This window comes from Armigeres subalbatus, unplaced genomic scaffold (genome assembly GCF_024139115.2).
Source record: "Armigeres subalbatus isolate Guangzhou_Male unplaced genomic scaffold, GZ_Asu_2 Contig515, whole genome shotgun sequence".
NCBI classification, from domain to species: Eukaryota; Metazoa; Arthropoda; class Insecta; order Diptera; family Culicidae; genus Armigeres; species Armigeres subalbatus.
The window spans coordinates 1,179,826-1,308,965 of record NW_026943277.1 but is presented as its reverse complement, the minus strand read 5'-3'; the positions used below and the strand labels follow the sequence as shown (position 1 = coordinate 1,308,965).

Here is a 129,140-nt window from a genome sequence, read left to right as displayed (position 1 = left end):
CGGCAGATTTTGAGCGCTCATAATGACAAAATACATCTAAAGAACATAAAAACTGACAAAATGATTTGACTTTGACAATAAAATGGCAAAAACGACTTTCAAAAATTGCAAAGTTAGTTAACATTAGACCTCTCTGACTATTTTAAGGTGGTTCAAAAAATCGATTTTGCTCCACAGCGCTCATCTGATTCTTTATCATGTTCTGAGGTATAAATTAAATTCGATTACCAATTATTGGGGCGATTAATCAACATGCGGGTTTCGTTGGGTAAAAGCTGTTGAGTATTCCTTTCAACCTGCGCCTAATGAGGAAACGTGCATGCAAATTGAAACGGCTTGTGCTAAATAAGTTTTAATCCAAATCTCGCGTAACATATGATTACGGCTTATAAACCAAAACCATGATTTTTGATTTTCTGGGATGAACGATTGCTTTGTAAATTATTCTTCATGCTAGTTAAAACTCCGTACTTGATATCTCTTAAGAAACACATTGATAGCTATTTTGAGTGAACGTCTCATGAACCATTTGCACCGTTGTGGTTTTTAAGTCCTTTGTTGGCGCCCTTAACTACCATGCGGAATGTTTGCTTTGGTTTTTGGGCCGTTCATTTTATATTGTTTATTTAAAAAAACTAACTTCAAGTTATTTTAAAATGTATATTCTTACTAGGTTTTCGATATATCGCATAGCAGAACTGCTCTGGCTAACAAATCTAAACAAACGGCTTAAAAACCAGACGTGTTGCCGGTGATGCGAGTAAACGGCGCGATTTTTGTTTTAGCTGAAATTTTGTAGATTTCGAATGGTTTTTCAATTAATCTTGATCTGCTGTTATAATATAACCATTTACGTATAGTATTGACATGGTTTCGGCAATGAAATGAGTTTCTACTTCAATAAATGAATTAAATTAGTCACAGAAAATTTGAACCTCATTTTTCTCGGTTCAGCTTTGTTGGTTTTTCAGCCCTAATCATATGTTGCTCGAGAAATGAGCTCAAATTTCAGAGAAAACTCAGAACATGATAAAGAATCAGACGAGCGCTGTGGAACAAAATCGATTTTTTGAACCAGCCTACTATTTAACTAGTTTGTTTTCTGTGCGTCTATTCTTATTTACTATACCGTGCAGATTTGTTTTTCTATAAATACCTGTCATGGGCTTTCTCAATTTAAGAGGAAATCCATCGTATTTTATTATCAATAAATATGTATACATATTTGAGTTTATTAAGCATATGTTGGAATATCAATCAAGTATTTCACTCATGCATATTACTAAAGTCCGTTAAATAATATTGCCCTCAATGACTACATATTTCTCAAAGCAGGAATATCCAAACAAAAATTTACATTGAAAGACACATAACACTTTGGTACTACCCAAAAACATTCTCGGTGTAAAATAATTTTTTGAATTCGTATGAATTTCATTTCGCGAGGTGGCCTAATCCTACATTCAGTAAACGTATTTCTATAATTGGGGCATCACAATTCCGTATGTAGCAGATAGATGAAATTGAGGTTTTTCTCAACTGTTGAAAATTTTTTTTTATCAGCTAAAGGCTAATTTTTTAAAGCAAATTATATTTTTTAGGTCTAAGTTTAAATTTCCAATTGAATTTGCAAAGTTTGGCCTAATAATCGTTTGACCTTATGCAAAGTCGTTTGGCATTATGCGCTGTTAAAAAAAAAATTTATGATTCTGAAGAAAGGTTTCTATCTTTGATCTTGACAAAAAATAGCAAAAACTGCTAAACTGCTTATGCTTCAAGGAAAGCATCAAAGACCAATAACGTAATTGAGTTTTTTTTTAATTTCAAACTCATATAAATAATGCCGAACGATCTACAATCAACCAATTAATCACGAAATAACACGATTCTCTCTCTCTAGTCGTTTACTTTCTATACACTTAATGCCGAGTGATGTGAAGCTTCGCGTAACTCTTTTATTATCAATCGTCCCAGCTGTTAGATTCCTGTTTGAACAACAGTTCGTAAACTGCAGCTGGATTGGGTAGCTGTCCACCACCACTACTGCCTGCAGTTCCACCGCTACCGCCACTGGCGGCAGCCGTTACCGCTGCGTAGGCCGCCGCCTGCTGTTCAGCGTGTAAATGCGCCAAAGCTTGTTGGTGTTGCTCCAGGGACATCATGCTTCCCGGCGGAGGTGTCCCGAACGACGTATTCCAACTGCTGGCGGCAGGTGATTTGGGAGGCATCAGTTTTTCGGTGCATCCGGTTGTAATGTTTGATGTAGTTTGAGTTGGCAATGGCACCGCTGCTGTCCGCATCCGGAGCCCGGATGTAGATTTTGATTTCCATGCGACAGAACGGACAGATGACAGAGCCTTGAAGTTTGCCTTCCAACATCGATACATTGATGTTGATGTCCTGTAGTTCGATTTCCTTCGATCCAACTTCGCCATGAGTGGTTAACCACGAGAGAATATTCTGCTGTAACTTCGTACGATACATTTCGACTAGTATTTCCGGGGAGGGAACAGGTCGAGTAGCGATTGGAGGTTCATCCCGGGAATCGCTGCTCGTTGGATTCGGAGGTGTAGGCTTGGACACCTTGACGATGGTAGTTGCCTGGCGGTCTAACTTTCGTAGTAGCTTCGCTGTTAGATCTTCCATGCCCAATTGGTTGATACGTTCCGAAAGAACCCGTATCAGTCGTCGGTGACCCATTGGTAATTTATATTGTGTGGTGATCTCGTCCAGATCGGATTCCCGCATGGCCGACAGCGATAGAAGATTGTCGAAACCCGTAGATCGGAGGGCTTCCTTCACTGGTTGTGGAATGTAGCCCAAGGGAGATAGAATCTCCCAGAACACACGGGTGGCCATGTCATCTTCGGCTGGCTGAAATTTTGATAACATTCATTCAACTAGTTATACTTCTCACCTGAACATATAATACCAACCACATCTAATTTGATGTCCGACATGATGGACAGTGGATGATGTGCCACCTAACGCACAATTTTCAGCCCTATTTTCTGCTGTGCTTCATTCTTTCGAGACAATTGCTCTTAATTACACTCAATTGCCCATAGTTTGGCAGGAGAGATTATGTTCGATGTTGGACGTTCAATTACTACTAACCTAACCCTCCATATGATAAATTAGGATTACTAAAAAGTATCGTTTCGTTACAGAAAAAGTTATGATTGTTTTTAAATAATTGATAAACGCGCAAGTAGATATTCAATGTTCTTGGAAGTATGTTGCTTGGTGTCGATTCACAGATTTATCACTTGAAATGTTTTTATGTTAGTTGTAGTACGCCTGTTTGACAACTTGTATTAGATGGTGCAATGAAGACAAAGTGAATTCGAGAACTGTGAAATGCAAGTTGTAGGCCTTGCATACAAATTGATAAAAAAGGATTATTCCATGTATTTATAAGAGGTTATTTGGAATAAAATAGACATATAGTGAAACCTTTGATAAACGTTAAGGACGGGTAGTTTCCTGAATTTGATCACAAGCTGTTTTTGCAAAGAATATATAAAAAACCTGATGATATCATGAATATGTTATACCTTGGAAAATCAAGAATATTTCTCTCCTGAATAATGTCTCAACTGTATTGGTATTCGATTCGAATGAAGCTACATCCAACTAGACCTTATATTTACAATAGACCGATACTTTTATACATTATAATTTATTTGTTCACTATTAATTTATTCCATTTTCAGTGTACCGGTAGGAATGCATTTTCCTGTTTAGTTGCATACAAGTTCGTATTAAGTTTTTATTACAGCACAGAGGTGCACCAAGAAGTTTTGCAAAAAAAAAACAACTGATCAAAGTTCAAAACACACGACGTTCATAACTGCACCCTGCAGACCAATCTGTGATAAAGTTAGTTTAATCAACGCTGATAGCTTAAAAGTCGTCTATCGTCCTTCCAGTAACCTCTGTTTAGATAGGATCCAATATACTAATCAACCCTTGCCGAAAATGACATCACCAACCCGCACGGTACTGGAGAGATGTATTTTCTGCAAAATCACCACAGGGCAGGATCCAAACGCTTCAATTGTGTACCAAAACGAGCGCATCTGCATATTCAAGGACATCCGCCCGGCGGCAGAGCATCATCTGTTGGCCGTCCCAAAGTATCACCTGGATGATGTGCGCTCGTTGACCGCTGCCGAACGGCCTTTGTGTTAGTCCTAATATCATTTGATTGTGTACTGGATAGATAGCTTATCGAAATTTTTTTTTCGCATCTCATGGAAAACAGTGGAGGAGATGCGAACCGAATTGGGGAACGTTTTGAAGGATCAGTACCAGATTGATTTGTCCGAGGCACTGTTTGGGTTTCACATTCCTCCGTTTACGACGGTTAAGCATCTGCATATGCATGGGATGGGGCCCGTGGGTAGTATGGGATTCTTGTCCAGGATGATATTTCGACCGAATACGATGTGGTTCAATACGGTAACAAAATTTTTCAAAATCATAATACTTCAAATTTACTGAACTTTTGGTTTCCATTTCCATTTTTAGGATAAAGCTGTTTTGGATAGGATTTTACCGGCTTCGCAGGACGAAACGATGCAGTAATTCTGTTTTAATTCGACTTAAAACATAAAATAAACCTCGATAAAATAAAAATAAAACTGAACAACCGAACTGCCGCGATTCGCATAAGAGTGCCATGTCGATTTATGACGATTTTGATTTTCTTTCAGAAATAAGCACAAAATGTCCTCATCTTTAAGAAAAACTGATAAAATAATAGGCTTTGTTCTAGAAATTTGAAAATCATAACCCACTTGTGTTGTCTCAGGGGCAGCGGGTCGCTTCGGTTCCCTTTGTTCTGCTGTCCCAAAAAAGTGTGGTACCTATAGGTTTAAAAATCATTACGGAAATCATACGGAGTTATTGAATTTATTTTAAAATAGACGAGCCTGCCCGATTTTTCGACCTATCAATCGTTCAGTTGAGGCACTCTAGATCGATTTAAGTTCGAGCTTGATGATTTCCTTTGGGACCCATGAAAACGAAGCATTTTTACATTTGTTCAACTTTCCCAACGAAATGTTTTTTTTCGAATATATAAACACAGCTGATCCCCAATCGGGCCCGAGCAAAGGCAGATAACTGAAATGATATCAAACTGATAACAGGATTAGTTATCCTTATTATCATCTTTATATTAAGTTATCAATCATGTGATTAACTGATAACTGAATAATAACAAAATGTATTATCAATACAAATTTGGTATTTTCTTCTAAATTTCGGGTCGTTCAGATATCGGGCTAAGCATTCTATTCTTTCAAACATATTGCACAGCGCATAAAAAAATCTACTCATCCGCTTATTTTTTGACGCAACCAAAAATAAGCGCCAGATAGTCGCCTAAGATAAACATACCTGTAGCAAAAAAGCTACTTTGATAATTTTGAAGATTTGATCGCCACGTGGTGGTTTGTAGATGAAAGCCAGATCTGTAGAAGCGTTGAAAAATGATCATGAAAGATGTCATTTTGTTGCAAGGCACAATACACGGTGTAAAAAAATGGATTATTATCGAAGTTTCACGTACTTCTGATTTTTTTTCACTGAAATTTAGGCAAGGTCATTCGAAATAAAGCACGGGGTGTTTTAAGGCTCTATAAACCGTAATCAATCCGATAATGACAATGATTTTATTCAAATTCGCAATAATACTAATAAAGTTTTGAACTAAATTCAATATTTTGGGGCTATTAACGGACTTACCCTCTATCATAATATATTCATGGCATTTCCATATTAATTTTTCACTTATCAAAACTAGCAATTACTGAGGAATTGCAGGAAAAACGCTGAAAACTGCCTTTTTCCTAAAACGATATTCATTTGTTCATCGAACGCATACTAACGTTCGAACGTTCGGATCGAACACATACACACTCACTTGATTTTTCACTGGATCTTTTCCCATTGTTTCTTTGATTTTATCACTCCTAAAACATATTCACTAACTGAGTTTCACATTTTTCGTCAACCTTGACTACCAATTAATTCACTTTATGCCTAAAAACTGTTGAAAACTGCTTTGCAAAAATCGAAGTGAGAGACAAATTTGACGACTATATTGTGAATGCAATAAAATGCGGAAGTCTCAAATTCACTAGCGCAATAAGTGAAATGGTGAGTACAAAATCTACGTGATGCAACTTCATTCAATCCGAACAATACAACGTATACGCCAGCCAACACGCAAACAAAGATGTGCATACACAAGAAAATAATCATCTCTTCGCCGTTGCCAGATTTATTTATTAGAAAAAATCATTGCTGTTTGTCGGATTGAACAATAAAACCAAAAATAAATATTTAAACATGTTACGTAAGCTTCTATTACATTCCAAGTGGTGTATAAAAAAAATTAAACCGATGAATACCCATATATTTGATACACCATGAACATGTCTTATGATATAAAATATACAATTCGTCAAGTCTGGCAACATTATGCATCAGCTGACATATTTTTACCACCCCATTTCCACCCACCCCAGTTGTAAACAACATTTTATTTATCGCTGCTGCATGTTTCCGTACCAATTGCATCACTATTACAAACAAGTGATACAGTCATCAATTTTCAAAACATTGTGATGGAGTATTGAGCCTTAAAATATTTCATCGGCGATTTTTTGAAAAAAGTGATTTTTATTGTTTTCTTCTTCAATATTCGGTATAAAAAGTCAATTGACAACTCAACAAGGGATGAATCAAAGTAATTAACCCTCAAAATTGGAAATATACACATATGTAACATTTGTATTTATAAAATCAATTTTCAAACGGATCAAAAATGTTGAAACATCATTTATTTCTGTATTTTGAGCATTTTAGAAGTATTTTTTGGTATTTTGTTTTATTTTTGAAAGAATCACAATCTGTTCCTGCCATTATCATCTATTTCCAGCCTTTGTTCAGTTCTCTGGTCAATCTTGTATTAACATTTTTTTTTCTTCCAACATTCGTACTAGATAGCCAGCCCATTGTCAGTCTGTCAACCTTTATTTGATTCATAATATTTTCATAACATTTTTTTGAAAACCACATAAGCTTCTCATAATTTCCATGTTCCATGTCCGATAATGGCTCCTGGATGAAATAAAGTTTCTCTCCAACTCACTTGCCTATCTAGGTGAACTCGTTTTTAAGGATTTTTTTAATTTTCCGCACAATAAATCGCTCATCGTTATCAGTTTACCATCGCTGACGACCACTCTGTTATTTGTTTTGATAGACTTTTGTGGCGCTGATGCTATCAATCACCAATTAAATGGTTGAATTCTTGCTACCCTTGCTCTACCCACATTTCTTGCAAAGTCATAAGTCAACTTGCACTAATTATGCAGGCGTAGAATAAGTTTTTTTTTTTCATTTGGACTCATCTTTTTACTTTGCCCACCCATGGTACTTCTATTTCCCGCGCCAAGTTCAAACAAAACAAAAACATTATTTGATCTCTCATTGAATATTGACAAAAATGTTGCTAGACATCACTAGAGTGTGCTAGTGTAACTACATGCGAATAAAACTATTATATTCGTGTTTCACTCGATTATTTTCTGAATAGACGAATACTTTTTGAGCGAGCGGAATTGACGAAATTTAGATATTATCTACATACCAGAAAAAGTAATTGAAATTTCTATTTGTTTTTGAATAATAATCATGTGTTGATAAGTTTTCTACCAAATTTAGAAGAAAGTTTTTTGATCTCACTTCTATCACGCCTAAGTTTTACATTTTACTAAAGAATATGCAGCTAGACGAATACTTTTTGGACCCACTGTATTAAACCCTTATTTACTCTAGCAAATGTAGGGCATTTATAGATAAGATTTCTTATTGACGATAGTATTCAAAGTTTAAAAATTCTATTAATAAAATTTTCAGACTTGGGCAAAATGTGCTATTTTAGAGGAACTGTCCCGTTTCCTAAACAAAGAAATAAGGCAGCAATTTCGTTGTTTCTTTTTGCTAACATTATTACATTATTGTTACTGCTGGAAAAAATCACAACAATAAGAAACAAGTCAAGATAAGAAGTAACCCTACCAAAATAGAAGAGGTACTGCTAATACGTCAACGAAAAATTATTTAATGTTTTGGCTCCAAACTTCTAGTCTAAGTCTAGTTTAATAATATAATTTCCCAGAAAACGAAAACCAAAGTGTAAAATAATGTTTATTTACTTATTCTTCGGGAAATTATTTTTTGCGAACGAAAACATTTACATGTACACACGGCGAAATTTTTCAATCTAAAATGGATATTATCACTATTGCTGATTGTGCGTTATTAATTGCTAATGCCTTCTGCGAATGAATGAAAGTAATTAAAGTGATGTACAAACAATCAAGTCATTTGGTTGGAACGCGGTCGAGTTATTAACGTTACAGACGGGAATAGGGGATGCTGCCCAAATGGTTCCGCTCCCTACTTGATTTTTTTGCTGGGGAATCAGAACTGTTGTAGTATGTATAACCATGTTTTAATGTATGTGTTTGATACCAAGCACAACTTAACATATGGTCAGTCATATGCCATGACTCGTACCCATCCCGGTATCATGTGGTGTGGATTATGAAACCAATCACTTTCCGTGGATAAGCAGACCAAATCTCTCTGTGCTAATTTTATTCTTCTTCATCCACCACCGCTGCCATCGCTGCCTCAGCCGTCATCGGCAGAGGGGGGACAACGGATTTTTTTCATATGGAGTTTGGCAAGTATGACAGTACCCTCTTATTTGGCGCATAAATTTATACTCCAATGTCAAAATGCTCATATACTATCATAAATTGTGGTGGTATTTGTAAAAATTTGTATTGTTTACCGTTTTTACAAGAGAGAGTGGTGTCGAAAGCACATATTAAATTCAAAATCGCAAGAACAAAAATACCGATTTGGATCCGTAAATATGTAGTGTTTTCACTTTATTCCTTACGCGAAATATGCAGATAAATAATTATGTTGGTAGAAGAAAATCTGTGCTGAGCAGAAACAGTTGTTTCTTGCATAATCCAAACTTTGTGCGTTTCAGAACATTCTCACTCACTGCAGTGTTTATTTTTCATAGACTACGGCTTGGTGTTAGTGCCGTCGGCATTCGCTCGATTGGTGGCAACAAAAATTTGACAGCTCAGCACCCGCCTGGTCATCGGCCTCTAGCCGTGAACTCCGAGCGATGCGATGGGCGATTGCATCCATCGCAACCGATACCACTGCATCCGAGCATCATCAACCACAGAATAAAAACAAAGCCACCCTCTACTTTCATGCATATTCGCAGACCCACCACCCACCGACAGCTCTCCCGCTGGCGACTGCATGCTGTGTAGGTAAACACAGCGAACGAACGAACGAAACGAGAAAGGCGCGAGCAAAAAGCACGTCAGTACGCGTTGCTGTTTCAAATTGTAGTGACTCGCACACGGCAGGCACTGCTTCTTTTATTCAAAAATAAAATCTTGCGGTGGGCCCGAAGGCCCGTGACATACCGAATTCTGATGTCCGTGTTAGGAATGCACGAGATTGATTATATATGAAATTTTTACTGGCTTAGACAAGAATTGAAATTTTTAATAGCTTATCATTAATAATTTTAAGTTTCAATGAAATAGGCAAATTGCTGGAGAGTGTCCGAGTCGATTGGTATATAAATCTTCAAAATCCATCGAAAGATAAAGGTGCTAGTACATAACGTTCGAAATCTTCCCTTCCAGCGTAACGCTCTCGGTTTCCAAAAATCTAAATGACACCCAGTATAGTAAAGAAAGGCACGGCAAATGCTGGGTAAAGCGTACCATTGGTACTTCGCGTACCTGAAGGAATAAAATAGACCCCACCTCGCGGTCCTTAGCCTCTTACCCAGCAACTCCTATCCCTACCTCCCCGCGGTGCTGGCCTGGATACGAGCAACCTTAAGGCAGATCGGGTAACCAACCCCGGTGGGAGCTATGGTCGTATGCTGACAGGGAAGGGGGCGGTTTGCTCCTCTGCGGAGGTGCAAATCTTACTGAGCGTCTGTTCTCCACGTCAGGATCGGCTCACAACAGCGTCTGTTCTCCATGTTAGGGGCGGCTGATTATCGCCCGAGTGCCAGCAAGGGACTCTAAGTGAAACTGTGCACCATGGTCCACCGGAAATTTAGGGGGTTTGGTGTCAGGCCCTGCAAGCCAGCCAAAAAAAAAACTCACGCAACGAACAATCAACAAGAGAGTACGGACCGGAACCATCGGCGAAGACCATTGCGACGAAAAGGGACTAGCGATTGGAAACTCGGTTCGTGGAACTGCAAATCTCTCAACTTCATCGGGAGCACACGCATACTCGCCGATGTGCTCAAGGACCGACTATTGGGAAGTTCAGCGCAAACCGGCTGACGAACGAAATCGGCCTACGACTAATTGATTTCGCCGCTTCCAAGAATATGGCCATTCGCAGCACCTACTTCCAACACAGCCTCCCGTATCGGTACACCTGGAGATCACCACTGCAGACAAAATCTCAAATCGATCGCGTTCTGATTGATGGACGGCACTTCTCCGACATTATAACTAACGCTAACAGCGCTAACATCGACTCTGACCACTATCTGATGGTTTAACTGCGCCCAAAACTATCCGTCATCAACATGGTACCAACGACCGCCGCAGTACGACCTACAGCGACTGAAGCAACCTGATGTCGCCACTGCATACGCGCAGCATCTCGAAGCAGCGTTGCCGGAAGAGGGTGAGCTCGATGGGGCCCCTTTTGAGGACTGATGGAATACAGTTAAAGCAGCCATTAACGACGCAGCGAAGCACAACGTCGGGTATATGGGACGAAGTCGACGGAACGATTGGTTCGACGAAGAGTGCAGACAGATTCTGGAGAAGGACGCAACGCGGGCGGTCGCGCTGCAGCAAGGTACCCGACAGAACGTGGAACGTTATAGACGGAAGCGGAGACAGCAGACCCGCCTTTTTCAGGAGAAGAAACGCCGCCTGGAAGAAGCGGAGTGCGAGGAGATGGAACAGCTGTGCCGTTCTCAAGAAACACGCAAGTTCTACCAGAAGCTCAACGCATCCCGCAAAGGCTTCGTGTGGACGAACGTTTGGTGATCGAAAGGTGGAAGCAGCACTACGAGGAACATTTGAATGGCGCTGAGAGTACAGGCAGTGAAAGTCAAGGCAGCGGAGGAGATGACTACGTCAGTTCAGCGGACGATGGAAGCCAATCAGCCCCCACCTTGAGGGAAGTTAAGGATGCCATCCAACAGCTAAAGACCAATAAAGCAGCTGGTAAGGATGGTATTGGAGCTGAGCTCATCAAGATGGGCCCGGAAAAGCTAGCCACTTGCCTGCACAAATTGATAGTCAGAATCTGGGAAACTGAACAGCTACCGGAGGAGTGGAAGGAAGGGGTTATATGCCCCATCTACAAGAAAGGCGACAAGCTGGAGTGTGAGAACTTTTGAGCGATCACCATCCCTAATGCCGCCTATAAAGTGATATCCCAGATGAACATCTTCCGTCGTCTGTCACCATTAGTGAATGAGTTCGTGGGAAATTATCATTGACGGCCGCTCGACAACGGACCAGATTTTTACTGCACGGCAAATTCTTTAAAAATGCCGTGAATACCAGGTCCCAAAGCACCATCTATTCATTGATTTCAAGACGGCATACGACAGTATAGACCGCGTAGAGCTATGGAAAATTATGGACGACAACAGCTTCCCTGGGAAGCTTACCAGACTGATCAAAGCAACGATGGATGGTGTGCAAAACTGTGTGAAGATTTCGGGCGAACACTCCAGTTGGTTCGAATTGCGCCGAGGGCTAAGACAAGGTGATGGACTTTCGTGCCTGTTGTTCAACATTGCGCTAGAAGGTGTCATGCGGAGAGCCGGGTGAAACAGCCGGGGTACGATTTTCAACAGATCCAGTCAATTTATTTGTTTCGCGGATGACATGAACATTGTCGGCCGAACATTTGCAAAGGTGGCAGAACTGTACACCCGCCTGAAACTGGACTGGTGGTGAATGCCTGAAAGACAAAGTACATACTTGTGGGCGGAACAGAGCGCGACAGGGCCCGCCTGGGAAGCAGTGTTACGATAGACGGGGATACCTTCGAAGTGGTCGAGGAATTTGTCTACCTCGGATCCTTGCTAACGGCTGATAACAATGTCAGTCGTGAAATACGAAGGCGCATCATCTGTGGAAGTCGGGCCTACTACAGGCTCCAGAAGAAACTGCGGTCAAAAAAGATTCGCCACCACACCAAATGTGTCACTTACAAGACGCTAATAAGACCGGTTGTCCTCTACGGACATGAAACATGGACAATGCTCGAGGAGGACTTGCAAGCACTCGGAGTATTCGATAGACGGGTGCTTAGGACCATCTTTGGCGGTGTGCAAGAAGAGGGAGTGTGGCGGCGAAGAATGAACCATGAGCTCGCCCAGCTCTACGGCGAACCCAGCATCCAGAAGGTAGCTAAAGCCGGAAGGGTACGATGGGCAGGGCATGTTGCAAGAATGCCGGACAGAAACCCTGCAAAGATGGTGTTCGCTTCCGATCCGGCAGGTACGAGACGACGTGGAGCGCAGCGAGCGAGATGGGCAGACCAGGTGCAGAACGACTTGGCGAGCGTGGGGCGTATTCGAGGATGGAAAGATGCGGCCTCGAACCGTGTATTGTGGCGTCAAATTGTTGATTCAGTGTTATCTGTTTAGATGTAGACTAAATAAATGAATGAATAGTAAAGAAAGACGTAAGTCCTACGTCAAAACATCTATGTAGGTGCTGAGCTTCCATTATTTGTTCGGTTCATAACTGACTGACTGTAGAAGCTGACTGACTATGGGAAGGGAAATGCATCGGTATGATCACAATACAACCCCCGGCCGCAGTGATCTAGTGAGTAACATAGCTTGAGTCGTCTGCTAGTATTGTGTATCACATGGAGAGCCCAGCCTTGATAACATTCTATTAAGACTACAACTGGTCAACTCTCGAAAAAAATATACCTATCTAGCTAGATTTAAGCGTAGCTATGATTCATCATCATCAGGGAACACATCAGAAAAGTATTGCAAAAAGGAGGAGATCTAATTTTATTATTACTGAGAAAAGAGGCCCACCCCACTGCATTACTATTTCAAGCTCCAAGACACGATGTCCGATGGTTCACATGCAAAGATTATTCGGCCGAATAGAGGCAGATTTTTCGGCCGAACATTCATAGCCTTTCAGTACAATTTATTTATTTATTTATTATCAGACTAAGGCAGGAGTGGCCTGTGGTGCACATAAAAGTCTTCTCCATTCAGCTCGGTCCATGGCTGAACTTCGCTAACCACGCAGTCTGCGGAGGGTCCGCAAATCGTCCTCCACCTGATCGATCCACCTTGCACGCTGTGCACCTCGCCTTCTTGTTCCCGTCGGATCATTGTCGAGAACCATTTTCACCGGATTACTGTCCGACATTCTGGCTACGTGCCCGGCCCACCGCAGTCTTCCGATTTTCGCGGTGTGGACGAAGGATGGTTCTTCCAACAGCTGATGCAACTCGTGGTTCATTCGCCTCCTCCACGTACCGTCCGCCATCTGCACTCCACCATAGATAGTACGCAACACTTTCCTTTCAAAAACTCCCAGTGCGCGTTGGTCCTCCACGAGCATCGTCCAGGTCTCGTGTCCGTAGAGAACTACCGGTCTTATAAGCGTTTTGTAGACAATCAGTTTGGTACGGCGGCGAACTCTATTTGATCGAAGCGTCTTGCGGAGTCCAAAGTACGTACGATTTCCAGCCACTATGCGCCTCCGAATTTCTCTGCTGGTATCGTTATCGGCGGTCACCAGTGAGCCCAAGTACACGAATTCTTCAACCACCTCGATTTCGTCACCACCGATAGAAACTCGTGATGGGTGGCTTGAATTGACCTCTCTTGAGCCTCTTCCTATCATGTACTTCGTCTTCGACGTGTTGATGGCTAGTCCAATCCGTTTAGCTTCGCTTTTCAGTCTGATGTAGGCTTCCTCCATCCTCTCAAAGTTACGTGCCATGATATCAATGTCGTCGGCGAAACCAAATAACTGGACGGACTTCGTGAAAATCGTACCACTCGTGTCAATCCCTGCCCTTCGTATTACTCCCTCCAAAGCGATGTTGAATAGCAGACACAAAAGACCATCACCTTGCCGTAACCCTCTACGCGTTTCGAAGGGACTCGAGAAATCTCGGAAATCCGTTTTCGTGCATTAGCTGCCATAGCTGGTCCCGATCGATTGTATCATATGCGGCTTTGAAGTCGATAAATAGATGATGTGTGGGTACGTTGTATTCGCGGCATTTCTGCAATACCTGACGTATGGCGAACACCTGGTCTGTGGTAGAGCGTTCACCCATAAATCCCGCCTGGTACTGCCCCACGAACTCTCTTACAATTGGTGTTAGTCGGCGGCATAAAATTTGGGAGAGTACCTTGTAGGCGGCGTTCAGCAATGTAATTGCGCGGTAGTTGCTACAATCCAGCTTATCGCCCTTCTTGTAGATGGGACACACGACACCTTCCATCCACTCCTGCGGCAGAACCTCATCCTCCCAAACCTTGGTAATCACCCAGTGCAGCGCTCTAGCCAGTGCTTCACCACCGTGTTTAAACAGCTCTCCTGGTAGTTGGTCAACTCCAGGGGCTTTGTTGTTTTTCAGCCGGCCGATCTCCTCCTGGATTTCCTGGAGATTCGGAGCCGGAGGTTCATTACCATACCGCCACCGTTGTCTGCCATATCGCCATATCGGGGGCAGCAGGGACTATGTCCAAGGGCTTGACGATCCCTTTCCATGCCATCTGCGAGTTGTGGCGCCTGCCTAGGATGTGGTGGGGTTTGACAGTGGGCCCTGTTAAACCTCTATAAAAAGCTGCATGAATCCGCAAGTAGGCTCCGCCAAAGCGACCGTGTTCCGCTCAAAGCGCACAAGCCCAAGTCCTGGTGTTAGGTGGGACGCTAAACAGCCCTGACTCGACGGCCCTCCGACGAGACAGGAGGTTTGCGCAGGCCCAATAAGCCGCCTTTAAAAACAACCATAACGAACGACATAGAAGATAATACGACTCGATACAATCGGCAACGACCTAGGCGACGAATACAGGATCACGATTGGAAGCTTGGAACATGGAACTGCAAGTCGCTAGGCTTCGCAGGTTGCGACAGGATAATCTACGATGAATTACATCCCCGCAACTACGATGTCGTAGCGCTGCAGGAAATCTGCTGGACAGGACAGAAAGTGTGGAAAAGCGAGCATCGAGCGGCTACCTTCTACCAAAGCTGTGGCACCACCAACGAGCTGGAAACCGGCTTCATAGTGTTGGGAAATATGCGCCAACGCGTGATTGGGTGGCAGCCAATCAACGCAAAGATGTGCAAGCTGAGGATAAAAGGCCGTTTCTTCAACTATAGCATCATCAACGTGCACAGCCCACACGAAGGGAGATCCGACGACGAGAAAGAAGCGTTCTATGCGCAGCTGGAGCAAACATACGATGGATGCCCACTGCGGGACGTCAAAATCGTCATCGGTGATATGAACGCTCAGGTAGGAAGGGAGGAAATGTATAGACCGGTCATCGGACCGGATAGTCTGCATACCGTATCGAACGACAACGGCCAACGATGCATAAACTTTGCAGCCTCCCGCGGAATGGTAGTCCGAAGCACTTTCTTCCCCCGCAAGAATATCCACAAGGCCTTTCAGTACGAGTCACCATTAATTATGTCTAATAGCGAGATATTTTTGCCTTTCTCGTATTTAATAAATGACTTCACTATTTTGTGAGATTGGAAGGATGTCATCTAATTGTGTTTTACAATGTTTCTATAATGATGAAAACATTTATTGGTCTATATTTCGGCTTACAAAACACTATGGACACGGACTTCAAGATTCATTACCGAAGTTCAAGATGTCTAATGAACTACACGATGCATGACGTGAACTTTTCTTAATCATATATTATCGTTTGTTGGTTAACATCGTTCGTAAGTTCAATCAAAGTAAATTGTCTGTTTTTCGGGTATTGGAACACCCGACATGGACATTAATTTACGATGTTCTGAAAACTCAGATGTAAACTGGTACATTATATGACAGATTTTGATTTAAAAAATGTATTGGAAGTAACCACTTCCTTCGATGGGACTTGAATCCACGGGTCGTGGGTTCGAGTCCCATCGAAGGAAAGTGATTACCTTCAATACATTTTTCAGATCACAATCTTCCATATAATTTAGATATTTACATCTGAGTTTTCAGAACATTGTAAATCGGTAACATTCTTTGATGCGTATGCTTTCGTTACTCGAATTACGGAAACCTATGTTTCATAAATAATATAATTAATTACAAATTAACAATGCTTATATAATTTTTAGCTATATAATATTGAAGAGTATCCATTATTTTCTTAGAAATGCTTAAAATCAGTGAAATCATTAGTTGGATTTCAGTTTCTACTAAAGAATAGCTACATTACACAGAATGCAATATCATAAAGAATAAAGTCTTTAAAAACTTACCCCGTTCGTCTGCTCGTCGGAGTGGAAGAAGGACACTAATGCTGCTGGTCGAAAGTAGGAACGGCGAAACAGAACATCCGAGAGATCAATACAAATAGTGTTCGACACTACAGGCCAATGCGCGGAGGAGCGCTCAACTTTAGAACACTGGAGTCGTTTCCGTGATCGCTAGGCATGCTTGTTGCCCCTAATTCCACGCGACACTCAGAGGTTCCCACAGGTTCCCGCTCACTGATAACTACGTCGCATCTCGGGCATTTCAATTTTGTTAATTTGCTACTTGCTCCTTCTGCCGAAGGTGAACCAGTCACAACGGTGCAGTAACGACTGGCACAATCCTTATGCAACGCATGGCCACAATTGCCAAAAACCACAACGCAATCTTTAGCGCCGTTGTACAGCTTGTTTCGACAGATGATACATTTGATAGATTTCACGCAGAGTCCTTTCCTAGCGAAACGGCGCTCTCGAGCTAGAATGGCGTGCAGATCTCGGCCCAGAATTTGTGACGTAGTCTCCAGTAGCACCGTTTCGTATGCGGAATTGGACAACATGCCGATAAGAACGTGTCTGATGTCACCGAAGTTCCCTGTCTTCGTCCCGGAGGTCAGCACCAACTGGACCAGTTTAGCCAAATCGACAAACTCGCTTGCCGAATGTAGGATATTTTTCGTTATTTGCGTTAGATCAGCTCTGGAGAGAACAATTTTCAACAGTGAGAACCAGAGTTCTTGACGTTCGGCCTCTGACAGGACTGTCGAAGCTCGGGAACACAAACCGGATACCTGAAAGAAATCGAATGATGATAGCAATATGGTGATCTCACTATCCTGTTATTAATCTTACCTGCAGAGCACACATCTCGGCCGTACTTTCCGGGGCATCTTTAAGCGCTTCTACCGCAACGGCATAAGCCGCCTGGTAGTCACCCTGCTTTTCGTACAGATAAATTAAAGCCGTATTCATTCCATGGCCCTTGATAACACCGACAGCGAAATCCAGCCGATAAGAATCGTTAGACTTCAGGAACTCGATCACGTCTTCCGGTTGGTATTGACAAAGCAGTTCCAAGTACTTCTCACAGTCACGTGTTTCCAACTGGACTCCTTGCTTGTTTAACTGCCGAAGAAACTGAAACAATCTCTCCGGACTATTGTGCAGCTGTTGAAGAAACTGATTTAAATGTCTCATAAACTGATCCGTTGCGACCCGAGTCGTCTGTTCACAATTAATGTCCAGAATGGTTTGAAAATTCTTCATAAATAGTGGCAACACTTGCCTCCGTTCTTCCTCGCTGTACTGGCAGATGTAATTGAACAGCTCGCTATGGCGGAACTCATCCAACAAGTAGCAATCGAATATTTCCTCGTACCGACCAAGTTGCTCCAAAATGTATTCCGTGACTCGATAACACCGGCCGTGACGTGAAATTTCCAACAAATCTTCATTCGGAATGTGACTAAGGCAGTTGGACCGGAGCAGTTCTAACCACGTTTGCTCCTGTTCGGAATGTTCTCGCCGAGTCATACCACCAATGGAAATTTCCTCACTCTGCCTCGTCAGATAGGTTATTACTCGTTCTAAGAGCAGTTCATTTTCTGGTAATTGGCGGGAAGCTATCTGTTGAGCAATGAAATTCAGCAAACAGCCGATCTGCGACCAACTGGCGTGCTCCGGAGTAAGTATTTCTAACAAAATATTTATAATCCGTTGCCGCTGAGATAATCCAAGTTCTCCATTGAACTCTTTCTCCTGGAATGCAAGTGAAATCACGTTCAGCGTTTCTCTGGTATCAAACTCCAGCAATGTCCTTAGATACGGATAAGGAAGCTCGGCTTCGGGGGCGTTCTTAGAATGAATCACCGTTAGGCAGCGCAGCACTTCATGCTTCACCGTGGCAATCAGCTCCGGTTCAATGTCTCCCGTTGGATAGCCTCGACCTGCGAGACAGCTGGACACATACACCAGCAAGCAATTCCCCAGATGGGAATCGTTCTCGTCGTTGATGATTGGAATTAAATCCGTCAGCGAAACCGTGTAATCACGTAGGGCTTTAGTGTTTAGGTACATCTGGGCCCGATATAGGTTCTCCTTGCGGCAGATGGTGAGCACCTGATGCAAATCTAGGCATTGCCAGTCCAGCTTAAGAATTAGATTTTCCAGCCGAGTAAGGTCTCTTCTACGCAGAAAATAATCACAAAGGACTTGTGCAACTGAAGGAGCGATCGAGTTCAGATTATCGTTCTCGATTTGTCGGGCGATGATAGTTAAGTAGTAGTCAGTAGTGGGGAGGCGGTCGTAAAGCTCTTGCCAGAGGAGATTCCTAAAAACGAATGCAAGCCAGATAACAAATTATTAAATTGATTAGTTTGAAATTGTAGCAAAAGAGTTGTTCCTACAGTATTTCTACTCCATGCAAAAACAAACTACTTCAAAGCCACTGTGTAGTATTGGAGGTAACACAAAAAAGAAAAATAATCTGACATGAAAACATGTATCTAAAAATTCCTTACTTCTCATTTATCTCTATCAGACACGCTACCATTGCTTCCAGGCACTGTTCTGGCGATTTACGAGTGGCGCTCAAATACTCATCAAACATTCGAAGGATTCGCTCCTTAGCAACGGCTAACCGACGGTGTCGTCCAGCTGCCGCTCGGTATCCGTCAACGGCCAGTTCAATTGCTTCTTCCCAGCGTTGCATCGACGTCAGGTAGGAAATTCGGTCGCTCCAAGCTCTGGCGCTGACCCCGTGTAGGCTTTTCCCTGCCAGTAGATATATTTGGCTACCCTGTGAAACAACCGTATTGTAACAAGCCGAGTCTCCGGCTAAGGCTAGAGCTGGGGAGACGTTTCCTCCGGTTGCTAAGCCTTTGAACTGCGCGGAATTGTACATCAGACCAACATTCGACACGTCAATTGTTTCCAATTCCTTGTTGGTTCGAACATCCGACAAATGGAGCATTTCCATCGTGTCCAAACAGGCAATTGTCTTCGGTCCAAGCCAGTGCAGCGCCAAAAGATTGTAACCAAGGTGAATATGGCGAAGAAAGATAAGAGATATCCGTCCACTGCAATAGCTTATCTGATGGAAATACAAATCAGCTCCACGTGCAGCTGCTAGCACGGGATCGATGGTTCGTGACGAATCTGCAGCTTGAATCAGTACCATCTGCCATGCGAGCAGTGGCAAACAATCTGGATAACCGGCCATGGGATGGAATTTAATGACCTTAAGTCTAGGACGGATCATCACGACAAAAAACTTGCTCAGCGTAGCCAACGCTGCCAAAGTATAATTCTTCAACGGATGTTCCTCGTCTCCCAACAATAATGGCTCTACCGTACAAACCTCTCCACGGGCTCCACTAAATAAGCAGCGAGAATCACAGCCACGGATTCCTAGCCTCCTGGTAAAGCTTAAACTCCATACAGATCCACCGGAATCCGAACAAAGTGCTAGTGCAGGCCGGTTCGTCCATTTCAGATGCAGCACACCCGTGTTTGGAGTAATTACCTCGTTAAGTGTACGAATCACGTCTCCTGTAAACGTATCTATCATCAGTATACTCCCCCGGGCGAACCCGGCCAACAGACGGGTATTGTCTTCGTTGAAAGCCAAAGCTGAAACCGCTCCTTGCGAAATCCCATCTTGACAGCACCATTTCAGGGTCTGCGAACAGTCAAACGCCAAAATATGTCCATGTGATGTTCCCACGGCAATCATTTGTGAAACCGTACAGGACGTTGCCAGTCCGGCGTCTATTCTGTCCACAGCGGATGTGACCTGTGCCGTAACGCCCTGTAGTACGACGTGCCTTAGAATCGACTCCATTCGCATGTAGTCATCGTTCAACGAAGGAGTCGGTGTCGACCCCAACCCTCCACTGACCACACCCCCATCTACAACTGTTCGCCCGGCCACCGATACACTGTCCAGGTCACTATCTATTTCACTGAGTACACTTTCCAACGTTGGGAGTTGGTCCACCGCAGGAATGGAATATTCCTCATCATCCAGCTGAAAGGAAATGTTGAATCAAAATGTTAGTATCAAATTTCTCCCTTATCAGTGCTCCACCCACCTCCTCAATATCCAGTTGGAGCGATTCAGCCAGCAGACTATCATTTGAGGATCCATGATCGGAATCCAGCAACGAGTTCATCGACGGCGCTTTCAGGCTATTCATGATAAGTGGGTCGGCAAATTGTTGTCACAAAACTGACTTCAGAAAGCAGCCATGGCCTCAACTTGATTATTAAACGAAATTATTTCACAGAAAGAAAAAGCTCGTCATTAACTGCAAACGCACATATTTTGACAAAATTTTTCTCTCCTGATTATCGCCTCGTTTTTCGTATCACTTTTTATCGGTTGTTTCTTTCTCGCTGACGTTTGACCAGTGTGGTCAGATTTTTTTATCAGTGTGATTGAAAAAAAAAATCCCGCCCCATTGAAAATAGATGGAGGACCAAATCACGTGCGACACGTTTTCTGCACAATACAAGACAAAATTTTCAAAACGACTTAGGGTAAAACGACCTATTATGGAGGGGTTAAGCACCGTGTCAAAATAAAATTGATTACAAAAATTCTTCAAAAATTACCTGTTGGTCGATTTCCATATTGTAGTAGTTGAATAGGATGCTCGTTAACTATAGTTTCGTAAATATTACGTGAATTGTTTTGAACTTATGTTGTTTTGTTTTTATCAGAATAAAAACAAACTACCGCAATAATAGGACGCAGTTGCCTATCGTTGCGATATTTTTTGAAGGTCAGTCCTATTGTTGTGGTATTGCATGTAATTCTTATGGAGAGCGATACCGCAACAATAGGACCTTAGCACTACCGCAATAATAGGCTCAAGAGATTCAAATTTTTAACGAAAAATGTTGATTTTCCATCATTTTGAACGGAATTTTGAGAAACAAAAGCTGTTCTAGTCGTTAATTCGAAGAGTTTTAGCGTACCCACAATTGTTTTCAATGGTGTTATATCCAGAATGGACTATTTTAACACTACCGCAACATTAGGGTATACCACAACGATAGGACGTTTTACCCTATCTGCTTCTGTAAACAAAGATTCAAACGACGATTTGACGAATCTGATAGCTCTCCCACGCAAACCAACACCACCAACAGGTAGCGGAATCCTTCACCTACCTATTGATGGTGTTGGTTTGCGTGGGAGAGCTATATCAGATTCGTCAAATCGTCGTTTGAATCTTTGTTTACAGGAGCAGATAAGTCGTTTTGAAAATTTTGTCTTGAATAGACCAATAGACCAATGCAAGATCTTGACTTAACCTCAATTATTTGACAGTTCACAGAGCTTGTTTACAAGGTGTTAGAATTAAAATCGATCAGCTGGAAATAAAAATCCGTAATTTTCGTTCAAAATCATTTTGATCCGAATATTCTAGTGATATGCTTTGATACCTACCATAAATCAACCACAGCAGACATCAATATTCTAAATTAATCGCAAAACAGTTTTTCCGGAAGCTGCTCCAGAGACTAAGTCCCTGTAAACAAGCTCTGTGAACTGTCAACCTACGTCATCATACACTGGTCTATGCAAACTCTAACTTACACTACTAAAAATCCACACATATTTATTGGCAAAAATCCATAGATTTAACTTATGATGTATATCAGCGCACACATACCCATTCTCCATGCGAACTACTTATAAAATGTATATCCAAATAAACTTTATGTGTGGTCTCGAATTAGCAATTATTTAATTTATGTGTGGTTCTATATCAATTATATTAGGGTAGAGCTATTGCAAAAATTTCTAACGGCGACACATATCTTATATAGATATTTCTGGCAGTGTAGGCTTTGGTCCGATTCGCGAATTAAAATCAAATTAAACTTAACAGTTCAGAAATTATGCAATCTCCCGTTCATAAAAATGGATGGTGCTATCCAGCAAGATCAACAAAATATCTATCAAAAATGATTCAACATCTGTCAAAAGTAATCTTGCTCTGCGAGCAGGGTTATTTGAAAATTTTTGAACTGTCATTTTTAAGTTCAATTTGATTTTAATTCGCGAATCGGACCAAAGCCAAACCTCACTTATTTTACAGTTCACATCGATTTTTGGTTTAAATTTCAGAAGTTTCATTCTAAATTTTCGACCACTAGTCTAGTTTGAATCTGGAGCAAAATAGAACAAACTCGCTGGTTTCCCATTTTTAATTAAATTAAATCATTATGTTGCTGCCCAGAAAGGCACTGCCCAGAATACTTCTGCCAGTAGCTGCAGTTCTCTTTATTCAACAATAGGTATCTACAATGCATCCATAACAATATTCCTTAATCTATCCAAGAGCAACTACAACCAACTGGCGCCTACCTCCTATCCATCTTCGATCTACAGCGAAGCGTCGCACACTACCTGATATTCCAACACTCTTCCTTAGTGTGCACGCGTCGCTACTTTCTTGGCTCCTTCTAAAACCGAGCCTCCCGTCCAGAGCTCCTCCTCGCCGAACAATTCCTCCTGGCCCAATCCGTTGCCCGTACAAATGGCCTCTATCCGACGTTTGCACAGCACCCTCTGTTGACCAGCTCCTGAATGTCCCGACGCTCCTCCTGGACGCTTGCTGACCAGCCAGCATCCTACCGAACGTTCCAACCTCCTGATGAATGCCGTCCGGCGCTACCCAAGACTTACGTGGCTGATCCATGATCCCACTGCGCCACGCGACTTATGCGGCCGATCCATGATCCCACTGCGATAACGTCGACGGCCATAACATCTCACTAAGATGGAGAACGGGAATCGTTCCTGGGCCCATAACCTGTTGGCCAGATAAGGGAACCCCCTCACAAAGAATAACCACTAGAGTTCCCTCTCTACACCACGGCAGGCTACTGACTGATACTTCTGCCAGTAGCTGCAGTTCTCTTTATTCAACAATAGGTATCTACAATACATCCACAACAATATTCCTTAATCTACCCAAGAGCAACTACAACCAACTGGCGCCTACCTCCTATCCATCTTCGATCTACAGCGAAGCGTCGCACACTACCTGATATTCCAACACAAAGTGGATTGATCCGTAGATAAAATGACGCATTCATACATCGAAACAATTGAAAATTATTTGAATCTCGTGATTCAAATCTGCAGAAAATAGAACTGAACGTTAGAGCAAGATTACCGGTGGTGAGTTTGAGCCGTTTGGCAGCGCAGTATCATTACTTGACACTTTACCGGTCGCTACTAAACGCGCTGCTATAACAGTAGCGCGACTGACAGGCGACCAAATTTGGTAGCGCGATAAGAGCGCTGCTATTTGATGAACTGTCAACTGTCAAACGTCACCGGTACGGAATACAGCAACCAAATTGAGAGCCGAAAATAGTGACCGATACGGAAGTGAGTGATGAAACTAAAATGAAAGCGCTGCGCGGGTGATTAAAATGCTCGTGACCGATAATGATGCTCTTATACCAGTTTTAATTTTTTGACAGTTGACTGGTATAAAAAATGAATCTAGAACAGCTGCTGGAAAAATTAATGTTTCAGATTCATATTCAAACTGACAGCCCCGAACGATTTGAATCACTGCTGATTTTACTCTATAATTAAACCATTGACGAATGGTGCTGGTTTGCGTGGGAGAGCAAACAGATTCGTCAAATCGTCGTTTGAATCTTTGTTTACAAGCAGATAAGTCGTTTTGAAAATGTTGTCTTGGATTAATATGTATGCACGATGCAAAACTGAAACGACGTCGCAAGGTGAGGGAGAAAAACAGACAAACGGTCAAAACGTCGAGAGGGGTAAGTCAGCGCTCGTAAAATATTTATGTATAATGTAATTCGTCACCCACGAGGGGTATTTTCTTCAAAATGAAGAAGAAGACATGGTGCCCGATTTTCTGATGGCTTTGTACCGGACATTTCGGTCTATGTATTCGTCAATGATTAAACCAAAGAATCGATTGAGCGAATAAAATTTTTTGACGGGAAAGGTCAATTTTCCGACTTCTTTCATTCACTATTGCAAATTTTGCAGTTTTCGACCATGCAAAAAATCAAGCAAAAAATATTGTCCCATTGGTTTCTCCATATATGGATGACGACTCCTCTGCAAGAAAAAGCTTTTTGGGATGTAAAAAAAGGTGCAAGAATGATGTTAGGATTGTGCTTTCGCTGAATTCTATACAATTGGACGTGTGAGCATTTGTTTTAGTGCTTCGACAAATTTGCACGGTAATCTATTCTTCGGTGAGAAAAGCAATAATATCCCGATTGGAAACCTGTCCACTCGAAAAGGATTCTTCACTCGTTCAGCCACTACGACAAAACCATTCAGCGATCCCCGAAAATACAGTCCACAATTTTTTAATTCCGCATCGAGGTCCTGGATTGTGATGCACTTTTTCCAAACGGCATTTTCTCAATGTGTATGTTCAAATATTACGTAACGCGATAAACCTTGTTTTTGAGAACCCCCCACCCCCTCGTAACAATCTGTAACAATTTTCAGAACTACCCCCACCCCTTAGCGTAACGCGTAACTAATTTTGTTTAAAAAAAATTGGTGAAATTTAAAACACGTTAGGGTAAAGTGCCCAATAGTGGACCCCCAACCAATAGTGGACCCTCCAGCCATTTTTGCATTATTACAGCACAATGTTAACATTTTGCTATGAAATTCCATCGGGGGAACCTACCTTACAGTCCTATGATTTGATTACATGCATTGGAAATGCTATGGAAAGTAAAATTAGATGATTTTTTACAATTCCATAAAAAATAAACACGAGAGTGTCCATTATAGGAATATTTTGGGGGGTCCATAATAGGGAAAAAGAACGTCCCGAAACGGAACATAAAAATCAAATGAAGTGTCGACTATAGGGAAGCAAATTCCTATTATGGACCCCCAGGGGGTCTACTATAGGGCGAATTCAGTCAGACTTTAAAATGTTAATTTCAACGAATAACGTGTATTTGAGTGTTTTATGTATGTATCGTGAAGAGGAGATGCAGGACTTGGTATTAGATGTCAAGCAGAATTAATATGTTGAAAATTTCTACTCTTTATGACAAAAAGAGCAAAATTTCGCTACTAGGGGGTCCACTATTGGGCATTTTACCCTACAATAAATAAATTGCATTGTATATTGCCGATTTCACCAAATTGAAGAGTTATGTGTAGATTGTGATTTGCCCGCTTCTTTATCTCACACTCACTCTCATTTCGGGTTGATCGATTTTTGTTACTGAAATTTACCTAATTATAACCCATTACTCGTTAGTCACATGTAAGCGTGTACACTAAATCGATTCCCGCCACCCACTCGGAAAGATCTTTTAGATGTCTCCCGTGATATCTCTGAGACAAAAAAATTAGTCTACTAGATATTTTTCTTCGATGTCTAGAACCTGTCAGACCTCAAATCCGCCTCAAATGCAACAACCGTTTCTACCTCAAATTTAAACCGTTTGAACCGATAGCGATTTGACAGATAGATTCTCTTAGATAACGCAGAGAATTCTCCTAGACATGGCTAGGTGGATTCTACTAGATTTTTGCTAGATTTGATGGAGATATGGGTACCTTGATCTTTCTACTTTTCATTCTTTTTTATTTTCGGATGTTTACATTACATTCAGAAACATTTTAAATATATTTTATATTTTATTTCATGCGAATAATACATTTTTCTTTAGATTTATGAAGACTAGATGAGTTCGATGAATAAGTAGCATACTTCTGCTATTGATCAAGGATCGATCGATGGCCAAAGAGAACAATAACTCAACAAGGCATTAGCCTATAAAACGGTTCCGTACTCGGCCCTGCTACGAATGACGGAAAAGCGGTCCATTATAATTGCAATCCTGTTTGAAAGAAAAAAAGAAGGGTTTTCCGTATGATTATCCAGTTTTCCAGTGCACATGTAGATTGAGGTTTTGGAAACGCCACTGGGAGGACAATTGTTCTATACTCACCACCAGGCCACCCACAACGCCGGTGCTACACCAGACAAATCCGATCTCTAGAAGTCCGAAGCAGCATGCATTTGATAACTACAAAAGTTGCCTGGAATTTCTTTTAGTTTGATGACGAGTTATCTAGAAAATAATCGTCCGCGGAGAAACTGCAACCGAAATAAACCAACATTCGAAACATTGTTTTTTTTTTCGTTCTATTCCGATCTTATTATCGCGCAATCCGTTATCAAGCGGAACGGCACACTTCCAGTAAATTCGCCGGCGAAATGTTTAATGTACTCCCGAATACAAAACGGTGAGAAAATTTTCGGAAACGTGGTGCGAGTGCGAAGCGGAATATGGAAATGAAGCAAAAGCAAAAATGGCGGGGTGCACTTTTACAGCACTTAGTTGAAGGCACATGGTTGGTGCCCAAGATGAATTTGAAGCTTCACTAGGGTGGTTTGTGTCATAATGAGGTAGATTTTTGTTCGCTTTTAGACATTTTCCAATGCGGGCATGATTTGACGTCTACACTTTGAAATAAATTAATACTAAATAGTTTAAAATTCATTCTAAATGACGATTCGCCTGGTTGACCCCAAACTCGTATTCGATACAGCAATACCAGGATAGTATAAATTTGAGAAAATCGTCCTGTAGTATAAGTTAGATATATGACTCTTTAGTTTATTCTGGAATTGGCTATGAATTGTAGGTTATGTTCGTTTGTTTTCAATGGTTTACATTCATAATACAATCATTAAAACAAAAATCACAATCAAAGTATATTTATTATTATCTTTATTAAAATCCATAATTTAGATCAATGAAATTGGAATTTGGTACCACCATCATTCGTGATGGAGGCGTCATATACACGACCAGGGCCTGAGGTACATTTTCAACATTTTCCCTTTCCGGGGTGGTGTTGGTGGTAGATGTTTGTGCTGCATTGGGACCACTTGTGGATGGGGAGCCGGAATCTCACTAACTCGCTGAACTGAATGTAAATACGTGCGGCTTGGTTTTCTCCACCGAGAATGCCTTCCTAGCACCACATAGAAAAGTGTTGTATGTAATTCCGCCAAGGCATCCAGAACGTAGACGATCCGGCCATGAATCACCAGGTGCATGTACAGATAATCTGCAATGTGTGAATTGTCTTGCCATCGCCGGTCTGTCTTCCGACGGCAAACTGATGTTTTGGAAGACTTGTTTCAAACGCTGCGGTCTGGCGCTCATCCAGATCCGATGTTACGGTTTTGGCCGACCGAATTAGGAGCGCTCTGATGATCATCATAGTTATGCAGCAAAAAGTAAACATATTTTAAAACAATTGAAACGGCTTGATTTTTACTCAAGTATATAATATATAATATAATACTTACGTTTTTTCTTCAACATTATGATTTTGTTACAAACTTGATGGTTGCAAACTTGAAAATGAAATGAAAATTCTTCGCTCTTTAACCGAGTTGGTTATGCGAAAAAACGGTGCCATCTTGATCAACGAAATCAATACATGAAGTTAATAAATTCACGTTATTCTTTCATAGTATACATTTTTATTAATGCTAGTATACTATTTAAACTATGCTTCGTATAACTTTGAAAAATGCCGAAAATGTATAGTTTTAAATCTATTTTAAATTTGTTCTATTTCTGAGTGTATATGTTTTCAGATTGAGCACTCACACACAAATATTATACACGGAAAATCAAACTTTTTTGAGTGTATTGAGTGTGAGAAAAAGATGACTGTGAGAAAAAAATCTCGCAATACTCTTATAAAGTGCAAAAAGCGCAATATTTTATGCCATTTTAAAGAAAATAAACATTTTTTTTCGCTATGCAATTAATTTGTTACGCGTAACAATATTCCAAATGACACCCACCCTCCATATTTTGCGTAACAAATCGTAACAAAAATTCAACAACCCCCCACCCCCTATTGCGTTATAACGTAATATTTGAACAGATGTGTATACACTCAGAAATAAATGTATGCTGAATAGGTTAAAAGTCATACACGTAAAAAAATAACCTTATATGTTATGGCAAAAAACCATTCGAAAATACTTATACTCTTCATTATGCCACCTAATGAATGATCCCATATCAAAAAACTAATAACATTCATAAGTTAATGAAAAGTATAAGTTTCCGAATGTATGTGACTAATGCGATGTATAAGTTTTTTCTTATACATGTCATTAAGCGCCTGCTTTGGCAAAAAAGTATTAGAAATATTAATAATAAACAACATTAAATTTTTTTACGTGTACTAATTGGCTATTCGCCTGGTTGACCCCAAATTAGTTTTAGCTTGAACAATACGGAGATAGTATAAATTCAACTTATTAGCGCATAGTATAACTTTCCAGTATATGAGAATAGAATAAAAGGGTTTTAATGATTTTAGTTTTGATTTGGATCTGTCAGAAACAGTATGTAAATAAAAAAAAAATCTATATTTTTAAATAAAGTTTAGGTTAAGCATATTAGATTTTATTGCAGTAGAATATATAAAACTGAGTATAATAACTATATTCTATAACTGAATTGCAACGGCAAATTTGTAAAAGGTGTCCACGCTCGGTATGCGAGATCTTGGTCTTTCAGACCCAAAATCAGTCGACCAGATAGCGTAACCAATGGCACGTATGATGTTCCGGCGGAGCGATGATGGCCATCCTATGATCGGTCAGGACTTCCTCCATCGCTTTTCTTGGTGCAATTGTGTCAATAAGTCCCCCCATCTCAGAAAATTTGTCGTACACTAGATGCGTCTCACTACGAACTATCTCCGTCGAGAATAGCGCATTACCGTGGCAGTTTTCAGCTGGGTTCCGCTTTGGTCCTGCCCCAGTGCGATCCAATTTGAGAGAACCATATATGTTTGCCATTCTTTGTGCCCTTCCTCCGATCAGCTTGGATTCCGCCCGTTCATTGAACATATGAACATCATTGAGCATCTGACACTTGATGGACCCGGGTGCTGATTTTGGCCTGAGATATATTAGCATGATGACGGTGGAACTCGTCGTTTTGGATCAATTACTGCAGCTACATCGAAACGATCATTTCAGACCAATAACTTCGACTTCCTCCTATTTTATTTTTATTTCGCAACGTGCGATAACTGATGTTTGTCCGAAACCACCTGAAAAAAAAACCATGTTTAATGTACTCAATAAATATGTTTATCAGTTTTTAAAGAAAAATACCTACAAACTTACGCTTAAAAATATGTATGAATCGCCATGTTGCAGGTTTTTGCATTTTCAGAACTTGAAACGCGTATCATCACACTTGAGCAAATCTTAGTTATACAACTGTAAATATTTCAGCACAAACCAGCCTTAGTATACATTTGAATGTTTGATAGTATAAATTTTATACATAGCTATGTTTTAATGTTGAAAATCACTAAAATGATTAAAATTTAAACTATTTGCGTTTATTTTAAATTCTGAGTGTACACGTTGGATGTGGAGGCTCGGGAGGCTCTTTTCAAATGTTAAGTGGGAATTAGTTCAGTGTATGGATGCATCCATATTTTTGACCAAGAAAACATTTTCCTCAATTCTTTCATGTTATCATATTCGCCTTCTGTCAAACAAACGAATCTTTGGTCAAAGTAAAAAGAACGACATTTCTAGCTGGAAGAATCGGGAGTTTTGATGTAAGAAAAACCGTGATCCCGAAGTAAAAATCGTATTTTACGCAATTGAATTCACATTCTGTGTTTATTTGCAGCAGCAGATTGTGGTCCGATTCGCGGAAAAGAGTACCACCTGATAATGGGAAACTACATGTCGCTTTATGTGACCAATCCGGAAGGAACTCCCAAGCCCCTCACGAATTCCGCGTTCGATGCAAATTTGGGTTTTCCGAATGGCCGGAAAGAAAGAGGTATGTTTTTTGGCAATAACTGAGAACCAATTTAGGTTCGTATTGGGCTGAAAATCAACAGTGCTTAAGTTATAGATTGAATGAATATTTCAAATGTGAAAATTGTCGTTTGTGGGATAATAATTTCGTGAATGTTTACGTCGAAAATTACATAACATGTGAAGGTTAGAGACACCGAAATGTTCAATATTACAAGCGACAGGTCGATCTCTGAAGAGTAGATACAGAGAAGGGAGGTTTTTTTTTTATTTAATTCAGTTTTTATTTTATTTCAGTGATGATTGCCACCGAGCAGGAGATGGAAGCTGCCAAACTGCCACTGGAAGCCCGGGATTACTGTGCCCACAAGCTGCTTGAATATAGTGCCTGCCGAACGAAAGTGTGGCCATGGGCGTACAAATGTGCCCATGAGAAACACGAATATTTGACCTGCGAATATGAAGAGTAAGTAGAGTAAGATTTGTTTCGACACAAGACTGATTAGCCTTTTGAAGCCTAAAGTTCAATTTATAAATCTTAAAAAGCGCAGTGATTTCACTGTTTGTACGATTCAGTATACACACTGGAATTGGAATCATTTCCTGGAATGCTTATTTTACATTGTTAACTCGTATGGAACTGATGCTTCTTATCCGTTAGAGTCCTTTCCCAATTCAATTTTGCTGACGTACCATGGAAAAGGGTACACAACGACACAACGTTAAAAACCAATCATATCGATATTATTCTGCTAAAACTTTGCTATCTACTCTACTCGAGAATTTTTGATGCAAGTCGAAGTGTTTTTGACGTAAACTACGTCTAAGGGGAAGACTCGGATACAGAGTGTAAAATGAAAATTTTAAAATTGGGGCCGTCACGAAATCATGTAAGATTTGTAACATTAATAGGTCCTTTATCTTTCAATGGATTTTAAAGATTTATCTTCTTCTTCTTCTTCTTAATGGCATTACATACCCACACTGGGACAGAGCCGCCTCGCAGCTTAGTGTTCATTAAGCACTTTCACAGTTATTAATTGCGAGGTTTCTAAGCCAAGTTCCCATTTTGCCATTCGTATATCATGAGGCTAACACGATGATACTTTTATGCCCAGGGAAGTCGAGACAATTTCCAATCCGAAAATTGCCTAGACCGGCACCGGAAATCGAACCCAGCCACCCTCAGCATGGTCTTGCTTTGTAGCCGCGCGTCTTACCGCACGGGTAAGGAGGGCCCCATAAAGATTTATATATCAATCGATTCGCAAACTCTCCACCAATTTGCCAGTAGTATTGGAACTTACGAGTTATCAACGCTAAACTATTGAACATTTTAGTTCTTTCTTGCATCAGAGATGCAAGATGCACCGCGTTCCAATCCTTGGCAATTGCCTACTTTCATTTGTTGAACTGGGGTGGCCCAGCTGCTAGACAGTGTGGTTCCTGCTCCCTCGCAGAGTGGGAGATGCTGCTAAAGCTGGGTAGTAGTGTCGGTGTGAAAGTTCCTTCTCTTCTATATAGAGCGTAATAATTGGTTCAGTGTACTATATTTGGTTTTAAGTACATAGTTTACGTCGAGCGGTCGTGTCTTGTATACAACCCCAACTTTTTTTTAGCAATAGTTATCTAATTCTTTATTTATTTGTTATACATAGACCCTTTCATGTTGCATATTATTCGGCAACTCGGCCGTACGAAAGTCATGTTTCGAAATGGACAAATTGATATGATATTGAAGAATCTACGTGTCTTGGAGGGGCTCAAACCCTCAACATACTTTCTAGATAGGCGTGATAACCCCTACACAACAAGGCCACTTAAAGGTCATGTTTGCGGAAAAGCCATAGAGGCATAGAGTGTGAAGTGGGCGGTTGAGGGTTCGAGTCCCTCCAAGACACGTGCATTCTTTTTCGCAAATTTCATATCAATTTGTCCATTTTGAAACATGTGCCAAGATATTTACCAAAAAATAGATCCTTTGTTTATGACATTTTGGAAACAAAAGCAATGCATGAATTCCGACTTTTTAGAGAAAAATTTCTCTTCCAGCTCTGGACTATGACGATTCGGAAAATATCCTGAACATATTTAATAAATTGTTTATAGTATGTAGGTGAACTCATTTCGAAGTTTATAGAAGTCAAAGCGTAAGCTCGACAAAATGCCATTTTTGGTACATTGTCTTTTCCTGGATAAGAAAGCGTTACCGAGAAAAAAAGTATCCTGTAATCGAAAGAAAGAGAGAGGCGTCTTGCGATGTTCTTATTTCATAAAATAGGACTCGACACCTGACGTAAGCCTGACGCTTAGACTGAACACAGGATTGAATAAAGAAATATAGCAAACACACAGTCAACCTTATATTCCTAATAAAGAGTCGTCCGTTGTCCAGTACGTCGAAGTAAAAAAGGCATATCTAAATGTGTTAGTTGTTATTCCGAGGAATAGACTAATCGTAACAATCAAACCATGTATTTTTTTATGGAGGAGCGATCACATGTGGAATTAGGAAGGGTGTTTCGTATTCCAGGTCATGAGATTCTAAACTTAATGAGAGACCAAGTAAGGAAAGATGAAACAATGTTTGACTTACGTGGACTATTATAATAAGCCCCTTGAAAATTGGCTAAGTATCGAAGTTCGAAGTTACTCGCTATTTTTTTGGCGTAGACAACCAATGAAAAACCATATACAGAATCAAGTGGCGTACATTCTAAAGCTCACGTGAGATTCAAGATGAAGAACGCAAACCCATCGAAGATGCTCTTGGATTACGACTATGAGGAGCCAGAACCGCTGACAAACAACCTCTACTTGAGTCTAATCGGTGATTTAGGTACTGTACATCGCCGTCTACACTAACTAAGCGTGTCAGATCTATCCTGGCCTGGGAGTCAAGCTTTCCTAATCAACAAGATTGTACTAAGCTACCTCAACGCCAATTTGCAACTTGGGTCATCAGACGCTCGTCTTATACATTATCGAGATCTACATACGTTACGAAATCTGATTCGCTGAACAAGCGAACGAGCAGCTATGGTTCAACGATATCGATGTGGCAACAGATCTAGTCCAACACAAAGCGTAAAAGCAGCCGTTTAAATGTTCATGGGAAAATCAAACAACATGGTTTCAACTAGGACTACTTCATCATACTACATTAACTTTAAAATGCAAACCAAATCTGCGTGAGAAATGAAACATTTTTGCACCGATATTTAATCGAAACAATAGTACATAAATTATATTTCCCAATAAATAATCATTCCTTTCCTTACGATCTTTCAGTTACATCATCAGGATGAAGGAATACGAACGCGAGAAGCGATTGCTCCACAGAAAGCAGAGAATCGAAAAGAAGCAAGACAAAGAACTGCTCGCTTGAAGCGTTTCCTGCCCTTTTATTGAGAATTTATGTTGAATGTAGTAGCGGCAAAAAAAGGCCAACGTGCAACAATTTTTCAAATCTTCAACCGATTGGTTCTATCAAGCGTGAATATCCTAAAGCGAAAAAAACATCGTTCGAGCAGTAAACGTAGAATTACCTGATTAACAGAAGCGGCTAAGTACTGGGCTGTCATCATATCCGAAGTCCCTGCCATTTCAAACAATCCAATCTACAAATAAATAGCGTAAATCGAACATCTATTCCTCCTTTTTGCTGCGACTCTTGAACTTCTTCATAATGCAGTCGTTGTGTCCCTCTCGGTTTCGCGCTATTTCAATCGCCCAGAATTGGATCCTAACCACCAGGATGGCATTCTCCGGGTGAAACTCCTCACTAGCGCTGGCTCGCAACAACGTCCCGTAACTGTAGTCCTCCAGTCGGTTGAACTTCTCCATGTAGGCTCGCCACTTGGCCTTACCATCCAGACTCTTGAGCTCGTTCTCGTCCACGACGGCTACGTTCATGTCGGGGAATTGCTTCCGGAATTCTTCGTAAATTTCGTTGTCGTACGGCGTAAGATGTAGCAGACGCGGATCAACGCTGCACAGTAGATTGAAATGCACCTCTGCGTGCTCGACGGCTTTCATGGCCCACAGCTCCTCCACCATGCCATCGTTGACGAATTCATCTGCCGGTCGCGATAGGACGTCCATTGTGAAATTAATTATTCTCTACAAATGTCACGGCTTAAATCAATCAATGTTGTAAACGAGAATGTTTTTAGAGTGATCATAGATGAATGAAAATAAAAATTAAGTTTTAACAAACCTCGTTTTAGCTCACGTAGCACGAGTTGGTCGTGTTTTTGTTCACCATTATTTGTTTTTACTTTTCATTCGTAGCCTTCGTAACGGCCGGACGAACAACGCGTCCTTGCGCAAAAAATATGGAGCCATATTGGCAGGGATGCCAGTTAGGTTCTGCAGCGACGTTGGTCCGATTCGTGAATCAAAATCGAATTAAATTTAAAAGTGACAGTTCAAAAATTTTCAAATACACGGTTAGGGTCTGTCTCATTTGGAGAATTAAACTGAAATTAAACTTAAAAGTGACATTTCAATAATTATCAAATAACCCTGCTTGCAGAGCAAGATTACTTTTGACAGATATCGAATCATTTTGCATCGATGTCTTTTTGGAATTGCTGGGCAGCACCAGCCAGGATTTATGTTGAGGTGAACCGGTCAAGGGCCGAAAACCTCATTAATAAAGACAATAAAAAAAAAGGATTTATGTGGATTTAGATATTTTATTTCTGAGTGTATATATCAACATAAGTGCTGTCCATATTGAGCAGCTCGAAGTAGCTTGAAGTTGTTCCCGTCCTGCTTTTTCTTTTTGTCAACAAATGGGCATGAGCAGGACAGGGAGAAACTTCGAGCTACTTCAAGCTCTCATTAGACAGCACTATATAGTAACATTGTATTTACATCTATGATTACACAATTAGTTACAGTATTCCTTAATGTGAGTGAATAGTACACTAATAAAAATCCACACATTTTTATTGGTAAAAATCTAAAGAAATTTACAAATAAATTTTATGTGTGCGTTAATAACCACCCGCTATAGGAAAATCCACATGAAGGTTATTAGTTAATGAGGGTTATGTGTGTTTGCACATATACGCTATGCAAATTCACATAGCCGTTATGTGATTGGATTTTTATCAGTGTAGCAATAATGTTGTGCATAAATCCCAAAATCTTATTCCCACCTTTGGGTTTCCGCGCCGAGCACTCAGCGCAAGACTCGGCGACAAGGGGAAAGTTATAAAGTTGATAACCCCGATTTTTAACAATTAATGTCGATTGTTTGTGTGAGTGCACTGATGTCAAAAAATAAAGCTTTTAACTGAATTTTTCATTGTCAAATGCAAGTTTTGACAGTATTTTTCATGTATGAGTGAAAAACATGTATAAAAGGTCTATCGGGGAAGCAGTCGCTCATTGTCTTCAACGACGAAACGAAAAGTTTCAATGCAAAAAGCAATACTGCAAATGGTTTTCATTTATGCGGGTAGTCGATATCTGGGTGCTGCGGAAAGAGCCGCTTTTCTGCTCTCAAGCGAGTAGAGGGATATTTTGAAATCAATTCCATAAGCAAAATTATTTTGCAGTTACTTGGCTGTCAAACATTTCCCGCTCTTCGAATTTCTCTTTCCATGCTGCATGAAGGCGCACAAATGCGCGAGACTTTACATGACTTGACGATGGTTCACATACATTCCTGCTCTAATCAGCTGTTGAATCTCGTGAAATTTCGTAACGAGTGCTTTTTAATTGCATTCCTACACTGGTAGAAAAAACATTTTGATTTCCATAAGTTTTGCCTTATGAAACCCTATAAATTCATTTTATTTTTGTTTCATAAGGCACTATTGAAAGCCATAAGTCTGCCTTATGAAATTCATAGTTTTTTCTTGCGTAAAATAATCATAAGGCATTCTTATGAACAGGCCCTGTTCATTTCAGCGTTCATTCTGACAGTTGCAAAAAATGCGCGGTTATCGATATCGTTCGACCTCGAACTGACAACTTTTAAGAAAAGTGAAAAAGTAGGCTTCTGCTAATATTAAAAACGGTATACAGCCTAATCAATCGAATTAGATGCAATTCCTTTATCGGTAAGTATTTACTACTGGGGGACGGGATTCAGCAGAAAGCGGATGGACCGGGTTTGGAATTAGAAGTGTTTATAATTCTTGTGTATTTTGTTTTCCTTTCTTAGGCAATATCTACGATGGAGACGATGAGCACCTCAGGTACATTCGGGCAGCGTTCCGTTGCGGACATGAACGAAACGGAAATCGAACTCCTACTTACTCCTGTCGGGAATATGCAGGGAAGGAGGACAATGAAAGCTGATCCGGGTAAAAGCCCTGTGGAAAGTCCAACTTGCAGGTAATTTTGTTGTTTAGCTGAATCGCTTTGATGATGTAATTTGTTTTGTTTTTCTTCAGGATTTTTTCCCATCATCGGTGCTGAGCAGCCAGAGTTGTGAAATGATTGCTAGCTCAAGATTGGCGATAAACGGTTGGATGGGAGTTTCTTTCCCGGTCCATAATAATCCTGCAGTCCTTCTGGAAGCGGCATTGATTCGGCGTTGCAACTCCTGCCAGGAAAAGGCAGCAAAAGTCTTCGGCAAAGCGATAACAGCGTTGTTGTCCTTTATGGTGGTGTGATGCGGTCCTGTTTCTCTGATAAGAGCGACTGGACCATAGCCGATTTAATCGGTGGCGTTCAAGTTCCTCTCGGCGGCCAACATCACACGACGCAAAATTCCGGTGGTGCCTTCGGGTATTGTTGTGCCGAGTAACCGAGGGGGCCCTTCATTGGCCTAGCCAGTTAGGGCATTGAACGCCGGCAGTCGAAGCAGGGCCGTCGGGTAAGATAATCAATGTATAATCAATTATTTGCTTGTTTTTGTAGGTCTGATGGAAGCGATAGAGCGAGAGCGAGGGTGGTATGACATATGGTCGAAAAATCAGGTTGATATACCATAATACCATATGCCTTGCCAATCCTTGAGGCCTAGATGTCAAGACTTCCTTGTTCAGGTTGGATGGAGTGAGAGCTCAACGGAAGATAAAGAGTGAGTGTAATTATTATTTATTATTTGTTAGTGTTGATAATTATTTTGAGCTTTTAGTGGAATGTCTTTACTTGTCATAAGACGAGTTTATACAATTCCATTTAATTCCACCATTTGATTGTACCTTTGACAGATACGTATTTCAACTTCAGCAGTAAGGCCGTCTTCTGTGTCCCTAACTTGATTCGAAGTCGAGTCAAGTACGAGATACTGAAGACGGCCTTACTGTTTTCGGATTGAAAATTGTCTCGACTTCCTTTTGCATAAAAATATCATCGTGCTAGCCTCATGATTTTTTTTTAACTTTATTTATATGCCTCATGATATACGAATACAAAAGTGGTAACCTGGCTTAGAAACCTCGCAGTTAATAACTGTGGAAGTGCTTAATGAACACTAAGCTGCGAGGCGGCTCTGTCTCAGTATGGGGATGTAATGCTAATAAGAAGAAGAAGAAAGGTACAATCAAGTCGTGGAGTTAAATGGAATTGTTTGAAATCGTTTTATGACAAGTGTATTTGTAAGTGTTTGTAAAAAAAGAGATAGTCTTCGATGATTTGGTAGGGAGATCCCCTTCACTTGTACGGGAGAGGCCAATCATGCTGGCAAAAAGGCGAGGTTTAGAGATGATCGCTGACATAAAATTTTCATTTTGAACTAGAAAAATTATTTAAGCTCTTTTAGTGGAATGCCTTCAACTATCTAAGACTGTCTACGTTTCGTTATCTTTACAGATACGTATTTCGACCTCAAGTCGAGTCAAGTACGAGACACTGATGACGGCCTCACGAGTCAAGTACGAGACACTGATACACGATCAGTCTAAAGTCTAATTAATAAGGAATAATAATAATAATTAATTAGGAATAATAATAAGGAATAATAAGAATATAAAAAGCCAATAAGTTAATTTCGATAAAGTCTAATTAGTAAACTCCTTCTTACTTGATTTGATACCATCGAGTAATGTATTATATAGATTTAGAGAGGTATAGTTTTTAAATTAACGTGAAGATTCCAATCAGAGTAACAAAGATTTTCATCGAGTTAGAAAACATTGAGTAAGTTAGAGTTTACTATGCGTATGATATAGGTGAAGTAAGGGCGTATAGTCGGGAGCACACATTGAAATCAATACATTTTCAAAAGTGCATTCCAACAATTTCCAAACGCATTTTTCACCATTCATCGACATAATATGAAAGGTAACACTCCCTAGTATAAGTCAACTACATTTGAATGATGGTTTTCTGAACTTTTTAGCGCTTTTCGGAACAATTTCCTTAGGTGGCCTATATTGCCCCGATTACCCCTATGTTCAAATGTGATTTCTCTGTTAAATACTTGGCTGTGCATATGTACAGCACATGTTTCGAAATGGACAAATTGATATGAAATTTGCGAAAAAGAGCCATTAGTTCTAGTTCTAGTTCAAACGTTCTAGAGAGTAGGAGGTTGAGGGGAGGGCTCGAGTCCCTCCAAGACACGTGGATTCTTTTTCGCAAATTTCATATTATTTTGTCCTTTTCGAAACATGTGCTGTGCATATGCACAACCAAGTATTTAACAAAAAAATGATTTTCGTACGGCCGAGTTGCCGAATAATAAGCAAATAATTATGTTCAATTGCGGTAAAATTACAGAATTTGGTCGGAATATGTAGATCAATGGAATTAATTGGAATAGTACGTACTGTCGTAGCTAGTTCAACCAGCCGAATGCTGGTAGTTGTGTTTAATAACGGCATTTCATTTAGTTTCACTTTATCTGAATTTAGACAAAAAAAAGTATTAGTTATCCTTCTAGATTTTCCTCTAAACATGCTTCAAATAGATTTTATGATCTTTAATTTTTCAAATATGTTTATCTTTGTATATTTCAGTGTTCAACCAATCAAGATCAACAGAATGAGTTATATTTACATAACGCATCGTAAAGGGGTCTCCAGTAGCCTTGCGAGCAAAAGCGTAGGATTGTCAATCCGGAAATGGCAGGTTAGATTCTCGGTCCGGTCTAGGATGATTTCGGGTAGGAAATTTTCTTGACACCCTGGGCATAGTGTATACATTGTACATAGAGGGCATAATTTTCTGGACAGGACATGAACCGCTCGATCGACGTCGTTCAGGAGAAGAAGTGGATGATCATGGACAGCGATGGAGAAGACTTTTCCAGAGATGACTCAATACCCATCATGGAGGCGTTCTATTCAGGAAAGTTTTTCGCGCATATACAATGATTGATTGGAAGTTGGACGGCAGTCTACGATTGGACGAAGTATCTCATCTTCGAGGAACGCATCTGTTGCGACCGATCGCGTTCGGAGATGTAAGCGTGGAGTTGCATGGGGACTATACGTTAGTGACACGATGCAGATCTAGATCGACGGTTCGCTGAGAGGTTGGCATGAGTGATAAAGCACACTGTTTTCAACTTGAGTGTTTTGCATCGGATATCGTTGGAGCGGTCGAGGGAAATTCACGCAGTGTTGGACAGCTACAAAAGCACACGGAATTGTTTGAAATTTAATTCGCAATACATCTTTCGATCGCGGAAGATCAGTACGTGGCAATACCAGACAGGGTTTCTTTTCGGTTTACTATGTACCAGTTTAAGAATAAATTAAATAAATAAATATTTGCTTCAAAAAATACTGTATGATTATTTTTTTATATTCTAATTTTAATTGTTAATATTTTTTAAATGAAAATTTTAAAATGTTCATATGCTGAAGGCAAAGCTGATAGTATACGTATTTCATAACGAATCTTATGAAATTTCATAACGAAACTTATGAAATTTCATAAGATTAGTCAACGAAAATTTTAAGGTAACTTTAAGATAAACATATATGCCTCATTATAGGCATAATTCATTTCAGATTCATCCAGTTTCATAAGTCAACCTTATGGTTTTCAATCAATTTTCTTGTGGCGAAATTTCATAAGGCAAGTTAATGAACTTCGAAAGGTTTTTTTCGGCAGTGTACTGATATAATGTGAAAATATTTGACTCGAAATAGATTGTATTGATAGATAGATTGACTATAATGTGAAAATATTTGTTAATACAAAAATACAAAATATATGTAAATACAAAACTCAATCTAAGTTTATTTTTATTTTTTTCCCAAATAATAACAATACTTCTCAATATAGAATCTGAAACGAACATAACCACAATCTTCAATGTTTGGCTCCGGCACAATAGGGTAAAGTGCCCAATAGTGGACCCCCAACCAATAGTGAACCCTCCAGCCATTTTTGCATTATTACAGCACAATGTAAACATTTTGCTATGAAATTCCATCGGGAGAACCTACCTTCCAGTTCTATGATTTGATTACATGCATTGGAAATGCTATGGAAAGTAAAAATAGATGATTTTTTACAATTCTATAAAAAAATAAACACGAGTGTGTCCATTATAGGAATCTTTTGGGGGGTCCATAATAGGGAAGAAGAACGTCTCGAAACGGAACATAAAAATCAAATGAAGTGTCGACTATAGGGCACTGCACGGAAACATCTCTTTCTCTTTCGTTCTTCATAAATTTTGACGTTTACTGGCCTTGTTGTTTTCTAATTTCATTGCAGTGAGAAAGAGACAAAGCAGTCCGTGCAGTGCCCTATAGGGAAGTAAATTCCTATTATAGACCCCCAGGAGGCCTACTATAGGACGAATTCAGTCAGACTTTAAAATGTTAATTTCAACGAATAACGTCGTGTATTTGAGTGTTTCATATGTATCGTGAAGAGGAGATGCAGAGCTTGATATTTGATATCACGCAGAATTAATATTTTGAAAATTTCCACTCCTTATGCCAGGAAGAGCAAAATTTCCCTACTAGGGGGTCCACTATTGGGCATTTTACCCTAGAAAAGTTTGGCTTCAGTTTAACAATCAAATCGATTCTATTCGCACCACCCTCAGGTCGATACCAACTTTAAAGCCCCAAACGCAATACAACGGAACGGCGACGGAAACGGAAAATTTGACAGAAAATATATGGGCTAACTGTCAAATTTTCCGTTTCCGTCGCCGTTCCGTTGTATTGCGTTTGGGGCTTTGCGTATTGCGTCTTCTTATCCCTATCCCTATCCTATCCCTATATGTGACATTGCCAGCACAGCCCTGTTTTTGGTTTGACAGCTGTCAGAAAAAAAAAGTTTTGATTTTCTTTTGTACGTCTGTATTGGTGTCATGAAAAGAACGCAAGCAGCAAAAACAGCACAGCCAGCAACAACAAACGCCGCAGCTTCGGCGATGTGAAGTTTTCAACACAAGTTCAGTGTGTTCTTCGCGTTCGGCTGACTGTTTTGTGTGTTTCGCCGTGCGGCGCTGATGAACCGTCGTCATCAGAAGTGAGGAAAGAGAAGAAGTAGGTACACAGGCAGCAGCCAGCCAGTTCAGGGCTCGGGCAAAGAAGCAGAGAAAGACTAGAAGCGCCGTTCTTTTTAATGGCTGCCTGAAAATTTTGACTAAAATTGGTGTGAAAAAGTTCATGAATTGGTGAAGAAATATGTTTTGAACCGCTGAAAAGTTCTGGAAAAGTGTCATTGTGAATTGTGCGATCGAATCCAGCAATTTTTCAACCTGAAGGTGGACCGTTTTGAGGTAAAAGCATCGATTTTTGATTTCGCCTTATTTTTTCTTATGAGTTCTGCCCCGTTCACGGTCGGTTGCGGATATTGTGGTGTTCCGCGAAAAAATCAAAATGCTATGTGCATAGAGAGTGGCAATGCCCGGATCAGTGCGGGTGAGTAGGCGGAGAAAATTTGCTGATAGCGCCAGTTCCCGGGAATCGGATCCCTCAGATGAGGACGATGATGATATCAGAATGGCAAGATGGCCAACTTTAACGCTCACCGATCCAGTGCCAGCAAAATGGGGAGTTGGCTCAATTTTCTGCCGGGGGTTCCTCTCCACTGCGCCGGGGTCGCACTTCTGCCCGTTGGTCCGGATAGAGGGAACTCTCATGGCACATGAGGGCTGTGTAAAGATGGAAGTTTTTTTAGGGAGGAAAACGGATCAATATTCATTTCGTCGTACTTGGCTGTTTAATATTTAATTTGTGATTGCTCATCCGGAATCAGTCCTTTAGAAGGATTGTCCCATTAGAGCCAATAGAATACAATAATTAAACATCTTATGATGCAATGTTTGTTGTTGAATCATTTTTGATTACCCTCGTAATAAGAATGATTCAATCAATTTATTGTTCTACATGTAATAAATTTCCCTGGAAGTGGAGCTGAACAGAAATAATTGCATTGATGAAATTTGTAGGATAATGGGTAGTTCGTGTACAGCCCCATCCCAAGCAGTGGGACCGAGAGAAAGTCTCCTGAGCGGAGCAAATCATTCCTGCTTGGTTTGCATTATGTGCTGCACATTCAATGTTTCACCTTTATTTGTTTAATATTAATTCCATACTTTTGTGGATGTGCTGACATAGTAGTGGTGCAGCAGCAGCAGGAATTGCTAACTTTTCACTAGCATTTTTGTTCTTTTTGCGCTTTGCAGTTTCTATGCATTTTTTTTTGGTTTGGCGTTGGCCAGTTCGTTACCTTCTTGTTGGCAATTGTCTGTTGAAATGGGTAGATTCGTATTATTTTGCTTGGTTCTTTTTGTTTAGTAAATATACTCTATAATATTTATTTAATATTTCTAATTATAAATAATAAATAGAGAATTGGATGAAATCGGATATTGAATCATCTTCTATAATTATTTTGTTTTTAATTAACAATTATTGTTCTTTAATTGATCTAAATAGAATGATAACAATAATGTTTTTGTTAATGCTCAGAAATCGCAAAAAAATGAATAAAATATTATAAAAATCTTATTTTACAGATATGTTGAATATTTGGTACTAAATCGAAGTTCTGAAGAATGGATATATGTAATAATTGTAGTTTCAATTGTAATTTATTAACCTTAGTAAGATGTTGGGGTCAATATGACCCAAAACGAAACTTCTAAGTAGAATAACTTTTTACCTGATAATCCGATCGTTCTGAAATTTCTTGACTTTTAATATTTTGTGGAAATGCAGCATCTGACATGAAAAAAGTATTTTAAGGTGCAACAGGAACGACCCCACAAAAAAAGTTACGAATAAGATGTTGGGGTCATATTGACCCAGAAATGTAAATGCTTATAAAACAGTCAAATTATACCTGTCATAAGACGAGTTTGAACAATCCCATTGAATTCCACCACTTAATTGTATCTTGACAGATACGTATTTCGACCTCAAAAGTAAGGCCGTCTTCAGTGTCTCGTACTTGACTCGACTCAAGTACGTATTTCGACCTCAAAAGTAAGGCCGTCTTCAGTGTCTCGTACTTGACTCGACTCAAATACGAGTCAAGTACGAGACACTGAAGACGGCCTTACTTTTGAGGTCGAAATACGTATCTGTCAAGATACAATTAAAGTGGTGGAATTCAATGGGATTGTATAAACTCGTCTTATGACAGGTGAAAACATTCCACTGAAAAGCTCAAAATAATTTTCTTATCAGTCAAATTATAACCGAATAACAAAGTTTATATACCGTTCCAAAGATAAACTCATCAATTTTGTGGCTATGTGGTGATATGATGGTTCTGGAGACAATGGCCACCGGGAAACGACTTCCACGGGGACCTTGTCGGTCATATAAGGGGAGCATAAAAATCGCTCCATATATGCCATTCGATCGCTAATTCTTCATATATACTCTTAAAACGGTAATGTATGGTCCATGAGAGGGCTTCCGAGGAAAGTGGTTACTCCTGGTACATGCAAGGTGCCCCCGGGGAACCCGCAGGAGGGGAAATTTCCGTTTTAGCACCAAAATATGCCGTGCGGCGGCTCTTTTGTCATGATTTTCCACCAATCAGACGGTTATGCGCTTGAAAACGATAATTGACCACATTGGCCACTCCTGGTACATGCAAGGTGCCCCCGGGGAATCCGCAGGTGGGGACGTTTCCGTTTTAGCACCAAAATATACCGTGCGGCGTCTCTGTCGTCATGATTTTCCACAAAATAGATGATAATGCGCTTGAAATCGATAAAAGACCACATTGGCCACTCCTGGTACATGCAAGGTGCCCCCGGGGAACCTGCAGGAGGGGACATTTCCGTTTTAGCACCAAAATATGCCGTGCGGCGGCTCTTTTGTCATGATTTTCCACCAAACAGATGGTTATGCGCTTGAAAACGATAATTGACCACATTGGCCACTCCTGGTACATGCAAGGTGCCCCCGGGGAATCCGCAGGAGGGGACGTTTCCGTTTTAGCACCAAAATATAGCGTGCGGCGGATCTGTCGTCATGATTTTCCACAAATTAGATGATAATGCGCTTGAAATCGATAAAAGACCACATTGGCCACTCCTGGTACATGCTAGGTGCCCCCGGGGAACCCGCAGGAGGGGACATTTCCGTTTTAGCACCAAAATATGCCGTGCGGCGGCTCTTTTGTCATGATTTTCCACCAATCAGATGGTTATGCGCTTGAAATAGATAATTAACCACATTGGCCACTCCTGGTACATGCAAGGTGCCCCCGGGGAACCCACAGGAGGGGACATTTCCGTTTTAGCACCAAAATATACCGTGTGGCGTCTCTGTTGTCATGATTTTCCACAAAATAGATGATAATGCGCTTGAAATCGATAAAAGACCACATTGGCCACTCCTGGTACTTGCAAGGTGCCCCCGGGGAACCCGCAGGAGGGGACATTTCCGTTTTAGCATCAAAATATGCCGTGCGGCGGCTCTTTTGTCATGATTTTCCACCAATCAGATGGTTATGCCACAGACAAACAGACATAACACTCATGAAATTCTCACTGCTTTACTGGTTATTTTAAATAATCATTAGTTGGCTAATCGGTCACAAGTGGCGCGCGCATCGGATTTGCTCGAGTTTGACGTTTGTTCACTAACGCCATCTGGTTCGTGATTTGCCCAACTAAGTGAAAACAGCAGATGTCGTTAGTGTTTGTACGACGACGAATTTGATGAGTGAATTTTCAATGTGTTATGTCTGTTTGTCTGTGGTTATGCGCTTGAAATCGATAAAAGACCACACTGGCCACTCCTGGTACATACAAGGTGCCCCCGGGGAACCCGCAGGAAGGGACATTTCCGTTTTAGCACCAAAATATGCCGTGCGGCGGCTCTTTTGTCATGATTCTCCACCAAATAGATGATATTGCGCTTGAAATCGATAAAAGACCACATTTGCCACTCCTGGTACATGCAAGGTACATGCCCCAGGGAACCCGTAGAAGGGGATATTTCCATTTTTACACCAATATAAACCGTGTGGCGGCTCTTTTGGTGTTTTCCCATCGAACAGATGGACGTGCGCTCGAAATCGATAAGTGACCACATTGGCTACATTTGAAACCTATATTCTCCCTCGGAGAACACATACAGGGGTTAGACAAAAAGGTTGAGATAGGCAAAATTATGTCGAAGTTCAAATCAGCATAACTTTGCGTAGAAAAATAAGATTTTGATGAAATTTGAACCATCGGACGCAGAAACTCTTCTAGTATACTATCCCCATGCAAAACCTGAGATTGGTCCTTGGTCACCGGATATGTTCCGGGTTTTCCGAGGGGATTGTTAAAAATGCATTTTTTCTTTTGCTTGTCATTTTATGTGACGTTTACTGACATCTTGTTTTATGCTTTCCCCAGAAACTAGAACTAATATGCAGACCAATTCTGGCTGCAGATCCAAAATCCATTAGGTATACGCAGAGATATGGCCATTTTCGTGAAAACGGTACTGGATTGGCCATACACCCTGAATAAATATCACTTTCGCAGAACATCCGGAACCTGTTACAAATTGGCCAGAGAGTCTTACAGTCCTTAAAATATATCTTTAATAAAGATCCTATACTCATAGTCTTGAGAAAACATGAATTTTGACACCCATATATGCATGGTTCCAGATGGTGCCAAAACCGCCTCTTCCGGGAAGGCTCTTGGAACCTGCTATAAGGGTGGCAATGGACACTATCATTTTGGAAATGTTTCTGTAATCATCGTCTCGCAAAGCCATGAAGTTAGATACTCATATTTGCATTATTCCGATCTGTTATCATTTCATCATGTTCCCGGGGCCGTTTTTACGGAAATGGCCATATCTCTGCGTAGTTTTGATGGATTCTCGTTCTACAGCCACCATTGGTCAGCATATTAGTTCTAGTTTTTGGACAAAGCATAAAACATGATGAAAGTAAACGTCATTTAAAATGACAAGCAGTGGAAAAAATGCATCTTGAACGTACCCTCGGAAAACCCGGAACATCTCCGGTGGCCAAGGACCAATCTTAGGTTTTGCATGGGGATAGTATACTATAAGAGTTTCCCCGTCCGATGGTTTCAATTTCATCAAAATCGGATCATTCTACGCAAAGTTATGCCGATTTGAACTTCGGCAAAATTTTGCCTATCTCAACCTTTTTGTCTAACCCCTGTAGAAGATGGCATTTCCATTTTTATACCAACATATGTCATGCGGCGGCTCTTTCGTCATGATTTTCCTTCAAATAGGTGCCCTCGAAATCGATTATTGACATATTGTCCACCCTTAGAACCTATGAGGTGCCCCCGGGAGCCCGTAGAAGAGTACATTTCCATTGTAACACCAAAATATGCCGTGCGGTGGCTCTTTCTTTGTTATTTTCTACCAAACAGATGGTCATGTGCTTGGAGATGATTAGTGATATTGTCTACTCTTGGAACCTTTGAGATGCCCTGCGAACCCGTAGGAGAGGACATTTTCATGGTTATATCAAATGTACTGTGCCGCTTGCGGCAGCTCTATCTTTGTCTATCATTGTCTACCCTGGCCACAAGTCTTCAAAAAGTTGGTTATGCGCTTGAAATTGTTCTTCATTTGAAATTGAGTATACTGAGTCAAATTAAAAAATAGTTTCTGGGCTACTGTGATGATTCCTTCGAACAGCTCTCCAAGAATTTTCTATTCCGCATCTCGATATTACCGTTAGTCGATGGTCCCTTCAATATCGACTCATAGAAGTTTGAGGTTTTCACCGATCGCCGTGAACAATGATATGAAAACGCAACATTTTGATATAAAAATAATCTCTCTTTCTGTGAGACTCCTGCGGATACCTTGTAGGTTGTAGATATTAAGTTCAGAATGAATGACCTATTTGAAAAAAAAAACAGGATTAATCTCAACCGTCTAAGACGAATTAAGTACTGTCCATTTAATTCCACCAGTTAATTTTCGTTATCTTTGCAGATACGTATTTCGAGCACAACTGTGTGGTCGTCTTCAGTGTCTTGTACTTGACTCGACTTGCGAGTTCTGACAAAACGATTCCTACTGTTATAACCTTCCACACAATCCCAAAACCTCCCGTGGCACCTATGAGAGGTCGTAGAGTTCTCTGCATCTTTCTTAAGTAGGTGTCCAACCTAACCATCCTTCCTCTTCCTCAGCATTCGCAAGGACGTGGCCAGGACAGATCTCGACTATTGGAGAGTGCATTGCTTCTATCTAACAGATAGTGATTAGTCCCAAATCAATATCTGTGGTAACGGATGAAAATGATGCTACTCTCTCATACAATAGTCTTGGCTTGTACCACCTACGAATTTGTGCGAATTGCTTAATGCTAATGCTAAAGATAAATAAGTTGAATATTTCTATTAACCCCGCAATGGGGCGAATAGAAACACTTACCATAAACAATGTTTTCTCGGTGTTTCAATGGAATTTTTGTTTTGATATCAACATAGGAATATCAAGTCTATCAAATGCTCTGTGTAAAGCGCCAAATTCTAAAAGATTGGTAGTAGTTGATCGTCCTTTAAAGAACCCGTGTCGTGCATCTGTTATTCTATGATTTATTTGGTTGAACATCCTTCTATTAAAGGAAAAAGTTTAGGAATACATGAGATAATGGCCACTCCACGATAATTTGTAATATCAGATTTTTTTTCCTGATTTAAAAATGGGTATTAGAAAAGACTTTTTCCATTCTTTTGGAAAGCTGCTAGTTTCTAAAGAATTTCCGGAATGAAGGTGTCGTAAATTGACGATTAAAGGTTGCATGAAGAAGAAGAAGTCGAAAGATGATATTTGACAAATATTGCACGAGCATACGGGAAGTTTTTTAAAACTCTTCTCAAAAATTCTAGGAGTAATTTAATTAAAACGGTTAGCAGTACGGGGTTGGATCGGAGGAAAGCCGCATCAACCGGTATTCGTGTTATCGCCTCCTCTACGATATTTCACGACGCCTGAATGGAGCAAGGACAAATGTGTGAGTGCCAGAGGAAGACGCGACATGTCAGTCACTCCCGACTTAGAACAACTTCTTGAAGTTTTGATGACTTATCCTAATTCGAATATAGGGAAAGGTTGACAATTTTACACATGATACCACCCCCGGATGTGAGAATAATATATATATAATAGCCCTGTTTGTCTGTCCGGTGACTAGCCAACCAGACGCAGCACACGGGGAAATTCTCACAAAAAATAAAATATTTGACACTTCAATTCTTTTTTACTATTGGCGATTAAAGGTTGCATGAAGAAGAAGAAGTCGAAGGATGATATTTGAAAAAAAATGCACGGGGAAGCATACGGGAAGATTTTTAAAACTCTTCTCAAAAATTCTAGAAGCAATTTAATTAAAAACGGAAAGCAGTACGGGGTTGGACTTTGCTTGTACTGTGTATCAAGGGTGATATCACGAAATAAAATTTGAAATCGAAAAATTGCGTTTATTATGCAGTAGAAGGAAAGTCCAACCCCGTACTGCTAACCGTTTTTAATTAAATTACTCCTAGAATTTTTGAGAAGAGTTTTAAAAATCTTCTCGTATGCTTCCCCGTGCAATTTTTTTCAAATATCATCCTTCGACTTCTTCTTCTTCGTGCAACCTTTATTTGCCAATCAGAAAACAAAACCAATGACAACCTTAGACAACCAGACACAGCATTTGATGAAAAAAATCACAGACAACAGACGTTGAAAATTTTGATTTTTTTTTTAATTCAGAAAAGAATCTATCACTCTTAAAAATTGAAAAAAAAACACTTGCCACGGGCGCAATTGCGTCCACAAATAAACTAGTCAACAATACTGTCATGCTTTGCATCATCCAGAAGCAGGTCAATGAATTTCAAGAGTCCCTCTATCTTGTGCTGATTGACCATGGAAAATCGTGAAAACTGTGGGGCGTTCCTAGAAGCAAGGGAGGTTCAAACAAAATCCATAGTTCTGCACAATGGAATCGCTAGAGTGAGGCAAGATGGATGTATTATATCTTTGTTACTGTTGCCCATCTTAATTAACGAAATCATGGACCGCTCAAGCAACCCACCATCATAGAGCAATCGAACGACCTAGACCCAGATGATGATACTGCTTTACCAACGCAACAGTGGTCTACCATCTAGAGTGAACTGAATGACCTGGTCGTACGCTCCCACTCATCAACGTCAACAACACCAAATTGTTGGATGTTAACAAGTTCAACTCTACGGTAACCGGGCAAACAGTGCAGAAGGTCAAAAATCAAAACCAGTCAACATCGGGCGGCTGCGGGCCAAGATCTACATAGAACATGGAGTGGATCTCCAACGTCTCGAACCTCGAATACTCGAACGTCAGTGAGAATTGGTGCGTATTAGCAGATTTCACATAGATTTGTAATCATCAACCGATGTCTACGTTTTACAACTCGGATCAGGTGGCCTGTCAATTGGATCACGAATGTTAATCCCTTCGACGATGCCATCGAATTCTTATATCAACAGCACAACTCCACAGTGTGAATGAACGTAGTCCGGCAACACACCACGTAAGAGCGGAAACGAAATCTTCAAGCAATCACTGGACAGGAATCCGGCAGAACATCGCAGCAGAGACAGACCTAGGATCTCCTGGCCACGAAACCCACAGAGAAATCAACAAAGTTGACAGGAATCAGACTTGGGCCCAAGTCAGGGAGGCGAGTTTGTGAGAATTGGGTGCAACTTTGATTAACTATTTTTACAAAGTTATATTACAGATTTATTTCAGAACTTGCTTGAAAGAATGCTTTATTTTTCATAAAACTATGGCAACTTAGAAGGCAAGGTTGTTTTCAGTGTATCGTACCTTTGCTTTGGAGTAAGGTAAACGAAAATCTTCATCCAGACACCTGAGAAGACATCTCAGATCGTGTGAGGGTTGGGAAGCGCCCAAGCAGCTTTTGCCGTGCATAAGCCGAAATTACCTCCTTACGATTATACATAAACACCCGCAGCTCATCAGCGTATGTTTCTTGCATGGGTGAGTTCAGCGTCGAATGCATCCTCTCTAAGGGTTTATCCGAGGTCGTATCTATGACGCGAATAAGAAGCGTAGCATTCCAATAATTTTAGGAACATGGGCATGTTGATATCGCGTGCTGCACCGTTTCTACTTCAGACTTCACCTATGTATGTATTGCGTATAGCACGGGAGGTCTGCAATTCCAAACCTATGCAAGAACTTAATAAAACAGCCATATTCAGACAACACATCTGAAATTTTAAAATTACATCTGACCATTGCACCTATCGATTCAACCAGTTTGAATTTTATGATGTTATTGATTCAATAGTTAAGAGTCCCATCAGCCCTGTCCATGGATAAGGGGCTTGACGTTGATATTTCAAGTGTCTTAACAAGATTTTTATTTTATTTTTATTGTTGTTGTTTAATAGAGTGCTTTTTTTCAAACAAAGGTTAAGTTCAACACTAAATTTAAAAAAATAAAGATATTTTTTCATTTTTTATATCTCCTTCACAAGAATATCGTTATTTTAATTGTAATGGTTTGAAAATAAGCTCCGTAGAGAAACTTTTATCACATCTTACTTAAATAAGGTCAACAGTTATACCAAACACTTGAGGTACCATGCCTCCAAGTTAACTAATGGTTAGTGTCGCACGATCTAACAACAACTGCCTATTGGTAAATTTGGAGGTGCCGGCAGGGCTCAGTAGGGGTCTAACTAACATAACTCTAATACTAACAAGACCCTGAAACAAACGCTTATCCAAATAGCATACATCTATTTATACTTGTAGTAGTAGCTAACAATAATTCATTTTGTACCCGTATAGCTGAAGTAGAATTTTAGTAGTGAAAAGTAGAATTTGTAGATTTACTAATTTGGCATTGGAGATAGTGAATGTATCTATTATATCTTCTCGATAATCTTTTTATTTTAGTCTCTCTAGCTGCATGGATCTACGCAAAAAAACTGTTTCTCTCTTCCTTCTATTAGGTTAGTTAGAGAAATTAGCAGATATATAGGGGACATGACTTAGTGTTTCTCGTATTAAGACAAATTCGCTGACCTTTACCTTATAATAAAATAAATGACCGATAGTAAAATAAATGACTGAAATTTAAAGATATCAAATAAATAATAAAAAACGAAAATAAATACATGACCATCGGTGGACAGAAAGACAAGAGACAGAGTTCTGTTTAGAATAGTTAATTGAGACCATTGCACTCACAAGATAGAGAATAACTAGTACCACTATTATTGCTACAAGACTAATAACTTGACCACTTACGGAAATGAGGATAGACCATATGATGCGTTCATCAACTATTATATTGAATATTGTATACCCTGAATCTGAATAACTGAATTTTAGACCTCATTATTTTAATAATTTTAATAAATAATAAAGGTTTGAATATTAGAAAAGGGAATAGAACTTGACCAAAAAAAAGCAATTACGGAACAACTGGACAGAAATTTTGTATAATGATCACTATTAGACTACTGAAACTTTAACATATGACATTACTGTGACTGATAGGATACAATTAACTCGACGACGTATTGACAAACATCCGATACTCAACCGTGTTAAAATAAGGGAAGCTCTTCAATGTGTCCATTTATTACAATAGTACTTCAAATCAAATTTTCGAAACGACTTGTCTGCTTTTGTGGGCAGGGATTCGGACGACGATTTGGCGAGTCTGGTGGCTCTCCCGCGCGGGCCGGCGCCATCAATAGGTAGATGAAGGTTTCCGCTACCTGTTGATGGTGTTGGTTTGCGTGGGAGAGCTGTCAGATTCGCCGGGTCGTCGTTTGAGTCTTTGTTTGCAGAGGCGGGTGAGTCTTTTTGAAAATTTTGTCTTGACTTAAATTAATCTATTTTGAAACTACCCTACCAGAATGATATCATTACATCTTTATTCGAAATTGTTACTTGGAAATGGCAACAGTACCACCCGTTGTCAACATAGACTACTAGTAGGTATTGAATGTCGGCTCCAAGTAACTAATAATTAAATTTACATGTTAACTACTTATTCAGAAAACATCTATGTACATGTTGAGCTTCCATTATTTGTTCGGTTTATAATTGACAGACTGTAGATAGAAAGAATAATGTATCGGTATGATCACAATACAAACCCAGGCCGCAGTGACCTAGTGAGCAACATAGCTTGAGTCGTCTGCTAGTATTGTGTATCACATGGAGAGCCCAGCCGAGATACCAGTCTATTAAGACTACAACTGGTCAACTCTCGAAAAAAAAAAAAAAAAAATAGTTAAGAGTCCCATCAGCAAAAACAGCACTTACCCAAAAAGAAAAAAAAATCTACAGAAACAAGTTCCAGTATTTTTTTTTTCAATTACATAAAGTTTGTGCTAATTTCACTAATGGATAAATATGTTACAAATATTCATATTCTTTGCTTTCTCTAAGCATTCTTTACTATCATTCTCCACTAAAATTTAAAATTTTCCATAGAATAATTGCATTTTGTACTTTTTTTCGTTTCCTTGTTATTTTTTTACCTTCCAAGAGCTGTCGGACATAAAATAAATTTATTATTTGTAACGGCCTAAATTGCTTCTAGAATTTTTGAGAAGGGTCATGCATAACTTTTCAAATATCATCCTTCGACTTCTTCTTCTTCTTCATGCAACCTTTAATCGCCAATTCGCTTGCCATCTTTTTCAAAAACATTGGTGGAATTCCATCTGGTCCGGATCCTTTTGAGGCATCCAAATTCTGTAGAGCTGCTAAAATCTCAGTTACGTTTATTTGGTTAAAACCAACACTACTTAAATAGTCAGGAAAATGTGAAAAATAATCACGATCATTTTTGGAATATTCGGTATATGTCTCTTGAAAAAAGGTTGCAAAAAGAGTACAAATTTAATCAGCATTATCTCCTGATTTTTCATCTAAAGTCATTTTCGATGGAAAATTCCTGTATTTTAACTAAGGGTCTGTCTCAATTGGATAATTAAACTAAAATTAAACTTAAAAGTGACATTTCAATAATTATCAAATAACCCTGCTTGCAGAGCAAGATTACTTTTGACAGATATCGAATCATTTTCCATCGATGTCCTATTGGAATTGCTGGGTAGCACCAGCCATTCTTATAACGGGGTGATTTTGTAATTTTCGAACTGTCACTTTTAAGTTTAATTCTCCAAATGAGACAGACCCTAAGGAAACAAAGAAACAACTTCTTGAGGTATTCTTGACGCTACTTCCGGAACAATTCCTGAAGTAATTTTCCTGGAGGAACTTCCGGAAAAAATCCTGGAGGAACTTCCGAAAGGTATTCCTGAAGGGACTTCTGGAGGAATTTCCGAAGGAGCTTCCAGAAAAAAATACTTCCGGAGGAATTATTGAAGAAACTTCGGGAGGCATTTCTGAAGGAACTTGCGGAGCGATTCCTAGAAAAGTTTCCGGAGCGTTTCCTGAAGGAACATCCGGGGGAATTTCTAAAGGATTTTCCGGAGTAATTTCTGATGGATTTTCCGGACGAATTCCTGAAGGAACTTCCAGAGGAATTCCTGAGGGAACTACAAAGGAATGCTTGGAGGAAATTCCGGAGGAATTCCTGAAGGAGTTCCAGAAAGTTTTCCAGAGGGATTATCTGAAGGAATTCTTGCATGAATTTCCAGATAAATTCCTGGAGCTACTTTCTGAGAAAGTATTTAATATATTCCTAGAAAAATTACCAAAAGAATTCATCACGAAGGAATTCTTTGAAGATTAATCCACCTAGCGTTGGTGGTGCCTTTCTCGCATTTAGTTAAGACACCAACCTTATATGGGGTTTATATCGTCCGATGTACCATTTTCTTCATAACTTTTAAACGCAATGACCGATCGTTATAAAATTCAATAGTGATCAACAAGGCTTTGTCCCCTGTCGAATGAAACTTGTTGCGAGAAAATCGGTTAAGGATTACTATACGAAAAGTTATCTAATGTTTTTATAGCTTTTGTGCACACACATACACACACACATACACACGGACAGACAGACATGTGCTCAGCTCGTCGAGCTGAATCGATTGGTATATAATACTATGGGTCTCAGAGCCTTCTATAAAAAGTTCGTTTTCGGAGTGAAATGATAGCCTTTCGGTACAACTTAGTTGTACGAGAAAGGCAAAAAAAAATGCGGTAATGCCTGAAGGATTTCACTGAGGAATTTCTGGAAGATATCGCCAATTGTTATATGCATAATTCAGGAAAGAATTACTGAAGGAATTTCTAGATGAATTTAGGATATATGCGGAGAAAATCCTAAATGAGTTTCTGGATAACATCCCAAACAATTTTTCAAGGTATTTTTTATACTTATTCTAGACAACAGTATCGGTTTAAAACTACATACAAAACTCCCGAAAAAACGGATTTCGACGCGCATTTCAATTGAATGAACGAGCAGTTTCGTTTTGTCTTTCTCGTACAACAAGGTTGTACCGAAAGGCTATCATTTCACTCCAAAATCGCACTTTTTATAGAAGTCTCGAAGACCCATGATGTTATATACCAATCGACTCAGCTCGTCGAACTGAACAAATCTCGGGTACTTATTCAAAAGGACGTATGTGATTTTGTAAACAAAGATTCAAACGTCGATTTGTCCAATCTGATAGCACTCCCACGCTAACCATCACTACAGACTGGTAGGGGAAGCCTTCAGCTACCTGTTGGTGGTGTTGGTTTGCGTGGGAGTGCCATCAGATTGGAAAAATCGACGTTTGAATCTTTGTTTAGAAAATCACATACGCCCTTTTGAATAAGTACCCGAGAAATATCTGTCTGTCCGTGTGTATGTGTGTGTGTGTGTGCACACGAAAATCGAACATTAGCCACTTTATCATATAGTAATTCCTAATTGATTTTCTCGCAACAAGTTGCATTCGACAGGGGACAAAGTCTTGTTGATCACTATTAAATTTGATAACGATCGACCATTGCGTTTAAAAGTTATTAAGAAAATGAAATCGAGCTATATTATATAGCTATATAAAGTGGGACATAATTTCATCAGCATTTCGGAAGAACTTTTCAATTGATTTACAAGCTTGATCTGGAGGAAAGTACATAGTTGCAAAAATGTGAGTTTCACCATCAATATGCGGTTTTTTTACCCACACATGCTCAAATTCAATAAATTTGGTAGAATCATTTCAATGAGCTCCGAATTAAGTTTTGAGGATACTTGCTAATAAAGACAAAAAAAGAAAAAAAGGGGAGGAGATTGCGATAAGAACACCTCCCCCAGACATTCTTTGCGTTAAGACGAGATCTCGATCTCTAAAAACATTATAATCTCTACCAAAACCTTCTTCACTTTTATCGCTTTCTGACCAACTGTTTCATTTCATAAAATAGCCCACAAAAAGGAATTATTTGATGTATTTCGTTCATTTTAAAAGCACTTTTCATAAGATTGAAGTTCTGACAGTATACACCCGATTCTTTTTTTACACGGGGGTTGGGTTCCGTGTAAAACAAGTTTTCAGTTAAAAATTTGAAAACCCGTGTAAAAAAGTTTTATGATTTCTCGACGAATCATGCAAAATGGAGCAACTTTGCAAAAATTTTGTATGGGATTTTTTTTACATGGCCGTGTAAATAAAATCCGTGTAAAAACATAATCGAGTGTACGAGTATTTCAGTTGCCTGTGCGTTTGATGAAGTTTTTGGTAGTTCGTCTGTAGGATGTCGGCTATCATGGTCGTCACTCTTGCGACCGCACTCCACTATTCTGCAATCTAGCACATTCTTCTGATGATGTTATCGGTGGTGGTGTCCGTTTTGCATACCTCCAACATCGCACTTCTCTCCTTTTAGAACCGGGAACATATGAACAGGATGTGCTCAGCCGTTTCAGTCTGGGCATTGCGGACAGGCGGGGGAAGCCGCGTATGCGAAGCTGTGCCTTGACTCCTGGCGGGAGCTACAAGGTTCCACGATAATGGGCTCAGGATTGATTCCTGTGGGACATCTGCCGTGATGGGGGTGATAGCCAAGCCTTCGTCTGTAGTGATGCAGAACGTAGTTGACCTGGTAGACTAATTGATCTGAGCTCCGCAACAGTTTGGAGAACTTAGAACAACTGGTTTAGGCATGATTGAATTGCAAGTTATACACAAAGGCTCTATGGACATGTGTGGGCTTGATGGGTTGACGTCGGTGTGATACAGACCGTAGTTTCCTGTAGTAGTGAATCGTATTTCATGTTAATTTTACAAACATAAGTAATAACTATCACTATCAGTACTACTAACAAATCTTAATTATAATCATCTTCTACTCACGTTTAGTCCCGTGCAGGGTTTATGGGCAGAAACCTATAAAACCGATACGGGTCGGTAATCACTAATCTCGGTTCTAATATACACTTCCGTACTTTCTACAAATATCCGTACTAAAACAATTATTATAATTTACAATGTTCTGAAAACTCATATGTGATATGTGGAAGATATTGATTTGAAAAATGTATTGGAGGTAACCACTTTCCCTTCGAAGAAACTTGAACTGTCGACCCTCAGTTCAAATTATACCATTTACAACAGTACAATTTTGCAAATTGAATTTAATGTGATTAGAATTTGAATCACATTAAATTCAATTAATTATGTTAAAAACATCGCTTTGCTCAAACCTTTTTAGCGAGACAATCATCATCATCAATCTAAACGCTAGGAATCCGAATTTTGATCCTCAAACATGACAATTTTTTATGGAAATCAGCGTTGGCGTATTTCCGGGGATGTTTGAGCCTGGTGCCTAACTATACAAAATGGTAGTTTAACATCATCATAATAATCAACAACAGCATGCATCACGCGAAAAATTGCATTAATTATTATGTTTTATTCTGCTGGATTTCACGAAACTAACTGTGAAAAGGACAGGAAAATGCCAATCTGTAAGATATTTTATTAGATATCGTGTCTTGTCATTAGTTAGCATAACTATATGTACTCAGCCTCGTTGAATTCAATATCCCAGGAGGACGATAATTACAATTTTATTGCAGTGTCCTTTAAAAATGAAACCAATGAGCATTATTTTACAGTCTGCTCATCATAATCTCCTGGCTATGTTTAAACTCTGTCACCACCCAAACCAACGACGCCTGCATTTCGAAACACCCACCCAGCTCGGATTTTATGTATTAAATATGCAAACACTTATCATCATCGTCATCATCACCACCGCAGGACCAATCTCTGTCTGCCGTACATAATCATCATCGTCATCATCAACAATAACAGCAACAACTGTGAAGCAATTCTCTCATTGTGTGGAATCCAAGGCACAGGACAATTCGATTCTGTGTGGCAGAGGTGGGGGTGTTGAATTGCTCGATGTGGTCCTCTTGTTTCAACTCAAAATTCGATTACCTCGACCAAGCCATATGTGGCCACCGAGTGGGGTCCCAGGGATCGCCATCCTCCCTGCTATGCAGTCGGTTGGTTTTAAATTTATTGCATCCCCCTACCACAGAGGCTCCCGAAATTGCATCGCAAACAGAATTTGATATTGTCCTTTTTTCATAATTTAAGTGTGAAGGGTGGGGAACTGGGTGGAATTGGGTGGAGGGATACAGCAACAACTGTGTGCTGATAACATTTTATTTCATCCAGCCAGTCAGCTCCATCCGAATGCGAATGGAAATGCGCATGGATGAAATATTTCACATATATGTGTACCTATTGCTGGGTGCTGCTGCTGCTGCAGAAGTTGATTGTGCACAGGAAGCACGTCACTCCGGGTTGGGTACATAGGGCACTCTGGCGTTTTGGGGAATCGTTCGTTTGGAAGGGGTGGGAAGTTCAGTGCGGGCTGGGACTTTGATCCAACTTAAACGTTAGTATAATCACGTATAATTTACATGTATGGACATTGTCCAAGCCATCAAATAATGCTGCTTCACCCATTTGTTGACATGTTTAAAGCGTTACTTATTTGTGATTAACCAAAAAAAGATTAATCCACCCATCGGTAGTGGAAGACACACAAATCAGTTTCTGTGCAATTCAACATCGCGCATATCAATCACCTATCGCATGTTTGCATTGCGTGCACTCGCGACTCACCTCGTGAGGAAGCTTGGATTGGCTGACTGCAAATGTGTAACTTGTACGATGGCTGCTATGGGAAGATCCATAAAGTACGTCACGCCAAAATTGGCGATTTCCAAAACCCCCTCCCCCTTCGTCACGCATTTTGTAAGAAACCAAGCTAAAAGCAAGCAAAAAACCTGTAATGCGATGCATTACGGAGTAAGATCTGCCACGCTCTAGTTCTAGTTTTACTATTAATCAGTCTTCACGAAAACATGAACCGCGTTTAAACAAGTGCAGTTTTCCCGTGTGCAAGTTCGCACTCAAACATGCATACTAGATCCAAACCGAGTTCATCATAAACCGAACCAAAATCGCACCCGGTTTGAACACGAGTGTGCGCCCAAGTTCAAACACACGGGTTTGAACATGGAAGTTTAAACATCAGTTTACACACAGCATGCTGTTCATCTGTTCATATTGGTCAAGTGGTTTCTCTTCTTGAGTAGCGGTGATGGCCTAGTGGTAACTCGTTTGGCGTTCACTCAGGGCACTAGTGTTTGAATCCTTGTCTTTGGATTTTTTTAGGAATGGCACATGAATAGTTTTAGTGTTATAATGCCACTTTTCAGCCCTTGTCAGGTGGTTTGCGCTTGGTCCGATATCTCAATATCACAACAATTTGTTTACTCAACATTTTGCATACAATCTTCCGATATTATTCTTAATGTTCATAACAACTGAATATTATGTGCATTTTCCCGGTAAGACAACCGGCAGCCTCCAATGCAATGATTATTTAAAGTGTCCTTGCGTTTATGGTCTAAACGAGGTAAAATAGATAAGTCTCTGTTCGTCTGTATAAAATGTAGCCCCTAATTATTTTACATCCGGTACATATGCAAGCATGCATTCCATTTTGTTAGATACGATGGGATGTGCATATCGTAAATAAAATATAGATGTTGATTCCAAAAAGTTCTAAGACACACTTTTAGTGGGGGAGGGAGGTTGTTAACCAAAAATTCAAATTGATAGAAATTTAAAAAGATAGTAGGGGGTCTGTTCATAATGTAATCTATATTGCTATGTATAAATAATACGCCGATGACATTATGCAATACAAAGAAAATTCACAAACGATGGAGCTCCAGGTCAGAAATGAGCCCACAAATCCTTAAACATAAAAGTCTTATAAGCTACATGGCTCTAATAAAAGATAAAATCTCCAATTATGACAATCTAAAAAAATACGAAACTGGAATTAAAGCCCCGTTGATCATAAGGTTCTTCAAAAAGGTCGAAAACCCTCTCTCCCTGGAATAAAGAAATCTCTATGCAACCCAGAACTTCGCTTCAGATTCTCGGTATATTTATAGTAAGCAAAGTAAGTAGAATGAATTATCCCCATATAAACGTGTCAGAAAAATCTTATCCCAAAATTTTAGAAATATGAACTAATCAGTTTTTTGATGGTTGCAGAATCCCGAAATCCTTAGAAGAATTGCTTTCAGAACCTCGAAAATGGAACAAAAAGCTCCGCTCAGAGCAGATTCGAACCCAAAACGTCCTGAATGAAAGGCCTGAATCAAGACCTCACCTCTATAAACGCTTCGTTATGCAAGTGCGAAAAATGTGCACAACATGTTTCAATTTTTCAATCATACCTTCATTGAAGTTTGGTTAAATTCTCTTATTCGAGATATGAATAACAAGGCTGGAAAACGTGAAGAATCAACAATAGTTTCCCTAGCAACCCGTTCATTTACCCAAGCGTAGCATTCTTGTGTGCAAGCGCACATGTTTGAACTCAATTTTAAAGTCGATGTTGTACATTGCGCCTGGGTGTATCGGAGTTCATGGTCTTGTTTAGATTGCTATGTGCAAGTTTGACCATAGCAAGCAAGATTTGATTGGGTGCACAAACTTAGGTGAGCATCTCACACATGTTGCACCTTGAAGACTGCTATTATTATTTATTTATTATCAGACTAAGGCCGAAGTGGCCTGTGCGGTATATAAGAGTCTTCTCCATTCGGCTCGGTCCATGGCTACACGTCGCCAACCACGCAGTCTACGGAGGGTCCCTAAATCATCTTTCACCTGATCGATCCACCTTGCCCGCTGCGCACCTTGCCTTCTTGTGCCCGTCGGATCGTTGTCGAGAACCATTTTCACCGGGTTACTATTCTTGTTAATACTTATGAGTGGTATTTAACGACTATAATTTGCTTTAAATAGCCCATCTCCAAGCTCTAGAGCGCTGATTAATTAGGAAAAAAGTGGATACGAATTTGGTGGATCTGCTGAACCCTCTGACCTGACTGATAAGAGCTTTGTGTAAAGGTGTGATTCCGAAATGTCAAACACAATGAAATCAGATCTCTGTACAAAAACGAATTCGGAACTCATAAGAAGAAGCAAAAATATGTTCGAACTTCGGTACCGATGCGTGGTCAAAATCAATATTATCCCACTTATTGTTGAGCCGAAACTGATTTAGGAGCGCGCCTTTGAGAGTTGGTATAATCAATTTCTCGAAGGGTATAAATAGCGTTACCTCAATCTAAAGAGACCTCACATCAAGTTTGAGAAATATCTTAATAAAAAAAACGACTACTTCATTTCTTCTCAATAGAAATGGAGCAGAAAGACAGGCATTCTAAACAAATGACACGGGTATACTACAAAAGTTTATCGCAATGAACGCACATTAACAAGGGGTGATTTAAATTTGACATAAGCCGTGATCTCAATTTCAAGAAGAATATCGTGGTAGCCATGAAATATATTTTATTTAAGGATCTGTTATATTTTCTAACATCAAAATATGTTTTGAAAAACAGACGCAAGTTTTCGAGGATAAGTTTGCTATCAAATTTCTTTATTTCTAGGACTAGGAGATGTGTAATGCAAAACACGAATCATCATTCTATGGCTGTGACTTGGAAACTCCATTGAAAGTACGACGAAATCGAAGAAGAATGGGACCTCGGTTCTATTCGATCGGCTCGAATTGCCCCACAATATTGATTGCACAGTAGACGATCTGCATGACCACTTCAACACAGGTTACAAAGTGCTCGGTGGCGATGATATATTGAATTTTAATGGTTTTAGGAAGGTTTTTTAAGTGTTATGTGATCAACAGCTGCAAGCACTGGACAAAAAATGTTCCAGATCGTTTCGCAACAGGCAAAACACTTCTATGGGAACATTGAGCACAAAGTTTTTCCGGTTTGATCTGGAAGTGAACTGTTCGGAGTGGTAATCTTATAGATTCGGGAAATCACATATCAGATAATGAGACATTCCCAATAAGGTTTGCCTGCATGATTAACAAAACCATGTGACACCATTGTCTCCGTGAAGCCTGTTGACGCCAAAATTCGGACACCCATCTTTCAAAATTTAACGTGGATAGCTTCCCGGATAAAAAATATGATTAAAATATCATAAATTTTACTGTTACATCACCAATTAAAACATATTAATTACCATTGAATGTAATGGAATTTTAACAACTAAATCACATCAGAGGCAATGGTTTTCCACGATAAAATGAATGGTAAATGGGACTTTTACAATAAAAAAGGGGGGTTGTTATGTATCTTTACAATAAAAAAATCGAAAATTTTTCATACAAAATTCAGAGCAAAACAATTGATTTAACGGTTCTTCAATGGGATGGTTTCGAAGGCCAAAACAATAGAAAACAATGTGTTTCAAATGTTTTTTCTCACATTTTTTATTGTTTTACAGTAGAAATACAATGAGATTTTAAATACATTTTACTTGAATCTCGACTTCAATATTACAATAAAAATACAATTCAATTTAATGTTGACAATTTATTTTATTGGTACTATTTCAATTTAGTTTTAAACTTTGTTTGAAATCAGTCAATTTAAATTTTGTTCCATTTTTAATATATTTTTAAGATAATTCTACTTCAATTTCAATTAAATTCAATTTAGCTTTAATTTACTTTCAATTTGATTTTAAATTAATTTCAATTTAATGTAATTTAAATTTTATTTGAAATTTAGTTTCAATTTAATTTTAATACAATTTTATTTTTGTTTCAAAATTATTTCAATTTGATTTTAGTTCAATTTTTGCAAGAATTTTTGTTCTAATTTGAATTAGATTATATTCAATTTAAATTTAAATTATAAATGGTATTGTTGAGTGCGTTACCGCTATTCAGACCAGGATGCATAAACGTAGATTTCAGTCGCCGATTATGCAACCGGCAATACCCACTGAAGACGCTGTAACTGATGCTGCTTAATGATGTGTAATAACCAGGCACATACATCCCAAAACATATATACTTTTCATTAACTTATGATTGTTATTAGCTTTTTAATATGGGATCATTCATTAGAAGGCATAATAAAGTTTATTGATATTTTCGAAGTTGGTTGTTGCTTATGAGGTTTAAATTTATAAGTTTTTTTCTTTACGTGTTGAAAGATTTCTTCCTCATCACAATGATTCGGTATCACGATGACAGCATTATAGATACTCACCATGGCCGTCGCTTGCTCGCAAAATCAGTATTGTCGGCGTAGCACCAAGTTTTATCTGTCAAACTAATTGATGCGTTGTTTAGCGCATCTTTAGGCGAGCTCAGCGCACTACTTCCGAAGTTGGGTAAGCTGCCTGTATCTCGAGGAAAATCCAACTTCGTTATAAAAAGTGTACTAACTTTGTTCCGGATGGACAATAATAAAAAGAACACTTCATTTACTTCGTCTTTCCACTAATCACGAACAAAATTGTTCACGCCCATCTAAATCCAGTCATTCTCCAAGTGAAAGATTTAGTTTCTTTGAATTTTCTAAATTCAAATTGATCAGAACATAAATATTTCAAGACCTGCAATTAAAATATATATTTGAAAATCTGTAGAATGTTTTTTGATGTAATAATAAAAGTTATTGTTATTTTATTGTTTTCAATTGTTATTTCATCAACATAATGAATCAATGAAACATTCTAAAATTGTATTTTTATTTGCTTTAAAACGGATTATCTGATCACCGAGATGGAATACCTTTATAGTTTGTTTAATTTTTGGATAAGCAATATAAAACAAAAGCGAACAACTAAAATATTATAGAGTGTATCGATCACATTAAAATGTATTGTACTTTTAAAGTAAGTACGATAAGGGATTTTCACAACCGTTAAAAATCTACAATAAAAGTACAATAAATTGTATTATTTACCATACAACCAATTGTATTCCAATGGATCATACCATACAAGGTACTGTAAATTTTTATCCGGGTTTTATTCCTAGTATTCAATTAACTTGGTTGGTGTGTGTGTGTGTGTCATCCTCTATCCCTCACCCAGCTGGGAGTGTTGGGCAAGTAGTACTACGAATAATTTGATCATATCTCATGCTATGAAGACTAGTACTGCAAAAAGGATTTACCCCTGAAGCAAGTTAAGTTGCTTCAGGAAGTGTAGGGAACGGGATGTACAAGTTATTCATAACAGGTACAGCAAAACTTTTCAAGGTTGCCCTTATTCGTACTAACTACTCAGGGAATAGAAGGTCGAGAAGAGCCACCGTTGCTAACTAAAGCGTGAACCGGATACCTGGGACTCCCACAATATCCGCGGCGATAGTAACAAACGATGCCCTGTACGTATTTAGTGTCCAATTTTTAAATTTATAAGGAAATGATAGAAAGAAAGCAAAGATTTGGAACGTGCTCACCAGTTAATCCATTATCATAATAACCCGGTTTGAATAGGACGCATCAGGAATATCCGAGACGATGACATTATTACAAAGCATTTAATTTCGAGAAATCAGACCCTAGATGCCTTTCGCTATACTGATTTCAGTGAGTTAGCTTCTAGCGTGCCGTTTTAAGCACGTTTAAAGTTGGTGATTCGTGATAGGATCCTCTCCTAGTCGATTTACACACATTGGAGAAAAAATATAAAATGAAAAGGAAAATAATTCGAAGAAATCAAACGATTTGGAGCATGATTGGAAATGTTGAAATGTAAAATAAGGAATGAAGAAGAAAAGAATAGCAAATTTTAACAAAGAGCGATTCCAAGCAACAGCATCAAAATTTAAGAAAATTTTTAATTCATGATTTTCTATTGAGTTGAAACTTTGCACAGTTTTTCAATTTCATCTAAATCGTCATTTTTCGATATCAAATCTTCATATTGAGTCACGACTAACTTTTCAAAAGGGTGTATGTGAAAATGGTTCAAAAATATTTAAAAAGCTGCACAGCAAAACGGAATGTTCGATTGTTATGATTTTTTCAGCAAAGTTAGACAACTAAATGGTGATTCTTAAGAAAATGTGCACAGTAAAAAAAAATTTTTTGCCTTTAAAAATATCATTTTGTCACAAAACTCAAATATCTCAAAACCCTATCTTTTTCGAACGTAATTTTTTAGGAAAACGGTCCATTATATTAGCTATCTACCATAAAAATTTGGTGATGGTAAACTAATAAACAAAAAGTTATGACATTTCAAACATTTCACAATTTTCACATATAGTAAACAAAAAAAAAATTTCCGTGTATTTTTTTTCAAGAATCGCAGATTTGATGCTGATTTTGTTGTTAAGGGCCTTGCGTGAGTTAAACAAGTTGTTTGTATGATATTCCATATTTATGTATTCATCGATATTATGTATATTATATGTATAAATATTATATGTATAAATAAATAAAATGAATAAATATTATCCTAAGTATTAAATTAAATGTGGCAGTTACACAATGTTGTTATAGAAACTCGAAGAGTTTTGGGTTTGAATTTTGGTATGGGTTATGATATCATGAAAACAGTTTATTAATACTTATTTTTTATTTATTTTTATTCAAATTTTTAAAATATCGAACACTTTTGAATTATTATCAGCACAGTTTGAGTATAGTTTTGCTTTAATTTTATTTTCCGACAATGGAATGAAACAGTGAAATTTTTGGGTTCCTTGGATCGTTTTCGCGTTATTAAATTGCTCGCTGAGCTCTGAAGCCTTTATTTCGTACTCTTCAGTAGTAGTAAAACAAAATGATAATTTGGTTAAATCTTTTTCTTTTCTACGATTTGCCCAATCAAAAAGTTCTTTCGCAGTTTTAATTGGATGCTCACGTTCTTTGGCTAAACTTGCTTTTGTGGCCATGCGCTTTATTGTTCCTCCAATAGCATCACAAGGACCTTTGCCATGTGATGTAGCAAAAAAATGCCATTCTGCATCAATTCCGTACATTGATTTAAATTGACATAGGCTCGAAAAATTCTTACGATTTTTGTACTGCGACGCTGCTCCATCAGACATGAAATATATCTTTTTGACTTCTTTATGCTTATCAACGCGTAAAAAGTTAATCATTTTTCAATGAACAAGTTTACGGATACTGAATCGTGTCTTAAATCTTCGGAAATTATAATAAAACTTAAGTGTTCAATTTGCGTACTTCCATTAAAATAAATAACGAATGGATGAATTGTAGCTTGTTGTACGTTCCAGTGATGGGACTGCACTTCATCTTGCAATACAAAGCTGTAATTTTCAGAAAAATCACAAATGACTAAAAATTCACCATTTTGTAATGTATTTTTCGTATTTTTTAAAAAGCTGGATTGTTCTGTTTTAATGAAATCGTGAGGGATTAAACTTTCTAATTTCAAGCAAAAATATGACACAAACTCATCTACAGGTTTTACAATAGTTTCAATAAAACCGCGTAAGACGAATTAAGTACAGTCCATTTAATTCCACCAGTTAATTTTCGTTATCTTTGCAGATACGTATTTCGACCACAACTGTGTGGTCGTCTTCAGTGTCTTGTACTTGACTGGTCGAGTCAAGTACAAGACACTGAAGACGACCACACAGTTGTGGTCGAAATACGTATCTGCAAAGATAACGAAAATTAACTGGTGGAATTAAATGGACTGTACTTAATTCGTCTTAGACGGTTTAATACATTCCACTAAACGAGCTTAATATATTTTTCTGAATAGTTTCTATGTCACACCTATCCGTGGTCACCCATTGCTCAAATGATAACTGATCAATATATTTTTCTTCAAACTCAGCGAATAAAGTATTTTCCAATGATGAAGAATCTGGACAATCCGAACAAGACCGTAGATAGCAATTTGATGTTGTATTTTCACACAAAAGACTACCAGTTAACATTTTAATATCCTTTGTTAAATTGATTCTTTTCAAACTATGTAAAATAAGATTAATATTCTCATGGGTTGTGCACACACACACATTATGTGTTCCTGAATTGGAAAGAAGCTTACATTGCCTTGGCCGAAGGCTTGCAAATGAGGAAAAACCTATTTTAATATTATCGTGAATTTCCTTGAAGCGTGTGTACGCTTCTTTCAAAGTCGTCATCATTAATCGTTTTTGGATTGCTTGACGCTTTCCATCTTTTTACTGATACATAATCTTTTTGACCAGGCATAGCTCGACTTACTTCATCATCTTCAAAATATTGAACTACTATTTCTTTTGTCTCATCTGTTAATGCAGTACTAGACCTAGTATTTTTGGTTGAAAGACAGTTATTCTTCAATTGTTTTGCCTCTTTTACTGTATTTCTATTGGTTTTGAACTCATCAATGGCATCCTGAATAGACCACGAACTTGGCAGCATCGACAAAATCAATAATTTTTCTTTCCTTGTCGTGGCTGCATTCGAGAACCTTTCCTTCATATTTATAATTACCTCATCGTAGTCTGTATTTTCCACATCATCAGGTCCTAATTTGAAGAGGTTTCTTCGTACAGCTTCGTTTATTTCACGGTATTTTTTCTCCGGGTAATAAACGTAGTCCATCTTACTCCATTTAATCGGAGTCACTTTTATCCCAGCTATGCCCTCGTTAAAGCGTTCGATGTTGACCTTTTGGATACACTCATCTTCCGATTGATTTGTTGAAACAGATTTCGCTGATGGTACGGTGGCAAGGCTCTCAGCACTTAATACTTCTGGTAATTCCTCAGTTGTTGTCGATACATCTGGCAATTCCTCAGTTGCTGTCGTTTTCGAACTTCCTGCGCTCTGCTCAACCGATGATATACAGATTGCTCTTTTGTCAACGTTTAGACGGCAGGACGTGCAAATGCGTAAATTTGTATTCAATGTGGACATTGGAGCATAACCAGTCGCTTTCAGTTTATCTATGGTGCTTTCGGTGAGATTTCGTAACTCTTTTGAACACTTTTTTCCATCAAACGGCCTACAACAGTTGAGAAAGCGGCTACTCATGTTGTTCGTAATATTTCAATAAACAAAATCACTTTTAAGTTTTTACTGACTAGTTTGGTGTCATTTGCTTGACTGAAGAAAAAAATTACTATAAGATCTTTAACAACCTTAGTAGTAGTAATTTTTTTGTAGCTATGTACCTATCATGCATTTGTTGTTGTTGAAGATACCCGTTTCCTCCCGATCATAAAGTCTATTCTCTAAGAGGTATATTTTTTGCAGGTAAACTATAGACGTACACGTGTATATAAATCTTTGATTTTGCAGCTTTTGTCTTAAAAATAACATTTCTGATATGTTTCTATCAACGTTATTATCAACAGGTTTCAACACTATTAAAAGAATTTTTCGCCAGTCACGTGCAATGAAAATTATGACACTATCAATACTTTTGATCACAACACTGGATCGTGTCTAAGTTTCTTATAGATGCTATGAATAATTAAATCAAAATATCATGAAAACAACTTGTTTAAATCACGTCCCTTAACAATAAAATCTGCATCAAACTGCAATTCTCGAAATAACTTACACAGAAAAATTTTTTTTACTAAATGTGAAAATTGTGAAATGTTTGAAATGTCATAACTTTTTGTTTATTAGTTTACCATCACCAAATTTTTATGGTAGATAGCTAATATAATGGACCGTTTTCCCTAAAAAATACGTTCGAAAAAGATAGGGTTTTGAGATATTTGAGTTTTGTGACAAAAATGATATTTTTAAAGGCAAAAAAATTTTTTTACTGTGCGCATTTTCTTAAGAATCACCATTTAGTTGTCTAACTTTGCTGAAAAATCATAACAATCGAACATTCCGTTTTGCTGTGCAGCTTTTAAATATTTTTGAACCATTTTCACATACACCCTTTTGAAAAGTTAGTCGTGACTCAATATGAAGATTTGATATCGAAAAATGACGATTTAGATGAAATTGAAAAACTGTGCAGAGTTTCAAATATTTTCGAAATGGTCGCTCAGGATCGACTGACATGCCCCCGTGGAATGCCTCCAAAACAAAAAGCTTCTCTGTTAGCTTCCGCAGGAAATTTTGATCTCTTCGTCAGCACTGGATTGAAGTTCACCAATTTGTAGCTTCCGTGTCCTTTTTTCTTTGTATAACAAAAATGCGTCGCTGTCCGGAACATCTTTTGCTGGCGAGGATAGGGGAGCTAAATGTCAAAGAAGGAAAATCCATACGATTTGACAGCTTGGTACCCAACATGTTCCGGACAGCAGAACAAAGGGAACCGAAGCGACAATCTTTATCTAGTAACTAAAATATCTTTTGATGAATGTGTAAAAGAGAGGTAAATAATGCAGGCTCTCTCTTTCTCGCCAATAGGAACATATAGTGTCTATAGTTCTGATGATGCATTTCAACTTGCTCTACACAGATGTGCGGTCTCCAACACAAAAAGAGCGAAAACAAAGCAAAAATCAATACTAGCCTACTGAGATTTTCGTTTTCATTGAGATTGGTTACGCGATATTTACATTTTATTCTCTCCCGCTTTCATAGAAAACATAAACAATGAAAGGAAATCGCCAAATTTTCACGGATTTTTTTTTCATGAAAGCGTATCAAACAGTGGCGTCGCGTAACCTCACTTTTTACCTGTGCACTGACACAAAAAATGAAAATTTTGATATTTTGACAGCCCAAAGGGAAAATAAAATTATCAGAGTCGTTTAAACTAATCAAAATCTAGTTATTCTATGCATTTCCGCACACTAATTCCTTAAATTTAAGTCCAGTGCACAGGTAGATTGAGGTTAGGGAAACGCCACTGGTATCAAACTATTGTAAACAAGCTGTTTTATCTTCAATAATGTTATTTCTCACTAAAAAATCAGGAATTTGCACAGATCTATTAAAAGTATTTAGAAATTTAGATTTCAAAACAAAACAACTTTTCCAACTTTGACTGCTTGTAATGTGACAGTTGACCGGGGGCCCGCTACATTTTCATTGGTCTCTTCAAAATGAAAATGCAACTGTTTTCGCTTTCACATGACGATCACGAAAACACAGTACTGATAGATTTTTGCATTTAGCATGATTTTTGAAAACGTCGTACGTCCAAACGAGACACTCTCTTTCATTATGCTCTCTTTTACTGATCAAGGTACACCGGGGCAAGTTGAAATGCGGGGTAAGTTGAAACGGAAGCTGTAATTTAGATAGGAAATGACCGAATGCTCTGATAATTTTTTTCAACTTTTTTTTGGGCGTGATTAGGACATTTTTTTTTTTCGGTTTCGATTTGTAATGTCGTGCGTGAGGGAGAGCGCCGGAATAAATGATTTTCTCATCGTTTTCGATTAGTAATGTAGAAGTGCGTCGGATTTAATGATTCTCATCGGTTTCGACTAGTAATGTCGAAGATGCTCTGGAAGAGCGTCGGATTAAATGATTTTCTCATCGGTTTCGACTTGTGATGTCGAAGATGCTCAAGAAGAGCGTTGGATTGAATGATTTTCTCATCGATTTCGACTTGTGATGTCGAAGACGCTCTGAAGGGCGTCGGATTGAATGATTTGCTCATCGGTTTCGACTTGGGATGTTGAAGACGCTCTGGAAAAGCATCGGATTGAATGATTTGTGTTCTCATCGGTTTCGACTGCAATGCAAATATCATCCGTATATAATAGCAGGCCACGACTTTGGCTCTTCTCATCGTCGGGCAACCAACGAAATTGCACGTTCGATAAGACAGCACACTAGTGATCACACCAGCGGATAACTCGTTCGGCGGATTTGGGCCACACATTTGGCGATCCTGCCAGGTTGTTCCTGGTAGGAAATTATTGTTTTGTAAGTATCCTGTGGGCGTGATTAGGACATTTTTTTTCTTCGGTTTCGACTTGTAATGTCGTGCGTGAGGGAGAGCGCCGGAATAAATGATTTTCTCATCGTTTTCGATTAGTAATGTAGAAGAGCGTCGGATTTAATGATTCTCCTCGGTTTCGACTTGTGATGTCGAAGACGCTCTGGAAGAGCGTCAGCTTGAATTATTTGTGTTCTCATCGGTTTCGACTAGTAATGTCGAAGATGCTCTGGAAGAGCGTTGGATTGAACGATTTTCTCATCGATTTCGACTTGTGATGTCCAAGACGCTCTGAAGGGCGTCGGATTGAATGATTAGCTCATCGGTTTCGACTTGGGATGTTGAAGACGCTCTGGAAAAGCGTCGAATTGAATGATTTGTGTTCTCATCGGTTTCGACTAGTAATGTCGAAGACGCTCTGAAGAGCGTCGGATTGCATGATTCGGTCATCGTTTTCGAATTGTGATGTCGAAGACGATCTCGAAGAGCGTTGGATTGAATGATTTGCTCATCGGTTTCGACTTGGGATGTTGAAGACGCTCTGGAAAAGCGTCGGATTGAATGATTTGTGTTCTAATCGGTTTCGACTAGTAATGTCGAAGACGTTCAGTTCTGAAGAGCGTCGGATGAAAGGATTTGGTCATCGGCTTCGACTTGTAATATCGAAGACGCTCTCGAAGAGCGTTGGATTGAATATATTGCTCATCAGTTTCGACTTGTGATGTTGAAGACGCTCTGGGAAAGCACAGGAATGAATAATTTGCTAATCGGTTTCGACTTGTGGTGTCGGAAACGCTTTTCATTGCTTTGTTTTTGTTGGGATAAAAATGGGAGCTAAGAAAAGAAGTGCCAAACCGTTCCCCTATTTCGTCAATTTTGCTTAACTTATGTTGTTTTGTTTTTATCACAATAAAAGCAAGCTACCGCAATAATAGGACATTGCGATATTTTCTGAAGATCAGTCCTATTGTTGATTTTTTTTTATTCGTATATTTATTTGGAAGGCACTCTGTGTTCTTAACCGCTACTGTGCCGTGATCTACTGTGGTGTACTCTGCTGTACAGAGTTCCACACAGAATCTATTTTTAGATGTCCATAATTCGTTATTGTTGTCGTTGCCAGTCCATATCATCGTGAGTCCATTGTGTTCATTTGTCCATGTGGTGAATCCAGTGATCGTTGCTTTTGTTCGGTTGCCATTAATCGAAGTACGTTGGAGGAATGCCTCCGAGAAGAACAGATTTGTCAGTCGTCATCAGGCAGCCGTGTCGGTGAGGCGCGTTCCCCAAAACGCCACCGTACGGACTGCGCTTCTGGCGACTGGCAAGGGTTTGGTGGAGGGGCTGGGAATCGAACCCATGACCATTCGCTTATGAGGCGAACGTGTAGCCAACTACGCTACGGGACCCCCCTACCTATTGTTGATGTATTGCCTGTATTTCTTAAGAAGAGCGATACTACAACATTAGGACATTAGCACTACCACAACAATAGGCTCAAAGGATGCATTTCATTAAGGGAAAATGTCAATTTTTTGTCATTTTCAATGATATTTTGTCAAACAAAAGATGTTTTAGTGGTTAATACGAAGAGTTTCAGTGGATCCAGAAATGTTGTCAATGCTATTATATCCAGAATGGACTATTTTAACACTGCCGCAACATTAGGACATACCACAACGATAGGACGGTTTACCCTATTGCCGCGCCAGATGGTTTCGATTCTCTTACCAACTTATCAAAACAGAGAAAATGGGATTCCAGATCTGCTTACGGAAGAAGATATGTCTGGACGCGATCTAAACTTGACTGACAAGTCGAGTCAAGTACGAGACACTGAAGACGACCTCACAGTTGAGGTCGAAATACGCATCTGCAAAGATAACAAACGTAGTAGAATTAAATGGAAAGTACTAAACTCGTCTTAGACGGTTAAATTAAGAGTACGAGACACTGAAAACGACCTCACAGGTCGAAATACGCATCTGCTAAGATAACAAACGTAGTAGAATTAAATAGAAAGTACTAAACTCGTCTTAGACGGTTAAATTAAGAGAAAAGCTGACAATTAATGATGAAACGGATTTGAAGGTAGATTTGGAGGTCGAAGGGGATTACTATATCTAACTGTATTGCTTGATCATGGAAAGCACGTTTTCGATAGAAATTGGAAATTAAATGTTTGCCAAGATGCATGAACTGCTGTCTTCCTTCCTGATCCAGAATTTGCTACATCACTGCGTATTTAGTTACACTTTATATACTAGGGAGTGAGGGGAAATGTAAATCCAGTCGAATTGAAATCGGAATCGAAATGACCGTCACCTATGTATCTCCATTATATTCATATGAAAATGAAACCAATTTTAATCGCATTTTACTTTATTCTGTTTGCAGATTTTCATACCAACCGGGATAGGATGTGTTTGGCATTGCAATAATTCGCTGCATTCCTGCAATGGAAAGTGCTAACGGCAATCATCCACCGACCGTCCCCGATGGGGACATTAAACCAGATGGCGGTACCGGAGTTGGTCCTCCTCCTATCACACCTGGTATTCCTCCGATGCACCCATCCGGCTACCAGCATTACGGTTATGGAGGTCCACCGCCGCCCGCCATGATGGACCATCATGCTAAAGATCCTTACTATCATCATGCAGCGGCATCTCGTCACTATGATCCGTACTCTATGCATGCACCTTATCACTCGTATCAGCATCCTTACCACCATCAAAGTCCCTACGGAAGTCATTCTTACCATCATCAAACTCCATCTGGGTACCCACCAGCGGGGGGCATGATTCCACCCGGTGGGCCACCTTCCTCCACTTACCCAGCATATCCGGGGCACACGTCGCAAAGCGCGATTTCTCATCAGAACACCCCCTCCTTGTTGGATGGACCATCGGGAATAACTTCTCAAAAATCACCCGAAAAACCAGGTCCCACCAAAATAGAATCCACGAAACCGATTCGAGATGATAAAAATATGCTCATCGGCCCTACTGCATCCTCCACCGGACATGATGTCACTGATAGCGCATCGTCCGGAATTCCTCCAAAACGCAAAATAGAAATCCTGGACAACGTATTGATCAAGAAGTCCAAACAGGAACTAGAAGCAGAAAAACAAGAAAAACATCAGCAACCCACAATCGAAGCTGCTAGCGCACCAGTGCAATCGCCATTACCCACAACAACATCCACTGCAAACGATTCCAACAAATCGTCCTTTCAAATATCAAATATATTAGAAGATAAACCCAGTAAAAGTGAGTCATCGCCATTGCAAGAACCTCCCACGACCCCAATCGAAGCTGCTCCAGTTGAACGACAACAACAACAACAACAACCAGATCCTCCATCCGAAGAAAAGCAACCAACAAGCCAGCAGCCCATGGAAGAACCGGATCCCCATATTGAATCGGAAGAAAGCGATCCCCTAGCGCTTCCATCGAAAACGGATGACCCCGACGAACCATCCGCTCCGAAGCCTTCCTCTCCACCTCAACAGCAACAGCCAATGGATTTCGATATTTCTGAGAAGCTGAAAGAAATGGGCGAGATCAGTGTCAAACCGGTGTCTAAATCGGACGCAACAAATGCTAGTAAGGTGAAGGATCTGGAATGTACGGAGGAGATTTCTTTGGAGATCACCAAGAAGGATGCCGCGATGCGCAAGGTCACCAACATGAGAAAAAACATCAAAGAGGTGATGGACGACAACCAGTTGGATGCGTCGACTTTGGCCGCCCAGCGCCAAGAATTGGAACGCTTGGCTAGGGTACAGGAGCAACAGCGAATCATCCGAGAAGTTCAAAGGCAGCTAGCTTTGGAACGACAAACCAATAAGACCGAACAAAAAGTAATGCAGTTCCTACAGGGTCACGCTTCTATCCTCAAAACCCAACAACCGGGAACGTCAACACCAGTCAAGATGGGTTACATGAAGAATCCATTCGAAACGAGAGGACGGCCGCCGAAAGCCCGACCAATCCATGCTAATTTAACACCATCGGTCAGTATCGCACCAGTGAAATCGTCGGGAGCCACATCCGCATCATCGTCTGGATCTCTCTCGGGGCAGATACCATCATTTCCAGCTAGATCTTTCGACGACATGATGGACAGCGATGAGGATTTTGATGATGACGACGACGACGATGAAGACAGTGAAGCTGAGTACATACCAGCTCCCGAGAAGAAAGAAGTGGTGACAATCGATAGTTCTTCGGATGATGATTGCATAGTGCTGTCCGATGACGATGAAGAGCCAGAAGATGATTCAGACGACGATCCCCACAATAGCGGAATGCACGTCAACGATTCATACAATGTTCCGGACGACAAGGGCCGAGTGGTGATCAACATTGGCCATACCGAAGGTGAAGAGGACATTTTTCTGGCGCCGCAGATTGCTCGGATTATCAAACCCCATCAAATCGGAGGAGTTCGGTTTCTATTCGACAATATCATAGAATCAATCGAGCGGTACGATACTAGTACTGGTTTTGGGTGCATCTTGGCACATTCAATGGGGCTAGGAAAGACCCTTCAGCTGGTTTGCTTCTGTGATATATTTTTAAGGCATACCAGCTCGAAAACGGTGCTTATTATAATGCCGATAAATACGTTGCAGAATTGGTTGAATGAGTTCAACACGTGGCTACCGGAAGATGGAGAAAATAGTCCCTTGAAAAATCATGGAGATGTGCGGTCCAGAAACTTCAAGATTTTCATTTTGAACGATAGTCACAAAACTCTTAAATCGAGAGCGAAGGTTGTTCTGGAGTGGGCTAAAAGTGGAGGAGTTTTGCTAATAGGATACGAAATGTACAGACTATTGAGCCAGAAAAAGATGACCAAGAAGAAGAAGAAAAAAAAGAATGAGCCATCTCCAGCAGAGGAAGAGAAAGAATCTACGGAGGATCAGAAAAACATGTTCGATGAGATACATGAGGCGTTGGTAAAGCCGGGCCCGGACTTGGTGGTTTGTGACGAAGGTCATCGCATCAAGAATTCTCACGCCGGAATTTCGGTCGCATTAAAGCAAATTAAATCCAAAAGAAGGATTGTTCTCACGGGATATCCCTTACAGAACAATCTGCTAGAGTATTGGTGCATGGTGGATTTCGTTCGTCCTAACTATCTTGGAACGAAGACAGAATTCAGCAATATGTTTGAAAGGCCCATCCAGAATGGTCAATGTATTGATTCAACCCCACAGGATATTAAGCTGATGCGTTACAGAGCTCATGTCCTGCACTCATTGCTGTTGGGTTTTGTCCAAAGGCGATCTCATGCAGTACTTCAGACTTCTCTACCACAGAAAGAAGAGTTTGTTTTGCTTATCCGGATGACTGAATTCCAAAGGAAGTTGTACACGGTGTTCATGAATGAAGTGGTGCGAACCAAAGCTGTACCAAATCCGTTGAAAGCTTTTGCAGTTTGTTGCAAAATTTGGAACCACCCAGATGTGTTGTACAACTTTTTGAAACAAAGCGAGCGTGACTTGGACTTGGAAATCGAAGAAGCGGAACCTGCTCCAGTGATTAAAGGCGGTAAAACTGTAGTTACTCCTCCACCTGAACCCCCAGCGCCAAAACCTGCACCAGTGAAAGAGAAGAAACCGGAAAAGGAGAAAAAGAAACCCGGTAAGAAACCAGCAGCTCCAAAACCCCCGAAACCGCTAGCTTTGAAAAAAGATGGAACTCCTCGCAAACCTAGGACTACCAAGAAGCAACAGCAGGCTCTTAAGAGTCAACAAGCTGTTGGAAAAGATGGAAAATTGGTTCCTGCTGCAACAGTCAGTCCAAATACGCTAAACAAAGATCCAAATGCTCCTTCGGAAACGCCGCTTCAACCTCCTGCAACAACTCCGATGGATCCAGCAGCTGTTAAACAAGAGTACCCCGCTCAAAATAATTATCCCAATCAGCAACTTCCGGCTCCTCAGCAGCAACAACCACAGCAAGAAATGTATCCTGGATATCAAAACCAAACATACAATCAGCAAGCTCCTCCGCCAGCTTCTGCGCCATATAATTACAATCAACCCAACTACAATCAAGATCCAAACGCGTATAACAATTACAACAATCAATACAATTCTAACGACCCTTACAATAACAGCAACTACGGTAACAACTACTACGGTCGCAATGATTATAACTACAACCAGGGCTACGGATACGGTTATGATCAAAACTACCAGAATAACTACAACAACCCTAATAACTATCAAAATAACTACTGGGGTAATAACAATTACTACCAGCAACAACAGCAGCAACCTCCGCAGAACAATTCATACAACAATGGCTATTACGGCAACACCAACCAGTATGGTTATCCAGATCAACAACAACAACAACAGCAGCAACAACCAGCATACAACCAGTACGAGCAAAAATGGGATCCCAACCAAGCGCCAGCTCCCTCAATGCCAGATCCAAACCAAGGTGCTTATCCGCCAAACCCTCAGGATACTGTTGGTCCTCCTCTGCCAATGGACCCGGCACTAACGCAACAGCAGGCCAACGCCCAGTATGCGGATCAACCATCGCTGGAAGACTTGAAAGATCCAGTCAAACCGGTCGAGGACAAAGACGAAAAGCCCACCGAAATAGTCGACATGGACACGAAGATCATCACCAAGGTGGAAGAGGATGTGAAGCCGCCGCTGGCGGTAGAGATAAAAGAGGAAGTAAAAACGGAAATCAAGCAAGAACCCGAAGAAGTAAATGGAGTAGGCGAAATGGTGGACGAAAAACCAGTTGTCGTAAAAACAGAGGTGAAAGAAGAAATTAAAAGTGAAGATGGAGTAAAAATAGAAACATCCGAAGCAGAAGTGAAGAAGGAAGTGGAAGAAATTATAAAGCAGGAGAAAAAAGATGACAGTGATGGCGAGAAAAAAGCTGATAAAACGAAAGAGATCAATGAAGAAAAGCTGAAAGATGAACTGCTTAAAATTGAGGATGAGTTCAAGGGAAAGGAGTCGAAAGATGGTGGAAAGGATGGTAAGACGAAGGACAAGGATAAGGACAAAGACAAAGACGAGATTCCCTACGAATGGGCTTTCGAGCTGATGAAGGGATATGTGCCGGATCTGTTGGAGAGTTCACCGAAGATGGAAATCTTCTTCTATATTCTGGAGGAGAGCATCAAACTGGGCGACCGGATGTTGGTCTTCAGCCAGAGCTTGCTAACATTGAATTTGATCGAGCGGTTCCTACAGCGGAACAAAATTCCCGGTACTGAGAACAACTGGGCTAAAAATGCGAGCTACTACCGTGAGTATTGATTGCTTGAATATGTCACATGTTTTTGAATATTTGTTGTTCCCTATCTGTAAAGTATCTAAAAGAAGATCAAAAATTCCGCGCAAAAATCCTCGTATTTTTTTATATTTGCGTGAAAAACGACTTCATCGAAAATCATTTTTTTTGTCTTCGGACCTTTTTGAAAAAAACTCGTAGGGACCAGGGGGCATTATGAACACCCGGGGCAGATTGGACAGCTACGAAGCTACGAAGGACCTCCGTCGTCCTCTGCAGCTTAGTAGAAAAAGCACCTGTCTAGCGTACTGGGGTCGTGGGATCAAAGCCCACCGAAGGGGCGGTCACCCTTCAATACCTTTCCCGAACTAACTCTATCACATGTTGTACATATGCATAATCGAGTTTCAGACATAGTAATTAATTTCCATTCCGGGTGGCTTAATGCCCGGCATATAGGCAATTAACTTTGAATGTACAGATATTTATCTTTTATATGCCATTAATGCAAGCTTTACATATTCGCATACGAACAATGCGCAATAATGTATGCTTTAAAAAAGGAATCATTCCTTTTTGCCTTTTTTTGAGCAAATGTGTAATGTGAGGTTATGGGACCCAGCCGGTAACCAGAGAAAATTTGAAGATGACATCACCAATGGGAGGAAGTTCCGGTTCTCAATCTGGCGGCGGAGACGGCAGTCGAACTTTAGCAAGAAGGGTTTGACGGGGTCCGTTGCGAAGCCGGTCATAGAGAAGTTAAAGGGACGCAAGAATTACTCCACTTGGGCATTCGCTAGGCGAGTGATCCTAATCCGTGAAGGTAGCTGGTGCGCTGTGAGTCCTGTGGCCGGAGAAGAGGTTCCCGAAGATGTGAATTTGCGTGCATTGGCAACAATCTGCATGAGCCTGGAGAGTTATAGCTACAGTCTCGTCCAGGATGCGGCGGATACAGCAGAAGCGTGGAACAAGTTAGTCACAGCTTTTCAACGGATTGAAGAGGAAGATTGGGCAACTTAGGAAGTTGACATCTATTCGTCTGGTTGGCTGTTCAAGCGTGGAGGAATACGTCAACGATTTAATGAGTACCAGCCACAAACTTGCTTCGATTGGGTTCAAGGTGAATGACTCGTGGTTGTTGGCGTTGCTGCTGATGGGGCTACCAGAACACTACGAACCTATGATCATGGGATTGGAGGCCTCAGGTGCGAATCTGACGTCGGATGCGGTGAAAGCAAAGATCCTTCAAGATGTGAAGCTCGAGAGGGGATCATTCAAAAGCAACGATGATGGGGCACTATACACGAAAAACACGAACAAATTTAAATCACATGCTAAGAAGAAACCCGACAAAACGTGCTTCAACTGTGGCAAGCCAGGCCATTTTGCGTCCAAATGTCCGGATGAGTTGCTCATCAAGACGAAATCGAAATCGAATGGCCTCTGCAGTATCTTTATGATGTTTATGCGAGAGGATGGTATTTTGATTCAGAAGCTACGTGTCACATGGCCAGACCGAACCAGGATTTCTTTCACGAAACAGTATTGCAGCACGCAGTGGGGACCGCGAACAAAGGCAGCATGGAGGCTTTTGCGAAAGGAACGGTCGCAGTGCTGATTCCAGACGGTACGATCGATGTTCACGAAGTGTTGAAAATTCTCAATTTGCTAACTAACCTATTGTCGGTAAGTGCGATTTGCAAGAGAGGTTATACCATGAAATTCACTGCGGAAAAATGTGTGGTGCTGAACGAGGCTGGTGAGTTGGTTGTTTCTGGTAAGGAAGAAAGCGGCCTATATCGATTGAATCAGCTGGAGCGAGCTTTTCTGGCAAATGGAATACAGCTATGGCATCGGAGGATGGGCCACCTGAACAATTCAAGTTTGAAGCAGCTCAAGAACGTGTCTGATGGCGTGGATTTCCAAGATGAGAAGGTGAAGAATTGTACAGTCTGCCTGGAAGGAAAACAATCAAGAAGACCTTTTCCAAAACAAATCCAACCAGAGCAACTGAATTACTGGAACTGGTACATTCTGATCTCTGCGGTCCAGTGGAGATACCTTCCTTGGGTGGCAGTCGATATTTCACCACGTTTATTGATGATGCAAGCAAAAGAGTGGCAGTCTACTATCTAAAGGCCAAAAGTGAAGTCCTGGCGCGAAGACGGAGCGGCAAACAGGTAGAAAACTTAAAATTCTCAGGACTCACAATGGGCGAGAGTACGTTAAAAACGAATTTCAGAAAACGCAGATGGCATCCGTCATCAGAGGTCGTGCCCATACACTCCAGAGCAGAATGGCACGGCAGAAAGGATGAATAGAACCTTCGTGGAAAAGGCTCGATGTCTACTGAACGATGCGCGCATGCAGAAAGAATTCTGGGCGGAGGCTATTTTGACGGCAGCTTATCTGGTAAATCGATCACCAACTATAACCATTGGAAACAAGACACCTGAAGAAATGTGGATTGGTATAAGGTCTGATTTGAGGCACCTGAAAGTTTTCAGTACGAGTGTGATGGTCCATGTTCCAAAGGTCAAGCGCAGGAGGTTCGATCCGAAAGCGATTTATGGATATATTTACTGAAGAAATCATAGTGCCTATTGAATGTTCAAATGCGAACTCCAACAGTAATGATGATGAGGATGAAGAAGTAGTAAGTAACAACACGCTGGAGACGTCTAGCGACGATTTTGAAGATGCCTATAGCCATCACGCGCTTCCACCGCAACAATCAAGACCAGTGGAAGAAAATCAACAAGGGTTGACGCGCAGCGGTCGGGAGCGCATTTGTCCAGACAAGTATTATGAATTTATAACTTACGGTACATTTACTGGCATGAGCCTAGCCAGGATTTAGAGAGGGGGGGGGCAACTTTTTTGGTCTTCCAAATCGTAGTTTTATAGTAGTTTTATAAAAGCACATGAATATTAACACATGAAACCAAATCCAAATCAAATCGAAACAATAATGATTAAAATAATAATGGATTTAAAAATGCGTGATTTATTGCTCATCAAATATTTTTAAATAAAGTGAGAAAAATATTAACGAACTTAGTATTCAGAAAGAATATTAAATCGGCTATAACAATTATTATAAAAATCCTGCATTCTTCCATAAGTTTAAGAAAACTAGAATCATACATCTGAATTTCTAAACAAATCCTCTCTGAAATCATATTTATTATAAAATAAGCAGAAAAATCAATATGCAAGCTTTATCCAGGAATTCCTTCGACAATTGCTCCTGGCATTCTATCCGAAGTTCTATCAGGGATTCTTTAGGAATGCCTCCAGCAACTTCTTCGGCAGTGTCTTCAGGAATTCCACCATAAATTTTGCCGGGAATTGATCCGAAAATTCCACCATTATTTACTCCAAGAAAATCTTCACGAACTTCTTTATAAGTTCTGCAGAGTTCCCTGCAATAATTCAAATAATTTCGTGCTGTTTCCCATCATTTTTAAGAATAAGAATATTCCGTGGGAATTCCGCAGAAAACATTCCTAAGAAATTCACGAAAAATCTTCGAATTTCTTGTGTAAATTCCATAAAATTTTCCGCGAATTGTTTCGAATAATTTCTTGTGAAAATTTCAAAGAATTTCTCCAGGACTTCCACCGGAAATTTATACAGAAATTATACCGAAAATGAAATCAACAATGGAATTTTCGGAGGTGTTCCTAGATTAATTCGCAATGAAATCCTGAAAGAATTCCGGTGGAAACTTCAAGATTTCCACTGGGAGATCCTCCAGGAGTTTCTCTGAAAATTCCTCCTGGAATTCTTCCAGGAGTTCCACCGGCATTTCCACCAAGAATTTCTCTAGGATTTCCTTCGAGAATTATTCCGGTAGTTCTATCGGCAGTTCCTCTAAAAAATCTTCCGGGAATTTCGGCGGAATTGGAATTTATTTAGGCTTCTTCAGGAATTTATATAGATTTTCCACCAGAAGCTCCTCCGAGAATTTCTCTGTGAGCTCCTCAGGGAATTCTCCGGGAGGTCCTCTGATGATGATAATGGTCCAGCTACAAACCCCAACAAAGGTTTCAGCTAGACTAGATTTGTCTATTAAGATGAATTCTCTTGTTTCCGAGAATGCTTCTGGTAGTTTCCCCGGGGTTCGTTTGAAAATTCTCCCGGGAGTTTCTTCAGAAATTCTTCCAGAAAATTCCTTCGAGAGTTCCTCCGAGAATTCCACCAGCAATTCATCCGGGAGTTTCTCCGGAGATTCTTCCGGGAGTTCCACCAGAAGCTACTCCAGGAAACTATTCAGGCTTTTTTCAGGAAATCATTTAGGCTTTCTTCAGAAATTAAGCTGGAAATTCCCCCCGAAGTTCATCCGATAGTTTCTCTGAGAGCTCATCCGGGAGGTCCTCTACGAATTCTTCTAGAAGTTCCTCCTGAAATTCCTCCGGGAGTTCTTAAGGAGATCTTACGGGAGTTCCTCCGGCAGTTCCTTCGGGAATTCCTCCGGGAGATCCACCAGCAGTTTCTACGAGAATCCCTCCGGGAGTTTCACCTGCAGTTTCTCCGGGTGTTTCTCTGAAAAGGAACTCCCAGAGTAATTTCCGGAGGAACTCCAGGGGGGGATTTTCTATAGGAATTTCCGTTGAAATTCTCGGAGGAACTGCCGGTGGAACTTTTTGAGGAATTTATTGAAGAACTACAGGAAGAATTTCCGTAGGAAATCCTGGAGTAACTCTCGTAAGAATTCTAGGATGAACTCCCGAAGGAACTTCCATAAGAATTCCAGGAGGAACTTCTGGAAGAATTCTTAAAAGAACCTCCCGGAGGAATTCCCGTAAGAACCCCCAGAGAAATTCTCCGAGGAACTTCTGGAGGAATTTGTAGATAAATGCCTAAAGAAATGCTAAATGAATTCCTGGAAGAAAGCCTGATTGAATTCCCGAAGGAACTACTGGTGGAACTTCAGAGGAACATCCGGTGGAATACCCTAGAGGAAGAGAAAAAATATTTCTGAAGGAACTTCCAAAATTCCATTTCCCGTGCAATTCCTGCCAAATATCGTCCAGGAATTCCCTGTAAAGTTCCTGGAGGTATTACCGGAGAATTTCTTGGAAAAACTCCCGGAGGAACTCCCATAAGCACTTCCGGAGACTTCTGGGACTCCCACATGGAAGTCCTGAAACAATTCTTAGAGAAGTTCCTAAAGGAATTTCCGAAAAAATATCTGAAGGAATTCCCAGAAAAATACCCGGAGGAATTAATGCAGAAATTCTCAGATGAAATCCTGAAAGTATTCCCAGATTAATTGCTGAAGAAAACCTCTGCGGATGCATGCCTGAAGGAAATGCCGGATTCTTCCTGAAGAGAGAATAGCCGAAGAAATATCTAGAAGTAAATCTTGGAGAGAAGAAAAGATAACTTCAAGCAATTTCCTCGTGAATTTCCTAAAAAAAATAGTGGGGGGTTTCTAGATAAGGAGGAATTACAATTACATGAGAAGGATTTTCGAACGATTTTCAGAGGAATTTGTGGATAACTTTCCGGAGGAATTTAGAAGTTCCCAGGGGAACTTCTAGAAGGATTTCAAGGAGAATTTTTGAGCCCGAAATGTTTCGAGTTGTTTTGAACTTTCATATATTATAGATCCTGGATACCTTAATAAGTTTTGGATTTTTTTTTTAATTTCAAACACCACCACCGTAAAGTGCACATGTTTGAGGGAATTCATTTCAGTACCCGTTCAATCTTTCCACAATTTAGGGGGGGGGTGACCCCCCCTGCCCCCCCTTGGCTACACCCATGTTTACTGGTGTTACGATTTCCCCCCAGCCATCTACTCCATTGACAACTGCGGAGGGTATTCCGCAAAGCTACGACGAGGTCATGCGGTGACCTGACCGTGATTGTTGGATCGCGACGATGAAACAAGAGGCGTCACTGAGCGAAAACCAGATCTGGACATTAACAAAGCTACCTAAGAGACGCAAAGCCATTCGGAACAAGTGGGTTGTTGCTATTAAACGAGGACCTGATGGAAGTCCGGAGCGCTACAAGGCGCGGCTGGTCGTGAAGGGTGTTCACAGAAGCCTGGCGTTGACTACGAGGAAGTCTACGCTCCCGTTCGCTACCTGATTCGCTACATTTCGCTACCTGATGACGGTGGCAACGAAGTTTGACTTGGACGTGGTTACCGCATTCTTGCAAGGTGAACTGGGTGACGAACAAATCTTTATGGTTCGGCCCGAAGGATTCATGAATTCAAATGGCAAGGTCTGCAAGCTGAAGAGGGCATTGAACGGCCTGAAGCAATCAAGCCGAGTATTTAATGCGAAGCTAGACGAGGTGCTACGAGAAATTGGCTTGCAGAGATCGCGGGTGGACACCTGCCTGTACTGGATGCTGGATGGTGAGAAGATGCTCTTCGTGACGATATACCTGGATGACCTGTTGATTTTCACGAACGATCGACGTGGTAGACCACACTGGGAAACTGTTAAGCGTATTATCCGATACTTGAAGGGCACGGCGATGATGAAATTAAGATACACGAAGAACCAGAATAAAAAACTGGCCGGATATAGCGATGCTGATTGGCGAAGAGATCCCGATAGCCGCAGATCGACGACTGGCCATGTTTTTACGATGCTGGGAGCCTCTATAGCCTGGAATGTGAAGAAGCAGCCGACAGTAGCTCTTTCGACATGCGAGGCGGAGTATATATGGCACTTACTCGAAGCATTCAAGAGGCCATGTGGTGGTCGGTCGGAATTCTCCAACGTTGGGCCGATCTCGATGTACTAAGCTCTACTAGACTGGTAATCTTTAAAAGAAATACTACGCACTATGGGTCTGGTGACCAACTCCTTGTTGGATGTGCGGCGGGGTTCATATTCGTGATTGTGCTCCATCAACCACAATTGCAATTCTATACTTTCACCTCTAATTCTATCATGAACATGTACGTCTAAGATGATATTAGCATTTCCATATCATTGTAAATCGTTTAACTTCACGTAGAAGTAATACACTCAAATCATTAATTAGAGAAATAATGGAAATAATGAAATCTGTTTTCCTAAAGTGCTATTTTGACCTATCAAATGTGTTTTTCTTATTTAATTTTAAAACGCACGAGAAAGGCATCGCCATCGCTAGATGGATTAATCTGGGTTTTTTATACTTATTTTTTAACCAACCATCATTCAATAAACACCCAAATAGCAGAAATAAAAATGTATTTACCCGCAAAAAAGCACAGGAAATGCTTTACCACTACCGGAAGATTCAATTTATTTATGTGTTGTTGCCAAATAAGACCGCAAAACAAATCGTTTTAAATTGCTTGTCTCCTCTTTTGTTTCAAAATAAGATGAAAATGTGGTTGTTAAGACCACACAAATAGAATACCAATCAATATATTTTTTTTCATTATTAAATTTTATGTTTGAAGGTTTGGACGGTTCGACGACCGCGCAGGAGCGCGAGAAGCTGATCAACGAGTTCAACTCGAACCCGAACATTCATCTGTTCCTGGTGTCGACCCGCGCTGGTTCGTTGGGTATCAACCTGGTCGGTGCAAATCGGGTGGTAGTTTTCGACGCCAGCTGGAATCCCTGCCACGACACGCAGGCCGTTTGTCGTGTTTACCGCTACGGGCAGAAGAAACCATGCTTCGTCTATCGCCTGGTGGTGGACAACTGTTTGGAGAAAAGATCTACGATCGTCAGATCAACAAGCAAGGTATGAGTGACCGCATCGTGGACGAGTGCAATCCCGATGCGCATCTTTCGATGAAGGAAGTGACCAGTTTGTGCTACGATGATGGTGAAGATGGAGAGATCAAGGACTTCAGTGAAGATAAGGATAAGTTTATCGATGTGGTTATGCAGAATTTGTTGGATCTATATTCGAAGCAGCTTACAAAATCGCCATTTGCTCACGAAAGTTTGTTAATCGATCGAAAGGAAAAGAAGTTGTCTTCGGCGGAGAAGAGACAGGCTCAGCGGGGTTATGAGCTTGAGAAACAAGCCGCTACGAAGCCAAGTTATTCGTACACATCGATGGGAACGACGTACAGGGCAATCCGAACCCCGGATGGGTCAATTATTCATCGGCCTGTTGCTTCGGTATGTAGTTTCATAACAAAGGAATAAATTGAGGTTAATGAATTTTTACATATCTTCAGGTACGACCCATGCAGGCTGGTGATTCCGGGAAGAATTCTCTTGGAGGCAGCAGACCGACCAGATGGATACCGGCTGAAGTTTGGCAACGACAGGGAATGACAGCTCAGGAAATGACTCTTCCTATTGGTAAGTTGATAATACTCATGTTCATGTACAATCAAAGGGAGCTCGTTGCTCGAGGTTTTGTTGAATCTGTATTGATTGAATTATCATCTTGTTCAGGTCAACAACTGGGCCTCAATTTGCATCTTGACTCGACAACAGTATTGAACAACAAGCATAATTCGCTCGTTTTGAATCGAGATGCGCAATGTTACCTCTGTTTTGCCGAATTGTTAGCCAAAATTGACCGTTTTATTCCCAAATTTCCATTGTCACTAAACGAGAGGATGAGCAACACCGTTCTTCGTCTAGCTTAGATCGGTGGAATTGTTTTGCCCGATGTTTTATTCAAAAAATACAAATATTTTCGTATGTTCTACATTTTCAGATGTGGTGATTCCAACTAGCTCTGCTGACAAATCCAATATTGTTCTGAAGGCTGGACAAAAGGTTATGGTATTGAAATCACCCAAAGGCATCTATATGCAATTGGAAACTGGAAAAATCATTGCCATAAGGACTGCTTTCAAGGTCGGTCAGGGTAAAGATGCTAGCAAAGGAGGAGCTAGTGTAATGGCAGGACGAAGGCCGAGTGCTGCATCGACAGCGACAAAAGCTTCCCCTGGGGGTGCTTCAAAAGAGGAAGGAAATTCGCTTAGCATACCGTCCAACTCGGATGACGAAGATAAGTCCGATTCCAGTATTGTTCCTCTTGACCCTGATGACAAGGACGGAATGCACGTTGATGATTATCCTGAGAAAGGGGAAATCTTGGATTGTGAGTTGAAGAGTGATGAACTGGAAGAGGGTGAAATAAGAGATGGATTGGTTGGTGGCAAGGGCGGTACTGTTTCTCTTTTGAACGTTGCTGCATACACAAATGTGTCGTCAGGATCATCTAAAGATAAAAGCTCAAAATTTCCGATGATTCAATCGGCATACTCACTAGCACCACAAGCCCAAGATAGTCATGGCAAAAATTTCCAACAGACTGATAGCCACTCTCATGTTCCTAAACAAAAACGGCAGCAAACGCCACCTGCTACCGTTGCAATAGAAAATGAAATATCACCTTTGAGGGAGAAAGTCGTGTATAAGCCAAACCTTGTAGAAAGGAAATCTAAAGTCCCTCAATCTTCCCTTAAAAATTATAGGCACAAGGCAGGCAAAGCTTCAGAATCTGCAGCGAGTAAAACAAATGCGACAAAGCAAAACACTCATGCTGCACCTGCTGCAACGACGAATCCTCAAATGGATCCTCAAGCAATCAGTGATGTTCCATCCCCACAGATACCGGCATCACCGGCAGGTTCAGACCATTCGCAGCCCTATCCCCCAATGGTTCCTCAGGTGCCGCCTACTCAGCAACAACTTCCTCAACAAACAGCAACCCATCCCCAACACCAGCATCATTACCCACAATCTTCCGCCTATCCTCCTCAGCCTCATCAGCAATCACCGTATGGCGTGCCAAACTCTTCTACTACAAACAGAAAGAGTCCTATACTGCATCAGCCGCAACACATGCATTCATCTTCCTACGGATCGCATAAGCACCAACAACAATCATCACAACCATCTACATGGAATCCTTATACCAGTAATAACTCTTCTAGCTACTACGGTCCACAACCCCATGGTCCTCCCCCACCGCCGCCATCGCAGTATGAATCGAGTCTCAACTTCTTAGAAAAAACCACCTCTGCCATAATCAATAACCAAAACCAGAGTGAGTTCCAAACTTCTCTTAGCAACATAACACGTTCGCCAACGCCCACCGACAACTTCATGGAATTCCAACCTAAAGTTGCTCCCGCTGGGAAGAAATCCGCAGCCAAAAAACCACCCAAGCAACCCAAAAACGACTACAACGCTGCCAAGAAGGCATTGAACAAACGCAACAATCCATCCCCTTATCTCCCGGTGTCATGTTCTTCGGCGTCTTCATCTCCGTCGCCGTCGCCTGCCGTCATGAACCACAGTCAAAACAGCAACAGCAGTTCGCTCAGCGGAACACCTACTCCAGTGCCCCAGCAGCCCCCGCAGCAACAGCCAAATTCAGCCTCTACACCGGCACCATATCCGGGATATCCGCCGGTGTCCAGTGGAAGTGCCGCAGGCTATTACGATCAGTATTCCCAGCAGCAACCGATGCATCAATCACCAACAGATGCTTCGCCAGCCCTACCAGCTGGACCCAACCTGTACGATGGACACGGCTCTCCGATGAATCCACAACAGCAGCAGCCGTATGGAGGCGCAGCAGTGCCAGCGTCAACGGTCTACAGTGGTGAGTGTGGGATCATTTTCTTTCTAAGCTACTTTTTCAAATCAATGCTTTTCCGTGTATGTGCATCATGTATCGTCTCAAATGAACTTTGATCGTTCAAATATTTCTCTGCGATTGTAATCTTTTCAAAAAGTGCGGCAATGGTTATTAAAAGGGTTATAGGGGATCTGGGGGCGTTCTGAACAGCGGTACTCCGTTTCTCATAATGCCGTTTGGCATAATGGCCATTTGGCATAAGTGCCGTTTGGCATAACTGGATGTGGTATCAAATTGATGGCCGTTTGGCATAATGGCCATTTGGCATAATTCATGTAAGTTGATCAATAATGGCCGTTTGGCCAAATTCATATCATATTTGTATTGCTATGGGGCAGTCCAATCTGCCTCAATATTGATTTTAATCATTTTTTTTATTATCAATGCAGCAAACTCTGAAATCCTTCCATAAGCGACTAATTTATAGCGTAGTAGACGTTGTTTTAATTTCTTAAAGCAAAAATGACTAAAAATCATAAGTTTCGCTTTCCATAAAATAAGCTTTACTTTGCCATAGAAGATGATTTCTCAATTAATGATCATCCTATAGCATAATTCTGTGCTCTGACATGCCTTTGTGATACGTTTTCGTGATTTTTACAATATGTCAAACAGTTTTAAATAATAACCACCTAATGGAGCAAATTGAACGCCCTATGTGGGTGTAGACCTGACGTCTTAAAAGTTTAAAATATAACCTCAAATTCATCGAACCAGGATATGCTTTCATATCTTGTCGTTTTCGTGCTATTATGGTGCGTATCATGGCATCAAAAATGCCATACTCTGACTAATACAGTTGGTCGATGAAGGAACATTGGAGTGACTAACGTTGCCCGTAGGGTGGATAGGAACAGCCATTAATTACGTAACACTCAGAAGAGAGGGGGAGAAGTCTTGCAATAAGTGTGACGATCCATATAAAAAATTCAGTTGTTTCATACAAAAAAGTGCTACATGCTACATGCTTAAAATGGCAAATGTTTGCGTTACGCATTAAATCCTCTTCATTTGACCACGGAATTAAAATATTCTTCATAGGAAGCGTCCATAAATGGCGTCGCTCAAAATGAGGAAAATAGATGTTCGAGTATTGATAATAATCTTTACACAATTTTATGAGTCTCGTACAAAAGCATTAAAGGGAGATAAATAATTGGGTAATGGTTTTGTTGGATGATCTATAAAATAGGTTTCAGATGTCAGGATTCAGAATAAGGTAGAGGGGCTAGATTTGCTAGCACGAGCACGTATGCCAATCAAAGCGGGCCTTTTGTGCGCCATAGACCTCCTAATAATCATCATAATCCTGACGAACAAATATTGACTCGATTTTCATTACTCTTTAAAAGTTGAATCAAAATGTAAGATTAACAATCCATTAGCATGAAAAATGATTGCGAATAGAAGAGCATACACTTACCAGAGTAGTGGCGAAGTACACACATCAGTGGATCAAACACGCATGAAGCGGAATAACTGCACATTTTGTACATTTCAAAAGATCATTCATTTTCTGAATTCATGGAGCAGATTTTGTTTTTATTTCAACAAATCAAGGTTTCAATGACTTTCCTGTGTATTGGAAAGCCGTAATCTTACCAAACGTATAGAATAATGAATACAATTCACCTTCGAGAAGGGATAAAGTTACGTAATCCAATCCAAATATGAAGAGACGCTTTCCTTCCCATGGTTTCGCCGTCTTAAACAGACGCCAACGGCTTACTCCTAGGTCCAATGGTGGAGCTGCAATCCATATCGCTCTCAACGGTTACGGATCCGATTTCCGAATCAATGACCCTACCTTTTTGGGACTTTGGGCACGAGTCAACCTGGTTATTCCTGTGAATAAATAGGAAAAAAAGACAATTAAAATCAGACCAAATAGATAGTTTCCTATTTTCAATTTCAAAGAAATTAGTTTATTCAAAACTTACCCGCTGGTAGCCATAGGTACTCTTCTTCACTTGAAGAAAACCAAATTTTCTTTTGAAGGAGTAATATCAAAATCAACGGAGCATACGCAAAATTTCCAACAATGTCGTCGAAGAGGTAGATTGCAAAAGAAGTTTCTTACATACCTGATGTTATATGCATACCGATTAACAAATGGGAAGGAAGTATTAGATTTTTATTCGCTCCATTTATCTTTCTTATGCAAAAGGCCTTTTAGTTAAAGCCATCAGTACACGAATTGACATTACATGAAATCTCTATTGAAATCAAACAGGCATCAACCAGAAGGATGATAGTGTTTGATAGGCATATGGTCGACCAAAACAGAAGCCGTGTATACTTACGTTAATGAAATGGGAAATAACAGTGAAATATTTCGTTAAATAATGTTGTATTTCTTATGGTTGTATTTATAGGCCATAAAAAATCAGAATTAAGGAATAAAAAAAAAACCCAAATTTATCCACCGGTGGTGATGATGCCTTTCTCGATTCAATATGTTGAATTCGAATTGATGTTGTAAATGCAGTGCTTATTGCCTACATTTCGGCGGTAAAAAGATTTGGTGCAATTCTAGTACGTTGCTTGAAAATTACTTACCGTGCACACTTAAAATAAATCGCCGAATTCGGTAAAAATTTTACCGAAATCTCAACAGCAGAACTGTTCGGTAAATAATTTAACTGAGTTTCGGTGATTTTGACAGTTGAGCAATGGAAAAAATTACAAAAAATCTGTAAAATAAATTACCGAACAGTTCTGCTGTTGAGATTTCGGTAAAATTTACCGAATACGGTGAAATGAGTTAAGTTTGTGGGTTACCGTGGGTTGCGCCACGGCTAAAATGATTAATGATTCAATGTGCATTTGTGTTTTTGTTGATTAAAAAATAAAAATATAATACAAACTGCTTGATTTATTAAAAAACAAAAACAATAGTGTCCAATTAGGAAATTTGCTCCGTCGAATGAAACCAGTTGAACTCATATCTGTCAAGCACTTCTATATGAAACGCGTTTAACAAAAAAAAATATTTATGGGCTACACACATACACACTTTTGGAGTGAAATTATAGCCTTCTGGTACAACTTTGTTGTACGAGAAAGGCAAAAACTTACAATATGAATTTGTGAATGGATTACCTGTTTATCCTCGATTCCCCAGAAAATCAATCCTCAGAATGTACCGTTCCCCAGAAAACAGAATCTATATACATAAAAATGAATTTCTGTCTGTCCTTATATAATCTTATCCAGCTTTCCACGCTCGCCATAATGGCGGATGCTATAAAAAAATTGACATTAACTGTTTCCCGACACTGAACTGAAAATTTCGTCTCAGCATGCAATGATGTTTTTCGTCGCCAACGACAACCTTAAACTTGTTATTTTTCTATAAACAAGAAAATAAACACACGTATCTATTTCATATTCATGTTTCTATTTTTTTAATCATTAAACATTCTATTCCAGATATTGTGAAGCTACTCTAATAATTATCGTTCAGAAACCCTAATCTGGCGTGACAAAGTTGTACCAAAAGTTTCCTGGGATTCTGTATGACATTTCTGAAGTAAATAGCGGTACCATCAGCTTATTTACCGTTGAAGTGGAGAATGCTAGAGATGATGTTGATTCCTTCTGTCTGTATAGCAAATCTGTCGCTGCCGTCAATTTTTGCTCAATTCGTCCCACGATTAATAAGAGAAAATGAATACATTGTGAAGTTATTTTAAAACAAATTCGTTGCTCAAATATGTATCTGAAGTTATTAAAAAGTGTTTGGCATTCATTTTTGCATAGTCCACACTTTGCGAACAGCCATATTTGAGGTATGCTTCATACTTTAAGAATTTCACAATTTTTCGTTCCAGGTCTTAAATACACCACAAAATCTATTGATACTTTTGTGAATAACACATTGTAAAAATAAAACTATGCAAAAAGAAGTACTATGTATAATCACTGTACTGCCCTGAATCGCATATTTGTCACATCTTTGCTGGGTTTCCTATTCATATGGGACAAATATGCGATTCACGGCAGTGTAATCAAGACGAATAATGTATAATGTTCGTTCAATTATCAAAAATATTATTTCGTCTCGGAGTTCGTTCGTTGGCGTCAGAAAACGAGAAAGGGTAAAGCAAAGTCCGATAGATTTTCTCTTAAAAATACTCATGTTGAAGATTAAGTATCGTATCTAATGCTATGAAGACTGCTTAAAATGCTACATATATTGGGAATGCGGAATCGTTTTCTGCTGTGACCTATGAATTATTTGTATGGGATTCGTCTGTGGGGGAATACACGGAAAATATAGTGTAGAGAGCAATCATGAGAACATAGAGCGTCATTGAAGTTATCGCAGGGTCTTGGGAAAAAAAGCTTTGATGTTATGTCAAACCGCTAGAGTCAGTGGAGTGGAGCCCTATTGTTAAAATTTAAGGACACGATATGTGGTTGAGAGCTGGGCACAGTGAGTATAACAGGGGCCATAAGAAACTCCAATACTATCTGTTGGAATTCCAGATCAGTAAACTTCCTGTCAGACCATTTAGTAATATGGTATCAATCATATGTTCTGGCCTCAATCATATAGTTTTTGTATCAATAATGTCTGAAATGAGAGAGAAATTAGTAATTTTTTACTGATTTCAATTGACGGCTTTTAATCTTGCGCAAATATCCTTGTTGTTTGAAAAATAAACAACCTAATGGATGTCGTTGGTAACGGGGATACCAATGTTTGCTCTGATCGAAATTCCAGTTCAGTGTCGGGAAACAGTTCTTGTCAAACTTTTTATAGCATCCGCCATTATGGTGAGCGTGGAAAGCTGGATAGAATCCGTAACTACTGAACCGATCGGCGTGAAAATTTGTATGTAGAGGTTTTTGGGGCCGGATAAAATTCTTAAAACGGTTCGAGATGGGGGCTCCCATATAAATGAAACAGAAATTTCTGGATAACTCAAGAACTAATCAAAAAATAAATCAATTTTAGGCGAAACAAAGTTCGTCGGGTCTGCTAGGGTCTGCTAAACATGATTTCTTTTTCTTGTTTTCTTACAAACATCATCACAAGACCATAATTAAAATTTGTCTTGATGAGTTGGATGTGCAAAGGCCATTGTGGTAATTGTTAGAAACTATATTTTCAAATACAATGTGCCTTTTGGCACAATGACCATAAGGGGCCCGCCGGAGTAAGGTGCCTGCCAGAGTAGACGCGCCTACGTGACGTCGCGCGAAAATTGCATGGAATGGAAAAACAATCAATAATAAGGAGCTATCAAATCGTATGAACGCTTCGCTTCGCATCGCATTTCGTGTCTACTCTGGACACACCCAGCGATGCGATGCGACGCGACTCACGCAAAGGAATAACAATTATTATCAATGAACTGTCAAACTGCACTGTCGCTGCATGGTCACGTCTATTCTGGCTTAGCAAAGCATAGCTTACGGTCATGTCTATTCTTGCTTCACCCCAAAACAGAAAAAAATTTCTTCTTGTTTTGAAACACGCCTTGATTAATGAAACAAATGGGGACCCACGCATTTGCCCGGAGTAAGGCAATTAAGTCAATGATACCTTCTATTAAAACGCGCATTTTCCTGTATAGAGGCACAAGAATATAAAAATGAGTAAATAATTCCGAAATAAGGTTAACTAATGATTCCTAATTTCAAAATACGCATTTGCTCAGAAAGAGGCAAATGAGTGATATATTTTTTTGACTCACACATTTTACTGAAATACGCCTTCCTTCAAACCATGCGTTTGCCCGGAGTATAGCAAACAAGTGGATGATCCCTTCTTTTGAAATATTAATTTACCCGCACTAATAAAAATCCACAGGTTCATTGGATAAAATTTAAAAAAAATATACGAATACTGCCGTTGCACGCATAACTGTCCCATGTACATAGGAATCACAGGTTATTATAAGCATTTGCCGGGAATAAGGTGAATCATCTGTGCTTCTAAAAAGCACACATTTTCAATGACTCATTTAGCCTTATAACGGGTGGCAACTAAAACATTGGAATGACTTCAATACTTTTCTATCACAATAATAATGCTTTTTCCGGAGACGAGCCAGCCTCGGGCTGAAAGTCTCCTTAATAAAGAAACAAAAAAAAAAATTATGCTTTCACAGAAATATGACTTTAAGTCAATGAATCCTTACAATATGCCGCCGAAACAGGAAGTATTGCGGCGTGCATTGTACACTTTATCAAGCGAACCAAGACCATGGGAAAAGTATACGTTCGAGCATTTTAAGCGTGGAAATGTTTCGAAAACTGCCATAGCATGTTTTGGTCAACTAAGCCCCATGCAAAGGTGATTGTAAGACCAAAATCACGATTTCCAGCGGTCATGCCATACCAGCAAGACTAAGCTGCGCCGCAGCCCTCCTTAGCCGTGCGGTAAGACGCGCGGCTACAAAGCAAGACCATGCTGAGGGTGGCTGGGTTCGATTCCCGGTGTCGGTCTAGGCAATTTTCGGATTGGAAAATGTCTCGACTTCCCTGGGCATAAAAGTATCATCGTGTTAGACTCATGATATACGAATGCAAAAATGGTAACCTGGCTTAAAAACTTCGTAGTTAATAACTGTGGAAGCTGCGAGGCGGCTCTGTCCCAGTGTGGGGATGTAATGCCAATAGAAGAAGCTGCGCCGCACGGCGAACCATAGACCATATGCTAATATTCGTTACTCTTAGTTTGAAGACTAAGGACCAGACATTGAAAGCGTAAGTGAAGCGAACGAGCATTGATCTAATTCAATCATAGCATCCTATGCCAGTGAGTGAACAGTCTTGCTCAGATGCATACAAAACAACAATTATGAGCGATCGTTGCTGCGTCAACATCGAGCAACAGAGCTCGCCAAGCCAAACTTGGTATGGTATCCAGGAAAGCTACGACTGGAGCATTTGTGTTACGCTTGCTCTACTATAATAGAACCAAAACACATCAGGTGTAAGTGCTTTATTCACTCTGATTTCAAGTTGCTGGGATGGAGGAGAAAAAGTATCAAAGCCTCCCATGCAGTGTATCAGAGTTCCATTCTCATAGCGGACCTAATTTTCCTAATGTCTGAAAAGATTTTTCTAACAGCGTGTAGAAACAACACTCGTTGTTAGGTTACCGAGTGATTTGCCTCGCTCACTTGTCTCCCGTTGATGAGCGATGAAGATCTTTAAACATTGAATCAACGAACGTCAAATTTCAACGATCTAGAAAGCATCAGCGATTAGGCCGCAGTAGAGCATCAAGTTGGCATAAATTTAGCCGATTTTTACTCATGATTTGTTTTTTTTCAATGTCTGCTAAGGACAACTCTTTGTATAACATAATATATCAGATTGAACTGTACCTACTTGTTTGCAGTTTTTTCCCGAGCCTTCCAATTTTTTAGTTGCTAAAATCTTTTTTCGTTATTGCAGGAATCTTTTTAAAGGCATGAAGAAAAAAATTCTGGTACATGGTACATTCTGGGGAGTGGTTTTCTGGGGAACGGTTTTCTGGGGAATGGCTTTCTGGGGAATGTTATATAATCTTTTTTTTTCCAAGTTCGTTTATTTGGTAGGCTCAGGCGTGTATAACACTTTACGGAGCCACGTTTCTTGAGGGAAATAAGCCAACGTACTCGTGGTGACTCGAGGTTAGGTTTACAATGTTTAAGGATGGATGGGGATTAGGATTCGGGAATCAGGGAATCATCATAATCAAGGAATTTCAGCAGCTCATCCGGTCATTTGGCGTCGGGGACGATGTGGTGTGTCGTCGTGCTCGAAAAATGGTTCGCATGCACTCTAAATAATCATCACGTCATATTCACGTGAAAAATCACGTAACTGAACTGTCTTGAACAAACGATGATTGCTACGTGACGTTGGTAATGTTCACCTGAAATTCACGTAACTTTTACTAAAAATCTTGGTGAATATGTTTGTATGTACTCGTAAACAACTTAAGTGAGAGTGTGTTAGTGTGATTGCAGCTTCGGCATTTACGGAAAACCAGCATTGTAAGCAATCTTCACGTCAGATTTACCTGAAAACAAACGTGGTTATCATCCACCATACTTTTCACGTGGAAGTGACTTGACAATCACGTAAGAATGAATGATACATAACCTAAACATAGTTAGGCTTCGCAGAGGTAAAGGATATTTTAGGTGCAACTAGGCGAGAATTTTCCGAACCTCCAGTTCCCTCCTTGGAAAAAATATCAACGGAAGTCGCATGAAATTTAGAAGATTCGTAGAAAAGTGATTTGGAAGAAGTTTAAGCTACATGAAGTCTAGAACTACAGTTTTTCGGTAGCGTTAGCATAAAAAAATTATTTCAGATTTCAACGTCCAAGGATGGACTACCTTTTGATTGGTTCAACATCGGAAATAGCAGCAATGTTTGTGAAAGAATCTAGTTTCAACATTGCTGTCCAAATCTGATAAATTTTATTCGACATTCGTTGATTTGTTCTCCAACAGTGTTTTAGCGATAACTCCGAAGTGCAATTGCCGAATGACAGCATTCCTTGTCTAATATTAGAGACATCATTTTGCATCAAATGCATTTCAACGCATCAAGCACATCAGCAACGCGAAGAGGTTTCCTATTTACGGCTGCTGGCAGTTACTAACTTATTTTGCATTCTTTTAAAAAAAAACAATTTTGTAATATATTTCAAAGCATACCTGATATCATGTAGCTTTCACTGAAAGTTCACGTAACCGGTACGTAGAATTCACGTAAGGTTCACCTGATCAAACACGTAACTACTTTCAAACTTCACGTCATTAGTACTGGAAAATCCAGTCAGATTCACCTGATAAATCACGTAACTCACCGAAGCTAAGTTTTGTTCAGGTTACATGCCATTCAGGTCACTCTTACGTGAAAAGTGTGGTGGATGAGAACCACATTTGTTTTCAGGTAAACATGACGTGAAGATTTTTCAGAAGAAAAGAAAAAAAAACAAAAGTGTTAGACTTTTATGTCAGAGGAACAAAGAAAACTATAAATGGCTTGCATATAGACCACATCACGATCCCCCAAAACACCTCTTATCTCCTGGAAGGGTTGTTTACCTCGGGCCACTAGGGTATCCAATAATTGCTCTCTGGAGACGTCGTTTTCCGAGCAGAACCAAACTACGTGATCGATGTCATCATAACCGGCTCCGCACCTACATAAGTTGCTATCGACAAGGTTTATTCTGTACAGATGTGCGTTTAGTGAATAGATTATATAATCTTAATATCATGTAGCTGTTTAATATTCGACGTATATACAATTTTAAACATTTTATATTGATTGAACCTTAGGGTGTTCATATTGCCCCTTGTCCCCCTATAACCTTTTTCTTTATTTTGAGTTGTTTGTGTAAACATTTTCGAATGTCTTATACACAAGTGGTTTATCTGGAGTTCCAGCATAAAAAGGACGAGCACTGCCAATTTGATTCCATGCGTTTCTTTTTCTCATATCTCACCTTGATTTTGTTGTGCGAAATTTTATGCGGTGTCTTAAAAAATGTGGCGGTATTTGAAATTGGCATCGAAATTAAATTATGGTCATTATACATTAAATCTGGTGGTGAATTTTGAATTCATATTTATGTTGTATATGCTTTTCTACTCCATTTCCAAAAAACCTAAATTTGACATAATAATGTTCGTACAGTGCTGAAATTAAGGACAAGCCTCCCGGAATGCAGAAAAATTGCTACTGTTTGCAACGATCATGGTTTATTGCAGATACTTGACGATAATATTATCATAATAATAATTATGAATTATGAATGAAAAAAATTCAGAAAATAATTTCGCGGAATTTTGTTTTTTAAGGGTAAAAATACCAAGAAAATATTATGGAATAAAAGCATCCGCTAAATTATTTTCTGCATTTTGTAGTAAAATTTTTATCAATTGCTATCACTATTTAGCATTAAATGCTTTTATAACATCCGTTAACAATGGTGTAAGGAAACTCAGTACCGTATATTGTATGTTCAGGTTCATCGTACACATCTAGCAACAGCACAAACTCATCTGTGAATCGTTCAAACTACTACCAATCGCCGCCGACATCCGTGTCAACCGCTAATACCGTTATGTCCTCATCGACGGTTCCAACTGATTCATCTAGTTATTACCATCAGCAGCAGCAATCAACAACAGCACAACAACCTCAGCCCAGCCAGGTAAGAAGTCATTCCCGTGGTTCCTCATCCCACGGTTACGCGCCTCCACCGGTCCCTTCGGCACATCAACCGAACCAGCAGCAGCAAAACTATCAGACACCTCCCGTGGCCACAGCCAATCCCGCTGATGCGACTTCGAGCTACCAACATCTACAATCATCTGCCAGCCCCTCCACTTTTACTCCTTATTCTTCGTATAACAGCACTGCTCCGAGCAGTGCACCAGCCACCACACAAGCAGTTAGCTCTAATGGTTCCGCTTTCCATCGTCCGGAGAGTGCTGCTCCTGTAGGCAATGCGGCCGGTTCCGCTGCCGGCAGTTTCGAAAGTCCTCCGACTTACATCCCCGACAACGGCGCCAATCCCTATCAGTATCCCTACCAGGCGCAGGGATACCAAACCCAAGGCTATTACCCTCCTCCTGCGTATCCTTACTATCCGGCGGCGGGGGCTCCGTACTCTGCCGGAGATCCCCAGTACCATTCATATCCACCGCCGCCACCTCCCTCGAACTACAACTATCCTCCGTATCCTAGTCAACCTGGCGTCGGTCAGTGGCAGTAATTGCGTGCTGGTAAATTAAGACGATGGTTTAAGTAGAATCTACTGTAGAAGTATATTCTTGTAGGTATTAATATCTGTTGATAATGCTCTCTGCAATATCGTCTGGATGCTTCCTGTTCCTTTAAGTTATTATGAATGCCAATATAATATAAAATGTTTACTAAGTAAAACATCAAGAAGTAAAGTATGATAGGTAAAAATTGTAGATATGCAGCTGAATGTGTATGATGCTCTCTATTTTTGTATACAAGTTTTCAAGCGAATTATTTTTTTTAAATTTTTTTTATAGAGACTTATTTTTATGCTTTCTTTATAAATAAACCATACGTTCCTATACTGAAAACAAGCATTGAAAATTGCTATGATAGAGAGAAAAATCAACTATAAAATTATTATCGTCGAAGGCTTAATGATGGCAGTAGCTATAAATTAGCGGTTGATAAAACAATATTTGTCAATGAATACATTTAGACAATTTTCTAAATTGAACCTTATAGTGTAAAAATATTTTACGAACTAGTTTTCCGTATTTCGCAAAACAAAAGAAAATATTTATGATTTTCGGTTCGTTGATATTGACCTTCTAATTTGCTAACTTGAATTGATAGATTTGAAGAATAAAAATTAGTGGAAGTTGCGTCTTTCGCATGATTTTTATCTATGGTTTTCTTTTGTGCTCAATTTTGTCCAGAAAATAGTTTTTATATCAATAATCGAGTTTGAAACATGACAATAATAGGAAAGGCCCTTCTCAAGCCGCATTCTTCCTATCAGAATCATGTTCTCAATCTTTTAAATAATGATCGCAAGTCCATTTGCAAAATTTGCTATGTTGGTTATTTTTGTGTTAAATTTAGACAAATATTTTATATTTCGTGTAGATTGCGATCGCAAATGCAACATTGATCAGGTTTGAATTTCTGATCCATTCATTGTGATTCGTTGTTGAGCTACGATTATATCAGAAAAAATCTTCCACGTGCTTTGAATAAAATGGTCGACATCTTGAAACGAAACTTTTTCTAAAACAATATCTGTGTTGGAAGCATTCAAAAATCTATGTTTTGCTCAATTAGATAGGTGTCGATTAAAGCAACAGCCCGTTCCATATTATAAACAATTTCTTCTATATCCGCGAGATTGTCTCTGCAACGAAAAATCTATCGTAGTTTGGTTGGAAAATTCGATCAACTAAAATTGGAACATGAATTAATCAGTTTTTGTCTTGCATTATTCGTTATCCTACGATTCTCATATTTCAGTGATATTTTGAAAAATATAAAAAGATAATGCATGGAAATTTTCCTGCATAAAACAGTGCAATCTATTTTTGTTGATTTTCTGTATGTAAATTTTATGTAAAGCTGTTTATTTTTTCGATAGATATTTATATGTAAAGAAGCCAACATAGATGTTGTGCTAGATACTGGCACAATAAATAAACAAATTGATAAAAGAATAGATGAAGATGAATACGCTATTTGTCAACCTATAGAAACAAAAAAAAAAATCATTCAAGAACAAACAAATCGGTAATGCTTCAAAGTAGTGTTTCAAACAAACGAACTAAAAACTATTCCTAATCGAATTATAATAATACCGATAATAGCCAAACAGCAATGAGTGTTTTATCAAGTAGCATCATTTTATCTACGATCGTAACGTAACATATTGACAAAAAAACAGCCGATGTTAAGAAACTTGCAATACATTATTATTTATGATCAATCCTCCAACAAACCCAATTTGCACGCTGCCCTGAAACGGCATTATCAGCAATGCATTTAACAGCTATTCAAGTCGTTTGTAGAATCTAAACCACCTAGTTATAGTAGGAATTGCTGAATGTTCGCGTTACAGATCAAACTTTTGTCATTTTTTATACCAGTCAAAACAGATTTGCAACAAAATTAGTACACGTAAAATCAGGACAGTTCACATTTTCAGCATTATTACCATAAGCTTTCTAAGGAGATTAACGATTTATAAAACATTTGTTTGCGCTATTGTTAATTCCTTGTAAGCTTATGACTTCTTCTTCATATCGATAACTGTTAATTTGCTTTTACAGAATGATTTGTTTGTATGATAAATAGCTCTTTTGTTCATGAATCATAATCAATTGATCATGCGATCAACGTGCTGGAGAACAGTATTACACTTCCAAATTGTAAAAAAATAGGTTTTGTACAAAACAGGCGAGGATCTGGAATCTGAGACTACCAGTACAAATCGATTAGATTTGTGTATCAATAACTCGCAACCGCTTCGTTTGAAGGTAATTTGTTCTGGGAACATATTCTGTATAGGTTTTGTTAAAAAATGAGTTGAAATTTTCTTCCACTACTATTGCGTTATCGATCTGGATTCGAGTAATTTTATAATTTTTAGTACAATAGATATGTATTCAATGTTTAGCAAGCGTATAAATCGTGTAATGGATTGTTCTGCGAGAAGAATGAAGCATGTAAGAAGGATAAGTCCCGTCATGCGTATTACGTGGGATTTATGCAGGACTGTGTATGATAATTTTAATCAATGCGGTATAAATTAACTGATATTGACTATGAAAATACTGAAAACAATACTAGCGTAATGTATGAATCATAATACAAAGTATTTGAAAAATTAAGTTGTTTTTTTCATTATACTGAACGTGATGACCATTCCTCATTTGAGTGCGCAGCAAGTATAGATGTGCCACAGTTAAGGTGTACAACACGCGTCAGAGCAGCCCGCCGCGGCTAAACATTGGGCGGCTACAGGACGGTAGATGTTCGGAGATATGCGTCAACTTTCCTTCCCCTCGATTAATCAACGCACCCTAATTATTATAGTCGCCTTGGCTGGCGCGAGACCACGCCAGCGCCAGGAGTAGAGATAAAATACCTAACCACAAATCATCACTTATATTCGAACAGCGAAGAAATAAACACCTGTGGACATTTTTGTCCGTATTTTTATTTTGCGATCAGGCGGTGAAAAGTTCTCGCTCGTCCGAAACAGGGATGGGAAAAATCAAATTTTCAAAAAATCGAGGATGATCAACACTCACCCGCGATCTTACTTTTTAATTATCAAGTGATAAAAACTCGCCAGCGATTAAGAATCGTTTGAAAATCGTATCTTGATTTGTGGCATTTACCGTTACATTTTGAACTTTTTTCCTTTGAGTCCGTTTGAGTACAAAATTTGAGAAGTAGCCGTAACTACGGTCGAGAACAATGGCTCGTATGAATAAAAAGTAGTAAAATCTACAATATGTAGTTACTACTTTGTAGTAAGGTCCACATGTAGTAAAGTTGATTTGGTATGAATAATAAACTTTTTCGAACATAGTAGTAAATACTAATTTCAAAAATAAAAGAGTAGTATTTGCTACAAATTATATCTGTCAAAATTTGCTTTGTTTATGTTTTGTTTTTCATGTTGCAGTTGTTCCCTACCATATATATATTATAATATATTGAAAATTCAAATAAGTAAAAAAACCTAGCGTGAGAGAAATTATGATTCTGGGTCCAAGAATCTTGATATTTTTCATCGCATTGCTTGAGTTCGGGAATTGAATCCAACGTTTTTTTCGGCAATTTTCCGACACGCTGACGCTTGCTCTGGTATAGGGCACTGCACGGAAACATATCTTTCTCTTTCGTTCCTCATATATTTTGACGTTTACTGGCCTTGTTGTTTTCAAATTTCTTTGCAGCGAGAAAGAGACGAAGCAGTCCGTGCAGTGCCCTATATGTATTAAAATCACGCGTTTTTTTTAGCGTAATTCATTTTGACGCAACTATTTTAAATTTGGGATCTTTGTGGGTTTTCACGCGGATTTTTTAAAGTTATTTTACGCGTTTTTTTTATTATAGTCAGGGTACGTAAAAATAGAAAATAATCGTTTATAGCTGAAGTCATTTTGACCGTGGTTTTTGGAATCTGCTGTTTTGTTACACGGATGTATAGATCGCATTTGCCGTTCGCCGCTTCTCCTCGTGATTCGATTCACTCAAATGTTTCGTCGAACATTTTACGTCCACTTCCAAAAATCGATATACTTAAGTCGGTTTTTACGTGGTGGACGTACCGTTTCTATCGATCATTTAAAACAACCGCGTAAAAAAACTTCAAGAAAATCCGTATAAATACCAGCGTATGTCCCAAAATTTCGAAAATAATTCGTCGCATAAAAACGACCGGCGTAAAAAAAACTAGTAAAAACCGACCATACCGTAGAAACTTTGATAAATAACACTAATCGTATCGTTAATTTAATTTGTGGGGGTTATTTCAATTCGTAAACACCTTTTACCATTTAGGCAAATTTAAATCCTGGCGATGGAATAATTTTGTAGCAAGCTCCTGAGCAGACTACAAACAATTTGTAGTATTTACTGCTTTTATTCATACCAGAGACGTTGTTTATAGATATTATATATATCGCCATCGTCTCTGATTCATACCAACTGTCAAACAAGTTCCACAAAAGTAGTGTTGGAATATAATTTTCATTTGATCGGATACACTTCAAATAATACTAGCCACACTGCACTCTTGAAAACTGTCATTGTATTTTAACCAAACTGAATAAAGCACACGTTTTTGTATCTGAAAAATAGTAATGCCTGATTCGGAAGTTCCTCTGGTGTAATTTGGCCATTAGGGTATGGGTCCAGCAGTTTTCGGATAGTTCGGTTCGCGGTAATATCGTTTTCGTCCGTCGGAAGTTGCCGGAAAAATGTCCGAGAGCATTATGCTGGAAAAGCTAGGGGATCATAACTGGCCCCTGTGGAAGTATAAGGTTATGTTAGTGCTCGGAGAAAAGGCTTAGCGGACGTTGTTAAAGCAAATCCTCCCAAACCATAACAAAGGATTGGCTATCGCGAGATGGAATTGCTCAGTCGGTCATCGGTCTGGCACTGGAGGATTCTCAATTGTGCCATGTAATGGAGAAAGCAACTGCAAAGGAGATGTGGGATTCTCTTCAGCAGTACCACGAACGAAAGTCGATGTCGGGGAAAGTTTACCTGCTTCGTCGGCTGATTTCGTTGCGTTTGTCGGACAAGGGAAATATGGCCGAGCATTTGTCGCAGATCACCATGCTCGTGAATCGCCTTACCGGAATAGGAGAAAAGTTAGCAGACCACTGGTTAATTGCCGTCATTCTTTCAAGCCTCCCGGAGTCGTATAACGTGTTGGTTATGTCAATGGAATCGCGCCCGGAAGAAGATTTGACAATGGATTTTGTTAAAGGCCGCTTATTGGAAGAATGGAGACGCCGTTGTGAACACGGTCAGCAGCCATCGCTTCATGAGTAATCTGCGCTGCATACCGGTAAAACAAAGTTTAAGTGCCACTATTGCGGCAAGGAAGGGCATTACAAGCGGGATTGTCGGAAGTTCAAGCAAGATCAGCAACGGAAGCAGATCACAAATGCTGGAAAGCAAAATGACAGAATCCGTGCGCCTGATCGGGATGAAGCAGGCGAAAGAAAGCAAAAAGTGAATAAAGCAGGATCAGATGGACAAGTGTGTTTTGGTGTACGATCTGATGCGGCGGATGACGTTTGGTATTTGGACTCAGGATGTACATCGCATATGACCGGAGATATTACGAAATTGGAAATTACTGATTCTTCGCACCGGGAACAAATATGCTTGGCAGATGGCAAAGTTGTGTTCTCCGAAGGCATCGGTGACAGAAAGCTTGCAGCTGATAACGGTGAATATGGCGCAGTTGATTTGAGGTTGAAGAATGTGCTTCACGTACCAGTTTTGACGAACAATCTGCTATCCGTCAGCAAAATCGCTGACGAAGGGTACGAAGTGGTGTTTAATCGAAACGGCTGTCAAATCCGAAAGAATAATATAGTTGTCGTCGTTGGATCTCGAAACGGAAACTTGTATCAACTGAAGCTTCGTGGTGAACGATCGCTGCAAGTTGCTGCGCGGCATCGAGAAGATTGTCAACATCTTTGGCATCGTCGCTTAGGACACCGCCACCACGAGGACATTAGCAAGATTGTACGAGAAGAACTAGGAAACGGATTGAAGCTGGTCGACTGTGGTATTCGCTCGGTCTGTTCTATTTGCTGTCAAGGTAAGCTGTCATGTTTACCATTTCCCAAACAATCACAAGCGAAATCAAAGGTATTGCTGGATCTCGTCCACACACACTTATGTGGACAGATGGATGTTCAAACACCAGGGGGTAATCGTTACATCATGACTATGATTGATGATTATAGTCGCTATTGTGTAGTATACCTGCTTCAACGGAAGTCTCAGGTAGAGGAGAAAATCCTGGACTATATCAACATGGTTCGTACGCAATTCGGGAAGGTACCGAAAGTCATCAGAAGTGATGGTGGCGGCGAGTACATCAATGAGTCAGTGAAAAGTTTGCTCAAAAGAAACGGTATTATCCAGCAGCTAACTGCACCTTATTGCCCACAACAAAACGGAAAGCCGAAAGAAAGAACCGAACGCTTATCGAGATGACACGTTGCTTGATTTCTGAGGCTGGTTTACCCAGGAAGTATTGGGGCGAAGGGTATGTACTGCCAATTATATTCTAAATCGTGTACCGGCATCGTCAACTGGCAGAACACCACATGAGCTTTGGTTTGGAGACAAACCGAGCTATAGTCATATGAAAGTTTTGGGTTCTACTGCCTTCGTTCATATTCCTAAAGAGCGTAGGAAAAAGCTGGACAACAAAGGTGTTCGTATGATTTTCGTTGGGTACGCTGAAGGGAGAAAAGCGTATCGCTTCCTCAACCCCGATACGGATAAGGTGGTGATCAGCCGAGACGCAAAGTTCGTCGAAGAACCCGCAGGCCAAAAGACCGTCAAGGATATAACACCAAGAAAGGATGTCATGATAGATCCTTCAGAAGTTGTCAACGTGGATGATTTGTATTCCGCTCATGATGATCAAAGCGAAGCAGAATGGTTCAGTGCATCGGATAAAGTTTTTCTCCCTATGGACCACGAAACCGAGGAGTCTGATTTCGAAGGATTTGAGGAAGATGACATACGGCGTCGGTCACAGCGACACAACAAGGGAAAACCACCGATACGATTTATTGAAGAGATAAATGCTGCCAGTACACAGGAGGAGTTCGAGCCATCATCATACCAAGATGCAATTAAGTGTCCGAAAAAGAACGCTTGGTTGGAAGCAATGCACGAGGAGCTAGCATCACATCGAGAGCTGGGAACATGGAAGCTGGTAGAGCTTCCACCCGGAAGAAGACCATAGGTAGCAGATGGGTGTATAAAGTTAAACGAAACGAAGAAGGTGATGCCGTCAAATACAAGGCGCGATTAGTCGCTCAGGGTTGCGGCCAGATACTCGGTGTTGATTTTGCGGAAGTATATGCACCCGTTGCCAAGTATGCAACGCTAAGGATTTTGTTAGCCATCGCAAGCCATCGTAAGTTGCACCTTAAACATCTAGACGTCCGAACTGCATACCTTCACGGGGATCTTAATGAGGAAGTATTCATGCGCCAACCTCATGGTTTCGCTGAGCCTGGTCGAGAACAAATGGTGTGCCACCTTCAGAAGAGCATTTACGGACTCCGTCAGTCCGCTAGATGCTGGAATAACCGTGTGGATGAAGTACTCAAAAATATGGGTTTCAAACAGAGTTCGGCCGACCCATGTCTGTACACACGGGAGTGGAAAGGTAAAAAGGTATACATATTGCTATACGTGGATGATATTGTAGTTGGGTGCGAAGACGAATATTTGATTGACCAAGTGTATGTCGAATTGAAAAAGTATTTCGATGTAACTTGCTTGGGAAACCTAAAATATTTTCTCGGGCTTGAGGTGGACTGTATTGACGGAAATTACAGTGTGTGTCTGTCGGGATACATCAAGCGAACTGCTCAAAGAATTGGTTTAGGAGAATGCAAGCCGGCACGCACGCCAATGGATGAATGCTATGCTCGTGGCGAAGTGGAGAGTTCTCCGTTAACTAATAATTCCGACTACCGAAGCCTAGTAGGAGCATTGCTCTACATATCAGTTCATGCAAGACCAGATGTAGCATATGCAACCTCAGTATTGGGCCGCAAAGTTACTCAACCAACCGAAGCCGACTGGGTGGCTGCCAAACGAGTGGTCAGATATTTGCAAGGCACCGTGAACAAGAAGTTGTATTTCAACGGATCTATTTTAGAGCTGACAGGCTACACAGATGCAGACTGGGCAGGCGACTGTAAATCCAGAAAATCGACGTCCGGCTATGTTTTCTTGTTCGGAGGAGCTGCAGTATCATGGAAAAGCACAAAACAGAATTCGGTATCACTCTCATCAATGGAGTCTGAATACGTTGCATTATGTGATGCGGCTCAGGAGACGATCTGGCTAAGGCGGGTGCTACAAGACATCGGCGTGAAACAAGAAGACCCTACAACATTATACGAGGATAATCAGTCTTGTATAGCATTCGCAAAATCCGAACGAACGACAAGACGTTCAAAGCATATTGAGACAAAGCAAATGTTCGTACAGGATCTTTGTCGTAAGGATGTGATAAGGTTGCAGTACTTATGTTCCGAGGATATGGTTGCTGATGCATTGACTAAGCCCCTTGGAACGATTAAAACCAACGTGTTTGCTGAGAATATGGCACCCGCTTGAGTGCTTGCCAGATTTCCTTCGGGCTTGAACGTATTCCAGTTGGAAATCGCTTATTCTTGATATAAGTAGCGACCGGCATTCTCGCTCCTGCCTAGCTCGTTTTTCCCGTAGTTTCTTCTTCTCTGCTTTCGTGACGTGCGTGTCGGCTGGTCTTGCCGCTCCGGTATTTCAATGGCCTCAATAACTTGAGGACATGGACTAATAACTTGAGGAAAACTGTTTAATGTTAATAGAAAGAAAAACTGGTTTTATTACTTCAGGTTACAAAGTTTGAATGAGAAAATAGTTGACAGCTTAGGGGCACCAGCTTACTGCGTTTTAGTAAATTGAGCAGTAGGTAGCAGTGTTGCACACTTAACACATTCCCCATTTAAGTGCGCAGCAAGTATAGATGTGCCACAGTTAAGGTGTACAACGCGCGTCGGAGTTGCCCGCCGCGGCTAAACATTGGGCGGCTACAGGACGGTAGATATTCGGAGATATGCTTTCCTTCCTTTCTCGATTAATCAACGTACCCTAATTATTATAGTCGCCTTGGCTGGCGCGAAGGAGTAGCGAAAAAATACCTAACCACAAAATCATCACTTGTATTCGAACATCGAAGAAATAAACATTTGCGAACAGTTTTGTCAGCATGGCTGGAGACATGTTCGAGCATCGCAATACCGCAACCGTTGCACTAGGCACGGATCAAAGAAACGACTGGTATGACGGCGAATGTGAGCAGTTAGTAGAAGAGAAGAAAGCAGCATGGGCGAGATTGCTGTAACACCACACGAGAGCGAACGAGGCAGGATATAGACGAAGCAACTGTATCGCGCTAATTACGCTCGAAAGTTCTATGAGAAGTTCACGTTCACGTTCACGTAAGGCCCACATGCCACAGCCCGATATGTGTCAGGACATAAACGGGAACCTTCTTACAAATGAGCGTGAGGTGATCCAAAGTATAGATAGTAGAATCTATAGATGACAGGCCTGGTAGCGAGTCACTTTTTAGTGACTTGGTCACTATTTTGAGGCTGGTCACTAAAAAGTCACTATTTGCATCCAAAAGTCACTAAAGTCACTATTTTTCGGAAAATGGTCACTAAAGTCACTATTTTTGCACCGCCTATTGGAAAAAGATCAAAATAAAAATCATTTGTACCTACTTTTATTATCAACTGAATCAAATGTAAATCTGGTAGCAATGTATAAATTTGAAGTATTATGCTAAAAGCGCTAAGTGTACACCCTAGGGAATAATTATAAAGCATTCGCTGATATTCATACAAAATGGTCATGTTTGAGGATCACTATCTCGAGTTCTAGCGATCAGATTGAGGACATTTTTGGCATCCCAAATTATGATTGTTTTTTGTATGCATGTTAGGCACGTTTTAGTTGGAAATAATTATAAAGCCACCTCTTCTATATGAAACTCCATACAAGTGGAGTGGCTTTATAATGATTTCCAACTATATTTTACAACTAAATACTTTATAGAACGTGCCTTTTCAATAAACATGCATACATAAAACAGTCAATAATTAAAAATTTAGGTTATTTTAGGCTGGGAAGCCAAAAATGTCCTCAATTGAATCGCTAGAAATCAAGACTTTGATCTACAAACGTGACCATTTTGTATGAAAATCAGCGAAGGCTTTATAATGAGTTCCGGGGGTGTATTGTGAGAATCGCCAGGTTACTTTCGATTCAGGTCAACTATGGTATTGCTCTTCACGAATGGAATTTGTTAAAATATGAATTTCAGACCTAGAGTACAGAGTACAGAATTGAGTAGGGTAGAATCCAGTTTTTTTATTCAATAACTGCTCATAAAAACATACATTTATTCCTGTAACTAAGATAGTGAACACAGTTTTAGCTACATCACATGACAACGCCGATGTCGAGTGAGGTTTCTCTATGCAGGGAAAATAATGAGCGATAGTATGACTTAAAGTACTTTAAAATTGTTTATGGTGGGTGTCAAAAGTAATTCTGGCACAGGCCAGACTGGACAGGGAAGATCCATTAATTACGTAACGCAAAAATTGGTCATTTTCAACCCCCCCTCTGCCCTATGTCATACTTTTAGTATGAACCATTGACAATTTTTGTATGGCTTGTCACACTTCGGCCAACCCCCCCTCCCCCCTATGAGCGTTACGTAATTTATGGATGCTCCCACAGTGTTTTGACCGTAAGTAAAAAAACAGGTTGTGCAAAATCGAGTTGCGGGCCAAGCATAAAAGGTCGCACAGTGCGTTGACTCATAGACAAAAATTAAATTTTGAAATTCGTTTTCTAGCATGTTCTGCACATAAAAGTATTCGTATATAGTCCCTGTTTTATGAACGTATTTTGGAAGCATAGAGAACAGTCACATGTATCACGATATGCTTGAAAACTTATATGAATGGTTAGGCATAAGTCAATCAAAGATGTCCCTCAAATAACAAGGTCCATAAAAACGTTCCTACGGATTTTTTACTGCACGAAGCCACAACTCGTAACACAAAGTAAACTTAACTAAACAAAGTTTGTAACACAAGTAAATCAAATATCTAATATTAAGCAAAACTTATTGTATTGCAAACAAAAAAAACAGTTAAGTTATGTGGTGCTCAAGATGTTCCATTTTGATTAAGTTAATATAATAGATTTACAATTTCTAAATTTACTCCGGGAACTACTTCAGCGTTTCACGTAACACGCTGAAGTAGTTCCCGGAGTAAATTTAGAAATTGTAAATCTATTATATTAATTTAATCAAAATGGAAAATCTTGATCACCACAAGTTAGACCTTGTATGCGAGGAACAGAAATGTTAAATTCGTTGCAATATTAATCGATAAACATTCTTAAACTTAAAGTAATTTGGAGCTCAGAAAAAAGTTCCGCTCCATCCTAAAACATCAACAGAATCGTTGTCTTCGGTGTACCCTATGAAATCATGTGCATTGCAACCGCAACTTTGTGAGTTTCAAGCAGTTGAAGTTGCATTAAATTAACTTCCCATTAAGAATTCTTACAGAGACCGAGTTATTCTTCACACGAGGTTCATACAAACACACATAAAAACAATCGAAAGGATTGGCCGACCTACCAAAGCAAAGACTGTTTTGATGTCTTAGCAAACATTATTACCACAATGCTGTACAACTTGATTCAAAATCGTAGTTGAAATTATAAACTAAACTAACTCACTACCTGTTTCCGTGACACCGGCTTGATAACTTTTTGTGGTGTGTTACTAAATATGATTTATAATGGTCAAACTTCAAGCTTCTGGCTTAACCAACAAATACCTTATATACCTAATATCCAACTCAGTGCTTTTTTTTTAAATTTTTGTCTTCTTGACATGATTCTTTCTTCTGATAGCATTCTAGATATGGATTGATGATAAATATGAGTATCGCTACATAGTTTTTAGTCTGCGAATTACACCATAACAATGCTAATGCAACTTGTTGCTCACTATCTGGTTATAAACTTTATACAAAAGTCACTATTTGGTCACTTTTCCTGAAACTAAAAGTCACTATTTGGTCACTTTTTTAGTCATCGTTGGTCACTAAGTCACTATTTTGAATGGCATTCATTGCTACCAGGCCTGAGATGAGCGAAAGCATGGCTAAGTCGATTTTTTTGCCCGTGCACACGCGCATATGACGTCACAGCCCTTAACGTTTCCATTGAAATCGTGACGTCATGCTCGTTTGGAGACACGTTTGACAGTTCGTTTGGAGACAGAGGATTTATCTTCGCTCATCTATATATTCCACTATCTATAATCCAAAGGTGTCGGCAGCACTACGAAGAGCACCTGAATGGCAATATGGCAGCCAAAGGTGGCAGTATGGTAGTGAACCTGGGAGCACGCACGCAAGATATACGTCCTTCGGCCCCGGATTTCAAGAAAAATCCAGGAGAACATCGGCCGGCTGAAAAACATCAAAGCTCTTGGAGTTGACCAATTACCAAGGTTTGGAAGGATGAGGTTCTGCCGCAGGAGTGGATGAAAGTTATCGTGTGTCCGATCTACAAAAGAGCGACAAGCTGGATTATAGCAATAGCAACTACCGCGCAATTCGCCGTACGCCAGGTATTGCAGAAATGCCGCGAATACAACGTGCCCACACGTGATGGCCTTTCTTGTCTGCTTTTCAACATCGCTTTGGAAGGGGTAATGCGAAGGTCAGAGATCGACACGAGTGGTACGATTTTCACGAAGTCCGTCCAGTTATTTGGTTTCGCCGACGACATTGTAATATGGCACATAACTTTTAAAGGATGGAGGAAGCCTACATTAGACTGAAAAGCTAAATTAGGGATGAAACGATACCACTGAGGTATCGATACTTTTACTTTAAAGTAGTATCGTATAAAAGTATCGATACCACAAAATATCTAATTAAAAGTATCGATACCTACTCGTATCATATGAGTACTCATATATTTGAAGTAAAATTCAAAAACGATTATGTTGTCACTGTCAAGTAGTTATTTATTATTTATGTTGAATGGAATACTAAAAAATTAAGCACATTTCATTACTATAAGTTTATCGATACTTTAATTCCTTTATTTTGAGAGTAAAGCTGTTAAACCTTATTCCACGTGAAACATTTAATATGTAAACCAATAATTATTGCATCTTTTCATCATGCATTCTTAACCTTCTTCTCCTTCTTATTGGCATTACATCCTCACACTGGGACAGAGCCGCCTCGCAGCATAGTGTTCATTAAGTACTTTCACAGTTATTAACTGCGAGGTTTCTAAGCCAGGTTACCATTTTTGCACTCGTATATCATGAGGCTAACACGATGATACTTTTATGCCCAGGGAAGTCGAGACAATTTCCAATCCGAAAATTGCCTTCTTTAACCTAATGATGCGATTCTCTCTGATGCTTCTCCAATGGGATGGGACTTTTGCAACTCACTATGAGCCATTTACTATCGAGTTTAAGGAAAGTTTAAACCGATATGGGATTGAGTAGAGTGACCGGTTTTTTCTTGAATCAATCCGGGACTTTTTATGCATTATTTATTATGAAAGCTTTATTTATTGAGTTATATGCGGTTTGCGGCGCCGGTCGTCTGAGCGTATGGTACATACACATAAGTATATTATGTATTATGAGCTGAGGGTTCGATTCCCGCTTCAGTCGTAGAAATTCTTCGATAAGCAAAACATTTTTCACTGGTCTATTAGGTATTGTCCGTTGTCCTTCATCTTTCGAAAGTGTTCAGTCTAGAAAACCATTAAATAAAGACGGTGAAGCTGTTTTTTTCAATTCTTAAGCGCTTCAGGCGTTTTCCTGATTGATTTTACGGATCAGGCGTTGATTTTACAGATTTTTTGATCTTTACAGATCCAAACTTAATATTTTACACATTTTCTGATATAGGGGAAATGACGACTTTGGCAGGTTTTATTTTATTATTGCCAGGGGGGTTTTTGTTGACCAAATTTTATGAAATTTGGCCACAATATTCTTTGATATGCAAAGAATGTGTAGGCCAAATTTGAGCATAATTAGTTATAGAAAACCCCCTGACAATAATAGAACGAAACCTGCCAAAGCCGTCATTCCCCCTACTAATGTTCGATCTTAGAATAGTCATGACCTAAGCTCTTCAGAATATTTTGACATATCCTTAATTTCGTATATCACACCAATTTTCAATTTTCCCACATTTTCCAGACCCTTAAGGTTTTAAATGCTTTTAGGATTCTGGGATTTTCTACGGATTCCATAGTCTCTCGAATTCACTGTCTGGGACTGTCCGGCATTATACGAGTCACTTTAGGATTAAGGATAGGCCACATTTATGTTCCTCAGTTTTAAATTAATCATAAGAAATCTATTAAATAAAGCTTACTTCACTTTTGTGAATTTCACTATTAATATACTGTAATTAGCACAAATAAGTGTTGAGCGGCAGAAAATGGTATTTCTTATTGGTTTAATTTAAAAATAGTTATTTTTATTCGAATTAAATACTTTGAAGATTATTACGAAGAAAATACCAATGTTTCTATTAAGGTTTATTAAATTTAAAAGACTTTAAATCGGGTACTCGATTGATTCAAGTACTTTAATTCGATACTTACTTGGTATCGGATATCAAAGTATCGATTCCAAAAGTACTTGGTATCGAATCAAAAGTATCGAGTATTTACTAGTATCGATTCATCCCTAAGCAAAATGGATTGGACTAGTCATCAACATGTCGAAGACGAAGTACATGATAGGAAGAGGCACAAGAGAGGTCTAAGTAAGCCACCCACCACGAGTTTGTATCGGTGGTGACGAAATCGAGGTGGTTGAAGAATTCGTGTACTTGGGCTCATTGGTGACCTCCGATAACGATACCAGCAGAGAAATTCGGGGACGCATCATGGCAGGAAATCGTAAGTACTTTGGACTCCGCAAAACGCTCCAATCGAATAGAGTTCGCCGCCGTACCGTAAACGCTTATTAGACTGGTAGTACTCTACGGACACGAGACGCGCATTGGTAGTTGTCGAAAGGAAAGTGCTGCGTACCATCTATGGTGGGCGCAGATGGCGGACGGTACGTGCAGGAGGCGAATGAACCACGAGTTGCATCAGCTGTTGGGAGAACCATCCATCGTTCACACTGCGAAAATCGGATGACTGAGATGGGCCGGGCACGTAGCCAGAATGTCGGACAGCAACCCGATGAAAATGGTTCTCGACAACGATCCGTCGGTAATAAGAAGACGAGGTGCACAGTGAGCAAGGTGGATCGTTTCAGTGGATGACGATTTGCGGACCCTCCGACGACTGCTTGGTAGGCGACGTGTAGCCATGGACCGAGCCGATACCGCACAGGCCACTTCGGCCTTAGTCTGAATAAATAAATAATAAAGATCTGGTGCGTTGTCGAGCTCAACGAAGCCGGCTTGATAACTTCCCACGAACTCTTTCACTAATGGACGACGGAACATGATCTGGGATATGACTTTGTAGGCGGCATTAAGGATGGTGATCGCTCGAAAGTTCTCACACTCCAGCTTGTCGCCTTTCTTGTAGATGGGGCATTAAATGTGGGCTTCATGGCCGTGCGGTTAGTGACGTCAATTGTCTAGACGCATGTGCTATGGAGCGTGGGTTCGATTCCCGCCCCGGTAAGGAGGAAACTTTTCGTTATCGAAAAATTCTCCACTGGTCGTTGTCTCATGCTAGGTGTTAAATGTTGTCTGTACGACCTCTGGTCGAAGACGGTGTTCCTGTCTGTATAACCCCTTAGCTGTTCAGTTTCCCAGATTCTGACTATCAGCACAGCTGTTCCATATCCTCGCATTCCGCGAGGCGGAATGGCGGGCCTGCTATCTCCGCTTCAGTCTATAACGTTCCACGTTCTGCCGGATACTTTGCTGCAGCGCGACCGCCCGTGCTGCGTCCTTATCCTCCAGAATCTGTCTGCAATCTCCGTCGAACCAATCGTTCCGTCGCCTTCTTCCCACATACCCGACGTTGTTCTCCGCTGCGTCGTTAATGGCAGCTTTGACTGTATTCTAGCAGTCCTCAAGAGGGGACCCATCGAGCTCACCCTCTTCCGGCAACGATGGCTCGAGATGTTGCGCGTATGCAGTGGTGACATCAGGTTGCTTCAGTCGCTTTAGGTCGTACCGCGGCGGTCGTCGGTACCGAACGTTGAAGTTGAAGAACCGGCCTTTGATCCTCAACCTTCACATTCTTTCACTGATCGGCCACCACCCGATCACACGCCTTTGCATATCGCCCATAACTATGAAAGCTGTTCCTAGCTCGTGTGTGTTGCCGCAGTTCTGGTAGATGGTATGATTATCTCTAAACGTTCGCACCATTGATTCCTTCCAACAAACCTCCTACAGCGCTACGATGCCGAACCCACGGTCCTTGAGCACATCGGCGAGTATACGTGTGTTCCCGATGAAGTTGAGAGATTTGCAGTTCCACGAACCGAGTTTACAATCGCTAGTCCCTTTTCGTCGCAGTGGTCTTCGCTGATGGTTCCGGTCCGTACTCTCTTGTTGATTGCTCGTTGCGTATGTTTTTTAAAGGCTGGCTTGCCTGACACCAAACCCCCTAAATTTCCGGAGGACCATTCCTCTTTATTCCCGGTGGACCATGGTGCACAGTTTCACTAAGAGTCCTTCGCTGGCACTCGGACGATGATCAGCCGCCCCCAACATGGAGAACAGACGCTGTTGTGAGCCGATCCTGATATGGAGAACAGACGCTCAGTAAGATTTGCACCTCCGGAGAGGATTCTATTTTTGGTTTTTTAGTCTGTGCCGATAAGGCTGATGGCGGTTGTGCAGATAGAAGGGAGCAATTGTAGCAGCTGTTGTGAGAAGAAGGGTAGGTGATATTTTGAGGCTATCTTTCAAGAAAAAAAATCATCGGATGAGAAAGTTGACATGTATTGTACAATGATTACCAAATTCTGGAATTACAGCTAACGAAAAAGATCCCTGTAATAGTTTTGGCTGCTATTGTTGTCAATTTGCGTCACCCATATCAGTCTATCATCCTTGTTTGTTCTAAAAATTCATCGAAGAATATTAATATCCGTTGAGTCTTATACCAGAAAACAGATAGGCATCATTGCGGAAAAATGTGATCAATCCTAAATTTTGATACACTAGCGAACCTACTAGTAGAGGGCATGTTATTATTGAACAACGAACACGAGACAGAACTGCAGGGCATGCTTTTCTGTTGTTTTCTCTCGTCTTGGTTCGTCAATTGGTAATACTGTTGATACTTAGAGAGTTGCTTTTGAAATTGCAATTTATTCTGAGATGCCTATCTGTTTGTACATACAATATTCCAATTAATTCCTCTACTTTATTAATATCTATACACATTAAATAGCAGACGCGCATAATAGAGTTCCGTACTTGACTCAACTTGAAAAATTTAAGGGCATTCTATACAGGAAATTTTTGCAGTCTGTTCATATGGGATAAATATGCGATTGTGGACAGTATACCTAGTTTATTTCTTGGAACAGATTGCTGGTATTCGTTATGGTACGAATCTCTCTATTATGTTTCTAGTATAAGTTTGAATACTTAACAGGTGAGGCATACGAAATTATAAAGTTGTAGTGGAATTCAATGGAATAGAGCAAATTAGCATAGTATTATCACAGAGAAACAGACGTCTCACTCAACACATTCCATTGTTCCCCTTTTTAAGGATGGATTCATTTTTTTGTAGGTGATGTAGGCCACCGATGGCACTTCAATCGGATTTTCTTGTGTTTGACGTTCGCACTCTCTCTCTGTGGTATTATGATGATATTATTTACCTTTGGGTCACATGGTGAACCTTTTCGGACAAATCTGAACAGCGATTCAACCAGGTTGGCCGGGGTAGATTCTTCACATTGTTCCAGTTCTTGCACCAAGCAGTTTTGAAGCCGGGTGAAATCTCTGAAAATAATATTGCATTATTGCAACTGATGTGGACAAACAAGGGTTCCCGGTTTTGATAATCACTCGCACTGTTTCGGTCCAATGACAAATTTGGGTATGGTGCGGCTGGAAGTATCGACATCCTTCAAATATCCAGAAAACGTATTATTGACGCATCGAATCAAATCGTCCTTCTGTTCCAGGAAGCACTCAGGTCCCTTCTCGGCAATGAATACTGTTAATAAAATTAAGAATCATAACGTCGTTCTCCCGCTGAATACCTGCTGATAGATGAATTACTCACATGCAATCTGATCTCCATCCTTGTGGCACACGAAGTTCAACAAATTTTTAAAGACATCCAATCCGTGCCCTTTGTGGCGCTTCTCATCATCGTCCAAACAAGCGTCAATGGAGTTCGAGAATGTGTTGATACATTCGAGCAGCGTGTTGCGCTTTCGGCAGTACTTGTTGAACACCGTGTCCAAGTCTCCGGTGGGTTTGGCTTCCTCCACCTCTTTCTTGAACTGGTCGATATCGACCAGCCCTTGAACACAGTTGAACAGATCCTGGGCGCCCTGTTTGGCCTGCTCGTACGATTCCTCCGATCCGCCGGCCTTGATGCATTTGTCCTTGACAGCACTTTCGATTTCATCCAAGGTTGGCACGGTGAGGTTCTGTAGATTGGCGGGCAAATGCTGCCGGAGACTGTCGACATCGATCTTGTTGGTATCGTCGGCCAAGGCGATTGCTGATTAGTTGGATCGCAAAGTTATAAAACATATTATGTTAGAAAATAATATTTTATAAACGAGATCGTTAATTAGAACTCACTCAAGAAAGCCAGGAACAACATCGATACGTTTTTGATAGCCATGTTTGAATTTGAACTATAAAATAGGAAAAAAAATACGTTGATAGAATAACAGAGTCACTATGAAAATTTCTCGAATGAGATTCATGTCGGGTGAGTGGGTAAATAAGGTTAGTGAATAAAATTCAAAATGTATTACAATACAAAACAAAATTTATACAATTTCATAGTTCTTCATAGAGCGCAGGTTTGATTATTTTGTTTTACAAACGTCTTCTTCTTATTGGCATTACATCCACACTGGGGCATTGCCACCTCGCAGCGGCCGGCATCGTCGAACCCAGCCAACTTCAGCATGGTCTTACTTTGTAGCCGCGCATCTTAAAACACGGCTGAGGAAAGCCCCCATATGCCTCTTTCCAAACGTAACTACATGGCCGTTTAAATCATTGCGTTAAACGATTAAACAAGTAAACCATTTCAACGTCTTTGGTGTGATCCTTTATCCTTTACGAAAATTAGCATACACTACATATAAAGGCAAAAAGCTTCTAAATTCATAGACCTTATTCGTTTATTCTAATCTCGTGGTTTTCTAGGTTTACGAATATTCGATATAGAAATTTAATAAATTATGCATCTGTAGTCGGGTTTTTAATCGGGCATAACATATTGCATAGAAAATATGTTTTATCACTGCCGCATTTTTGAAATTTAATCTGGTTGCGTTTAAAAAAAGGGTTTTACACAGTTTTCTTTTCAATACACCATTTGTAACCCAAACCACTACTGTTCTATTTTTTGAGGTCGAACAAACTTTTTTATACACACAGTAAAATATCTATTATTCTCTTTTTAGTATCTAAATAATTTTGGATAGTGATATATATTTTTCTATAGTTTCACAAGTTAATCGAACCACACCACAAATATAATCAACATACATATGTTCCGAAGCACTTAAACAGATTTACAATTATCCAATATGGTAGCAACGTTCTTTAAAACGCACAACATTAAAAAAATGTTCCAGTTTTCCAGAAGGTCTTGTGTTTCACGCACTTCTAATTTCTATTCGCATTAAAATGTATTTATGGGGATTCAAATTACATAACTTCATTACGAATGATTATAACTTATTAATTCACGTTTTCTTCTTTATAAGTGAAATTACTCAATAGCTCGATAAACAAGTATCTCACTTCCTACCAATTTCTCGTCAGATCACTTCTAAGCACGTTATAATCCTTCTGGAACTGACCCAGTTCCGTTCCGTTGGGAGTTTCTTTCCACACTGGTAATCGCACTCGTCGTCGTTAGCTCGTAGTCGCGTTGATCGTGCGATGCCTGTGGAGGAGAAATTGCAACGGCTGACGGTCTGTTAATCGGTTTATATAGACAACATCGTTTTCATCTCACAACAGCCGATTGGGTACAGAATTTACTAATTCCTGAACATGTGAGTATAGTTAATTGATAACATTGTTCTTTGTTTGTGTAAATGAACTTTCTTGGCAATTATATTCGTTTCGATTGATAATGAACGTCAACTGTCCCGGCGTAATGATGCATGAAAGCGCATATTCGATCTAACTTGTTGGTCATAAAAAAGGGAAAAATATATAGACGTATCATGAGGAGTAATGTGATCTTGTCAAAAAGAGGTCTTCTTAAAATTGATTTATCGTCTAATATTGATATGATTAATTAAGATTGATTATCATTTCGTGAAAAAATAAGCTTCTAAACTACGAGTATTTTAGATTTTTTAATGCAAAAAGGAACTACCAACTTTCTGGTTTCAAAATCTTTACTGTAGTTGTACTCAGTTGCGGTTTCGATCATTTAGTAGTTTGTCAGTAACTCATTTCAGAAGCGGAACTTCGAAATGTGTTAAATTTTTGCACTATATTTGTTCTTCTACTCCAGCGGTTCTCAACCTGGGGTACATGTGCCCCTGGGGGTACCTTCGTTCGTTCCAGGGGGTACCTCGGACACAACAGCGTAATGGCGGATGTATTACAGTGTTAATAAAAACTTATTGATGAAGTTTTTATAATTTTTATTCTACGAATGATGTACGACTAGTAAATCAAAGACTTCTGAATCCTGCCCACTCCGACCAGCATAGTGAATGAATTCAATCCCTTATCCCATCCCGTAAGGGATGGCACATTGTATGGGACAAAAGATCAGAAGGGCAAAACGTCGAATCGATTGAAAATTTTCATTATAATCTACCGGAATACGGTGAATAATACGGTAAGAATATGCTTCTGTTCTGAATTTTAGGATTTTAAGGTTCGGAAGCCTATATTTGAGAGACATAAAAGTAACGAAAAGCTCAGTAGCTTCGTTGCAAGAGCTTCGAAAGCCTCCTTACAAGAGGCTCGGAAGCCTCCTTTCAAGAGGCGCGGAAGCCTCCCTTCAAGAGACTCGGAAGCCTCCCTTCAAGAGGCTCGGAAGCCTCCTATCAAGAGGTTCGGAAGCCTTCTTTCAAGAGGCTCGGAAACCTCCTTTCAAGAGACTCTGAAGCCTTCTTTCAAGAGACTCTGAAGTCTCCTTTCAAGAGGCTCGGAAGCCTCCTTTCAAGAGGCTCGGAAGCCTCCATACAAGAGGCTCGGGAGCCTCCTTTCAAGAGGTTCGGAAGCCTTCTTTCAAGAGGCTCGGAAACCTCCTTTCAAGAGACTCGGAAGCCTCCTTTCAAGAGGCTCGGAAGCCTCCTTTCAAGAGGCTCGGAAGCCTCCTTTCAAGAGGCTCGGGCCTCCTTTCAAGAGGCTCAGGAAGCCTCCTTTCAAGAGGCTCAGAAGCCTCCTTTCAAGAGGCTCAGGAGCATCCTTTCCAGAGCCTCAGAAGTCTGCTTTCAAGAGGCTCAGAAGCATTCTTTCCAGAGGCTCAGAAGCCTTCTTACAAAAGGCTCAGAAGCCTCTTTTCAAGAGACTAGGAAGCCTTCTTTCAAGAGGCTCAGCAGCCTGCTTTCAAGAGGCTCGGAAGCCTTCTTTCGAGAGGCTCAGAAGCCTCCTTTCAAGAGGCTCAGAAGCCTCCTTTCAAGAGGCTCAGAAGCCTCCTTTCAAGAGGCTCAGAAGCCTCCTTTCAAGAGGCTCAGAAGCCTCCTTTCAAGAGGCTCAGAAGCCTCCTTTCAAGAGGCTCAGAAGCCTCCTTTCAAGAGACTCAGAAGCCTCCTTTCAAGAGGCTCAGAAGCCTCCTTTCAAGAGACTCGGAAGCCTACTTTCAAGAGGATCGGAAGCCTCCTTTCAAGAGGATCGAAAGCCTCCTTTCAAGAGGCTCGGAAGCCTCCTTTCAAGAGGCTGGGAGGCCTCCTTTCAAGAGGCTCGGAAGCCTCCTTTCAAGAGGGTCGGAAGCCTCCTTTTCTAGAGACTCAAAAGCTTCCTTTTAAGATCCTTTCAATTGGCTCAGAAGCCTACTTTGAAGAGGTTCATAAGCCTCCTTTGAGGCTCGAAAGCCTCCTTTCAAGAGACTCAGGAGCCTCCTTTCAAGAGGCTCAGGAGCCTCCTTTCAAGAGGCTCAGGGCCTCCTTTCAAGAGCTCAGGAGCCTCCTTTCAAGAGGCTCAGGGCCTCCTTTCAAGAGGCTCAGGGCCTCCTTTCAAGAGCTCAGGGCCTCCTTTCAAGAGGCTCAGGAGCCTCCTTTCAAGAGGCTCAGAGCCTCCTTTCAAGAGGCTCGGAAGCCTCCTTTCAAGAGGCTCAGAAGCCTCCTTTCAAGAGGCTCAGGAAGCCTCCTTTCAAGAGGCTCAGAAGCCTCCTTTCAAGAGGCTCAGAAGCCTCCTTTCAAGAGGCTCAGAAGCCTCCTTTCAAGAGGCTCAGAAGCCTCCTTTCAAGAGGCTCAGAAGCCTCCTTTCAAGAGACTCAGGAAGCCTCCTTTCAAGAGGCTCAGAGTCTCCTTTCAAGAGGCTCCAGGCCTCCTTTCAAGAGACTCAAGCCTCCTTTCAAGAGGCTCAGAGCCTCCTTTCAAGAGACTCAGGAAGCCTCCTTTCAAGAGACTCAGAGCCTCCTTTCAAGAGGATCAGAAGCCTCCTTTCAAGAGACTCAGGAAGCCTCCTTTCAAGAGGCTCAGAAGTCTCCTTTCAAGAGGCTCAGAGTCTCCTTTCAAGAGGCTCAGAGTCTCCTTTCAAGAGGCTCGGAAGCCTCCTTTCAAGAGGCTCAGGAAGCCTCCTTTCAAGAGACTCAGGAAGCCACCTTTCAAGAGGCTCAGAAGCCTCCTTTCAAGAGGCTCAGAAGCCTCCTTTCAAGAGGCTCGGAAGCCTCCTTTCAAGAGGCTCGGAAGCCTCCTTTCAAGAGGCTCAGGAAGCCTCCTTTCAAGAGGCTCAGAAGCCTCCTTTCAAGAGGCTCAGAAGCCTCCTTTCAAGAGGCTCAGAAGCCTCCTTTCAAGAGGCTCAGAAGCCTCCTTTCAAGAGGCTCAGAAGCCTCCTTCAAGAGGCTCAGAGCCTCCTTTCAAGAGGCTCAGAAGCCTCCTTTCAAGAGGCTCAGGCCTCCTTTCAAGAGGCTCAGAAGCCTCCTTTCAAGAGGCTCAGAAGCCTCCTTTCAAGAGGCCTCAGAAGCCTCCTTTCAAGAGGCTCAGAAGCCTCCTTTCAAGAGGCTCGGAAGCCTCCTTTCTAGAGGCTCGGAAGCCTCCTTTCAAGAGGCTCGGAAGCCTCATTTCAAGAGGCTCGGAAGCCTCCTTTCAAGAAGCTCGAAAGCCTCCTTTCAATAGGTTCGGAAGCCTCCTTTCAAGAGGCTCGGAAGCCTCCTTTCAAGAGGCTCGGAAGCCTCCTTTCAAGAGGCTCGGAAGCCTCCTTTCAAGAGACTCGGAAGCCTCCTTTCAAGAGGATCGAAAGCCTTCTTTCAAGAGACTCGGAAGCCTCCTTTCAAGAGACTCGGAAGCCTCCTTTCAAGAGGCTCGGAAGCCTGCTTCCAAGAAGCTCGGAAGCCTTATTTCAATAGACTTGAAGCCTAATTTCAATAGGCTTGAAGCCTTCTTTCAAGAGGCTCGGAAGCCTCCAAAATTTCTCAACGTATTGGAGGAAGCTTGATGTAGAAACTTAATTTGAATTGGAAAGTTTCAGGTCCGTTTCTCATATATCGTATAAGTTAAACTTATTATGAGGGGGTACCTCAAAGAATGCAAAAGTTCAAAGGGGTACCTCTCAGAGAAAAGGTTGAGAACTGCTGTTCTACTCGACATAACAAGTCGTTGTTTCAATTCTACTAGTTGGGGTGGGGATTGATAGTGAGCTTTGTTAAGCTTCTAAAAAAGGTGTATGTACCCGCCCTACTAAATCGACCGAGTGCTGCTCGTGTGGGTGGGATGCTGCACAGTCCTGTTATGAAGGCCCCCAACGAGGCAGAAGGTTTACACAGGCCCAACAAGCCACCTTTAAAACCAATCGTCGAGCGGTGGTTACTTTCTATTAAAGTTGTGGTATAACCAGCGAGCTGGGAATTCGGCAGAGCAAGATGCGCCAACGTGTGAATGGATGGCAGTCAATTAACGCAAGAATGTGCAAGCGAAAATCAAGGATAATAACTACAGTAGCGGTTCTCATCCTGGCCTGGGGTTTATACACCTGGGGTACCTTCGCTAGCCCTAGGGGATACCTTGGAAAATGCGTAATGGCGAATATTTAACAATTTGAATATTTATTTTTTTGATATAGTGCTAATAATTTTGATTATTAGGCTTTGCATTGTACATAATTTGCATAACGAAAATATTCGTTGTAATCTACTTGGTCGAGACAAAATTTTAAATAATATGTTAAGAATAGGATACTGAACTATAATCTAGAACCTAAAGGTTCGAAAGCCTCCGTTCGAGAGACATGAAGGCCATTACCTGAAAGCCTCAGTAGCTTTATTGCGAGACTGTTTGGAAGCAGGGCCTGACGAAACCTTAAGTACCAAAACCAACCTTTTTTGTACTTTTTTGTACTTTTTGGGGCCCTACAAACTATCGGCCCTGGGGCCGTTCTTCCGGCTAAATACGGCCTTGCTTGGAAGCCTTTTTCTAGGTGTCTTAGCAGCCTCCTTCCAAGCAGCTCGTAAGCCTCCTTTCGAGAGGCTCCGAATTCTCCTATCAAGATGCTTGGAAGCCTCCTTTCAAGGGGCTCGGAAGCAGTGTTGGTAAAATCATTAATAAATCTCAATCATTGAGCACTCTCGCGCGATCTAACTCGTTTGCGAATTCAAAGGAACGCATCACGCAAAGTGTTTAAAATAAATTTTGGGGCAATTTATTGTTTACACACGCAAGAGTATCCATTTTTCTATGTGTTGAACGTTAAGTTTTTTAAACCTATGATGATTCAAATGGATGATTCAACTCAGCCGTGATTTTTTAGGTGCTGAGTTGGGTACGTTAACTAAAAAATAAACCTGACGTTTGATTTGACCTCACGATTGATTTGAATCGTTCACGAGTTTTGAGATTTTGAGTTTTTCGGAAGCCTCCTTCCAAGAGGCTCGGAAGCCTCCTTCCAAGAGGCTCGGAAGCCTCCTTCCAAGAGGCTCGGAAGCCTCCTTCCAAGAGGCTCGGAAGCCTCCTTCCAAGAGGCTCGGAAGCCTCCTTCCAAGAGGCTCGGAAGCCTCCTTCCAAGAGGCTCAGGCCTCCTTCCAAGAGGCTCAGAAGCCTCCTTCCAAGAGGCTCGGAAGCCTCCTTCCAAGAGGCTCAGGCCTCCTTCCAAGAGGCTCAGAAGCCTCCTTCCAAGAGGCTCAGGAAGCCTCCTTCCAAGAGGCTCGGAAGCCTCTTTCCAAGAGGCTCAGGAAGCCTCCTTCCAAGAGGCTCAGAAGCCTCCTTCCAAGAGGCTCAGAAGCCTCCTTCCAAGAGGCTCAGAAGCCTCCTTCCAAGAGGCTCAGGAAGCCTCCTTCCAAGAGGCTCAGAAGCCTCCTTCCAAGAGGCTCAGAAGCCTCCTTCCAAGAGGCTCAGAAGCCTCCTTCCAAGAGGCTCAGGAAGCCTCCTTCCAAGAGGCTCAGAAGCCTCCTTCCAAGAGGCTCAGAAGCCTCCTTCCAAGAGGCTCAGAAGCCTCCTTCCAAGAGGCTCGGAAGCCTCCTTCCAAGAGGCTCAGAGCCTCCTTCCAAGAGGCTCAGGAAGCCTCCTTCCAAGAGGCTCAGAAGCCTCCTTTTAAGAGGCTCCGAAGCGTCCTTCCAAGCGGCTCAGAATTCTACTTCCAAGAGGCTCAGAAGTCTCCTTCCAAGAGGCTCAGAAGCCTCCTTCCAAGAGGCTCAGGAAGCCTCCTTCCAAGAGGCTCTGGAAGCCTCCTTCCAAGAGGCTCAGAAGCCTCCTTCCAAGAGGCTCGGAAGCCTCCTTCCAAGAGGCTCGGAAGCCTCCTTCCAAGAGGCTCAGAGCCTCCTTCCAAGAGGCTCAGAAGCCTCCTTCCAAGAGACTCAGAAGCCTCCTTCCAAGAGGCTCAGAAGCCTCCTTCCAAGAGGCTCAGAAGCCTCCTTCCAAGAGGCTCAGAAGCCTCCTTCCAAGAGGCCCGGAAGCCTCCTTCCAAGAGGCTCAGGAAGCCTCCTTCCAAGAGGCTCAGAAGCCTCCTTCCAAGAGGCTCGGAAGCCTCCTTCCAAGAGGCTCGAAGCCTCCTTCCAAGAGGCCCGGAAGCCTCCTTCCAAGAGGCTCGGAAGCCTCCTTCCAAGAGGCTCGGAAGCCTCCTTCCAAGAGGCTCGGAAGCCTCCTTCCAAGAGGCTCGGAAGCCTCCTTCCAAGAGGCTCGGAAGCCTCCTTCCAAGAGGCTCGGAAGCCTCCTTCCAAGAGGCTCGGAAGCCTCCTTTTTTTATTCTATTGGCATTTCCACGGTTATTAATTGAAAGCTTCCTATGCCCGCCTTTGCATGAGTTTCATGTGACTTGATTGCACCATCACAGGAAAAAATGTGAGTTGTCAAAACGTTGAACGATGGTAAATTAAACATGAAGACACATTCAACTTATCTGCAACTTAATTTAAACAAACAATTAAATTTTGAAAGACGCATTGAAGTTACATGGTGAAAAATATGCAACTTAATGATTTTGTTTCGTGTTTGCAACATGAAGTGCAGTATTCTTTGTTTGTTTGTTTCCAAATGTCAAACAAGTACTGCATTGCAATTTTAATGAAACATTGATCACAATTCGAACGTTTTTGACATCTTGATGCAACTTTCTCGTGCTTTGAAGTTTTTCCAACGCCTTTAATGAAACTGAATAGGAACAAGGAGCTTTTAGGAAGATGTTTCGTGTGCTACTTGGGCGAGAATCGAACTCGCCATATCCGGATTGGCAATCCTACGCCTTTGCTCGCAAGGCTAACTAGAGATCGAAGCCACGCATCCTCCTGCTATGCTAGCCCTTAATTTAGTATTACAAAATTTTGAACGTTACATGAGTTTGAGCTAAAGGACTACTAAATGCAACATCCTTCGTTGGTATCGATTTTTTCACTAGCATAGAAGCCCTCGATCGAGATTGGTTAGAGAGATAAGATGAAATAATGAATATCGATACTATAATACAGACCATAACTCATAACCCACACCTATCTTATTTGAGTTGGTCTTCATTTCATGCAAGAGCAAGAATAAATCCATTTGGCATTCTAACACAAGCAACTCTGTTCTGCTAGGTGACTACCCGCTCCATTATCACACACAAGATATGATGCTCAGCTATTGAACGCGTAATTCGAGCGCGCATACCAAGCGGAAGCATTGAATCATATACCAGAGAGGCCAGGCATTACCACAACGGGTGCTGTCCCGTTGTTGAGTTTTTATTGCCATGCTGTGTGTCGTATGGCGAGCGCGCGTCGTCACCTCACGGTATCTATAGAAAGGACCTGAATTGAGTAAAAAGTAGAACTGATCGCTTTCAATTTATGATTGCTTTGTAAAAGTTCACTTGCACTGGGGACAATGCTTACAGGTCTAGGAAGACTGCGGAAGAACCTGCCTACATCAGTGTGAGGCGCAGTCAGTCGAATGATTACACAGGGTGAATGTATTGACTTTGGACGATTCAGCGCTTAATTTGGCGATCTCGGAGAAATGTGTGGAATTAAATTACGGTCGATAAACTTCCATTTGACGTTATATTTACGAATGTGGCTAAAATAGGATCTAGAATTGGTATGCGCAGAAATATCGTATTTAGATGTATTTCAAACCTACTAGCAGCTACTAGCTGAAAGTACTCTGCTTTGCTCGGCCAGGTGAATTGTATGTTGCTAATTGTAACACTCGCCTTTTTGCTGGTTTTGTAAAAAGACTGTTAATCGTACAGAAGTTCGCGATGCTCATGTGTCGCATTTGTAGTTTTCGACCTCTAAAATCGACTGGTTACCGGCGTTAGTTGATTGAATGGGAAAATTCCGAGCTGTTCTAGGTTCTCCAAATTGTTCTGGAGTACAGATCAATTGGTCTACCAAGTCAACCGCAGCTGGTATCAAACCGAAATCAACCACGCATGTCCAGGCCTGGTAGCGAGTCACTTTTTAGTGATTTGGTCACTATTTTGAGTCTAGTCACTAAAAAGTCACTATTTGCATCTCAAAATCACTAAAGTCACTATTTTTTGGAAAATGGTCACTAAAGACACTATTTTTGCATTGCCTATTGTAGAAAAGTTCAAAATAAAAATCATTTGAATCTTCAACCAATTCAAATATGAATCTGGTAGCAATATATAAAATTTGAGAAATATGCACCATAGAAGTTCCAAGTGTGTTCTGAGGTTCGTAAATTCTGGAAACGTGAGGTTATTTTCGATTCAAGTCGACTATGAACTTTTTCTTCACGAATGGAATTTGTTGCGAAAGGTGTTGACCTCGAGTATAGAGTACATAATTGAGAAGCATTGGAACTAAAACCACGTCTTTGGATGCGCGGTTATACCCTCCGATGGCAAAGATAGTGAACAGCCTAAGTTTATCAAACGACGATGATGTTTGATGTTTCTCAACGTTAGAGAAAATAATGAGCGATAAGTGCGTCGATGACAGAGAGTAGGTCCATTATGATTGTTAAATCCGCCTTGCGACCCTTCGGGATAAGTCTCGAAAAAGAAATTATAGAGCAAGGATTCTGTTATTAACAATTACGAATAGATACCTAAAAACTAGTGTGGAGGTGAATGAATTGGTCGGGTTTTTTTAAATCTAAAATAAAACAATCTAATTGACAATCATGCTCAAGCTCTAAAATAAAACAATCTAATTGAATTTAAAAGATTTTTTTAACTCGATATTATTTGGCCACCCATGTTTTAAATTCGATACTTTATTACTAGTCTTCTATTTCGAAATTATAGTTTATTAAAATTTCTTTATTTCTAATTAGAGACCATGGTTTTATTAGATTTTTAAAATTTTCCTCAGAATGCTACCTCGAATTCAAATTCTACAAAATCTTTATTTAAATTTGTTTTTAAATCATTGTTTAATAAAAGGTAAAATCGTATAGTTCACCGTTCAAGAATCAATTAGATCATTATATATCATTCTTTTCCTGTTAGAAAACTTCAAGCTCATATTGAACAACAAATGTTGTAATTATCAACATAATTTTGTGTAACAACTTGTAATTCACTAACCATTCCAGTGA

General features: G+C 40.3%; 7 protein-coding genes, 1 long non-coding RNA gene and 1 pseudogene across 11 annotated transcripts; 5 read left to right on the top strand and 4 right to left on the bottom strand.

Annotated features, from left to right (window-relative positions):
- Positions 1-1,196: 1,196 nt before the first annotated feature.
- Positions 1,197-3,348, bottom strand: LOC134204323 (uncharacterized; annotated as a pseudogene).
- A 401-nt stretch (positions 3,349-3,749) lies between these two features.
- On the top strand, positions 3,750-4,693 carry LOC134204324 (adenosine 5'-monophosphoramidase HINT3-like). Its single transcript, XM_062679149.1, has 3 exons — positions 3,750-4,189; positions 4,268-4,464; positions 4,534-4,693. Exons 1-3 carry the CDS (start codon positions 3,982-3,984, stop codon positions 4,588-4,590), a joined length of 462 nt encoding a protein of 153 aa, XP_062535133.1. The 5' UTR covers positions 3,750-3,981; the 3' UTR covers positions 4,591-4,693.
- An 11,237-nt stretch (positions 4,694-15,930) lies between these two features.
- Positions 15,931-21,002, bottom strand: LOC134204332 (vacuolar protein sorting-associated protein 8 homolog). The gene is made up of 4 exons (XM_062679162.1): positions 20,702-21,002; positions 19,130-20,637; positions 17,463-18,939; positions 15,931-17,401 (listed from the first exon to the last, which is right to left on the bottom strand). The coding sequence occupies exons 1-4, from the start codon at positions 20,804-20,806 to the stop codon at positions 16,724-16,726; spliced, it is 3,768 nt and encodes a 1,255-aa protein (XP_062535146.1). The 5' UTR covers positions 20,807-21,002; the 3' UTR covers positions 15,931-16,723.
- Positions 21,003-30,145: 9,143 nt separating this feature from the next.
- LOC134204292 (NADH dehydrogenase [ubiquinone] 1 beta subcomplex subunit 7-like) lies at positions 30,146-34,048 on the top strand. 2 transcript variants are annotated; one of them, XM_062679111.1, is made up of 4 exons: positions 30,146-30,279; positions 30,354-30,509; positions 30,785-30,953; positions 33,779-34,048. In XM_062679111.1, the coding sequence occupies exons 2-4, from the start codon at positions 30,398-30,400 to the stop codon at positions 33,873-33,875; spliced, it is 378 nt and encodes a 125-aa protein (XP_062535095.1). In that variant the 5' UTR covers positions 30,146-30,279; positions 30,354-30,397; the 3' UTR covers positions 33,876-34,048. The 2 variants fall into 2 exon arrangements, with proteins under 2 accessions (XP_062535095.1, XP_062535096.1); XM_062679112.1 differs by having other exon boundaries at positions 30,194-30,279; positions 30,357-30,509.
- A 60-nt stretch (positions 34,049-34,108) lies between these two features.
- Positions 34,109-34,796, bottom strand: LOC134204291 (protein PBDC1-like). Of its 2 annotated transcripts, none has more exons than XM_062679110.1 (2): positions 34,707-34,796; positions 34,109-34,609 (listed from the first exon to the last, which is right to left on the bottom strand). In XM_062679110.1, exon 2 carries the CDS (start codon positions 34,589-34,591, stop codon positions 34,136-34,138), a length of 456 nt encoding a protein of 151 aa, XP_062535094.1. In that variant the 5' UTR covers positions 34,592-34,609; positions 34,707-34,796; the 3' UTR covers positions 34,109-34,135. The 2 variants fall into 2 exon arrangements, with proteins under 2 accessions (XP_062535094.1, XP_062535093.1); XM_062679109.1 differs by having other exon boundaries at positions 34,109-34,624; positions 34,707-34,780.
- A 1,885-nt stretch (positions 34,797-36,681) lies between these two features.
- LOC134204301 (uncharacterized) lies at positions 36,682-40,175 on the top strand. The gene is made up of 3 exons (XR_009977831.1): positions 36,682-36,841; positions 36,901-37,532; positions 39,415-40,175. It is a non-coding gene; the product is annotated as an uncharacterized LOC134204301 (long non-coding RNA).
- A 1,607-nt stretch (positions 40,176-41,782) lies between these two features.
- LOC134204297 (uncharacterized) lies at positions 41,783-102,306 on the top strand. The gene is given in 7 exon segments (XM_062679114.1): positions 41,783-42,149; positions 73,461-78,358; positions 85,767-86,021; positions 86,024-86,442; positions 86,502-86,628; positions 86,993-88,894; positions 98,923-102,306. Coding segments are annotated over 6 exon segments (8,292 nt in total). The 5' UTR covers positions 41,783-42,149; positions 73,461-73,521; the 3' UTR covers positions 99,675-102,306.
- Positions 102,307-107,308: 5,002 nt separating this feature from the next.
- Positions 107,309-108,325, top strand: LOC134204311 (uncharacterized). Its single transcript, XM_062679133.1, has one exon. It carries the CDS (start codon positions 107,309-107,311, stop codon positions 108,323-108,325), a length of 1,017 nt encoding a protein of 338 aa, XP_062535117.1.
- An 8,419-nt stretch (positions 108,326-116,744) lies between these two features.
- Positions 116,745-119,947, bottom strand: LOC134204328 (27 kDa hemolymph protein-like). 2 transcript variants are annotated; one of them, XM_062679158.1, is made up of 6 exons: positions 119,776-119,947; positions 118,594-118,649; positions 118,064-118,510; positions 117,844-117,994; positions 117,654-117,777; positions 116,745-116,880 (listed from the first exon to the last, which is right to left on the bottom strand). In XM_062679158.1, exons 2-6 carry the CDS (start codon positions 118,634-118,636, stop codon positions 116,866-116,868), a joined length of 780 nt encoding a protein of 259 aa, XP_062535142.1. In that variant the 5' UTR covers positions 118,637-118,649; positions 119,776-119,947; the 3' UTR covers positions 116,745-116,865. The 2 variants fall into 2 exon arrangements, with proteins under 2 accessions (XP_062535142.1, XP_062535141.1); XM_062679157.1 differs by having other exon boundaries at positions 119,783-119,946.
- Positions 119,948-129,140: the final 9,193 nt, after the last annotated feature.

What these genes read in the sequence shown, in the direction of transcription:
- LOC134204324 (XM_062679149.1), top strand. Translation starts at nt 3,982, where the DNA reads ATGACATCACCAACCCGCACGGTACTGGAGAGATGTATTTTCTGCAAA. An exon ending in CGCTGCCGAACGGCCTTTGT is followed by an intron (nt 4,190 to 4,267) that starts GTTAGTCCTAAT and finishes CATGGAAAACAG; the next exon opens with TGGAGGAGATGCGAACCGAA. An exon ending in ATACGATGTGGTTCAATACG is followed by an intron (nt 4,465 to 4,533) that starts GTAACAAAATTT and finishes TTCCATTTTTAG; the next exon opens with GATAAAGCTGTTTTGGATAG.
- LOC134204332 (XM_062679162.1), bottom strand. Translation starts at nt 20,806, where the DNA reads ATGAATAGCCTGAAAGCGCCGTCGATGAACTCGTTGCTGGATTCCGAT. An exon ending in CTGATAGAGATAAATGAGAA is followed by an intron (nt 18,940 to 19,129) that starts GTAAGGAATTTT and finishes ATTCGTTTTTAG; the next exon opens with GAATCTCCTCTGGCAAGAGC. An exon ending in CCGAGATGTGTGCTCTGCAG is followed by an intron (nt 17,402 to 17,462) that starts GTAAGATTAATA and finishes GATTTCTTTCAG; the next exon opens with GTATCCGGTTTGTGTTCCCG.
- LOC134204292 (XM_062679111.1), top strand. Translation starts at nt 30,398, where the DNA reads ATGGGAAACTACATGTCGCTTTATGTGACCAATCCGGAAGGAACTCCC. An exon ending in GAATGGCCGGAAAGAAAGAG is followed by an intron (nt 30,510 to 30,784) that starts GTATGTTTTTTG and finishes ATTTTATTTCAG; the next exon opens with TGATGATTGCCACCGAGCAG. An exon ending in TTGACCTGCGAATATGAAGA is followed by an intron (nt 30,954 to 33,778) that starts GTAAGTAGAGTA and finishes ACGATCTTTCAG; the next exon opens with TTACATCATCAGGATGAAGG.
- LOC134204291 (XM_062679110.1), bottom strand. Translation starts at nt 34,591, where the DNA reads ATGGACGTCCTATCGCGACCGGCAGATGAATTCGTCAACGATGGCATG.
- LOC134204311 (XM_062679133.1), top strand. Translation starts at nt 107,309, where the DNA reads ATGGGTTTCAAACAGAGTTCGGCCGACCCATGTCTGTACACACGGGAG.
- LOC134204328 (XM_062679158.1), bottom strand. Translation starts at nt 118,636, where the DNA reads ATGGCTATCAAAAACGTATCGATGTTGTTCCTGGCTTTCTTGA. An exon ending in GTTGTTCCTGGCTTTCTTGA is followed by an intron (nt 118,511 to 118,593) that starts GTGAGTTCTAAT and finishes CCAACTAATCAG; the next exon opens with CAATCGCCTTGGCCGACGAT. An exon ending in GGATGGAGATCAGATTGCAT is followed by an intron (nt 117,995 to 118,063) that starts GTGAGTAATTCA and finishes TTTTATTAACAG; the next exon opens with TATTCATTGCCGAGAAGGGA.